Source organism: Cupressus sempervirens, chromosome 5, assembly GCF_028749045.1.
Source record: "Cupressus sempervirens isolate cs-2001-9-10 chromosome 5, ASM2874904v1, whole genome shotgun sequence".
NCBI lineage: Eukaryota > Viridiplantae > Streptophyta > Pinopsida > Cupressales > Cupressaceae > Cupressus > Cupressus sempervirens.
Window position 1 is genome coordinate 943,823,791 of NC_143122.1, and position 144,179 is coordinate 943,967,969.

Below are 144,179 nucleotides of genomic sequence, written 5' to 3' on the forward strand. Positions count from 1 at the left end.
AAGAAGGGGAAGACCTATGGTGAATATGATAGAATCAACATAGGGAAAAAAGTAAAACACAAGATGATAAACATAGGCAAGTGTTGCACACTAGAACAAAGTGTAGAAATCAAGAAATTTCTCATTGAGTTTCAAGATGTATTTTCTTGGAGTTATGAAGACCTAAAGAATTTTATGGGTGCAAAGTTCAAACATGAAATTCCTCTTAAACTAGATGCAACACCATTCAGAAAGAAACAAAGGAATTATAATCCTATAGTTGAAGGGGAAATCTTCAAAGAAACTGACAAAATGTTGTAGGCCAGGATTATATACCGTATTCATCATTCCACTTGGGTGGCTAATATTGTACCAGTGAGGAAAAAGAATGGAGAAAAAAGAATGTGTGTAGATTTTAGAAACTTAAAGCAAGCCTCACTAAAGGACAATTTTTCTCTCCCTAATATGGATCATCTCTTACAAAAAATAGCAAGATCAGAGATGATGTCTATGTTGGATGGATTTTTAGGTTATAATCAAATCCAAGTGAATGAATTATATCAATTAAAAACTACATTTACCACACCATGGGGTACATTTGCATACAATAGAATGCCTTTTGGTCTAATAAATGCAGGTGCAACTTTTCAACATGGAAAGAATCTGGCTTTTGAAGGTTTAAAAGATAGAATTTTTGTCGTATATCTCAATGATTTGATAGTCTTCTCCAAGAAGAGGAAAGATCATATTAGAGATTTAGAAAAGGTGTTACAAATATGCAAAGAGCATAGAATCTCTATGAATCCAAAGAAATCAATATTTTGTGTTACAGAAGGTAGGTTGCTTGGTCATATTGTATCCCAAGACGGAGTGAAGATTGATCCAAATAGGGTTAAAGTTATTCAGCAATTAAGCCCACCATTGAGTAAAAATGGAGTAAAGTCCTTCTTTGGCTAGGTAAATTTCTTCAGGATATTTGTGCCTAATTTCTTTGAGATAGTTAAATATATAGTTGATATGATGAAAGGAATTAAAACTTTCAAATGGAGTGATGTTGGGAAAAAGGCTTTTGAAGATATCAAGGATGTCATTGTTAAAGCCCCTATGCTTGTTCATCTTGACCACACCAAACAGTTAATCATCTATTGTCATGCCTCAAAACATATTATGTCAGCTATATTGATGCAAGAAAATAAAGAGATAATACAAGCCCTAGTAGCTTTCATGAGTATACCATTGAAAAATCAAGAACTGAGATATTCTCAAATGGAAAAACATGCATATGTAGTGGTGAGAGCTCTCAAGAATTTTAAATTTTATGTGTTTCATTATCAGTCAATAATATATGTGCTAGATCATGTAGTGAAGAGTATTTTGACACAATAAGAAGCTGGTTGCAATAATAGAGGAACATAGATAGCAAAAGTTCAAGAATATGATATAGAAATAAAACCAACCAATCTTGTAAGAGGAAATGCACTCTAAAAAGCCTTAGTAGATGATCAATAAAGTAAAGAAGAAGATATTCCAAAATTTCTTATGGTAAGTCTTCAAGATCCCTAGTTCTCAAACATTGTTTATTTTCTAACGTATGGTGAAGGCCCTAATGGATTGACTACTAAGCAAAGGAGAGATATAAAAACTAAAGCCTTAAAATATATAATTCATAATAATGTCTTGTATAAAAGATCTATTGATGGAACATTTTTTAGATGTATGGATAAGGAACATCAAGTGAAGTTGTTAAGATCTTTTCATGATGAAGCATATAGAGGACATTTTTCTAGCACTATCACTACATTCAAAATATTTAGACTATGTTATTATTGGTATGGTATGTTTAAGGATGCATATAAGTGGGTTGCTAATTGTAAAAAATGCAAGATGTTTACTAGTAAACCTCAGCTAGCTACCTTACCGCTTAGGCTAGTAGTAATTGAAGCTCCCTTCCATCAATGGGGTTCAAATTTTATAGGTCCAATTATTCCTTCCTCTAGTCGAGGACATTCATATATGCTGACTACCATAGATTATTTTAGTAAATTGGTTGAAGCTAAACCAATGAAGAAGATTCCCTCAGAAGTGGTATGAGAGTTCCTCAAAGAACATAATCTAGTCAGGTTTGGAGTTACTATGAAGTTAGTAATGGATAATGAATCTTACTTTTCTCCTCAAAAATCATTGAATTTCGCTATGATAATGGTATTCAAGTCAATCATTCCTTTGATTATTTCCCTCAAGGAAATGGGCAAGCTAAGTCCAATAATAAGAACTTGATTAATATTTTGAAGAAATTGGTCTCAAATAATCAGAAAGGTTGGCATAAGAAGATTCGTGATGCTTTATGGTCTAATAGGACCACACCTAAAAGGACTATTGGGATCTCACCTTTATAATTGGTGTATGGAGTAGAAGCTAATTTTCCACTACTATTAGAACTAGTTGCTTGTAAATTAAAAATAGGAATTGAAGATGATGTCTTCTAATATGGGTTAGAAAAAAGAATATTGTATCTTACTAAGCTACAAGAAGAGAGAGAAGAGATGGTTGATAAGATTACTGAACATCAAGGAAAGATAAAAAATTTGTTTGATAAAAGAGCAAGGCCTAGAAAATTTATGGCAAGTGATTTGGTGTTGTTATGGGATAAGAGACATGAGCCAAGAGGCATGCATTCCATATTTCAATCTTTGCAAAAAGAACCTTTCAAATTGCACAAGCAAATCAAAATAATTCCTTCAACTTGGTATAACCCATAGGGAAAACCCTGCCTTGCTCTTATAGTGGGTAGGATCTGAAGTTGTATCAAATGCAAAATTGAAAACAAGTAACCCCTATATAGTAGATAGCTAGGTAGGTTTTCCTTTTCATGCATTTTTCTTAGTTTAGTTGCTTGTTTTCCTTAAGTAGTTCCTTGTTGCTTTCTTAGTCTAGCCTATTCTTTTTTTTTCAAGTTGTCAACCTTGTGTAGAACCAGAGATTTCTTGGATTCTTTCAAATATTAGCATGTTTAAATGCCCAAATAGAGCTAGTTGTTGCACAAGTTTCAGTTCATATCTTTTCCTTAAGGTTTTGAGTCAAGTCAAGTATCAAAGTAATGAGTTTGAGTCTAGATTTCTTATAGGATGATCTTTCTTCTCATCATTCCTTTGAGTTAAATAATGTGGGAATCATATGAGTGATGTATTACTCCAAAGCTAGGTAATTAGTGTTTTGGAGGGTTTATTATGCATTTATTTGATGAGAAGAAGGTCTAAACATTCTACTAATTCATATTTTCATGTTCCTAATGATGTTGAAGGAAAAGATCCATGTTTAAAAGCAATTCTTCATGAAAGCATTCCTACAAATCTCTGAGAAACCTTAATTTTGTGATCAAGTGTTTATTAAAGACATAATGCAAGTAAAATGGAGAAATCATGAGCATATACAAAGAAAATATAGTAGAGGAGCATTGAAGACAAAGCTTGAAGACAATATATAGATTGTGAGAATGAACTACAAGAAGATCAGTTAAATTTGCACAAATGTAGAAATGGAAAAGAAACATGTCCAAAGGTGGCAAAGACTTGAGTGGAAATTGAATTGACAAATTAAAATCATCCAATCATCCACATCATAAAATTGACAATTCAAATGAGTGAAATAATGTATTTCATTAGTCAGTTGAAAAGTCAAAGTCTTACATTTAAGTTGGGATGCCTTTTTATTAACATAAGATTTGTATGTTCCAAGCCATTATATCTTCAAAGATCAATGCACAATAATTTCCTACATTATAGAAATGCTTGAGAAATAAATAATTAATGTGAGAAAGTGACAATTCAACATGTGTCCTAAGGGGCCCATCACATTTAACAAAGTGCCATGAAGCAAAAAGGTTCATGTCAGATTCTCTATTCAATAATGTACTACCACCTATCTTCTATGATGTACACAAGATATATATTTGGAATGTAGACCTACATCACAAACTAAACAACATAGTTTTTTTTGTGAGCTATTAGATCTTACAAGATCTATAGACATCACTTTCCTACTTTTGGAAGATGTACAAGGTTTAGACCATGCAAGAAAGTGACTACTCGATGCATGTACTTGGTGGACCATGATAGAAAATATAAAGGAAGTCATAATGTTTAAATCACTATCGCTACTTTGAAATAGAACTAGAATTTGAAAATATAGTGACCATTATAATATGAAATATATGTATTTGGCACAAAACAATAGAAGATGAAGAAAACAGTATTATCACAGGGATTTATGAACATTACAAGAAGTTGAATTGTCATGGAGTGTTTTCAAGCATGTCTCTAATTTAGAATCATTAGTAGAAGAGATAGGATGTGCTCATATCATGATATAAATTGGATTTTTTCATGTTTTATTCATTATTATATGATTTTTGCTCTGCCAAAATCTAGAGATGTTAACAACAAACTATAAATGTAACCTCTTTTGATATTACAAAGGTTGGCAAACTTGATGGTGAATGATTCTTTAATTTCATTTACTTTCTATTTACTATTCATGTTTTGTTGCCCATTCCTAGATTAGTTTTTCATAAAGAGTTGAAAGAAAATTATATGTGAACCTATGATAATCAGGTGGATTCTATTTCATGCTGATGTTTGTAGTGAAAGTGATTCCATTTACTTTTCTCATATATGATTCTACTTCCTCTCTTGTTCATTTCATATCATATTAGATAGTTCCATTGAGAAATGAAAAATAAATGTATATGATTTTATTAGTTATTGGTTGGATTCCATTTCATTCAAAGTTGATATTGAAAGAAATTCCATTTTCCCTCATGTGCTTATCTTTTTATTCCTCTTTTGCATTTAGATGGTAAATCTGCACTTAGAAGTAGGAATAGATGTTATAGGAACTTCAAGGTAGCTTGTGATATTCTTTCCACTGGGTGTTATAAGTTGCCCAAATCTTTTTTTGCTTGGGGTGTTTGTAGTTATGAACATCCTAGTTTATCCTTTTCTACTCTCAAGTTAAGAGCATACCCCATATCCCATGATCTATTAAAAACACAATTCATTTCATATGTATCATATAAGGGAGTTGTACCTTACAATTCAAAGGGCATTGATATAACACATACACTAACCCATTTTTTGTTAACATCCTTTTGTTTGCTCACATTTGGGGCATCTAAAGTCAAGGTAAAGCCAAGTTGGCAAGAGGGACAAATTGTTAACCAACACACTAAAAGAAAATAAAGATCTACATAGCTCAATCATTTAAGTGTTTTAGTGTGTGTGTGTGTGTGTGTGTGTGTGTGTGTGTGTAAGTCACTTGGCCATTTCTTCAAGACTTAATTTTGATAGTGAGAAATATCATGACATCAAAGACTGTAGCTAAACTATCTAAAAAGTGTTAAGAAACATGATGTCAATTTGGGGGTAGTGTTAGGAAACATTTTTGTATGAGTTGTTAAAGAAAATTTAATGCACAAGGACACCTCAATAGGCTAAGTAGCTATGCCCCTAAGACAAGGATAAGAAACAATCCCAAGCTAGGAAGTGTGTGTAGACACTAAAAATTGTCCTAAATGACTTTATTAATTTAATTAGTATTAGTCACATTCCTCTACTTATTTAATTAAATAAGTTCATTTTTGTCTAAGTATTTAAATTTAATTTAAATACTTCTTAGCTCTAATGTGTTAATTTTAATTAACACATGATTCTCCACATATACACTAAAAAATTGTCCTGAATGACTTTATTAATCTAATTAGTACTAGTCACATTCCTCTACTTATTTAATTAAATTATTTTAATTAAATAAGTTCATTTTTTTCTAAGTATTTAAATTTAATTTAAATACTTCTTAGCTCTAATGTGTTAATTTTAATTAACACATGATTCTCCACATATTCTTTTTTTTAAAATAAATTTTATTTATTTAAAATCCTCCATATTTCCATTAATTCTTCTAGACCTTGATTAAATTAAATTTTATTTAATTTAATCTTTATTCAAATTGCATAGAAGTACGTGCATTCATATGAGTTGTCATCACATCTTTTAAGCACATGTTGTCTACACCATAGGAATCTTCTACACACATGCCATCTCATCAATTTTATCTATCTATCTAGAATGTGAGATAAGATGCTTAGTTGTCAATTCTTATCCTTATCTCCTGTGCTTAGTCGTCAAATCCTTATCCTTATCTCTTAGTGGTTTCTACGCACACTCTAGATGCTTCCTCCATCCACTTTAAATAGACATCTTGTCTCAAGCATTTGACACTATGATAAGGAGACAGACACGATAGAGATACTACCATGATATACACACACACACATGAAGAGAACCCTGGCTAGGTTAGGAGTCATTTGAAGTCCATTAGAATTTCTTGTTATTGCATCATCATTCTGTCATTTCTTACATCATCTAGTTTAGGTACATTTTCCATTTGCATTCATACATCCAAGAGATTCATCCATTATTGTGTTCCTAAGAGCATACCGAACATTCACTCCATTGCTATGTTCCTAATTTGAGGTTTGCATAATCTTGGTTACAATTTTATGCAACACATTTTTGGCACGCCCGGTGGGACCCACTTCGCGGGTTCAAATTTGTTCAAGCTGAAGGCTCGCGATTAGAGAATAACTTGCGATAGGGAGCATCAAATCAAGCCATGAGGTTTGTCACCATCTTTGGAGCGCATGAGGTGAGTACCCTATATTTTGTTCTTCTTTGAAAAAAAAAATGTATAGGGGCTTGGGGTAGGTTTTCTTCAATTTTCTTTATGCTATTTAGGTTATTAAAATAATAATAATAATAAGATAGGGGGATATTTTCATTCTTGCATATGGGGAGGGGAGACAGCAATTAAAAATAAATAAAAAAATAAATTAGGAGGGTTTTTGTTTATTAAAAATATAAATTAAAATTTTTTTAAAAAAAAAAAAAAAATTATTTTCCTTCAAAAGTTGCTTTACTTTAGAATTAAAATTATTTTGTGCATTTTTTATTTTCCTTTTAGCCAAAACATTCAAAAAATTAAGAAAAAAAAAAAATTTCTTTTCGTGTGCCTGATTTTTGCAACATTGAATGAACATTGTACATTTTAATCACGTGTGTCTTCAATTAGATTAGAAAACTTAAATTTTCTTTGGCAACGAACAAGTGTCTTTTAAAACCCAGGTCCACTTACGTATTCTCTCCCCTCGCGCCTTTGGGTGATCTTGGGTGCACAAGAAATAAGTGGACTTGTTTTTATTTTTCTAGGAGGCCTGCTTGGGGATTTCATCACCCCTTGGGACGACCTCAACTCTAGCGTTCTGGCAGAGTATAAAAATTGGGAGGTGAATCGAAAGACACCTCTCTTGGAAGTGTAAATATTGTCACTCTTGGCTAAGCCCCAAAGAACTTTATACCTTTGGAAAGTGAAGGAGGAGATTGGGTTACCATCTCCCCTCGGCTGTGTGGCAATATTTCCTTTCATCTACAGATTTAGGCCTCACGTACCTTGCGTATATCGAGGACACCCCCTAGTTGAGCCTTGTACAGCCTAGTCAAACCTTATAGGATTGTTGGTGTGTTTGGCGTGTTTGAAGCACATTTGCATTGTACATATTTCATTATTTGCTTTTGCATCTTAAACCTAAAAATCCAAAAAAAAATTTAAAAAAACATTTCAAAAATATTTCAAAAAAAAAAACACCTCTTCTTAATCATCATTCCAAATCATTTCACGTCACATATTCTTCTATCCAAGACATCGTTCCCTCTTACATTTCTTGGTCATTCAATCACATTCCTAATCTTCATCCTAGTCATGATTCATCATTATTCATATTCAATTTTCCTAGTCAAGCTCATCATGCATTCCTAATTCGATTCTTCAAATCAGCATTCTTCTAATCCAACTCCTTGTCAAATTTAGTCATCCAAGTCAAACTCAATCGTTCAAAAACTTCATTCATGTCTTCTTCTATTTCAAATTTGACATCACATATTCTACTTCAGACATAGGAGTATTGTCTTATCATTGGACTTTCATTCAAACCAAACATTCACTTTGTTTGTACTATCATAGGGTTCTTATCAAATCAAATCGAACCCTCATCCAATCCAAATCCAAACCAAATCAATATCAAATTAATTCAAATTCAATCAAATCGAATCATATCAAGTGCAATCAATTTCAATTCAAATCAAATCAAAGTCCAATCAGCACAAAGCTCCTAATTCCAAGTTCATATTCCCTCTTCAAATCTTTTCATCTTGCATCCATGGATTCAAATCCACTCCTTTCAATAATTGACAACATTGCACGACAACATGGTCTCGTATCTCCTCCATATCAAATTCCTTCTCAACATTTCAATTCTAATCTATCTCATGTTCACCATTCTCCTACCTTTGACAAGGGAAATCCATCTCCTTATTCTTCATCTGTAGACAATTCCATCCATAGCCAATATAATTCCTCTGTCATAAATGACCTCGCCATAGAAATTGAGGAACTAAAGAACACACTCTTGAACAAACTAAGTCCGCAGGAAAAGGTCATTTTCTTTGCTATGTGTCCTTCATTTTCTAGCTCTCATATCCCTTCATACAATTCCATTCATGGCCCACACAATGCCTCAGACGTAAAAACCCTTACCAAGAAAATAGAGGAAATGAAGAATTGTCTCTCATATCTCAAAGGCATTAGTCCTCATGTCCCATCCAATCCTAATCCTCCATGTAATCCCCCTTACTATGAACCTAATCCAAATCCTTTACCCATAATTCCACCTCCACAAAACCCTAATCCTATAACTACATCATCCCCTAATACTCCAACAACATCATCTCCTAAGCCTCCAACAATATCATCTCCACCTCGCCAGGGATATTTCACATCACTTTTGGCTAGATTGAAAATTCAACATAATGTGAGCCAATCACCTAAAGCCACACCTCCAGTTTCCTCTCACGACCTTCCTTCAAAGCATGATGTTTCTCCTCTAGATCTAAGCACTTCTCCAGCCCATCATTCCATTATCCTTCAACACTCATCTGTCTCTTCTAGTCCATCCTCTGATTCCCCTCCTAATCAAGATCAAGACATTATACCTACCACGCACATTACTGATTCCATTCCATCTCCAGCATTAGCATCCATAGATATTCCCCTTCATGAAAAAGTTTCTTCCACTCCATTCACTAATACTCCTCCATATCAAGATCCAATTACTCCATCTCATGATTCCATTTCCTCCACGCCCACATATGATGATCCACTTACCATGCTATATGATCTTCTTTCACCACATGATTCCATTCCTTCCACGTCCTCATATGATTCTAGTCCATTTCATGATCCACTCCTTGAGCTATATGATATTCTTTCATGTCAAGATCAAAGTACTCCATCTCATAGTTCCACTCCCTCCATTCCATCTCATGAACCTATTCCATCTCACAATCCACTCATTCCACTCAATGATCTTCTTCCAAGTCAAGATCAATGCACCACTTCATCCATATTTCACGATCCCTCTCCATCTCATGATCCTATTATTCCTCATGATCCCCCTCATAATCCTACTCCTTCACATGATCCTATCACACCTATCCAATCTCTCATGAACCCCATACACTTAGACTCGCATCTTGCGTTCAGAATACCAAGTATCCCCTTAAAAAAATAATTCCTCAAGATGTTGGTACACCTTCTACTTTTTCCAATTCCAAAACTCTTCCTTCCACACCTAAAACTTCACCTCCTTCATCTTCCAAGTCCATTTTAGGTCCTTATAGTCCATCCATTCTAGGTTCTTATAGTCCATCCATTCTAGGTTCATATGTTCCATCATCAAACCCTTCTTCCCTTCCTTCCATATTAGGTCCTTATATACATCCTTCTACCTTATCCACATTTTCCAATTTATCCCCTCATAAAGATCAACAAAGGCGCACATCCTTGAATTCCTTCCAACATTCACCTTCCATAAATTCTCCATCTTCTTTACCTTCATACACCCATACCATGGCCAATGGAAGCAAATTGGATGCTAAAGAAAAAGAAAGCAAAGTCAAAAATCCACAAAAGCGTAAGGATCAACATGGCCCATCTAAGCAACATGTCCAAGAAAAGAAAAATCAGATCCAAAATGCAATCAAAAAGCCACAAAGGCTAAAAATCAAAATTGTAAAAGTTATGTGGATACCAAAGTTACTTAATGTAGCAATAAATCTCAAAGAAAGATCCCAAATGACATCCAATTCTACTAATCCAAAAGCCTCCCTCATTCATAAATTCTTTCAACCTCCATTTTCCAAATCCATTTTGGGTCCTTAGACACCCAAATCCACCATCCCAACTCTATCATCTCCTTCATCCATTTTGGGTACCTATATCCCAAAATTCCAACTTTCTCCTACACATCCTTCACAATTTACTCCTTTCCACCACCCTTCAAGGTGTGTGCCAATGAAGATCTTTCCACTTCCTTCACAAGTCTGCTAGCCTAGTATCCATCAACCACGTCTTCCTCCTACCTACTTAACTCCCTTAATCCAAACTTTTTCATAGGCCATTGTCTTCTATTCCCCAATTCACTCTAGCATTCTTTTCTTTACCCTATCAACATCTGCGAGAAAATACCAACAATTCCTTGAAAATAAATAAAAAATAATAATAAACAAATTAAAGAAGCATAAATATCAAGGGATACATCCATATACCTAGATGCTTGAGTCCTCCCTTCATTTTCCTACTATGTATTCATTGTCTTCCACTTTCACTTACCTATCCATTAACTTCCCTTTTTCCACTTGCACTTTACACTAGGGGCAAGTTCCATCCATATTGTTCTTCCTTACCTTTCTTCCATATTCAATCTATTGTCCATTGTCATTCCCACTTTTGATCTTGACTTACACTTTCCATATCCCTTCCGCATTATCCACATGTATTTACACTTTTCCCACACTTGATCATGACTTTCCCTTTCCTCTCATCCATCCATACATTATCCTATATACTTCCTACATTCTTCCATATATTTGATCTTGACATGTTATCCCTCTCTTGCATTCCATATTCCTTGTCACGTTCATGTTCATGCATCCATTTTCCATTCATATGCATACATATTCCCATCCTCTTTTCATGTTCATTCATATCTTTTCCATCCATAATCCTACTCACATCTATCCTTCTTCCATATACCCTTGATCTTGGTTATCCCTTTCATTTCATCCATTTCTTATCATGCATTTCCTTCATATCCTTCATATCATTATCCCTTTTCCATCCATATCCTTCGTATCATTATCCCTTTTTCATGCCTTACTTCATTCCACTTTCATACCCATGCTCATAATCAATACTAGAGGCACAATAACACAAATGCTCATACATCCCTTTTCGTCCTCCATATGCGACCTTTCATACCATCCGTCCATTTTCATGCAATCCTTCTCCACCATTATTTCCTTCCATTTTCATATCCTTGGAATGGGGCATTGTTGGTCACTCCTTTGAAATATGGTTCTTGGTTCCCCATATCCGTTGGTCATTCATATTATTCCTCCATTCATATATCTACCCAACCTTCTTATCCGTTTACAAATACCATGGCTCTCCCTTGTCATTGGTCTCAATCCATTCTATTCCACATTCATTCACTTATATTCATTCATTCATATCAAATTCAATCCAAATCTTTCACATTCAATCCATTCATTTCTATCCATTCTATCTATTCATTCATATCAAATTTAATCCAAGTCTCCCAATCTATTCAATCAATTCATTTATCCTCTAAATCTCATCATATTCTCTTCTTCCAATCACTTCATTCTTCATCCATTATCTTATCTTATCCATATTCTCACCACACTGAGCTTCCATCAAATAGTGATTGCAAATGAGCTTACACAAATCCACATTTAGACTCAATGATTTGAGAACATCATTCCTTTTACTGTCATTTCCAGCAACCAATCACAAATATCTCATTTCAATTCAATCACTCAATCAATTTTTTTTGCCTTACAGGATGAGTCCTTCCTACACAGGCTTAACAAACTTAACAAATTTAACAAATTTATCAGGTTCATGGCAAGCATGGTGAATTGAATGACTTCTTAGTCATAATGTCTTTTTGTTAATTTTATCTTTGTGTGTCAGTGATAGCCTTCTCCAGTGTGCCTCGATCTTCCATATCTTGGTATCATTTGAACGGCTTATCCTGATTACACATGTCATTTTGCAATATGATCTATTTTCATGATTCTTTAGCACATCTATGGTAGTTTCAATTTATTTTAATGCATTGCTCATTGGGGGCAACGGGTTAGCACACTTTCCACCAAGCTCCTTAAAATGACTTTGGGTGTGCCCAGACCTCTCTAGTGCATATATGTCATTTGTTCCCTCATGACTCTGAAACTTGCATCCATTGTGTTAAGAGTCTAATACACACAAAGGAATCTTGTCATCTATGCTTCTATAGCATTTGGTGCATAATTCCTCTTGCAATATTAAAATACGGTTTGCTCTCGATATGAACACAATTGAATCTCTTGCATTCATGTAGTTAAGTTGCATTTAGATTATCATTTTCCATCATCCTATTTTTTCTTCTTTCCTTCCCTTCTTTCCGTTCCAAACCCTTTTCACCAAAATTTCCCAAATTTGTATTTCTTGCGCAATTTCCGTGAGGGGGCATCCTCCATTCTCCTTTCTTCTCTGGGGCAACCTGTATTATCTTTGATATGATGTCGTGCCGACATCACATCAAAGAGGGGCAAAATGTAGACACTAAAAATTGTCCTAAATGAATTTATTAATTTAATTAGTGTTAGTCACATTCCTCTACTTATTTAATTAAATTATTTTAATTAAATAAGTTCATTTTTGTCTAAGTATTTAAATTTAATTTAAATACTTCTTAGCTCTAATGTGTTAATTTTAATTAACACATGATTCTCCACATATTCTTTTTTTTTAAACAAATTTTATTTATTTAAAATCCTCCATATTTCCATTAATTCTTCTAGACCTTGATTAAATTAAATTTTATTTAATTTAATCTTTATTCAAACTGCATAGAAGTATGTGCATTCATATGAGTTGTCATCACATCTTTTAAGAACATGTTGTCTACACCATAGGAATCTTCTACACACATGCCATCTCATCAGTTTTATCTATCTATCTAGAATGTGAGATAAGATGCTTAGTTGTCAATTCTTATCCTTATCTCCTGTGCTTAGTCGTCAAATCCTTATCCTTATCTCTTAGTGGTTTCTAAGCACATTCTAGATGCTTCCTCCATCCACTTTAAATAGACATCTTGTCTCAAGCATTTGACACTATGATAAGGAGACAGACACAATAGAGATACTACCATGATATACACACACACACACGAAGAGAACCTTGGTTGGGTTAGGAGTCATTTGAAGTCCATTAGAAATTCTTGTTATTGCATCATCATTCTGTCATTTCTTACATCATCTAGTTTAGGTACATTTTCCATTTGCATTCATACATCCAAGAGATTCATTCATTATTGTGTTCCTAAGAGCATACCGAACATTCACTCCATTTCTATGTTCCTAATTTGAGGTTTGCATAATCTTGGTTACAATTTTATGCAACACAGTGTGTTATAGAGTGAGTGATTGAGACTGATAGACATAAGTGTAAGGGTTTCAAGTAGCATCTATTTCTAGGTTTTCATAAGTTGGAAGATTTTTTCTAGGACTTTTAAAAAAAAATTTATATTTTTGAATTTTTTGATTTTTTTGGTGATACATCAACATTCCTATTGCTAGGTTTTCACTAAGATGGTCATTTTTTAGGACATTTCTATTTTTTAGGATTTTTTAGGATCATAAATGTATTCAAGATAGTTGAGTTGTAAGCCTCTAAGCATGGAACTTTTTCAAATGTAGGACATTGATAGGCTCTGCAGGTTCTCCCCTTATAGGAGTAGATAGTTGATAAGCATCAAACCCAAATACTATGGTGATAATGGATAGGCCTAACCAATTAAGTTCAAACTTTCCCTTCTAATCTCTATGCTGCTAATTTTTTGGATTCTCTCTAAGCACAAGTTCACTAACTTGAAACTCATGAGGGTGAACTTTCTTGTTATACTGAGTAGACATGCACTTCTAATAAGGCCTCGTGTGATCAAAAGAAACCTTGTGGCATTCATCAAGAGTTTCTAGTTCTTGTACTCGTATAGCTCTATGGTCTTCATCAGTTATCAACCCATGCAAGTAGACTTGCAACGAGGGGATCTCAACTTCAAATGGGAGGATGGCCTCAAAGTCATAGACTAGAGAAAAGGGTGTGGCCCTTTTAGGAGTATGAATGGTAGTTCTATCAGCCCAAAGTATCAAATTTATTTGTAGGTGCCAATCTTTCCTAGAATTGTGAACCATTCAGTGTAAGATTTTTAGCAATGTTTTATTGGAGGCCTTAGCTTGGCCATTTCCTTGGGGGTAGTAGATAGAGGACCAATTTTTTTTGATTCAAAATTTCTTGCATGGCTATTTGAGGTCCTTCTTCTTGAATTGTCCTCCATTATTACTAATAATGGAGGAAGAAATACCATAATGACAAATGATGTGGTTCAGTATACATAGGGCAACATGTTTTCATATAGCAGAAAATAGTGGCATAGCTTGAACCCATTTGGTGAAATACTTCATTGTTGTAATGATGAACTTGTGACCACTAGATGAACTTGGATGAATTTTTCCTACCAAGTCAAAGGCTCATTGTTGGAATGGCCAATATGTCACAAAGGGAATCATCTTACATCCAGGAGCATGAATTGAGTTACCATGAAGTTGACATTTGTGATAGGACTTGGCATAATGAATGACATCAACTTGCATGGTTGGCCAATAATAACTCACCCTAAGAAATTTTTGAAAAAATTCAAGGCGATTATAATGTGCCCCAAAAATATCATTATGGACTTGAGCGAGTTCCTTTTCAGACTCTTCTAGCTCTAAAGACCTAAGAAACACTTTGTCTAGACTCTTCCTATATAAGTCACTAGAGACCAAAGTGTAATGTGAAGCATTGCAGAGGAATTAAAAAATTTTGTTGCATGTGAGGGTTTAAGGAATAACCTAATCACACAAGTAAGAGAAGATTGTCACATAGCAGAATGAATCATGACCTACAACAGTGTAGATCACTTGGTTATTTGAAGAATCATATGTAGGATGACATAGTTCTTCCACTAGGAACTTAAATCATGATTCATGTTCTTGTAGTGGGAGGATAGATGCTAAAGTAGCCATAGCATTAACAACCTTATTTTTTGCTCTAGGAATTTGTTGGAATGTCACAAAAGTGAAATAGTTCCTTAGAGTGTCTATCAACTTCTTGTAAGGTATCAACTTGTCATCCTTTGTTTGAGATTCATTGTTCACTTGATTTATAACAAGTTGAGAATATCCATAGCTATGAAATTTAATGATTCTCCATTCAAGAGCCATTTTGATCCCATTTTGTAATGCCTAATATTCTATAATGTTCTTTGTGCAAGGGAAAAAGATTGTGTGTGATTTTGGGATTGTATTCAACCATGAGGGCAATAACCAAGATACTTGCTCCAACCCCATTCTATGTATGAGAACTATCAAAGAACATTTTCCAAGTTATCTCAATGATGTACATAGTTGAGGCATCTAGAAACTCAATTTGAATGGGTATTGTATCCTCTAGTGGAAAATCAACCAATTGGTTAGCTATGGCCTATCCCTTAATGGCTTTATGTTTGACATACTAAATTTCAAATTTGGAAACCATCATCATCCATTTAGCTAGACAAGTGGTAAGTGCAGATTTGCTCAACAAATATTTTAGAGGATCAATTTTGGAAATTAGGTGTATTGTATGTGCTAACATGTAATGTTGAAGCTTTGAAGAAGAAAAGACCATTGTAAGGTAGACTTTCTCAATACTAGTGTAGTTCATTTCATAAAATACCAAAGTTTAACTGATGTAATATATAGCCCATTCTTTACCAGTCTCATCACTTTGTACTAATAATGCTCCTAGAGAAGAAGTTTTAGCTAGGATATACAAAATCAAAGGTCTTCCTAGAATGGATGGCATCAAAACTAAAGGTTAAACCAAGCACCCTTTGATTTGGTGTAGACTTTTTTGACAATATTTGTTCCAGATATGAGTACAACCTTTATGTAAATTCTTGTTAAAAGATTGAACTTTATCAACCAACTGAGAAATGAATCTTCTAATGGATTGGAGGTGTCCTTGTAGACTTCTAAGTTGATGAATTTTTCTTGGAGGAGGAATTTCCATGATAGCTTGGACCTTTTTAGGATTGACCTCAATACCTTTTGTTGATATAATGTAGCCTAAAAATTTCCCAGAAGTGACACCAAAGGCACACTTTTTTGGATTCAGCCTAAGTTGAAATTGTTCCATATGGTCCAATATTAGACTAAGGTCTTCAAGATGTTTGTCTCATTTTCTAGATTTAGCTAGTGTGTCATCAACATATTCTTCCATATTTTTATGCATCATATTGTGGAAGATGGTGGTCATTTCTCTTTGATAGGTAGCACTAGCATTTTTGAGCCTAAAGGGCATGACATTCTAGCAGAAAGTATCCCAAGCACATGTAAAAGTTATCTTCTCTTGATCAGCTAGAGCATTCTTAATTTGGTTATATCCTAAAAATCTATCCATGAGGGAGTAAATTTTATAACCCCTCATCATGTCCAGTATCATGTCTATGTTTGGTCGAAAAAAGTCATCCTTGGGGCATTCTTTATTTAGATCTCATAAATCAATACAAACTTAGATGGACTTATCATGTTTAGACATAGGTATAATATTGGAAATCCACTCCACATAGTTAATAGCTCTAATAAAGGTTTCACTTGGGAGTTTTTCCAACTCTACTTTTTCCAAGAGGGCTACATGCAAATACGTATTTCTCATTTTTTGTTTAACAAGTTTTACACCAAGAGAGATAGATAAATGGTGCATGATAAGATCTATGTTAAGTCCTGGCATATTTGAGTATGTCCATGAAAATTTGATCTTCTTGTCTTGAAAGAATTGGGAAAAAATCTCCTTTTCCTCAGTTGACATTGATTGAGCCACATGGATAATTTTAGGAGATTCCTCAGTCCCCAAGTTGATAGGTTGTGTAGGGTTAATGAGAACTTAAGATCTATCCTGAAAATAGCTTGGCAAGCTACCAAGTACCTTATTTGCAGATGCCTCAAGGAGGTTTTCACCTTTAGATGCATCTTTTTTTTTACATTTTTTAGGTTAAGATACTGCCACAATATGGTTTTCACCATCTAATAGCTTCATTTTTCTTTTAGTTTTATGATTGAGGTACTTGACATTTAATTATGTCATGTTGACCATGGGTTTGCTAGTGGAAGAAGTGATGGGTTCAATGGCATTTAGGTAACAAGAAATCTCATAGTTATTTTTAAAAGATGGTACTTTAGGTCTTTGATTTTTAACCAACCAATCTATGAGATCAGGGTGAATCAATAAGAGTTATGTGGAAGCTTCAAGGTTGTTAATACAAAAAGAGTCATTTCTAGTGACATGTGAAGTCAAGCCTATAGTGAACATTGCAAAGGAGTATAGATAAGGAATACACCTGGAGGGACCAATGTGATCCACTAAAGCATTTTGTGAGCCAAACTCATCTAACCCTATACTAGACTTTTTGACTACATTTGGTTGGGTTGCATAGGCATGAATGACATCCACTCCTAGTTCACAAGATGTGTCTGACAGGCTTTTACATTCATATTTGTGAGAGTCTGTACTCTTATGTCTAGCAATTAGATGAACAATATTTTTTCTAATTCATCATCTATTCATATCTTCATGGTCAGATTCATCTTGTTTTGGCTATAAAGAAGTGGAAGCTTTAGCATCATTATTAGTAGTTAGTGTTTCTTCTCCCCAAATAAGAGAAGTTAGAGGCATAAAGTCCTCATCTTGCAAAGTGGTAGAAAAAAGGGAGTATCATCATCCTCTGATTCACTAGACATGGGTGTGCTTAGACCAAATTTTGGTATTTCAGCTTCTAACCCAAAAGCTAGGCCAATAGTATCTTGAGTGTCATGAACTTGAGTATAAATTAAAGGTTCAACTAGAGCTTTTTTTTTACTAGTTAAGGACTCGTGGCCCTCATAGCCCATGTTTGCAAGAAATTTATATCTTTTGCCAAAGCATTTAGGAGAAATGGGAGTAGTGACTATGAATTCCTTCTTATCTTCCTCTTCCCTATAGATCCAATCTTTGATTGATTGTTCTTCTTTTTCAACTTCTAGGAGAACTGAGGATTGCACAAATGTGCCAAAAAAAGTCATTGCAAAAGTAGAAGGCTTCTTTTTGGTAGAAGTTTTCCCATAAGACTGAGGAGAAATATGTAAAGTAGAAATAGATTCTAGAGTGTATTCACCCATACCAAGGCTCAAAATTTTCAATTTCTATTCACACTCTATAAAGGATGATGTTAGCTTGTGAGAAGAACGATTATATGGAACCAATGTTTCTGTAGCAGATAATGTGTTGATAGACATTGAGTTATCACCGAGGATAACTATTTTAGTACTATTAAAAGGGAACTTGATGCACTAATGGTACGTAGAGGGTACTACTTGTATGTCATGAATCCATGGTCATCCCAAAAAAAAATTGTATGCAAGTGGTATGTCTAAGACTTGGAAAATGATATCCTTCTCAACTAGACCAACTATGATTAGAAGCACAATTAGACCTTTGGAAGGTCTTTAAACCTCATCATAGGATTTTATAGTGATATTTCACCTAGGGTCAGTGGAAAATTTAGACATGCCTAACTATTGGATCACATTGAATGAAATGATGTTCAAACCTACACATTTTCTATCAAGACTTGGCAAATGTGAGTACAAAAGATTTGGAATTTGACATGGAGAGCAAGGTTGTGGGGATGACTAAGAACTCAGTCATCTTCTTTAGAAAAGGTGAGATAGTGAGGTGAAGAGATATGGTTCACCATAGCTTGGAATTGTTTTGTATCAATATCTATGGGAACATTAGCAGAATGTAAAGCTTATTCAAGGATATCCTTATGCAAAGGGTATAGTTCTAACAACTCAAAAATGGAAATTTGAGTCAAGGTACATTGCAGTTGGTTGACAAAGTCATAGTTGGAGATCTTAGAGGTAGTTTTTTACTTAGAATATTAAATGTTCTTATGATCATGACCAACTTTTAGGACAACTTTAGATTGCCCCCTAGTGATGTCATTAAGAAATTCACTCTATGAAGAGGAATATTTGGCCACTCGGAGTACTACCTTAGATCTAGCATCATTATGGTGTTGGGGAGCATTTCATGTTTTTAGGATAACTTTGGGTTTTTTGTTCTCAAGTTGATTATCATCATTAGATTTTTTCATCCATAGATACTCAATGGGCTTAAGCATACTATAACGTTGTCTGTGTCACCATAGGCATACTTGATCTTAGCATCATGATTATTCATAGGAGCCAAGTTTCATCTTTCTAAGATTTAGGACAAGGTTATTTAAAAGCTTTATAGTCAAAAATTTCAACAAGACCATCTGTGATAACTGTACTAGCCTCGATGAGATCTCGAATGATGTCTTTATGCTTAAAATAGTTTTCAGTGTTGTGACCTTTTCTTCTATGGTAATTGTGAATACAATCTTCTCACCACCAAGGAGGTCTAATGGGTGGGTCATAGGGACAAGAATTATCTAGTAGTGTAACCAGCTTGTTTACAATCAACGTTCTTAAGACCACTTTGTAAGGCTCCACCATTGGTGTATAAACACATCTTTTTTTGGTAAATTTAGAGCCCTTGTCAGATGTTTGTGGTTTCAAACCTTCTTGTTTTTTTGTAGCATAGATGGCATTAGAGAGGTTAAATGTAGGTTCCTTGGTCTTAGGACTGTCCACTACTCTGTCAATGACAACATATTTGTTTTTATTCCAAGGCTTTACTTTGTCTTTTCCATTTCCATTGTTAATTTTGTCATTGTTCACCATAATGTCACCCTTCTTGATAGAAACATCCTCAATGTGATATGCACTCTCAATTATTGCATTAAAGAGTGGGAACAATTGTTTTCTTAAGTCAAAATATAGCTCAAGTATAAGTGTGTTGACAAAAATGTCAATTTTCTCAGCTTCAAGACCTTGTCAAGGGTACTTAGAGTATAGGGATCTCCATCATTGAAGGTATGTTGCAAAGAGTTCGCCATATTTTTCTTTAATTTGGAACAAGTCCAACATAGTTATAGAATGTTGAATGTTATAAGAATATTGTTAGATAAAGTGTTGTACAATCTCATCAAATTTTTTAAGAGGGGGAGTATAGCTTGCCCTCTTAGACTTCTAGGAAAAAAATGCATAAGATAAGAGTCTTCATGCATGAAATCTATACCAATAGCATAAAAAAATCTCACATGATTGTGAGGATTACTATTTCCATTGTATTTTTCATAGTTAGGAACCTCTATATCCTTAGGAAATGGAGGAATGTATAAACTCCTATCAAATGGAAGAGCACATAGTGATTCAATAAATGAAGTTTTAGGTGGCTCTTTGGTAGTTTTCAATTATGCAAGTTGTTTCCTTAGTTTTTGTATTTCTTCTCTTAGGATTTCAGCCTCAATAGGCTCTCATTTTTTTATTATTTATTTCACATCAAAATCTTGGGGGAGTTTCCATAGTTTCTTGCCATATTCTGGAAGTATTAATCCCCATTTTGCTCTAAAGCTTTTAGCATCAATTTTTGAGTGAGCTCATCTTGTTGAAATATTACAACATCTTCACTAGTGATCTCATCCTTACATTAATGTTATGATTTTGATTGTCTGGGTGGTGATGGACATGCTCTCCTGTTGACCCTAGGAGTCCTTGGAGGTGTGTGATTTCCATTATTGCCACTGATGGGAATTTGGTCAAAAGGATTATGATAATAGTATCTTCCAGTTTCCTCATTGTCTGTATAACAATTATCTTTAGCTTATTGATCTGCTCTTTCCCTAGCATGGATAATTTCCAAAAGTCTTCCATTTTCATGTGCTTTCTCTTCTATGTAACATTTGATTTCATCAAGATACATCTTGGTCAAAGTGTTTTCACTTGTGGGTGTGTCAAAAGGTGTTCCAAATGGGTTCTCAAAACTATAAAGCAGATTGTGTGAAATTTTGGTCATCTACATTTGACTAGAATCAAGGTCTTCCACACAAGGTTATCGGTGAAGATGCCTACATGGGGTTTCTAACTACGTGATAATGAAAGGGGAATAACTACCATTACCAACTTGGAACCTAGTTGTGATTGGCATGTAAGGATGTCTCTATGTTTAATAGGATGAGAGAAGTGTTTCAAATTTGAAGCTCTTGCAATCAAGAATAATCACTTGTCAAGGTAGAATAGATGGCTTGTCAAAGGTGCTCAAGGATTTATAGCATTAGTGACTTGAGTCAAACAAGCAAGCAAGAAGCTCAATAGAGAATAGCTAGCATAGAACAGTAACCAGAATTTGACAAGTGGTCATCAATGACATTTTGAGGCTTACATATAATGGACTAAACCCATCTTTTCAAGTGGGATAGCACCTAACATACAGAAGCGTGACTAGGACTAGGAAGGACTGAAGCAATAAGACCCTAGATCACATAAAGCAGAACACAGACTCTATTTTGATAGAAAAAAGACTTAGTTTAGAACCCAAGAGATAGTAGGAAAACACAATATATTGTATGACACCGTTTATAATACTCATGTGACACTTTTCTCTTGGGTGACAGTTCACACAAGGCGGGATAACAGATTTCAGTATAGCGGGGTGATAGAATTTATCATAGTAGGGTGACACAATTTGTGAAAACAACTGTCACATGATATTTCTCTAGAGAGTGTGTGATAAGGTATCATTTTTGTGTAAAAAAGACAAGTTTTGACTCCAATTTGTTGTGTTTAAATTTGACAGTCAAATAGTTTATGAACCAAACATTTTTAGATTTCAGTTCATGTCAAGTAACAACAAGGTTTACAAATGGTAGAGGTTTTTAACATGTCTCAAATAATTGAACAAGGGTCAAACAAACTTTCCAATAATCATTTGTGCTATTAGAATAGCCTTCCTACCAATTTTACTAAGATGTTTGATTTGTAAGAATGTTAACACAAGTCAACACATTCAAAAATATTTTTGAACCAATCTACCTTAGAGTCATGGTTCATTACTAAAAAACTTGTCCCACACAAAGTGCTCCTTCACGTTACACCAAATGGTTTCCCACAAGAGATATTGGCTTTGTCATGGAAGTTTCATAAGCACAAACAAGGGAACACAAATGGTGAGTATAAAATATTGGGGTGATCTGGGTAATCCACTAGGATCAATCTTTGCACCAAGAAGTTGAGCAGAAAAATAGCATAGCTACTAACTTAGAGTGTTTAGAAAGGGCTTCCATTCGTAATTTTCCTCTTGTGCCCAATTAAGGGACACGCCACCTTGTGGTGGGTAACAAAACTCGCGGTCACAAGAGAACCTTAAGCATTATTCCCTAGTGGTCTCCTCATGGTCACAATCCCACAAGAAATTATTAGATTGTGTTGACTGATTAGGAAAGTACTATACATACTTCATAAAGTCTTTGGGGCTCGAGGCATTGCCCCAAAAAAAAATTGGGCCCTATTTATCTGGATTTTGGGTTGACATGTAATTATTAATTATAACCCTAAAGTGGTAAAAATACTTGTATAAAAAATCTTATGGTTAGGGATTGTTTTATAGTTGTGATTTAAAATTGGTTTTTGCAGTGGTATTGAGCTATATGGGATTACAAATTGTAATCAAGTTGTAATCATTGGATTATAAAAATACTAGACTTTCTATTTGGTGGATGTAGCCCAAGAATTGGGTGAACCACATTAAATCTTAGTGTCTTGTGTTCTTTTCTATGTGATCTATTATTTTATGATATTGGTTTTATTTGCATGTAATTGTTATTTCTATTTGTGGTTTAATCCTAACAAGTGGTATCAAAGCGAGGTTTTTTTTTTCAATTATCCTCTGTAGGAAAGTCTCATGATTGAGTGGGAGTCTCACAGTTAAGTAGGAGTGATGGCAAATGAGAGTAAGCTTAGGGTTGATAGGTTTAATGGGAAGAACTTCCAGTTATGGAAGATGTAAATGGAAGACTATTTGTATTAGAAGGATTTGTGGAAGCCATTAGAAGGCAAAGCCAAGAATAAGGGATCTATGTCAAATGATGAATGGGATCTTTTGGACAGAAAGGTACTTGGAAGCATTTGATTATGCCTGGCACCATCAGTGGCATTTAATATTACAAAAGAAAAGACAACAAAAGAGTTGATGAAAACCTTAGTGACACTATATGAAAAGCCCTCTGCTTCAAAGAAGGTATTTCTCATGAAGTGTTTATTTAATATGAAAATGGTAGAAGGTGGATCTATTGTAGATCATTTAAATGAGTTTAATACTATTACTAGTTAGTTATCTTCTATGGGTATCAATTTTGAAGAATAAATTAGGGCTCTCTTGATTTTGTGTTCTTTGCCTAAAAGATGGAATGGCTTGGTAATGGCTATGAGTAATTTTGTTCTTGGATCTAGTATCCTAAAATATGATGATGTGATCGATGTTATTTTGAGTGAGGAAACTCATAGGAAATCCTCAAGTGGATCTATATCTAAAAGTGCATTAAAGTTGAGGTAGAATGACTTGGAGAGGAAGTAATTATGGAAATCATAGGAAATCAAGAGGAAAGTCAAAGGGAGGAGGTCTCAATTGAGAGGACTGAACAACTACTGGTATTGTGGGAAACTAGGGCACAAAAAAAAGATTATTAGAATTGAAAGAAAGATGAAGGAGATAACATCATTTCTTTGTTTTCTTAATCATTCAATCAAATCCATAATCTTCATCCTAGTCATGCTTCATCATCATCTAGATTCAATTTCCTCTGCCAATCTTATAATGCATTCTTAATTGAATCCTTCACATCATCATCCTTCTAATCCAATCTCTTTTCAAATTCATTCTTTTCTAATCAATTCTTAATTTGATCCATTTACATATTCCTCCATAATCAATCTTTCTAATTTCATTCACGTCTTCTTCTAATTCAAATTTTCATCAAATATTCTACTTTGGACATAGACGCATTGTCATCACCATTAGACTTTCATTCAAATTTCACATTCACTTGGTTAGGGTTTTAATCAAATCAAATTCAATCAAATCATATCAAGTCCAATCTATTCAAATCAGATCGACACAAAGTCCAAACTTGCTCCTAGTCCCAAGTTCATATTCCATCTATCCTCAAATCTTTCATCTCTTCATCTAACATCTATGGATCCAAGTTGGCTTAATCAAATGGTTGATTATCTTCAAAGACAATATGGAGTTATACCTCCCATTCAACCTACATATCAAATTCATCCTCAACACTTCATATCCAACTCTCATCCATCTCATGTTCATTATTCTTCTACCTTTGACAAGGGAAATCCACCTCATTATCCTTCATCTACATATGCTTCTATTCATAGCCTACACACTTCCTCAAACACAAATGCCCTTGCCATGGAAATGGAACAATTAAAGAATTATCTCTTAGCAATCCAATAGAAAGAGGCCACCTTCCATGCCATGTGTCCTCTTCCCCCATGTTTTAAAGACCATAGTCATCATGTCCCATCCAACCCCAACCCTCCATGCAATACCCTATCCATAGTTTCACCTTCACACAATCCTAATCCTTCGAAAACCTCATCCCCACCTCGTAAGGAGTTTTTCACATCACTCTTGGCTAAGTGTAAAATACAAAATGAAGAGAGCCAATCACCCAAAGTGATACCCCCAGTTCCATCTCATGACCTTCCTCCAAAGCATGACATTATAGATTCCTCTTCTCCTCTAGATATGAGCATTTCTCCATCCCATCATTCTGCTATCCCTCAAGATCTGTTTATCCCTCCTGGTCCATCTCATGATCCCCTTCCTAATCAAGATCAAGACATTCCATGTCCCACACACCTTATTGATTCCATTCCATCTCATGAGTTAGCATCCATAGACTCTCTACTTCATGCAAAACTTCCTTCCACGCCATCCATTAATACTCCTTCATGTCAAGATCAAATCACTCCATCTCATGATCCATGCATTCCACTCCATGATCCTCTTCTAAGTCAAGATCAAAGAACCGTTTCATTTGCCTTTCATGATCCCACTCCATCACAAGATCCTTTTATCCCTCATGATCCCCCTTGTAATCCTACTCCCCCACATGATCTTATCACACCTATTCAATCCACTCATGAACCCCATATGCATGGACTCACATCTTGTGTTAAAAATGATAAGCATTCCATTAAACAAATAATTTCTCAAGATGTTGGTACATCTTCCACTTCTTCCAAATCCAAACTTCCTCCATCCAAACCCAAATGTTCCCATCATTCATCTTCCAAGTCCATTCTAGGTCCTTATATTCCATCACTTCTAGGTCCTTATGTTCCACAACCAAATCCTTCATCCCTTCCATCCATTTTGGGTCGTTACGTACATCCATCCATCATATCAATGTCTGTCATTTCATCCCCTCATGGTCCTAATAAAGATCAACAAAGGCACACGTCCTTGAATTCCTTCCAATGTCCACCATCCATTTGCTCTTCTTCATGCACTCCTACCATAGCCAATGGAAGCAAATTGGATGCTAAAGAAAAAGTGAATGAAGCCAAAAATTCACAAAAGCACAAGGATTAACATGTCCCCTCTAAATGACATGTTCAAGAAAAGATAGATCTGATCCAAATAAAAATCAAAAGGCCACAAAGGCTAAAAATAAAAAATGAAAAAATTTTGTGGATACCAAAACTACTTAATGTAGCACTGAATCTCAAAGAAAGATTCCAAATGACATCCAATTCTGCTAATCCAAAGGCTTCCCTCCTACATAAATCACCCACACTTCCATTTTCCAAATCCATTTTGGGTCCTTATATACCCAAATCCACCATCCTAAATCCATTGTCTCCTTCATCCATTTTGGGTCCCTATATCCCAAAATCCCAACTTTCACTTACATATCCTCCACACTTTCCTCCTTGTCATCACCCTTCAAGGTGTGTGCCAATGAAGATCTTTTCACTTCCTTCATAAGTCTTCCAACCTAGCATCCATCAACCATGTCTTCCTCCCTCCCACTCCACCCCCTTAATCCAACCTTTTTCATAAGTCATTTTCCTCCGTTCACTACCCTATCAACATCTAGGAGAAAATGATAAAAATTCCTTGAAAATAACAAAGAAAAGAGACATAAATATCAAGGGATATCATCCATATAAATAGATGCTTGAGTCCTCCCTTCATTTTCCTCTCATGTATCCATTACCTTCAAATTCCACTTATCTATCCATTCACTTTTCCTCTTCCACTTGCACTCTATACTAGGGGCAAGCTCCATCCATACTGCTCTTCCATACATATCTTCCATACTTCCATCTATTGTTCATCATCATTTTTCCATCTTTGATCTACTTTCCTTTCATTCACCCATATGCACTTTCCATATCCCTTGCACATCCTCCATCCATTATCCAACATACATCCATAAATCTTCCATACATTTGATCTTGAAATGCTATCCATAACTTGCATCCATAATCCTTTTCATGTTTAGTTCATCCATTTGCCCTCCATACTCCTATGTACTTCCATTCCCCTTTCATATGTTCTTGATCTTGATTATTTCATCCGCTTCATATCCCACATTTTATCCATATCATTACCCCTTTTTCATACCCTCCCTCCCATATCCCTTATTCATTCCATTTTCATACCCATGCTCATGATCACTATTAGAGGCACAATAACAAAATGTTCATACATTCTTTGGAAGAACACATGCCTTCTCTTCCTCCGCATACTATCCTTCATACCATCCTTCCATTTTCATGCATCCTTTCCCAACACATTTTCCACCATATTCCTATCCTTGGTATAGCACATTGGGACTCCTTCGAAACATGGTCCTTGGCTCCACTTTTTCCAACACTGTATCATTTGGCCCACATATCCTTTCACCATTCCTCTCATCCACCAACTCACATTGCCTTTCCTCCATTTACCATTCGTTGGCTCTCCCTTATCATTGGTCTCAATTCATTTCTATCCATTCTATTCCACATTCATATCACATTCAATCTAATTCTTCCAATCACTTCAATCCAATTCATTCATCCTCTAATTCAATCAATTTTCAATTCTTCTAATCCTTTCCAATCAACTCATTTCTACTTTTTTCATTCTTCATCCTATCAACATCATTCTTCCACTCTCATCCACGTTCATTCTTCTATCAACCATAAAATCAAAAATCAAAAAATCAAAAAATCTCACTATGCAATCAATACTAATCCAATCAATCTAATCTTGCCATCTTGTAAATCAATCCTTAATCAATTCATCAATTTGACCCAATCAGCTTATAATCCATTAATCATATTTAAACATCATTCTCATGGGATGAATCCTTCCCAATCCTTGGATGTGCATGACACTTATTGTTAGCTCTGCCATCCTTAATCAATCATCATCAATCAATCCATTAATGGGTTTTTAGCTTGACTAGGGGCAAAATGTTGGTTTGCTTTTGGTTTTTTGTGCATGATTGCTTGTTACTTGTCTACATTAGTATTTTTTTCATTTATCATAGTTTTTGCATTCTATTTTCGCAGGAATCATGGTCTTCCATATCATGGTTTCATAAGGCATATGGTTGTATTAGACCCCTGTTTTCACGTACTTGACACATTGTCATCTTGGTTCCTCATACCTTGGTGCATAGTGTTAAATACAATATCAAACTTAGGTTGTTCACACCATTGCAGCATAACTCCCTTCCATCCTCCCTTCCATTTTGAGAGAACATTCATGTTCTCCTAACCCACATGTCCTCTCGAGGGGGCATACCTTTCCACCTTCATCATCTTTCCTCGTCCTTCCATGATTGGGGCATCATGCTACTAGTCTTATCCTTTCAGCCACTATATTTTATTCTTCTTTGATATAACATTCCTAATGCTATATCAAAGAGGGGCAAAATGTAGACACCTAAAATTGTCCAAATCCCTTATCCTGACTAATTAAATGAATATTTATTATTTATTTGATTCCCTTACCTTTAATTAAATAAATTTTACATTTATTTAATTATGTTCATCCTTTTTTTATTTAAATAAACTAAGGTTTATTTAAATCCTAACCTATTCCCCTTGCATCCTAACCCATCTGCTTTAATTAAGTACTTTGTTTACTTAATTAATCCTTGCCTACACGCTCTTGGAATTAAATATTAAATTTAATCCTATTTGAGCACAAGGATTCTAACTTTAACCCTCACCTAACCTCACTTCCCTAACCTAACCCATCGTTCTAACTTATGTCAAACCACTTATCCACTAATTAATCCTAGTTCCTCATCTAATAACATCACTAATCATTTACACAATCCTAATCAAAGGATTAGAAAACCCTAGTCACATGTGACATCTGACTCTTACACACTTACAACCTTGTCCCCCTTCACATGTGAACCAAAGGTGTCTCACACATGTGTGAGAAACCTTGAGCCTCCAACCCTCTTACACATGTCATTGACCCATCACTTTCAAAGATGTCTCACACATGTGTGAGAAACCTTGAGCCTCCAACCCTCTTACACCTATCATAAACATGTCACCATCAAAGGTTGCTCACACATGTGTGAGCATATTGCCCCCTTTGAATGGTTGAAACCCTAATCCACATGGAGTCTACTTGGCCTCCACCTCATGGACACCTCATTGATCCTGAGAGATCCTAGTCTTCCATCTTGCATTCAATCTCAACTGTCCATTTCATCTCTCTTCCTATAAAAGGAGAGCCCTCTCCTCATTTCCACAAGCATTATCTAGCCTATTGTTATGTTGCAGGATTTGTGAGCAACCACATCCCACAAAAATGAAATCATCTACTTTTCATGAGATTTGCATATGTGTTATTTTGAATAGTTTATACTCTTTTGATTTCATGTCATGCTTAGTTACATTTTTATCTTTCATATTTTGAGGTTTGCATAATCATGTAGGAATAGATGTTAGTTGATTAACTTTTATTCCTTAGTTACATTTTTATGCAATACACATGCAACATGATATTAAACTAGAATGTTATGGAATGAGAGAATGAAGACAAGAAAATAGAAGTTCACCAAAGAAACCTGTTAGAAAACCTAAATCATAACAATACTCAAAAGATGGATGGATCCTTTGAGGGGGAAAGCTCTCTCTCTTTTAAAGTTGTATAGATGGTAGAGATCAAGGTAAAGATGATAGAAGATCAATGGTGGAGTTCAAAAGTAGGATTGATCCATGTGCACAAGCAATTCAACCAATAAAATAGAAGTTGACTTCCCTTATAAGACAAAAGTCACAAAGCCTTTTCCTTTAATTTGTAATTTAGAAAAAAGGACTTTATGTGTGCACTTTAAGTGGGTTAGAAGAAAGGGGGCTTTTATTTAATTAAAAGAGGGCAAGTTCTTTTAATTGAATAATGAACTTAGGATAGCATAGACAAACTATAGGTTATAATCAAATTAATTGATTATTAGCAATTTGGTCTAGGTAAATGATTAATTAAATTAGCGAAAATGTTGAGAAGGGCACTAATAGTCTAGATGACCATTTTTAGGTGATTATAATAATCATATACAATTGCCAAAATAGGTTTAAAATGACCAAATGTTGAATGTATAATGTCCACTTATAATAGCTCCAAACCGATATCAAATCTAAAAGGTAGACAAAAAATTATGCACTTTCAAAAAAATGGCACGTGAAATGTGTTTGTATGAGCCTAAGAAAAGCCTCTAAAGTTGCAAAAACTAGCATTAAATAGTAACAGTCACAAAATCCTTCAATTCTACAAAATATGTTCACCAAAACCAATTTCTAGATGCAATAATACAAAATTCAAGAAATGTAGCCCAAAATAATAATAATAAATTATTCTCAATTTGGAGTCTAGATGAGTGAGTTATGGCATCTTAAAGTCAAATGACTAAACTACAAATCAGTATGGTGAGGGGTTCAAAATTCAACCATTTGTTGATGTTAGAAAAACTTAAGCCTACAGTTGCTAGTTTGGGTCCCATCACAACAACAACAAAATTATACCCAGTGACACTTGTATGAGTGTCATATTTACCATCAAGAAAATCTATCACAAATACAAAAAGTCATGAAAATACCAATCAACTTGTGCTTCTAATGTCACAACAAGAGTGTGTCTGAGGGCTCGAGACTTTGGAAGATTGAAAAGCTAATGTGGAGCTCGAGTACTATGGTAGGGAATGATAGACCATAGTTAATGACTCATTTTCATTGTTCAAGCCAGATGTGGATGAGAAAAATGTTATTGCTAAATTGAAACCATTCCAAGAACTCTAGATTGTAGTGAGCCAGCACAATGGAATGCATTGTCACTAGTCCCTAATGTTGCTGAAGGTCTTTGTAGATTGCTTTACATGGAGATTTGGTCATTTGGATTGCCACACTATGATTGATTATAGATTTTTCATGTAGCTAGTTTGGGTTGGCCTTCTGATGTCAACACAAATGAGGTTTGACTAGGCCTTTCTCATTGCATAGGATGCAATTGTTTCTCCACTATATGTGGAATTGGGATGCAATGCATTTCCAGTGATGTATTTGAAGCTCTCATGCCTGAGAGTCGAGTCTCATGACTCATGTTAATGGTGTAGGTTCTCTTGGGTGGACTTGAGCTTAATATCTATGATCAGGCTTGGGTCCAATGTCAAATCATAGGCTAAGGTGAAAGATCTCACTATTATGTCTATGTGACCCACATGAGATTTAGTGCAATTGAGCTTCCTATTGATCGAAGTGTTGGATCTTCTTTAGTGAACTAGCAGATGCAAGCCACCCATGATTTGTTGTGGTATGTTGGTATGTACCTTGCATTAGATCTTTGATCTATGTGAATGCTAGAGTCAATGCAATCTCCATTGATGTCCAGTAGTGAAAAATGTAAGATCTATGTGTTCAGCTTGGGGTCACTACGTAGATCTAGGAGTCCAAAATATTTTTATAGGGCACAAACTACCTCAGATATGAGTGTGATAATTCTTTTATTAGATGGGTTATTGTAATCCTCCAAATTGGAAAATTGGGCTTCCAAGCCTGATTTACGGAAAAAAAAAAACCTCACATTTGACTTTTTCTCAACATAGGAAAATTTATAGTCAAAATTTGCCAAAATAGCCACTTGGACACAATGGTTAGGTTAGATATTTCTCAAGTCACTCCCAAGAATTGTGGATATCCTAAATCTAAATAGTGACCCTCCAAAATGAAGCAAAATAATTCTCTCCAATGACTATGTAATGATGATCCTGTGGCTCTAATACCATGTAAGAATTTTTCTAAGGAAATAATGCAATGCCAATATCTAGAAGCACAAGAAAGAGCACAAGAGATGATCAAATGAAAATCTCAATAATGATCAAATGATAATAAATTTAAGATAAATATGTCATAGAACTGCCTTAATGACTAGGATTCAACAAAGAGACAATCATAACAACTAAGTACAGGTCCACCAAGAATGGATTATCCTCTATTTTCCATGAATGTGAATGAAAAAATGAGAGGATAAGAATATAAAGGTGTATCTTGTAAAGAGATTTAGTAGACAACATGTGCTCAATTGGAGTGCAAACTACTATGTTGTTTTTATGACAACTCATATGAATATGCAAACTCCTAGGTATCTACATGAAAACTAATATTAATATACATTATCCTAAGTAAAGATTAAATAGTAAATACTTATTTACACCAAAAATCATCATGGACTCCATCTTATCTCAATTTGATCAAATATATTTCATTTTTGTATCTCTTCTACCTCATTTTGATTTCAATTTTGAGTGGGAAGAAATACTCTATCATTTCCTTTTCATCACTATGAATTGATTTTCTAAATCTATTTCTCAAGAGCATATTCTTTACCTATCCATTTTATCTTGATCTATCTATCTCTCTAGGTCAGATGCATGACATTTCTATTTACTCTAAATCTATCTCTATCCTAGTGTCCAGTCCCATCTCTTTTTTACTATGCATTTAGGATCAACTATCTCTTTGTGTTTTGATCTTTAAAGTAAGATCTATCTATCAACTTGAAATCATCATTCTTTGACTTAATGTGTTCCTAGATCAATCACAGTAGTCAAAGTAGGGAAAATATAATCACCCAAAATGGTGCTCTAAACTATGAGCTCCCCTTCTAGAAAATCATCGTTTTATAATTTATTTGATTATAACCTATGGTTTGACCACTTTATCCTAAGTCTTTTATTTAATTAGAAGAAATTATCCCCTTTTAATTAAATAAAATCCCCAAGACCTCACTTGTCCCAAGTGTGCACATGAAAATACATTTTCCTATTTTAAAAATAAAGTAAAAGGCATTTTTATCTCACATGAGGGGAACACTTTCCAAGGTGGGTGGAATCTATATTCTCCTCCACACATATTTTTTCCTCTTAAACACAACCATTGATCTTTCTTAGGTGATATTCTTATGCACATGTATCACTTAAGACTCATTCTCCACCCTTCATTTTGCCTCTTATTCTCTACCGTCCATTTAACTTTAAAAGAACTCTCTCCTCATTCTATAATTCATTCTAGTTTATGCTAACATTATGTTGTAGGTTTTCTTAGAGTTTTTGGAGTACTTGGAGAACTCACTTTGTACTCATTTTTCACTTTGATTCTCTTACTTTCATTTAGCTTAGTTTTCTTTTATTCATAACTTAGATCACATAACTTAACTAGGTGGTTTTTTAACTCTTTGTACTTGTTAACTTAATCTTACATCTTGCATCTCATTCTAGCTACTTAAATTTTCATTGAAATTTCTTGATTATTGGATATTGGTAATCTTGTCTCTACTCTTTGGATCCTCCATTCTATGGTGCACTTTACAAGGGTTTTGTTAACCAAAATGCCTTCCTGCCAAAATTTTCAAAGGCCTAAGCATACCCTAACATTCATGTGTTTGAAAATTTAAATATTAGGGCACACAAGAATACTTTTTTTATACATGTTATATCCTAGGTCCCAAGGTTAAGTTCATATTTTAATATCCCTATGAGTTGGCATTTTCCCTATTGTCAAATCTTCATAGATCAATGAGCATCACTTTGTCACTTTGTAGAAAAATATAGACTTTATTCCACATGAAAAAGTTACAATATGACACGTATCTAGGTGGGGCCTTTATACTTCTTTAGTCAGCACAATCGTCAGTAAGTTTCCATCCACTGTCAAATTTGAAATAATCCACAGTTGTTGCTTTGTTAGTATGCAAAGTTATGAGGTTATTATCCTTAGTGAAAAATCAAGAGGTTGACATGTGGCTTGTGGTTCCTATCTTTGTTGTGGGCTACAGTCAAGGTGGATATATTATCATATGAGTTGGTGAAAGGAAATGTATATAGTAGTCTAGTTCTAACACAAATTAGTGTGTTTTTAGAGTTTTCAGATGGATTATGATCAAGTGGTCATCATTTTTTCACTAATGTAAGTTCCACAAAGGATACCCATAGTGACATGGCGAGGTCCCAATAGGTGTCCCCAATGGGCCCCATTTCTTCAAATAGCAAAAGATGAAAGCTCAAAGCTATGATAATACGACCATGTTTCCATGCTACAATCTTACAATCTAGTACAAGATTGTGAAGTTAATTGTCAAAGTTGTCAATCTTAGGATATTCAACTATCATAACATCATAAAAGTGTATGGTCACAAGAGATGGTGAGAAGGGTTGTGATCTTACAATATGTAGTTATCGTAAGAATCTTAGGTGCAGTTGAGTAAGTCTTTTGAATGTGCAAAGACAAAGTGTTTTCATAGCATCGTGGAGATCATGAGATTGTAAAGAGACTTCAAGGGATGGGTAATGCTAAAATAGGTTGATGATCATATGATTGTAGAACCTTGAGTTGACCATGATAAAGGTGTTTAGCTTGTCCAAGCTAGAAAAGAAAAGGGTCTTCACCCAATAGAATTGTAGGAAAGGTACAAGATGAATGTTTATTATTGTTGACCTATTGATATATCTGACTTGGTGTACTGATAGCAAAGAAGAAACAACTCTTAATGATGGATCATATTTTTTGGTCATTTGTAGATTTCTTTCAGCATTTCCCATACCTATTAAATGCAAAAGGAGTTTGCACTTATCACCTAGTTATCCATCTACCCAGTTTTACATTAATGGGCATCATTTTATGTTAGGATCAGGGTTCTTCTAGTCAAGGTTGATGTATCACCCAGATTTCATCTAATCATACTATGACAATCTTAAATGCATGAATAGAATTGTGAGGCAATTGGAAGTTATGCTTGAACTATAAAAAGAAAAAAAAATTGTTTTCTCAAGGGTTCTCTTTTTGCTAATTCTTATAGAGCTCTCTCTTTTTGAAGTTTCAAAGATCTTCTATAATTTTCCCTATGCTTAATAGAGATATTCTCTATTGTATCCATTCTTTGTCAGCCAAGTGTGTGCATATCCATGTGGCTTCACTTATTGCATGTATTTAACAATGAAAAAATCACATAATCATGTTCATTTAGATCAAGTGAATCCATTGTATTACTTCTTTGATTGTGTTATCTTTGGCTTATTATAATATAGAGCTTTAAAGGGTGTAGATAATGGTATATTTTGAGAAATCTATTATGTTTTTAGTGTATTCATTGGAAAATAAGTAAACCCACATACTATTTGGTGCATCTCCCTTTAAATTAGATTAGGTAGTTTTTTTTTACATGCATTCATTCTGCCTTTTCCTCTTGAAGATAAGTTAGGTTCATCTTGATAGCAAAGGAAATCAACCTTCTCTAGAGAATCAATCTCAAGTTGCAAAGTCCCAAACTTTCAAGATTATTTCCATGTTACGCAAGGCTATCTAAGAATTATTCCATCAAACCAAGGTGCAATTTTTTGTGTAAATAGGTTGAAAGCCACACTCTCATAGCTCTTGCATATTACAAATAATAAGATATAGGCCACCTCTTGAGATGATTTTCATCATGGGTATTCTCAAGTATAAGGGTCAATAGAAGTGTGTCCATATTTTTGACATACAGAGAGTTAGAGAGTATAGGAGAGAGATGGTACCTAAGAGGGAAATAGGTAGAGAGAAGAGGAGGGGGGGAGGGAAAGTCCCTAGGGGAGAGAGATAGAGTCTAGGGGGAGAGACTACCTAGGAGGGAGAGAGTGTATGAGTCGGGGGATACTTTTGTCAAAATTGAAGTATCTCCAAAACTCCAACAATTAGCATCAGATTAAACTCCTTGAAATTTTGGATCCAACGCAATTTGAACAGGTGAGAAAGGAGTCAGTACACAAAAGTTATGACCAGTCAAAGATTGGTCAAATTCAAGTACAGAGGCTATTAAAAAGGCAAAAAAAACTCTCCAAATTTGGTCAAATTTGACATCAAATCGAAGGTCTCATCAACAGCTCTCCAACGATGTTTGTTTTGTCAAAAACGGAGATCGTATGTGAAAATGGTGCTCGATTGAAGTCCAAGGTGGTGTGGCATTAAATATATATATATTTTTAAAAAAAATTTTAAATGCCATTCAAAAATATAGGTGATGGTCGGGGGGGTCGAACCTGTGACCTCCTAGCCCTAAGACTCCACCGATGACCATTGGAGCATTCGTTGCTTTTGAAATATATGAAGCGTAGTTTGTATATAACCCCTTCCCACCAGAAATTGGAGAGAAAGGAAGCCGCCGGCGGGGTTGGAACACCCGATCGGTGCCTCTTCTAAAATACTCAATTGCCAATGCACTATTTTGGTGCTTTAAGATATATTTAGCGCAGTTTTATTTTATCCTTTAAACCGACGGCCTAACCTTAGTAAAATAAGGTTATTATCTATTTTGACCCCAAAATTAACATAAACCAAATCTTTCAAAAATGGCTAAAGGTTAATTCGAAGGGAGGAATTAATTGAAGGGTCTAATATTACATCATTTTGTTATAGCCTTATTTTGGCTAATTTCATGTATAAAAAGGGGGTTTAGGAGACTCTTGGGGCATTCAGAAAAAGGAGAGAACGAAAGTGCTGAGAGTAAGGGAGATTTGTTGAAGTGTTTATTCTTGTACTTTGAAACAGCGTGATGTTGTTGTACTTCAAAGGAATGACTTTTTAAACATTTGTACATGATTTTTGGAGATAATCGGATCGGTCCTCCTATTGGAGCTGGACCCGAAGATGTAGTCCATACGGACGAACTCCGATATCAAATTGTATGCGTCTTCTTTCTCTCATTGTCTCTTTTATCAGCTTAATCTTGTTGTTCTCTTATTTCATTTACGTTAATTTGATTCGTTAAAAGTTTTAAATTAATTCTATGTGATAAATTAACATTCCTCTATAATAGTCCTAGATCCTAATCAGATCAAATTTGGTATCAGAGCCTTTGTTGGACTAGTATTGCAGATTTGAATGCTAACAAGATCTAGCATTGAGAAAGGCGAAGGAAAGCTTGAGGAATACAATCCTGAGATTGGAAAACGAAGGACTAAACCATCATCACAAATGGCAGATGAAGGTGGACAAGCTTTTCAAGATAAGATTATTCAGAAGACTCTTCAAAATTTGCAGACAATGGTAGAAGTTTTGGTACGAGAAAGAGAAGAGAAGATGCAAAGACGTGCAGCTCGAAAGGACAAAGGAAAAAAGAAAGGTGCTGATCACGATCCACCAAAGACACCTCCTTCTTCTCCTTCTTCTCCCTCTTCTCCTTCTTCCCCCTCTTCTCCTTCTTCTACCCATTCTGAGTCTTCTAATATTTTCAAAGGAGGACATAAGCCTCGAATTAAGTTGGATGTAAAGTTTGACTTACCAAAATATTGTGGGGAGTTAAATGTCGAGAAACTAGATGACTGGATTCAGCAAGTAGAAGTCTACTATAGAGTTCAAAACCTTGTAGATGATGTTGACAGAATTTAGTTAGCCACTCTTCGTTTAGGTGGTGTAGCCCTAACTTGGTGGGAGAGTAGGTCTCGGGATGAAACTTCACAACATGGTAAGTTTAGTTTGTCTTGGTTAGAATTTGTTATTGCTTTAAAAAAGCAATTCTACCCCCTAGGCCATATGCAGCAGTCAATGATGAACTCGCAACATTTTAGGCAAGGGAAAGGTCAGTCTGTCCAGGATTACACCCATGAATTTCGCAAAAAGGCTATTTCATTAAATGTCCCATTGTATACCCAGGACACCTTACTCAAGTATATAGGTGGTCTTCATTCTTACCTAAGGCATTCTATTCTCATCCTGAATCCTTGTAATTTGGATGAAGTATGTGTCCAGGAAACACATTTAGAATCAAGGGGTAAGGGTACTTTCATTGATAAGTTTGATAAAAAGCCATCTAAGTCTGAGGAAAAGTCCAAAGGAAAAGGAAAGGGTAAAAAGATAGCAACAATAAAGAAAGAGGGTGAGAAACTCACATGCTCACATTGCAAGAAAGAAGGGCATGATGATTCTAAGTGCTGGAAGTTACATCCTGAAAAGAGGCCAAAGCGATATGGTGGAAACAAAGGTAAATAAAAAACTGTTGCTATAATTCAACAAGATCTTGGATCTGACTCCGGAGATGAGACAAAGATTGTTGCTACCGAGATTCAAGGTAAAGGAAAAGGTATATCTCTTTCATCAGCTCCAAGTTCTTCTAGCATAAGTGCAAGTACAAGTAAAGAATCTTCCCCTAAGAATGATAAGCAAAGGAATGAATTATTTCACATTCGAGTTGTTATCAAGCATAATAAGGTTGATACATTATTCGATACGGGTTCCCAAGTTAATTTAATATCTGAGGAAGTTGTTAAAAAGCTTAACTTGACTACAACACCTCATCCAAAACCATACCCTCTTGGATGGGTTTGCGATGATGCACAGTTACAGGTAACTAAACAATGCAAGTTAAGATTTGCTATCACTGCAAACTTTGTAGGTGAGGTAGAAGTTGATGTAGTCCCTTTAGATATATGTGGTCTCTTACTTGGGAGTCCCTATTTGTTTGATCATAAAGTTATCTTTTATAGGGGGGAAAATAAATATCATTTGTTTAAAGACAAGATTGAATACATTGTACGGGCACATAAGGTTAAGACTAATCTGGCATTAGTCAATACTGGTCAAATGAAAAGGTTAGTCAACTCTAGTAAGAATTTTGTGTTGATGCTTGTAAAAGCCAAAGAAGATGAAACATCTGAGGCATTTAAGGGATGTGATCCAAAACATAAGGCTGAAATAGTCAAAGTTGTTTCCGCTTATGATGACTTGTTTCAGGAACCGAAAGGATTGCCTCCTAAGAGAGAGATACAACATGAGATTTAGTTGCAGCAAGATGCATCGCTTCCTAATATCGGCATGTACCATTTATTAGTCTTGCAGAATGAAGAAATCAAAAAGCAAGTTTAGGAGCTCGTTGAGAAAGGAGTTATCCCTCCTAGTACTTCTCCTTGTGGTTCTCCTATTGTGTTGGTTCCAAAGAAAGATGGGACTTGGAGAATGTGTATTGACTATAGGGCTTTAAACAAGATAATGGTAAAGAACACGTACCCTCTTCCTAGAATTGATGATTTACTTGATCAGTTGAGACATACAATTTATTTCACTAAGCTAGACTTACGTAGTGGATATCATCAAATAAGAATTGCAGAAAGTGATATTTGGTGTTAGATTTTGGTTACATATCAGCAAGGAAAGAATGCAAGGTGAAGGAAGGAAGCTCAAAGCTATCAGGTATGGTCCTTTTGATATCTTGGAAAAGATTGGTACTAATGCTTTTCGCCTTAATCTTCCTCTATACATGCAAATTTACTCAGTTGTCAATATTGAGAATCTGAAGTTGTATGAGCCTCCAATGATCTTAGATGAAGACATCAGTGTTCAGGTTCCATCAGTTGATGATCTTTCACCAGAGTATATGTCAGAATTGCCAAAAGATGTTATCCTAGACAGGAATGTTAGAACTTCATGAAGAGGACCAGTTGAATACCTCTGAGTGGGATTGAAGGGGATGCACCCAAGCAAGGCAAGATGGATGGAGATTGGTAAAGTGAGGGAACTATACCCTCACCTTCTTTCTGAGTAATCCAAACTTTCAGTGGTTCAAAAGCTCCTCAGTGGGGAGGCTTGATCCAGGGGATACTTTCATCAAAATTGAAGTATCTCCAAAACTCCAACAATCAGCATCAGATTAAACTCCTTGAAATTCTGGACCCAACGCAATTTGAACGGATGAGAAAGGAGTCCGTACACAAAAGTTACGACCAGTCAAAGGTTGGTCAAATTCAGGTACAGAGGCTATTAAAAAGGCAAAAAAAAAAATCAAACTCTCCAGATTTGGTCAAATTTGACATCAAATCAAAGGTCTTGTCAAGAGCTCTCCAACGATGTTTGTTTTGTCAAAAACGGAGATCGTATGTGAAAATGGCGCTCGATTGAAGTCCAAGGTGGTGTGGCATTAAATATATATATATATATATATATTTAAAAAAAAAAATTTAAAATGCCATTCAAAAATATAGGTGATGGTTGGGGGGGTCGAACCCGTGACCTCCTAGCCCTAAGACTCGGGCGATGACCGTTGGAGCATTCGTTGCTTTTGAAATATATGAAGCGCAGTTTGTATATAACCCCTTCCCACCGGAAATTGTAGAGAAAGGAAGCCGCTGGCAGGGTTGGAACCCCCGACCGACGCCTCTTCTAAAATATTCAACTACCAATGCACTATTTTGGCGCTTTAAGATATATTTAGCACAGCTTTATTTTATCCTTTAAACTGACGGCCTAACCTTAGTAAAATAAGGTTATTATCTATTTTGACCCCAAAATTAACATTAGCCAAATCTTTCAAAAATGGCTAAAGGTTAATTCGAAGGGAGGAATTAATTGAAGGGTCTAATATTACATCATTTTGTTATAGTCTTATTTTGGCTAATTTCATGTATAAAAAGGGGGTTTAGGAGACTCTTGGGGCATTCAGAAAAAGGAGAGAACGAAAGTGTTGAGAGTAAGGGAGATTTGTTGAAGTGTTTATTCCTGTACTTTGAAATAGCGTGATGTTGTTGTACTTCAAAGGAATGACTTTGTAAACATTTGTACATGATTTTTGGAGATAATCGGATCAGTCCCCCTATTGGAGCTGGACCCGGAGACGTAGTCCATATGGACAAACTCCGAGATCAAATTGTTTGCGTCTTCTTTCTCTCATTGTCTCTTTTATCAGCTTAATCTTATTGTTCTCTTATTTCATTTAATTTAATTTGATTCGTTAAAAGTTTTAAATTAATTCTATGTGATAAATTAGCATTCCTTTGTAATAGTCCTAGATCCTAATCAGATCAAATGATCCAGTGATTCTATCTCTGATACCACTTGATCCGTCAAACTAATCGAGTACTTACTTAGAATAGCTCACGGGTTAGACTTACAAAGATTACATTAGTAAAATCTAACATCAGGATCTTTTAATTATCAGTTTGAATCCAATATGTAAATCCAAATCTTTAATCTACTAAGCTCAGAAAAACAACTGCAAGAAAATCACAAAAGAATAGAACCAAGATGATAACGGAGTTCACTAAACATCGGGTACGTCTCTGGATTCGTCAGAAAAATGAATCAATCTATTGCCTTCAAGACTTGGAAACACCACAGGCTACAAAAAAAAAGTCAGCTTTCACCTTACAAGAGACCTCAAGAAAGCAGCTCCACCTATGTCAATAGCTCCCACGTCGGCAAGACGTCCTTACAAGAGAACATGAAGAAGCTTTGCAAAAGCTTTTACACAACGTAGATTCTTCACCAAGTTACACAAATTCCTCCAAGGAATGCTTGGCTTACAAGAAGAATTTCTACAAGAAGATTTGAGAAGAGTTGGATGATCAACTGATGGATCCCTCGGATTAGTGTAGGAGAGAGGGAGAGAGAGGGTAGCTAGGAGAGGAAGGAGAGAGAGAATAAGAAAGAAAGAGTATAGTAGAGAGAAGGAGGGAGATGGAGGGGGAGGGTGAGAGAGATAGAGAGAGAGAAGGGGGAGAGTATGAGAGAGAGATAGAGAGTCAAGGGGGGAGAGAGAGAGAGGGTACCTAGGAGAGATATAGAGAGAATGAGAGGCGGGGAGAGTGTTAAGAGAGAGAGAGAGAGATAGAGAGAGAAAGAGAGAGAAAAGGGAAGGTGAGGGGTAAAGAAAGTAGGAGGGATTTTAGGGAAGAGAGAGTACTTAGGAGAGAGAGGAGGGAGAGAGATTATTGAGAGAGAGAGGGTACCAAGGAGAGGGAGGGAGAGAGAGAGAGATAGAGAGAGACAGAGAGACAGAGAGGGGGGAGAGGGAGAGAGTAGGAGAGTGAGAGGTGGAGATAAGGGGAGGGTGAGAGAGAGAGAGAGAGTAAGGGGGGAGAGATAGAGAGAGCATGATGGAATAAATTGTATATAATTTAATACTAAATTATTGTACTTGAAGTATTTGATAAGAACAAATCCACAGATCCTGTAGAAAACATCCATGCAAGAACCTATCACAAAGAAGAAAAAGACAAGAGAAGGCAAGGGTTTGGCTATATAAATATGTAAGAATATATTATTAGACAAAAATAATGAGAAAAATATATAATGGATCAATCCTTATAGAAGGATATTTTAAAACTAAAAGGGAAACCCTAAGAGGTAAATGTCATTGAATAATTAATATTTAATTATTAAATAGGAATGCATTTGCATAAAGTGAAATCTTAAGTGAAAAGTAAAGGTAATTTAATAAATATAATTAAATTAATAATTTATTCTAACACCCTCCCTTAAGATGGGAAATAATGCAACTATAAACAATGCATGAAAAACCAAGGAAACTACAATGTTGAAAGCAAAAAATAGGTCTTGGCAACATGGCCTGATGAGGTACCTGGCACAAAAAAATCTCTAAAAAATAGAGAAATAGGGAAAACCACATGGAAAAAACCCTACTCTAAAAAGACATAGAAGAATTATTAAAACAAGAGAAGGAAGGAAGGACTCATCAATAAGACCCCCCAAGGACAACCTCCTTCACCCAAGAATAGAACACAATTGAAGATACTACAAGGATGAAAAAGATTTAGTGAAGATGTTTGCAACCTACTCAGTAGTGGGATCATACTCCAAGCTAAGAGATTCATCCTGAATCAAATGCCAAATGAAGTACATTTGAAGCTCAATGTTCTTGGTATGTTGATGCTTAGTTGGGTAGTGGGAAATGTGTATAGCACTTTGGTTGTCACACCAAAGAAATATGGAACTATCAGGAGAAAATCCAAATTTTGTCATCAACTATCAAATCCATAAAAACCTCTTAACTAGCGAGCACTTTTTCCCTATATTCTACCTCTATAGATGATAAACATGATTCCAAGCTTCATTAGGAGTTAAATATCACAATTCCTTATGAGGCATCTAATTCTAAATATAGTTGGCACAATTGATAGCCTTAGCCCAAAAAGGACTTATATCTTGAGACTATATCATAAAATTGGCCATCTCCCATAATTTTTTGTTCTTTCTCTTAGTAACCTTAATTTGCTAAGGGGTATGGGGAACGGTGAACTGATGATGTAAACCATTCTCAGTGCTAAAATATCTAAAAGTATGATTCATATATTCCCTTCCATTGTCAATGTGTATATGCTTGACAGAAAGACCAAACTTCTTCTCTACAAATATCATAAAGATTCAAAATTAATCAAAGACATTAGATTTGTACTTAAAAAATTACACACATGTGTGTCTAGACAAGTCATCTATGAAGGTAAGCACATATCAGACACCTGAAAATGACATTGGAGTGGGGAATGACATAATTTCATTGTTTATCAACTCCAATTTTTCCTTAACACATGTGGATCTACCTTTTAGAAAAGGATCTCTGTGATATTTTCCAAGTGCACAACCTTGACAAATATCATCAATACAAGAGATTTGAGGCAATGTAGTCACTAGCTCCTATGTACTCATCTATTGTAGATATATGTAGTTAACATAGCCAAAATGCTCATGCCAAAGTTTTCTCACTATTTATGCATGGGAAAGAAGAGAAACACTTGTAAAATTGAATCTCTTAAAGCCATCAAATTGATATAAGTGAGATTATAAATCAACACTTCCAGTAAAAAAAACTAAATAAAGATCATAGAGGTCTCAAATAACTACATCATGTGGTGGGAACTCAACTATCTTAATAGAGGAAGAATGAAAAATCTAATAGATAGACAAGAGGTTCATAAAAATGGTCAAAACCAATAAAACATCCTATAGGGAACCAACCTCCAAAGAGACAGTGCCAAAACCTTAAAATCAAAGCTATGCAAAGTCACCAACAGTAATATGTGTAGTAACACTCTGAGCAAGTGAGGCAACCAAATATTTTGAGTATTTTTTCATGGTAGGAAGCACCAAAATCAATGATCAAAGAAGCAAAAGAAGAAAAAGATCATGTAGAAAGAGTATTTCCTTTCATTGAAGGAGGAGGTGGTGGCTTTAGAAAAGAAATAATATGCTACTACATGCCCTCCTCTGAAGCCTCAAGACATTTTCAACACCTACAAATTGCATGTCCTTCCTTGCCAAAAAAAATACAAGAATCACCTGTAAACTTCTTAGTCTTTAAGGAAGACTCACTAGACCTAGAAATTTTACCCTCTAGAATGGATTTTTGAGTATCTAATCTAGGAGATGGCTTGGAGGAACTTTCACTACTAGTTGAATCAATTTTGGGCTTCAATTTTTACTTTAGCTTCCCTATAGATGTCTGAGAAACTAATTCCTAGTTCTTTGATCCATTTAGAGAGTTCAACTATGTAAGCTTCGCCTTCTCTCAAGTCAATCAATCATATAATACCTCAAATGTAGGCATGGTAAATTTGTGACCCAAATCATCCATAGTGGAATGGAAGGTAGAAGAGAAAATTTGAAAGTTTCCTTGAAGCTTTAATAGAATTAGGTAGATGCACTCAGTATCAATCTTGCTCTTCCCACAACCCTGTAACAATGATATTTGTTGTTTAAATCTCATCAAAAAGTCCTCAATGGAGGTAAAAGAATTAGGTGCAAGTGATGTAAGCTCTGCCTCAATCTAAAATGCTCTAAACTCCTTAATGGTACCAAACAAGCTCTTGAACCTGGCCCACATCTCTCAAAGAGTATCATACCTATTGAGATAAAATTATAAGTTATCTAAAACACTCAAAGAAATCAAATCTATGGCCTCATCCATGTTATTCCTATGTAGCAAGGTCTGATTGGTAATCTCAAACATGGGTTGCAACATCTAAACAAGACCAAAAACCCTTTGAATAGAGAATTCATGTCATGGTAGTTGTCCATGTTTGATAATTATGTGGGTTTAGAGGAACTAGATAAGAAGAGGTCTTAGCCATTTTTTAGGTTTTTGTTTTGATATAGTTCTAGTTTAGTGATGTAAATGATAGAAACAAGAATAAAATCCACCCCCCACAATTCAAAAAATTGAACCCTAGATGCTAGATAGAATGTGTATACAAGAGAAAAATAGCTTTATTTGAGTATCATGTGTACCTTTGAACAAAATCTAATTAAAACAATAGAGAAACTAAAAGAGCTTGAAATGAGCTTTTTGACACTTCTTTTGGATTGAAAAACATAGCTAAAATGAGCAATCTAGGTCCCCTAAATGCAAAAATGATCATCAAACTTCAATATAAAAAATAGGTACATACTACAAAAGAAAACTAGAAAAAACCTATACCACCACATCCATCGTAGAATCAACTTTCTAAAAATATCTCATTTGCTCAAAAAAGCCTCTATATTCTCAATATATCACAAAAACAATGACTAGTTACTCTCTAAGGAAAAAAATTTAAAACCCCCTTGAAGCTAAAATTTAAGCCCCCCATGTTCTCATGTGACCAAAGACTAGGCTAAATAGGCCAAGAAAGTCACAAGAAGTGTGGTGATAGCATATGAGAAACTAAGGCTAGAAGAGTGGCAATCTAGCTAAGGTGAGGTGGCTTGTTGGCAATGTAAGATCTACAATGGCTAAAGATCGGTTTTGTGAAGGGGTCATTATAGGCAATGTAATGGTGGCTCATTAGTGGCATGAGGGTGCCCGCTAAGAGGGCCATAGGTTGTGCATTTTAAAAGATGGGTAGTGCTAAAAATATATGATGTAGGGTGCTCCCCTTAAAATCATAAACTCATAACAAAAACAAAGAAACAATAGCCAATGCAAGAACAAAATATGGACTTCTTATGCAGAATTATAAAATTTTCAAGTACAATATGCTAATCCACATGGGAACCTTCATTACAATAATTTGAAAGACAAGCTATGAAGTATCACCCAAAGTTGTCCTAGACAATGTTTGGGTCTTTCTTAAAGGTAATTTTATGCCACCCAGGAAGGTTCTAGACATTGAAACTTAATATCTAGAGCTGAAAGACCCTAACAATACATATAGAGTTAGCCAAATACATCTTTGACAATTATTTTAGATATTGTAGGTAACCAAACTTTGAAAGGCCATAACTCACAAACTGTTGCTCTGATTGCTATTATAACCACTTTTTAGAAATGCCAACTCCTGATCTACAGGCTTGAAAATGCACTAATGCCCTTCTGTCAAGTTTTTAAACCTCATCCAAGAAATCTAAGGCCTTCAAAAGTGAGCCTGAAGATTTTTTTGCAAATTCTTTTATTGAATATCTATAATAACTTCTCAGACACTTATGCTTGAGTAATGAGACTTTTATGGTAGGCTTACAACTCTAAAATGAACCTTCCTATAGAAAATAAGAACATTCTGATCTCATATGAAAAACTTACTAAAAATAGTAAGTTCCCATAAATAGTAATACCCTATCTACTAGTCCCTACTAAAATAGAAAAGACTAAAAAAAAATTTAAAAAAATTGGGTGATGCAAGATTGCCCTTGCACCCAGGATGCTCCTGCATCAGACACAATTTGAGAAGTGACCTCGTCACATCTTAGGTGTTTAGAGGAAAACCAAGATGTTTAACCTCCTCCTTTTCTTTCCATGATGAATCCTCAACTAGTCTCCCTTTCCATTTGACTAGATATTCCTCATAAGTTTTGTTTCTAGTACTTTTTCCAACATGACTGTCTACTATCTCATCAATCTCCTTTATAGTTGAACTAGCTACTGGAATTCTCCACTACGCTTCTACAACTTCATCTCCATCACCTCCTTCATAATACTCTGTCAAATCTGAAATATTAAATACTGGTGAAACATTCAATTTAGCAGGCAACTCTACTTCATATGCATTGCTAGAATCATGCCTCTTCACTATCTTGCATGGTCCAAACTTCTTCATCTTCAACTTATTATATGTACCCACTAGAAAATGCTCCTTTCTCAAATGAACCATGACTTCATCTCCAATTTGAAATTCCTTATATCTCTTTTTCACATCTACCTTAGCCTTATACTATGTATTCATCTTTATGATGTGCTTCCTCACCTCCTCATGAATGTTCTTCAAATGTTTAGCAAAATCTTCTACTTCAACACTACTTATCTCTCCTTTATCCAACTGCCTCAATTCGAAAGCATTTATGGGACTACTCCCATATACAATCTAGAATGGTGATTTATCAATACTTCTATTCATAAAATTATTATATGCAAATTCTACCTATGGTAAAATCATATCCCATCCTTTTAGTTTATCTCTAACCAAGCGTCTCAGCAAATTTCCCAAACTATGATTCACAGCTTCTATTTGTCCATCAATTTATGGATGATGTGATGAACTAAACTTCAAATCTGTCTTCAACTTCTTTCACAATGTACACCAAAAAAACCCAACAAATTTGGTATCTCGATCTGAAACTATACTCTTTGGCAGACCATGTAGTCTCACCACTTCTTTGAAAAACAACTCTGCTACATGAACACCATCACTAGTCTTCTTGCAAAGAATAAAATGTGCCATCCTTGAAAACCTATCAACAACCACAAGAGTGGAATCATGCCCATACTAGGTCCTCATTAATCCAAGAATAAAATCCATGCTAACATCCTCCCACGAATTTTGTGGTACAAGTAATGGTTGATACAACCTTGTATTATGTTTCACTCCTTTTGCCATCTGACATACACTGCAACTTTGTACAAACTTGATCACATCTTGCTACAACTATGGCCATTAGTAATTTTCAACAACCAAATCTATGGCTTTATCTCTGCCAAAATGTCCAACCAATCCTATACTATGCTTCTTCTTTATGAGATTCTCTCTCATTGAACTTCTATGAATGCATAGCTGGCTTCCTTTGAACAACATATTAACCTAGATCATGAAATCTAACCACTTTGTCCTGTAAAGTGTAATAGGTTTTGTACCAACCTTCCACACTTCAAAAAAATTAGGATCATCTAGATACAATGTACTGAGTTCCTTGAACCCAACCACCTCTATTTGCATTTCTGTCAACAAAAGCTATCTTCTACTAATAGCATCTGCAACTTTGTTAGACTTCCCACTCTTGTGTTTCAAAACAAATGTATAACTCTGCAAAAACTCAACCCACTTTACATGCCTTTGGTTCAATTTTCCTTAATTATTCAAATATTGCAAAGCTTGATGATTAGTATACAAAACAAACTCCTTGGGAATAAGATAATGTCTCCACTTCTTCAATGCTTGAACTATAGCATAAAATTCCTGATCATAAACAAAATATTTTCTTTTTGCATCATTCAACTTCTCACTATAATAAGCAATAGTTCTACCTTCTTGGCTCAAAATAGCTCATATTGCAATACCACTAGCATCATAGTCTACTTGAAACACCTTGTTAAAACCAAGAAGTGCTAAAATAGACTTCTTAGTAACTTTCTGTTTCAACAGATTAAAACTCTTATCTGCTACTATAGCCCACTTAAACTCTTTCCTATCCCCTCTCATTGTTTTAGTCAAGGGTCCATAAATACTACTAAGACTTCTTATGAATTTTTTGTAAAATGTAGCTAGTCCATGAAAAGATCTTACCTTTGTCGCACTCCTTGAAGTAGGCCATTCAAGGATAGCCTTCACTTTCTCTGGGTCCATTTTTAGACCTTCTCCTGAGACTACAAATCCTAGGTACACCAACTCTTTCTTTACAAAACTACACTTCTTCAGGCTTATCGGCAACTTTTCTTCCCTCAACTTATCAAACATCTTGCGAATATGAATCAAATGCTCCTCCAATGTCTTACTAAAGATCAATATATCATCTAGGTAAAAAAATGACAAACTTACCTAGAAACTCCTTTAGTACCTCATTCATGAGCCTCAAGAAAGTGCTCGGTGCATTGGTTAGCCCAAAAGGCATGACTAACAACTCATATAGTCTTTCCTTTGTCTTGAAAGCAATCTTTCACTCATCACCTTCTCTGGTACAAATCTGAAGATACCCACTCTTTAGATCTATCTTTGTGAAATACTTAGCTCCACTCAAATATTTCATAATATCATCCATCCTTGGTGTTGGTACACAAAATTGCATTCTCATTTTCAGCGTCTATCTGAAATTTTGAGTCAAATATAGCCCCATAAATGCTTTTAAATGAGATTGTACCCAGCTATCAGTTTGAGGCCTAAGTGGTGTTCAATGCTTCTAACACCTTTCATCCAGTGTGTCCAAGCATTCCATGATGATAATTTTTCATTCCGAACCATTTTGTGAAGTCCCATTTTAAGCAATTGTCAATTCTACATTTTTGCCTAAGTGTCAAACAGTGACAAGAAGTTGTGTTTGCCATTGAATATCTCGCACCTAGAAACATTTTGTGATTCACCACTTTGGGAGTGTCTAGTGTCAGTATCCAAGAACCTATTTTTTAGATTTTGAGTCATTTCAAGTTCGTTTGACTAGGTTTTGAATCCCTCAAAGTTGGTCATTTAATATTGTCATGCTGATGCAATTAGTTTAGAATTTTGGGAAGCCCTATTTGACGAGCTGTAGTTTTGACCCAATTGATCAAAATGTTGAAATTCTTATTGTGTTGCATTAAAAATGTTAGAGAATTGTTATGTTTCAAGTTTCAACTTATAACAAATCCGTTTGATCAATTTTCAAATGCGATTCCAAACACAATTTATAAAGTTTTACTAGTGTCAGCATTTGCAAATTGATTAGTACCTCTGTTCATGGTGTTATAAATTAAGATCTATGATTGGTAAGATCAAATGGATTGTATCGTTGTGTAGTACTCTAAAGATACTCCAAGTGTGTCAGTTTTTAAGTCATGACGAATCCATTTGCACACTTTTCCAGGTCAATTTCATTTGCCAAAAATTGATTTCTTGTCATTCTTTCCAGTCTACAAATCCAAGTAGCTCATTTTGGCTGCTTGCCAAACGCGTCTTGTTATTCATCATGAGCCCAAATCATAGATTCATACTCTCCTCATGGAAGTGAACTAATTCCCCAAGTTTCATTTTCCCAAGTGTTCATTTGCCCAGTTTTTAAGGCCAAATCCGAACCCAGTTTATTGCTTTCTAATGTGTTTTCTTGTAGGCAGTTCTGAAAGGGTCACTTTGATAGTGAATATCTTTTGACCCCAAATTTTTCATGAGATGAGATTCAACGAGATGCAAGTATGCATAACAAAGATTCAGTATGCTAGTTTTTAGAACCCGATTAGGTGTTTGGATCAGTTTTTAAGGCCAATCAATAGACTTCCTAGCACAGAAGTGATAGTTTGCAGAAAATGATGAAATGAGATTTTATTGATCAATTAATGCTCAAAATAAATTCCAGTGGATATTAAAAGTTTAATAGGCTAGTTTGAGGATTCAAGTTTTCGAAAATGAAATTTTTTTAGCCAGACCCACTTTGGGGCCCGACTAATTTCCACAAGACTGATAAGATATCAAAAAATAAAGATGGACATAATCATTACAAGGTCAAGTGAAATATTTTATGTGTCATCAACATCTGGAATTGGGAAAGCATCAACTTTAATGAGGAGAGTCAAATTGAGTTTTTAACAATCAATCGCTGATCAAAATTGATTATAATCAGTTTAAGGTGATCAATGGATTAGTTTAAGGTTTTAGTTGTTCGAAAACAAAAACAAAAATTAGCTGGACCCACTTTGGGGTCCGACTAATTGTTCTAGATTGATGGGTTGATTCAAGATCATAAGAGTGTATCGAATGAATAAGAAGTCATTTTTCTATCTGATGATGATGTGGAAAAGGACAGAGAGGTCTTGCTTCCTTCAAAGTCATCTACAAGAAGTGAGTTACATCCAGCACAACCTCCTCAAATGGAAAAGTAATACATGGTTATGCAAGACCTTTTGATTCTACAATTAGCCATGACAAGCTTCATTTTTGGCTGTAACAAATGGTTCTTTTTGGGCTTTGAGGAGAGACGATTTCTATGGAGTCATTTTAATAGAGTTCACTAGTCCTTCAATTCTAAATATCCTCAAGTCTATTAATGTTTTGGCAAAATTGAGTCCCTTACAGTTGAACCACTTAGCAGCCTCATTATCAAAAATATCATTTATTGATGGAGAAAGAATAGTTGGTGAGTATGAGAACCTCTCTGCATTCTATATTGTCTAGAAAGGTGAGGTGAAGTTAACGTATCATTCACAGTTAGATTCAAGGTCAGTTACATGGAAGATTCTTTCCAATCAAACTACATGGGAAGACTTAAATGAATATCAGAAGTGCTCAAAAAAGAAATGAGGTGGTTATTATGGTGAACAAACACTTCTTGGTGATCAAATAAAATCAGCAACTGCAGTTGCTATTGGTAGTGTTGTATGTTGGATGATTACAAAGGAGAAGTTTGATTCTATAGTGGGATCCTTACAGAGACCTATTCATGAAGATATGCATTTAAGAGATCATATAATTGATTTGAGAGAACATACGCTAGATATCAATGTAACCAATTTCACAAAAGTTCAACTGTCAAACTTGGAATGGAAAAAGACTATCTGTGCCACTGATTGTTGTGAAATAGGACTTGTTGTTAAGAAGGGTTTAGATAATATGCTAAGCTTGAAAAGGTTTTCAAAGTATAAAATAAAGCAGCTTGGACATCAAGTACACATTTTGAAGGAAAAATCTCTTGTGCAGAGCTTGTCTCCATCTATATTTGTGCAACAAGTACTTTGTACATGTGTAGACCAAGAATTTGCTTCAATTCTCTTAAATAATTGTTTGGTTGGTCCATTGACTATGATTCTACATGTGCCTTTGAGAGAATATTCTGCTCATTTTATTTTTGCTTCAGTTGTGGTGGCTTTGGAACTAATGCATAAGGATGGAGTTGTATATAGGGGCATTAACGATACAGCAAGACATCGAAGATCAAGAGAGCAGAGGAGACCTTTTAAACAAAGAAGTCACCCATCCAATTAAAGCCACCAGCAGATATAAAAGAAGCTCATGCCAAAATGCAGAGAACCTGTAGTCAAAAACAATGGGGAGCCATTTTAAAGAGACTCGCGCATGTAAAGATAAACCACAGACCAATAAGATAAATAGAGCCACCAAGAAGGAGAGGAAGGGAGTGCTCACTTGGTGGATGTCCAAAACTATAAAGGAGTAGGTGCCATCCAAAATATTCAAAGGTTTTAAGCCCACATTGGGGATACTACGCCCTTTTTAGTAGTTTAAATATAACTCTACGCTATACCATGTTGTCCAAAAGAAGCTACCTTTTAAAAGGTAGAGAGGCTAGCATGTGTGGTGGACCCTGTGGCCAACCAACTGGCGACAAATGACACATTTTTCCATGAAACAAAAAAACAAAGTTTTCGAAAAGGCTCGTCAGAAAGGTAGAATGTCGCCAAAAAAGTTGAAGTTTCTGATGGTCACCATGTTGTCATCGAAAAATGGGAGGGACTCGCTGTTAGCAACATGGTGACCCCATGGGAAAAGTAGTTTTTGGCTAGCAACTTGCCAAAAAACCATGAAAATCTAGCAGATAGAGATGGGTGTTGCCTGCAGATCTGGCAGTGAATTAGGTAGTGACAAGTGGTGGTCAGTAGGGGTGTACAACGTGACTGAGAAATGATGTGGAGCTTCAAACCAATCACAAGGTGCCACATGGCATGAGTTCCAAGGTGGAAAGTGATGTGGCAAATAGATATTTTAGATGCGCTAGATCATGCCACATGGCAGATCAAAGGGTCGTCGCTATGTCGCTAAGACGAAGTTGCTCACTAGTTAACATAGCGACATAGCAACCATGACGTGGTGTGCTAACATGGTGGTAAGCAAGACCAAAGATGTAGTGACATGGCACAGTGAGGTGGCAGAATAGAAGACCAATTAGATCATGACACATGTCATCAAGTTGGTCAACAGGGTTGACCCCAGATTTAAAGGGTAGGCAAAAATTCAAAAATGATAAAAATTTATTTTTAATAAATTTTCTCCAAAGTGCACGTACAGGATTATAAAATCAAAAGAGGCACCTACACTAAAGTATAAACTTTAGAAAAAATTTAAATTTTTGAATATCAAAGTTGCAAACCTGATAGTTATGCCAAATGGGGACATTTTCAAACTAATTTTCAAGGGGTTTCTTAGAGGCTAACATAGTGATATTATATATTGCCGAAACTGAGAAGATCTAAACTTTCTAAATATGAAGTCAATTTGTGCATAGGTTCTCACTGGTTCAAGCTATAAGCCATTTTTTGATTCCCAGGGCCTTCTTAGTGGAATGAGAAGATTTGATCATTGATCGTCAGAATTGGTTAAAAGATAAATATGAAGGCTTGGTGAAATGTGAAATGAAGAAAATCAATTTTGAGATGTTTTCTTGGCTTTTGGAGGTTATTGTAACTAGTTTTTCACTTTTACCATGATTTCATTTTAACACCAAAATTAGTTACATTCTTTCATCATGAGATTTATGAGATATTTGATGCACTTGAGAGGTAAAATAAAAATATTTGATCCTGGCAATTGAGGAGAGAAGGTAGAGAGATTCTTTTCAGCTTCTTGGGAAGGAATTCTGAAGGGACACATGTCAGCTACATAATGAATCCAGGAATTGCTTCCTTTCTATTTATGCTTTCTTCTTCTCTTTTGTAAGGGTTGGAGTTTTGGAAAGTTTTCTCTAGAATGAAGATAGTTAGTAGAACTAGCCTTGGAATTGATGAATTTTGAATGTAAGATCTGGGATGTGCTAGTTCCTAACTATGAAGCTTTGATTTGGCTATGATACCCCCTTCCCATCCCATCAGTTTCTCATTCCTGCCATTTTCTCATGTGTATGACAGCATTTGTTCATTGTGTAGTCTGGTTTATTAGATATTTTGTGAGTCAATTTTATACATTTTCATGTATTATTTCAAGGAACTTAATATGAAGAACAGCAAGGGTTGAGTTTCATGTTAAATCTTGTCTCCATTCTCAGTGAGTTGTAACATTTTATGATCTTTGAACAAAGAGCCTAGGTCATAGTTGCAGCCCCTTAAGGTTGTATGTTGTTTCATTGTTGCTTATAATTCAAGGAATTATGTAAATGCTTCAAATAAATTAATAGGATTGCAAATTTATTGAGGAGGATATCAGGTAAGAATGAGATTTAAATTGAACATTGATGTTTATTTACAAGGTCAATGGATAGATCAGATATCTGAATATATGAATAAGTATCAGATATCCAAAATGCATGAGGGAGATTCATGAATTGCCCAATGGATCAGGCATTGATCAGCTACAGGTTCATTAAGTTTTTGTCTATACATGGTTTTTATCCACTTTCCCCACCCACATAAAATCAAATCAAAATTCAAATCATCTTTACATTTTATGTTGAGGAGCTATAATAGATTGCCCTCACTCAACTTGTGAATTTCCTAGATTTTCATCTTGCTACTGTAGATCTATGTTATTACATGAGTTAATAGGAGAAATAAGGGTTAAATCTACTTTATATTAGATTCAAGGATATGTTTTTGCACTATTACGGTATCAATTGAATCTAAGGTCCACCCACCTAGGATTAGCAAAGCCTGAAGAAGAAGAGTTATGCCTTATAGGCGGCCCAAGATTGCAATCTAGTGTATCTATCATAGGAAGTTGCTAGCCTTAGATGCATTGGTCTTATTTCTTGGTCATTTTCAAAATTGTTAAATTAGGAGCCAACAAAACAGTGACTCTTCTAGGGAACAAGGTTGTAAATGCCTGAATTATGGAGCTAGAAAGCTCTAATGTATTTTGCATATTTAGTTTTGTATTCAAGGTTTTGTGATCCCCAGTGAAGCTTTATTCATGGACAATAGTAGGTTGTAAAACTGGATGAAAATTTTGTTCTATGACTATTATAAGTCTATCTTCAATTAATTCAGTTTGCAAGTGTTGTTGAGAAAAGTTGAGAATCAAGAATTGATTTATAAAGTGTAGTTTCTTTTCAAAATGATAATGATTTGCAAGTTTCTCCTACATTGAAGGTCTAGTTCAGATTTTTCAAGTGACAAATTATGTTTTATTTCTCACAAAGTGTGAGTGGAAACTCTCAAATCTTTGTACTAGTTTGTTCTTAGTTGATTTCATTGCAAAATTTTGAAGAATTTTCAGTTGTATGGGCAGATTTGAAGCTTTTGATAGTCTCTTGGAAAGAAAGTTTTAAATTCTTGATAAGTTTTAAAGTGTTGTTTCCATTCTCCATTCATCTTTGGTGTTAATACTACTGGTATAGTTCCTGGACTTAGACTCTCTTGAATCAACCCCTTCTGCAAAAACTCATGAACTCGCATGTTCAACTCTTCATAGTCTGCTAGTGTCATTCTATGCACTACCTTGTTTGGAAAACTAGCTCCTGGAACCAAATCCATCTGGTGATTGATCTTTTTCACTAGAGGCAATCCATTAGGTACATTATTTAATACAATATCAAAAAACTCTCCCAACATATCTATAACTTCTACAAGTACCTCCTCTACTTCTTCCTTACTATCTTTAGGAATTATAGAAAAAAATCATATGTTGATGCTTCATACCTTTAAGAAACTCTTTTCCATCAACAAAACATATTTTGGTAGCACTGCATACCTTTTCTTCTTTATCCTTTAGTGGCTTCAAGTTATGTTTCACTCCATACTTAGTTAGTGTAGGTATTTTCTCACCCATAATGTATAGCATGTCTTTCAAACTACCACAGCTACCAAACAACATATGGCATATGTCCATAGGTATGATATCACATAGTACCTCATCTGGTAGTTTCCAATCTTGAACTTCACTGAGTACTGCTCATTGACCATGACCTTGTGGTCATCTTGCACCAAAGAAATACGGTATGGACATGGGTTTTTTTGCCTCTTTAGCTTCAACTTAGTGACCATCATTACTAACACCAGATTTTTAGTACTTCCACCATCAATGATCTCATCACAACACTTATCCTCACATCTACACCTTGTGTGAAATAAGCTCCTTTGTTCAGGTTCATTCTCACCACTCAGCAAGACTCTTCGGTTAACTAGGACTTCTCCTCTTTTAGCATCTTACAAATGTGAGGATCTGGTATCTTCATCAACATGTGTAACTCTAGCTTGGCCTTATGTTCCTTGATCTATCCTTCTTTGGCATTGGGTACATTCAAACACTCTATGCCCTTCTTCTCTGTAGCAAAAACATTTCCCACGAAAGCCTCCTCTTCTAGATCCTTGTCCTCTACCTTTTCCTCTCTGATCTCTATTATTTTGATCATGTAAATGATTGAAATTGTTTCCCCTTTGGTTCTAACTACTACTTCTAGTCTCATCCTTGTTCTTGTGATCATCATTATGACCACCATAAGATCTTCCACCATGACCTCTTCCACTATTCTTATTGTCAAACTTCTTCCTCAATTTCTCCTCAACTCTTAGGGAAAACTAGTATGCCTCCTTGATACTGTTCATTCAAACCAGACTCAGCTCATCCTCAATGCTTGGCCTTAACCCATTAAGATAATGGGCCACTTTCTCCTTATCAGCCTTTGCATGGCTAGTTTTAATGAGAACTCAGTAGAACTCTATGGTATACTCTTGAAAAAAAATTCTTACTTGCTTCAACCCTTACATCTTCTTCAATAGATCAAGCTCATAATCTAGATGAATGAATTGTCACTTTAGTTTATCTTTCATCTAATCCCATCTAGTGATTTTGTCCTTTCCCTTTCTATTTTGCTCCAAATGAAACTCTTGCCACCAGATCTTTGCATGTCCCTTCAGTTTTGCCTTCACAAACTTGACTCTATCAGGATCATCAATATCTTCATACTCAAAGTACTCCTCCAGTTCATTGATCCAATCAATCAACTCCTCTAGGTTAAGATTTCCTTAAAATGTGGGGACCTCAAACTTAGATCTTTTTCCAATGTTGGAGAGGGACCAAAAAAGTCTCTCTTCCTCTAGATTTAGAATTATCTCTACTTCGGCATTTTCTTCTACTTCATCCTTATCCTCACTTTCATCTCTTACAGGAAGATTTATTCCTCTTCACATTTGTTCTTTGAATGCTTGTATTTTCCTTTGGAGGGCTCAAAAACACTTAGGTGTAACACCTATAGCTCTTCTACCATGCTCTCTTTGTGGAGATATTTTTGCACTTTCAATGAAACCCTAGTGCAATCTACCTCATAATCGATGATCTGTCTATACACACACAGCCCAAACCATGATCTTAGTGTGAACTACCTCACAATTGGTGATCTATCCACACATTCAGGAACTCTAGCTTTGATACCACTTGATGCGGTGCTCCCCTTAAAATCATAAACTCATAACAAAAATAAAGAAACAATAGCCAATGCAAGAACAAAATATGGACTTCTTATTTGCATCACAAATGTGGAATTACAAAATTCTGAAGTACAATATGCTAACCCACATGGGCACCTTTGTTACAATAATCTATAAGACAAGCTACGAACTATCACCCAGAGTTGTCCTAGACAATGTTTAGGTCTTTCTTAAATAGGTAATTTTATGTTGCCCAGGAAGGTTCTAGACATTGAAACTTAATACCTAGAGCTGACAAACCCTAACAATACAAATAGAGTTGGCCAAATATATCTTTGACAATTATTTTAGATATTTTGGTAGCCAAACTTTGAAAGGCCATAACTCATGAACCATTGCTCCAATTGGCTATTATCACCACTTTTTAGAAATACCAGCTCCTGATCTATAGGCTCAAAATTGTACTAGTGCCCTTCTGTCAAGTTTTCGGACCTCATCTGGGCACTCTAAGGCCTCAAACAATGAGCCTAAAGATTTGTCTACAAATTTTTCCACCAAAATTCCACAATAACTTCGCTGATACTTATGCTTGATTATTAAAAAATTTATGGTAGGCTTGCAACTCTAAAATGAACCTTCCTATAGAAAATGAGAACATTTTGAGCTCATATGACAAACTTACTAAAAATAGTAAGTTCCCATAGATAGTAACCACCCTGTCTACTAGTCCTTATTAAAATAGAAAAGATTGAAAATAAAATATTTTTGGTGATGCAAGATTTTCTTTGCACCCAGGATGCTCCTGCATCAATATATCATGTGCATTATATTTTTTTAATATTAAAAAATGTGTCGATCCGCATGTAGAAGGTTGTGTGACCCTAGTAGGAAAAAAAAAATTCTCCTCATAATTGCTTGAACTCCAAATAAGTATGTTTTAAATGGAAATAAGGGTTTTGACGCACTCTAAATCCAACCATGATGTTTGTTTAGACTCAAAGTGCTCCATATTTTATAGATCTCCCTATTTCCAAAAAAATACCAAATTTTCTTTCAAACCCTCATTCCTCTTTTCCTTTAAACACAAACAAGCTATAGTAGATCTGGCTCTAATACCATGAAGGATTTGATAAGAACAAATCCATAGATCTTGTAGAATACCTACATGCAAGAACCTATCACAAATAAGAAAAAGATGAGAAGGCAAGAGTTTGGCTCTAAAAATATGCAAGAATATATTATTAGACAAAAAGAATGAGAAAAATATACAGATGATCAATCCTTATAGAAGAAGATTGTTAAACATAAAAGGAAAACCCTAAGAGTTAAATGACATTTAATAATCAATATTTAATTATTAAATGGGAATGCATGTGCATAAAGTAAAATCTTAAGTAGGGAGTAAAGATAATTTAATAAATGTAATTAAATTAATCATTTACTCTAACAATACTATAATAGAATACTAATATAAATAATAATAGAATATTAATTTATGTAATACAATGCTAATATATATTATATAATATAAATAATAATATATTAATATCAATATCATGTTTGATACTAAATATACTACTAATATTACTAAATATCAAAATATTAATACTAAAATCTTATATAGATTTATCATACTATTAATATAAAAAATCTATAACAATAATTTAAAGCTAAAAAAAAGTGGATAATAGCATTAAAATGAAAAATTCAAACATTGGTAGGAGAAACCAGATATCTGATATATTTTACGAGCATCCAAAATAGAAACATTATTATCTAGATCCCTCAATTTGAAAACCACAATTTTCTCTGTGAATATTATAGGATTATAGATATGGCAAACAAAAAATGCCCATTTCTACCATTTTATTTGACAATGTGTTGGTTATTAAAGGTTATATATCAACTTTTATGTCTTACCATGGGTAGTAGTAGTCATCAAAAGCATAAATAAAAGAGGAAGCTTACAAATGAAGAGATTGAATTGTATAGAGAAACATATAGTGTTAGCCCTCAGAATAAGAAACAAGGTATGTTAAATTTTAATGAAGTTGAGGCCATTGTCCTGCCCATGAATGCAATTTCAAGTGAGGAAGAACATGAATTTGAAATAATATATGAGAATAATCTTGAAAATGGGAATGTGTGGATTGAAGATGAGAATTTTGGGTTCTAAAATGAACATGGAGATGTGGACAATGGAAGTGTATACATTGGTAATGATAATCCATTGGTTTAAAATGAAGGATTTGAAAATGATATTGGTGCACGAGAACCAAATGAAGTTTACACATCTCCAAGTCATATAAGAAATGAAATCCATTGCAAGGAGGAAAGACAAGCTTCAATTTTGAGACCTTTAAGAAAGGAAAAATGGTTACTTAAAATTGATGAGAACATAATGATCAATTTCAATAGAAATAGATCATAAAGTAATATTTTATTGTGACCTTCAAGACTATTTTATCAACCTTTTAGACAAAAGACATTGGTTCAACAATGTCAAATGTTTGCATAGTTGTTAAAGATGCAAAAGATGCAACCTATACTAGTCAAGTTAAAATTCATGTGAACATGAAAATGGAAGGGAATGCTATTATTTTGATAAATATTTTTATTTCTCTCAATTCCATTGGGATAAATACTAAATAAAAGATAAGAGAGATTTAGTAAGTTATCATTAGATAAGTAGGAGAAATTTTTCCACCACAAGTCAAATTGAGATATTTCTATTAGGGTTTAAGTGTGTAGTTTTTTAGTCAAACTCATTGATCCATATTTCATGAGTAGTGATTCACACATGAATTCATCTCATGGAACACTTATCACTTATTGGATCTAGGTGATGCTCACAAAGGTGAAGGATTGAGACTTCCCAAGAGGTCACCCATCCCAAAACTACTCCAACTTGAGTGCACTTAACCACATAGTTTCCTTCGTGGTTAAGCCCACTCTAATCGTAACCCCATTTGAAAAACCTTCTGAAAGTGTTATACCTAGTGAAACATTCATTAGAAATACCCTTATCAATTGATAAGTAGGAGAAATTTTTCAACAAAAAATTTTGATATTTCTATAAGGATTTAATTGTATATTTTTTGAGTCAAACTCATTGACCCATATTTCATGAGTAGTGATTAATACATGAATTCATATCTCATGATAATTGATGGATATTTATCTATTCACCATGTTCATTCTTATGAGATATAAATTCATGTGTGAATCACTACTTATGAAATATGGGTCAATGAGTTTGACTCAAAAACTACACAATTAAATCTTGATAGCAATATCACAATTTGACATGCTATGGAAAAATTTCTCCTACTTATTGATTAATGAGCTTAAGGGGATTTCTAATGAATGGTTCATGAGGTACAACACTTGGTTAAGGTTTTACAAATATGGTTGCAAGAAAAGTGGGTTTAACCATGGAGGAAACTCTATAGTTAAGCATGCTCAAGTTAGAGTAGTACTAGGATGGGTGACCTCCTAGGAACTCCTAGTGCTTCACCTCTATGAGCATGATCTAGATCTAATGAGTGATAAGTGTTTCATTCATTCTCATGAGAGATGAGTTCATGTTTGAATCACTACTCATGTTGTATGGGTCAATGAAATTGACTCAAAAACTACACAGTTAAATCATGATAGCAATATCACATGTTATCACTTGAGAAAGGCTCATTTGATGACAAAAACTTGTGTTGAATTCAACATAAATAGTAAAACATTCAATAAAGAACTTGTAAGTGTTGGTATCTCTAAATCTTTTTATCTATTACTGTTAAACACTTAGTCATGTACTAGGTAGAATTAGACAATCATCACCATGACCGAGCTACTCTATATAGGTCGAGCCATGTGAGGGACTTTTAAACAAATATGTATATGTTGAGCTCTATAGGAGTCAAGAAAGTATTTTTTCATTGAATATTATGAATATAAGCCAAACCTAATGATTGTTGAGCAATCTAAGCACACTAATGTCAAGTTACATAGAAGGTGTCGAGTGCAGTAGAGACCAATAAACAAAACAATGAATGTCAAGTATTAGAGACAATAAGTGTTGAGCAACGCAAAATTAACATTTAAGTAAAAAATGATGAAAAAATTGAGGTAAACTATTTTAGTCTAACATTGCCATGATATTTAATATTCATAGAGGTTATTATAGAGGCTATTATGCATTTACAATGTGTATCACAAATCCTTATGATTGGTGATCAACCAATCATATGAAGAGGAAAAAATAGGAAGTATATAGAAAACTCTCTAAGAAATATTTAAATAGAGAAGGTTAAAATCCTATTTACAATATGGTGAAAAGAGAGAGCAAGTTATCCATGTGATCATAGAGCAGAGAAAGTGTGAAAGTGTGAATATTGAGAATAAGCCAACAAAGTTGAGTTTTGTTATTGCAAAATAGAGGAAGTTACCTTATCAAGTAGTGAAGGAAATATGAGAGATATATCAAATTCAAGACCATATTAGAATTGAAGAGTGGAGATTTCTAATCAGTAGTAGAGTGCAAATTGAAGGATGAAGTACTGAATCATAACTAAGTTAGGGATAATCTTTTAACAAAGTGGTTTTAATAGACCTTTTGTAGATCTTTTAATCAAATCCTTACTTCATTATAAGTGCAAAATACTCTCATTAGGTAAGACCTAATAGTCTTAATAGCCTTTAACAAGGCCAACCCCTCATAGGGTAGATAATTAGAAGTGATCAACATTGTAACCCTAATACGTTAACTTTATACTACAGTAGTGGAGATTTGTGAGTTTCATTCCCACCCTAGTTTACATTCACCTTGGAGGGTTTTTGGGTAACAAAATCTTTGTGTTATGTGTTTCATTTCATGCATGTGATTGATAGTTAGATCTACATATTACAACATTTGATTTTACAAGTTATGTTATGCATGCATTATATATGAGATGAGAAATGTGGTGAATTCACTAAAGTTGTATTAAAAGATAAAAGTTATAAATATCCTAATTCAGCCCCACCCACCACCCCCCACCCCACCCCCCCTCCCCTGTCCTAGTGTCTTAGTTTCCCAATTAAGACTTCCAATAATTGGTATCAGAGAATTAGTTCTCTTGAGAAATTATAATAGCTTGGGAGTTTAGATCTTAGAGATGGAGGCTTAGAAATTGGGAAAAGTTATTGGCAATCAAGTGATTGACATCTAGCTCATACTACAGTAACTTGAGGTAGTAAGACAGGAAGTAAGGAAATCTCTGAAAAAAGGAAAGGATATGGTCATTCAGCTAAGTGACATGAATTACAAAGAAGTTGATACTCATGGACTATTTGACACTGGAAATTCTAATGAGAGTAATGCAGAAATTGTAAATCTACTGGAGAAGAACAATATCCTACATGAAGAAGACAAAGGATTAAAAATGGAACATGAAGTATAGTCATTAATGTTATGTGAAGTGATTGAGAAAAAGAAGAAAATTGAAGAAGACAAGGTTGTGGCTAAGGAAGAAAAAATACAAATAGCTATCAAACTTGAAGACAAGTCATCTAATGTGAAAAATCTTACAAACACTCAACTGTAATTGATGAATCAATTGATTCTTGAAAATTAGGAGTTAAATAGGAAGTACATGGAAATATAAACTTTGAGATCATATACTAACTTACTAATGAATAAATTGAAAACTAAGAAAGAACTTATGGAGAAGTTGAACAAGCCTAATGACACAATAAAGTACCTTGAAGAACTAATGAAATCAACTAGTTCATCTAGTAGAAATTCTGGACAAGAATATATAAAGCAACATTCATCCACTAAAGAAGGATAATTATCCAAGAATGGAGAGATGGGGAATGCAACATCAAATGAAAAAATTACATGTTATCACTGTGGTAAACTTGCTCATACTACAAACATCTATAGAAGAAAAAATGGTATGCAAAATCCTAAACCGTGGTTTACTGGTCATTATTTTTACTACAAGAAATAAGGACATCAAATACATGAGTGTAGATCAAAAATGGAGAATACATCTACTACACCTATATTTGAAGGTTATTGTTACAATTGTCAAAAGTTTGGACATAGAGAATATGAATGTAGATCACTAGAAAAACCCTACTAGACAAGCAATAGACCTAAGAATTGTTTTCCTTGTTGTTACAAGATTAAACATGTGAATAAGTATTGTAGGAATCAAACACCAACACCAATACCAAATAATTAATACAACAAGGGTAAAGGAAAAGTGGATGTTTAAAAAACAAGGAAGGAGATGAATCAAACCTAGAAGAAAAAAGTGGAAGCTAGAAGCAATGGAAAAAATGAAGTCAAGGTCACCATATCCAATGAAGAAGGTGATTACACTACCTCCAACTGATCAAGATAGGTACGTAGGGAGCTACATATTTTATGATATATATTACATCATTTCCTAACATAAAATGTGCTAAAGTTCATATCTACATAAGAAAATATCTATGAAAAGACTAGTACAAAATAATCATTTACATAGTTAGTGTCAAACATCAATAAAATTATATATATTGAATGACCATTGTAATATGGACCAAGTACGTCAATGCCAAACCAATGTAATAGCTAAAAATAGTCCAACATATAACAAGGTCTCAAAATATAAAGTATCTACAATGCAAAATATAAATTATCTAAAATACAAATAAACTGCTATGATATGCTATGATGGGCTAGGGTGAGGCCTCACATCCTCCCCCCAGGTATGAACCTCCTCTTGGAGTTCATCAAAGAAGTATGGTTACTGAGCTCTCATCTGTATTGTGTCCTCCCATGATGACATGACCTCATCATCACAATTCCACTAGACTCTAACCTAGTCTAGCTCCCTACCTAGAAGTGTTAAGGTTTGTCGGCCCAAAATATGAATGGGCTCCAAAGCTATGTGTAACTCCATCTATAAAGCACCCCAATCTATAATGTGAGACTCATCATAAATATACTTCCTTAATACTAAAACATAAAACACATTGTGGATGTGTGACAGGCTAGGTGGCAAAGCTAAATAGTAGGCAACTGGTCCTATCCTCTCAAGTATCTCAAATTGTCCAAAAAATCAAGGTGCCAACTTAGAACCCTTTCCAAAATGGATCAGGCTCTTGTGTGGACACACTCTCAGAAAAACTCTATCACCAACCATGTACTCTCTATCTACACTCTTAGCATCAGCATACTTTTTCTATCTATCTTGAGCCTCCCTAAGATGTTGCCCAATCAAATCAACCTACTACTCCATGTCTCTGACTAACTATGGTCCAATGGATACTCTATCCTCAATCCTATCCCAACTCAAAGGAGTTCTACAAGGTTTACCATATAAGGCATGATAAGGAGACATACCTATAGAAGTATGATGGCTATTATTATAGGCGAATTCCACAAGATGAAAGTACTTCTCCCACTTGACCTGATGGTCCATCACATACATTTGCAACATATCCTCTAATACCTAATTAACCCTTTTTTTATGTCCATCAATCTAAGGGTGATATGTTTTACTAAAACTAAGACTAGTACCCAAAGTTGTTTGAAGCTCACTCCAAAATGAAGATGTGAATAGAGAGTCTCAATCAGAAATGATCTTACAAGGGATGCCATGAAGTTTGACAATATCTTGTAAGAACTTGTGCTACTGTTGGTGTTGTAAAGGTAGTACGAATAGGTGAAAAGTGGGAAACATTAGTCAATGTATCAATTGTCATTGAGATAGCATCATGACAATGAGAAGACATAGGAAGGGAAACAATAAAGTCCATAGATATCACATCCCACTTCCACATAGGTATCTCATGTGGCTGTAAAAGTCCCCCTGGATGGCTATGCTCTACTTTCACTCTTTGACATTCAAGACATGTAGCAATAATATCGACAATCTATACCCTCATCCTAGGCCATAAATACAATTTTCTCAAGTCTAAATGTAACTTCTTAACACCAAGATGTGTTGCATATAGTGCTCGACGAGCCTCTAAAATGATGAACTCTCACAGGTCATCTGAAGAAAGTACATAAATGTGTCCTCTATGATATAAAAGCCCATTAGGCTCCAAAGAAAAGTCTACAAACTTTCCCACTAAGGGTCTCTAAGAATGTGCAATCTAACAAATCTCTACATATAACTTATCCTCAGGAAAATGTCATAAGATGCGCTCTTTCAAATCTATGGTAGTAGTCATGGAAGATATCATATGTCATCTCCTACTTAGAGCATCAGCAACCACATTCTCCTTGTCCTTGATGTAATGAACATCAAAATCGCACTCATATAAGAACTCCATCCATCTTCTCTACCTAGCATTAAGTTTGGTTGTGAGAAGATATATTACAAATTATGATGATCTGAATGAAGCTAAAAATGGTGACCTAAGAGAAAATGTCGCCATCTCACTAAAGCATGAACTACTATTGCAAGCTCTACGTCATGAGTAGGATAATTCAATAGCAACCATATGAAGCTTTTATCTAGGTTCATCAATAACAGTACATAAGTCAAATATATTTGGATAAGTGACTTTCAGGGAGTCCCAGTACTTTATCTGTTTGAGCATCATCTAAATTCAATGTGTACTAAGTGTTCCATTTTTTTGAGAGAGATAGGTTCTTTTGACCTAATTATTTTGACCCAAAAAAATTAGATAGTTGAATTTGATAGAGGACCTATATGTTTTGCACCATGCCTTGGGCCCTTCATGCCAAAGTATGTGCCCTACACAATTTTTGAAACAATGCATTTTTTTGTACCATTTAATGATTTTATGAAGATTGATGTGTGCTTGTTTAGCACTAAAACCATTTTGGATTTCCATTGGATGAGTTGGGTGCATGTTTTTTAAAATACATGTGCTAGAAATTTTCATGCACTCTATAGGTCCTGAGAAGAATGAATGGTGAAAATAAGAAAGGCAAAGGAAAATTTGAGAAACATTGCCTGCGTAAAAATTGATGTCAACAAATCTAAATAGAAAATGGCAGTGAACAATGTTCATTCAAATCTTGGTCTTACTGAAATGGAAAACAAATTTTTGCTCCATTCTCCCTTCAAATTTCCTATTTCTAATTCCAAAGCCCCAATCTCTTTTAAAATATTCTTGCCATTACAAAAGTTTAAACTTGGATTCATGTGAGGGTGATTCTCCAACTGGTACAAATTGGTTAGGAGAAAATATATATACCTATTCCATCAATCATACATTCCTACCATATTTAAAGCCAACCGCTTGTCTTTGTTTCCTCACTCCCCCTGGGAATCCTTCTCATGCCCAAATATAAAAGCAAATTTCATACAATTTCATGATCAAATTAGGGTGCACATGATATATTAGAAATTTCAAATCTTCTATTTTGAGAATCCAAATAGCGGCATCATTTTAGTAGTTTTTATTTTTTGGAGAGTTTTAATGATATGTATAAAATAAAAAATAAAGAAAGTGCACTTCAACAAGATGATTTTTTGATGATTAAATTTAAAAACTAGAGATAAAGTGTGATCAAAATGTCTCGGATTGCTTCTCTTGCATCTCATAGAATTCACTCCTCACGGTCTGGAACCCCAATAAATATTTCTGCAGCAAGGGTTCTAGCATGCACTAGCTAAAATCATTAGCTTTAAGCCATGATTCTACTATTGGATATGGACTTCTGATGGTTAGATCTGTGGGATTAAGAATCAAATGTGATCTCAAAAGTAGAGCTCTGAGATCACTTTATAGACTTCATAATTTGGGATATTTCTTACCACCGGAAAAAATCTCGCAGCTAACACAACTAATATTCTACATTTGCATTATTCTCAATACAGTGAATGATACTGCCAGAGCAAGGAAGTTCCACTTAGTTATTTTTTTGAAATTTATTATAATAAATTGGACTTCATTTTAAGCTAACAAAATGATTGTAAAATTTGTTTTAGAAAAAAAATTAGTGTTATGCATGTTTCAAAGAAATATGGGCTTGATTATCAACTGTTGGATGTTGGGGAAAAAGGGCACCCTTGGTATGGGAATTGGGGTTATGAATTTGTAATTGGAAGTTTTGCTCTAACATTTGAATCATAAAAGATAGTTGTTGAATGCCTCTCAAGGTGCCCAATTTTTATCCATTGTTTATTGTCTCAGACTAATTAATAACTTTTACATTTTACTAAGTGGTTGAATTTTGGACTAGAGTCTTAGCTCATTTATGGGATGATCTTAGGAGTTAACTTAGGATGAGTATTTGTTATATCAAAAAGGCTATTTATAAGCATACCAATTTAAGATTTATGCAAGTGTACTAAATTCAAAGTGAGTCTCCTCAAATAGTTTTAATTTACTTCCACTCATGTTGCACATATTTAACAAGTTGGTCTTCCATGTTAATAGGACAAACTTGGAATAAATTTAGGAATGATAATTTTCTCTTTTCTATGTTTTTGTTCTTTAAATTTTCTAATTTATGGGTCTTGCAGTTAGGTTTGAAAAAATTCTTTTGTACTCTTCAATGTATTCTCAGCATTATTAATAAATCAAATATTTTGAAATGAAAATGATGTAAAATCTATTTATTTATTTATTTTTATTTTTATTTTTATTTTTATTATTGTTAATTTTTTTTTTTTTAAATTTCCACTTAGAAATATGAGTACTGAAATAAGAAGATTGCTATATTTCTACATTCAATCATGAACCCATTTTGCCCTAATGTTTTTCTAACTTGGCTCTGATACCAAAATGTCATGCCCAAATTTTCTTGAACAAGACACACATACAATAATATTATTCAATTTTATTTCTTGGAAATAATTTAAGAAATATTTAAACTGAGATATGTTCACAATATTGAAAATTCCTTTCAAATGTACAATCATAATTGGATCCTTACATCAATTTACAATTTACATGAAGATCTACTTCTAATCTTTTACAATACATAACTTTTACAAATGTTCATAATAAATCATTTTTAAATCTTCAATAGAAAGTGAAAAAATCTTCCAAGCTTTTCTTCAACACATATCCATTTAGAAAATGTGTACAAAACAACCCTATAAACCATGAGAGCTCACCTCCTAACCTAGGTCTCTAAGAGACCACCCACCAAGCTTGGAGAACCAAGACTAACCGGGTAAGAATCCAGCACACACATATAAACCAACAATACAAGATACAACATTTAACACCCTTTTGAGCTTACACAATAGGTTACTAGAGGAACCAATAAAATGGATGAAGGTGTGCCTAAAACCCCAAGGAGAAGCCAAATATAGAAAAACAAATATGCCTTCACAAGGCATACAAAATATATACCAATTCTCACAAAAATTTTCCTCTTATCACCCCCAAAGTGCATAACAAAGTATTGGCACATGCAGCCCATACTACATGCTTATCCCTCTTCCTTCTAGGGAAGAGACTCTACACTCAGGGGATAGGCCCAAATAACCTCTTCACCTGAAGGCCACTTCTTCCCAATTAAAATGAAAATAAGGCAATAGAAATTCATCCACACCCAGCAATACAACAGAGATAATGAAAAACACACATATGTATCTGTAGAAAAATATACACATCTTTTATTCATAAATATATATATAACACATAGTTTCTAAAACATGGCAAAAGCTCCAACCTTTCTCCAAGCTATGGTAAATGAACTGATTTGAGAATAGCCCTCTATCCTTCCTTAATCCAATCTCCAAAACCAAAAATCTCTAAAACTCGAGAGTGGGTGAATAGCAACTCTATTTTATGATTTCCTCTAAAATAAAAACAGTCCTAACTTTTCTCCATCATGAAAGAGTACAAACACTTTAACTCAAGCTAAGCTTCCCTATTTTGTTGGAATTATCAACTCACTAGAGATAAGGTAGGAATTTTGGGTAAGTCTTCTTCCATTTTCGCAATACTTAAGATATGGGGTTTTAAAAGTGTTAGAAAAGAGATTTTAACTCCAGTAAAGCCAAAATTAAAGCCCTAACATATAGTACTAACATGTAGGTAACTTAATTTCACTAAAAGAACACTCTAAGACTCAAACAAAGCCCTCCAAAGTCACCTAAACTTGAAATCCGAAATTTAATTTAATAAAAACTTTCATAAGATATCTTATGCAAGGGGATGAAAACTTAAACATTTCTAACTAGTTAGAAATAAGGTTGGGTGTCTTTTGCCAATGACTCAATCTGACTTGCCATTTAAACACATAACAATACAAACGTCAAGTGACCCTATAAATATACATTTAACATTATGATTGGAAAATAAATTTTCTCAAAAAGGAGTCTAATCTAAGACATCCATTCACATTACATTCACAAAGTAAAATACTTAACAATGAGGTTAAGCAGTGTTAAGATCTCTTCATTAGATCTAACCTTGGCAATCTCAATTAATACAAAGGTATAGTCTTGGTTCTCCATTTTACCATGGATATTTCCTACACACTCAAACCACATATCAATAGTCCAAGATAAATAAAACATAAGCACATAAAAATCCTCAATCAATTCTATATTCATAATTGAATCAAAACATAAGGCTTTTCTCAATTGAATAACATTTTTCCATTTCTAACCATTGTGCACATATAATACTACCATTATCAAACTAAACATGATATGATTCTTTTGTAACATTTCATGATTTTTCATATATATATATAATCCATCTAACATATATTCAAACATAATTTCCTACACATTAATAAAATAACCAACCAAGTACATGAATGTAACTAATCATCAAGCATCATAAATAAGTTCTAACATCATAAATGATTACCATAAAATAAAGTGTCCCATAGTATCAAATAGTCTAAGTAACAATCCAAAATAGTCCAAAATATAACAAGGTCTCAAAATATAAAGTGTCTACAATGCAAAATATAAAGTATCTAAATGCAAATAAACTACTATGATATGTTATGATGGGCCAGGGTGAGGCCTCAGATAATCCATTTGATTTCCTCTTTGGCTCACTTGGTTGTACATCTAATATTGCTACATAAGGAATCCCTTGTTTCAAAGATGTCTCTACAATAGACATTGATAAAGGTTGCACATTTAATATACCTTGCTTCATAGTATTCCTGACTTCCTGTGACTCACTCTTAGTCATACTTTCCTCTGTTAAAGCTTTCTTCATTATTATTTCTATCTTCTTGTGAGATGTTTTCTCCAAGGATGACTAATGAGTTGATTGTGTAATCTCATCATAAGTTCCAAATCTATACTCAGCTTGGTCCTTCTCAGATTTCAACAATAAATCAATGTACCCAACTACTACATCATCACTCAATTCATAACCTAAGGGATCAAGAAATATTTTCCAATATTCTACTACTTGAATATAAGTAAAATCTATATCAACCATAATACAAATATCTTCTTTAAATCTATCTACAATAGTAGGTGCAATTCTAAATCTTTGTCTCATCTCATTCTAAAATGTTTTCATTATCGAATTCCCACTATCCAAGATTTTAGTTGTTGGATGTCTTCTACACACTTCTATGATTTTCTCCACTATACAACTCTCACTGCTCATAATCTCTATGACTAAAAAAATATGAAAATCTCTTAAGTACATGAAAAAAAAATGATTGATCAATGACTAAAATCTAGACACACCATTCTTAGTCCTTTTGACTTTCTCTAGGTTCTCGAGAAGTTGCATTCTTAGATTTTCACTAAGGTTAACTTGTTCCTTCTCAACACATATCTTATAGGCTACATAGATGAAATTGGCTAATGATTCATCAATCTTAGAACTTGCACATATAGAGTAGGAAATGATTCTACTTAAGAATCTCACATCATCTTGTTTAATGGTGTTGATCACCATGGCCTTTCCATTATAAACTGCTTTGGTGTAGCTCTCAACTTTCTTCTTAACTATTTTCTCACCTATAGGTACACTACCTTGTTTACTAAGACCAATTACCTCATGAATAAGGTTGGCTGAAACATCAACTACACTATCTTCCATCCATAGTTTTCCATCATGTATTCTACTCAGTATGATTTGAGTCCACTCATTGGTGTCCAATTCTTGGTAGAAATGATATTTGAATAGGTCTAGTTCCTTCAAATGTTCAAATCTAAGTTTCACAATCAGATCATGATTAAATACTAAATCCATATCCTTGTTCATATACTCACTCCCAATAGATTCAAATTTACTGGTAAGATAACTTCCTACATCTTCCAAATAAACTACATTGTTTAGAGCAATGGATAATGCTAAATTAGGGTTTCCTTCTACAAGTTTCATGGAAACAACCTTCAATTTTAGTCTCTCCTTATTGTCAACATTATGAACTACTAGCATATCCATGATTCTATCAAATATAGATTTTTATTGAATAAATTTTGTGGATAAATTATAAAATACCTTTTTTCCAAAAATAGGGTTTTCTTCAAAATTTCCTTGTCAAGTCACTTCTAAGTGCTCTATGCTTTGGATGTAATCACAATGAAGTGGTAATCAAGTCTATACTCCATTTTATTCCCTCAACTCAAACTTGCATTAATTTCATACTTTGCAAACATGAAAAAGATGTCAATTACATTTTGAAATCAAATATCTACTCAAGATCTTGCATCTGATCTTTAGATGCTACCCAAAGTTTACCATAACTTCCTTCCATCATTAAATGCTCTAACAATCTTTGCTCTACAAAATTCTCCATAAAAACATAGTTTTTATCTTCTGCTATAGAATTTACTTACTTTGTAATAATAGTAACTCTTAATTCCTTTGTAACTAGTTTAGATAAGCTCCAAATTACAAGCAAGCTTAAATACAATATAAACTTATCATGATACACATTTTCCCATCTTTTCTACCTCTACTTTGATCTCTGAATGAAGTTTAAACTTTTCTATTGTGAACAATCTTAATTCAACTTAATTGACTTCAATATTCTTGTCTCATCATCTTCTAACTTTTCTTTTGAGATGTCCAATCCTTTTACAAATACCTCATTGAGTTCTTCTCAAAGTTCACTAACTACATTTCTTTGTTCCTCATTTTCTTTGTTAGTTCTAGAGGTCTTCTCATGGTTCCTTATATCATTGTTGACATTTCTTCCATCATTCCTTCTATTTCTAAAGTTTCTTCCATTGTTCCTTCTATCTCTAAAGTTTCTATCCATTTTGCAGTACTTTGTTGTATGTTTGATTTTGTTGCATAACTAACATATTGGAGTTCTACTTCTAGGATTCTGTTGATCATCAAGTGCATGAAAAAACTCAAACTATGTGTCCAAAGTTGTAACACTTATAAAACATGATTTTTCCTCTTTCTTCATAAGGTCTTCCTTCTCTCAATGTCCTTTTATTAGATCTTCTTCTATCTATAGGGTTACTATTTCTAGACATTATACTATTCCTTCTATCATTATCATACTTAGGTTTCATACAATCAATTGCTTTATGACCCATACCATGACAATTATGATAATAAAAGTCCTTAACATGACTAAATGACTTATTTTTGCAATCTCTTTTCATATGACCTATTTCATTACATGAAAAATACTTACCTCTAAATTCATACCTACTTTCCTTACTAGATACCACTTGCTTTGGTTCATCCATTATCTCAACTTTATTGTCTTGTGTAACTTCTTTAGGTTTATCAATCTTTTCATTAGATTTATCTTTTTCTTTCAAATATAATCCAATCTTAGGTTTCTTTGCAAACATGTTAAATAGATAACAAAGACTAGTCATGTCATAAGTAGGTCTCTGTATTGACACTGAATCATCAAGCTTTTCTCTACTAGGATAAAGTTTCTCAAGTTGTTTCTTGCACTAGGTTAATTCACCTTTCACAATAGTATTGAAATTATGAAGTTCTTCATGATCTTCTTTAAATGTTTCAAACTCAAATGGCTTCTTCACCAAAATTTCTCTAAGATATGTATTCTTGGTCTTCAAATTAGATTCAACTTTACTAGGATCACTCTTCAAATTCAACTTCAGATTCGTAATCTTCAATTCATGCTTCAAGATCTTGTACTTTTTCTTTAGCTTTGAATAATCATCATCACTAGTTTTAGATTCAATAGATTCAGGCTTGGATTTGAGATGTTTAATCTTGTCCTTCAATTTTCCAATGTATACTTTTGAGTCTTCATATCTATCATTCAACTTATCTCTTTCTTCAGTAAGGAGATAAATATGTTCAAGTGCCTCTTTAAGGTTTTTCATCAACTGTTGCATATCCATAGGGATCTAACTCAAGCTATTAAGCCTCTTCTAAGTAATTGTACTCTGATACCAATTGTTAGAAATAGGAATTACTAAGAGGGGGGGTGAATCAATAATCTATAAACTTTAGTCGCCAACTAGATATTTTTGTTACTTTAAACTATACATAAAAATGTAATAAAGTAATTTTTAACAATAACAATAAACATGCACAAAGATAACTCATAACATCATATTTAGTTAACTAGGGAAACCATGGCCAAGGGAAAACCCTGATGGGGATGATACCGACTAGATAATATATTGATATATAAGTTCCTTGTTGGAGGATGGACCCTGTTAGGAGTCAATGATAAAATTCAGTATAGAGAGTCCCTATTAGGAGAATTTAAATCCTTGTTAGGAGATTTTAACCCTGTTAAGAGTTGTACCAACCCTATTAGGAGTTGTAGTACAGTAGATGCAAGATGAGCCCACTGCCCAAACATGCACTTCCACTTACAAGAATAGCTCACTACCTAAACAAGTAAACAGCCTTCTAGAAAATAGGTTCTATAACTTCTTTGTTGTCTAATCTTTGATCTTCAGCTTGATCTCAAATCACAAAATAGCTTTTCAAAACTATTCATATATATCACAACTTCTACTACATTAGAATCTACAATATGTCTTTTGCATAAATACTATGCCTTTACACAAATTTCTACTAGGTTAGTTAAGACCATAATATACTTTTCCAACTTAGAGTAAACATTTAGAATGTTAGCCCTAATTGGTGAAGTGATTATTTTGAAAACAAAATAATTCCCTTCCTTTAATTTCACTATCATGTTTCATTGGTAAAGCACGAATGTCTCTTTTTTGTATAGTTTGTACTAACTTTTGAGGTTATACACATCATCATCAACATGTATACAATCTCCATCTAACTTTTCTAGTCATAATATGACGTTAGTAACAAGTCGCATACAAAACAATACACTTTTGTATTCCAAATTCATACCTAGACAATTTTTTGAGCACCAAAAACTAAGTATCTTTATTTCCAAGATTTTCTATAAGCATGTACATCATGTGTTGCCATAAATGACAATAATTACATATCTTCATTAGCCAATTATCAACATAGACTAGATAAAAGATGGAAACAAATATCTATAGTAGAGAAAGATATAAGAAAAGGCACATTAGCCAAGACTATGCCTGATTTGTCAAAACAAAAGAAGGCAATATTTTTGGAGAAAAATAGGAACTGATTTGTTTCTAAATTCAAAAATGTTATGATTCTTCATAATAAAATTGAAGTTGTAGTTTAGTAGACTAAACAAGTAACGTAGGAGAAAGAAGTAGAGACTGTGAACATCCAAGATGATCAAAGTGATGAAGAGAGTTTAGGTGTATTGGGTCCACAAGGAAGCATTTAACCTATTCATGCTACCACACCTAACACACTTGTTGTTGAGCAATAGAAGCCCTCAATTACAAAAAAATAGAAGCAAGGGGTAGAGGAATCAAATAAAGACACAAGTGTAGTTGTTTCTACCAAAGGTCAATAAGGACCTAATATGTTAGAACCTCAAATTAAGGAAAAGAATTAAAGGATAGTTCACCAAATATTTCTTTTAGTCTAGATGAAGTTATTGAGATGCCAAAATGGGATTTGACATATCTCACTCTAGAGAAAACCATCATGTTACAAGAGATTTTGGTGAAGAAAAAGAAACTACAAGAAATAAGAAAAGAGCAACAACAAAGACAAGTTTTGCATGAAATCAAAGATATATTTGTTGATGCATTTATTGTACATAATTTTGATGGGAAAGCCCCAACTATTTTCCAACTTGTATGGATTGTTGAACAAATAAATGTTGGAGATATCAAAGCCAATGAAAAACTAATGGTGTGGTCAATTAAGAAGTTTGAGAATAAGGTTGTAGAGAAAATCTCAACAACCATTGCCAAGAAAAAGGTGGAATTGCAAGAACATGTATAGATCACTAAGGAAATTTTATACAAGGTACAATATTTATACACATTTTGTGTGGTGTGACAAGAATCACAAGTAATATTTAGGTAAAAATACAATAGATTCAAGCTAAAATACAACAAATAAGCATATTTATTTCATAGTCCATTGAATCCAACTCAAGATATTATAATAACTTATTATTTTCCAAAGGTACATTGGTCAAGCTATAGATAGTTGATAGTAACATGAGGGCCAAATCAAAATCTATCCAATCCTTGTTGATACCTCATCTGATGGTTATGCAAAGTGAACTAAAATCAGCTAAAGATCTAATCCAAGTAGATCATAATCTTTCAATTGTTGATAGTTTAATTGATTTGGCATCTATATTGGAGTTGTAAAATCACATTTTGGAATCAACTAGAACGACTTGGGATCATGCTCTTACCATGATTAACCAAGTTCACAAACCATTTATTGATAAATATGATTTGACTCCACCCACTCAACCCTAGCACCAGCAATAAGTGACAAAAACAAGGGGGATGTAATGATGATTACAAATTGAATAGGATAATGATAAGATTAGGAACACAAAAGATTTAGAGTTCAGAAGATAGACATGGAACACAGAAGATTCAAGTTCAAAATATAGATATTATATGACACTAAAATAAACAATGTAGTTAGAGTCATGTGCATATATGTATTTTATATTTTTACATTGTTTATTACTTATTCATTTGAAAAAATTTGTGTAGTTCTATAAGAACTAAGTCATAGGCTTGGGGGAGTACTCTTATTCTTTTATTGTAAAAATGTAATCATGACAAAGTATTTTTTCCACTAATGTCAAAGGGGGAGATCGTTGGTATCTCTAAATCTTGTTATCTATAAGTGTCAAACATTTAGTCATATACTAGGCATAGTTAGATGGTCATCACTGTGACTGAGGTACTCTACATAGGCCAAGTCATGTGAGAGACTTGTAAATAAACATGTATATACCAAGCTCTATGGGAGTCAAGAAAGTATTTTCCCACTAATTATTTTTAGAATAAGATGAGCCTAATAATTGTCAAACAGAACAAGCACACTAATATCAAGTTACACATAAGGTGTCGAGTACTATAGAGACTGAGAAATAGTAGAAATAATAGTGAATCCCAACTATCAAAGATAGTAAGTGTCAAGCAACACAAAATTGACATTTAAGTCATAAATGATGCAAACTTTTTGGCAAAACCATTTTAGACTGGCATTGACATGATATATAATATTTTTAGAGGTTATTATAGAGGCTATTATGTGTTTATGATGTGGATCACATATGCCTATGAGTGGTGATCAACCAGTCAGATGAAGAGGCAAAAAAGGGAAGCATCTAGAAAACTATTTAAGAAATATTTAAATAGAGTAGATCAAAACCCTATTTATAATACGGTGAAAGGAGTAAGCAAGCTATTCATTTGATCACAAAACAAAGCAAGTGTAAAAGTGTGAACATTGGGAAGAAGAGAAAAGAGTTGAGTTTTGTTATTGCAAAATAGAGGAAGTGACCTTATCAAGCAGTGAAGGACAAAACAGAGATATCTTAGATTGAAGATCATATCAGAATTAAAGAGAGAAGATTTGTAATCAGTAGTAGAGTGTAGACCAAAGGATTAGGTACTAAATCATAATTGAGTCGGGTATGATCTCTTAACAAAGTAATTTTAACAAACCTTTTGTAATTCTCTTAACTGAGTCCTTACTCCATTGTAAATGTAGAATCCTCTCACAAGCTAAGACCTAACATTCTTAACAACCTTTAACAAGGAAGATCCCTCATACAGTAGATCATCAAAAGTGATTGGCATTGTAACCCTAAAAAAATAACTTTATTACTACAGTAGTGGAGATTTTTGGGTGTCATTCCCACCCCAATTTTACCTTCACCTTGGAGGGTTTTTGGGAAACCAAATTTTTGTGTTATGTGTTTTATTTCATGCACATGATTGATAGTTAGATCTACATTTTACAACATTTGATTTTACAAGCTATGTTATGCATGCATTAGATATGAGATGCAAAATATGTTGAATACACTAAAGTTTTATTAAAAGATAAAAGTTATATAGGTCCTGGTTCAACCCCCGCCCAGTATCTTAGTTTCCCAATTAAGACTTCCAATAGTAAGAAGAGAAAGACTTAATGGTCCTCTTCAAAATTATACATGGAGTAATGGTGGGAGACCTCCTTTTTCCAATAAGAAGATTACTAATGTTGTAAAGGAACTATTTTGGAATATAACTCAAGAGTTTCACCCAATGTGAAGGATTATCAAAGTTGATAATTTGCATTTGAGACCACACCCTGCACCCTATGCATTATTTGAAGATGAATCAAATAATGTTGTTCAAAACATTTGTGAGGCACATCCAATATTGAAAATATCACAAAGGTCTCTTGAAGCCTTCAAGCCTTCAAACACTTCATTTCCAAACAAACTTCATAAACATCACAACTAATCACTCAATGATCTCATTCAGCTTCACAACTAACTCTCATAGTCAAATACTCAAACTGTTCATTCACTATTTCATCTATTACCGAATATCATAATATAACTATTTTATTTTCTAGTTGTTATAAAGGTTTAGTAAAAATTAAATAACATAAAAATAAACTTGCAACATGACAACAATCACACATTTGATACCAATATTTTTAACATGGAGACTCTTAAAGGGAACAACACCTAGGACTAGCAACCCAAAATTTTCACTCTTCTGAAGTGAGCTCTGCTAGAATCCAACCTTGTCAAAGCTTTGCATACACATTGTTATTTTGAACTTGTTAGAGGATTTACACGAACAAATCATATAGACCTTATCACTCCTTGATCCTCTCTAAAGAGTGGCCTACTCTAAAGGACTTATAAACTCCACTAATTGATATTACCATATAGGATTTCATATACTTGTTAGGTATGTTCAATTTACAAGATTTCTCTACTATAATGATTAGAAAGTAACAATATAAATTGATCTATTAAGTTTTTCACTACCTTTCTTGTTCAAATATCCTTTCTGCTCGGTCTCTTTTTTATTTCTTTACTCTTATTTCTTACTAGCTGATTTACACCTTCACTCTGCCACTTCATACTTAACTCTTCTTTGACCTAATCTCTACTCTACTTGGTTCACTCTACTTATTTTAGCTTCAACAACTTTACACTATGATATCCTTCCTTAATATTTAATCAACATCTAACCAACAACCAAAACTTGCTCAATTACTCCTTAAATAGTAGTCTATGTACTTCCATATTCTTCTTATTTTTGTCGCTTAATCACAATCAAAAATCTCAGGTTCATTGCATTTATTCACTTAGAAATATAATTTTTATAGGAATTTGTTCTCATCCTTATCCTCCTCTAATCTCCATCATTAGAACTTCATTATATTTTTTAGTGTTAAATCTTATAACAAACTTTGACTCATGCCTTTGAATGTCTTAAACATTATTTATCTCTATTGTGGTTCCACAACGCACGCCCCATTTCCTTCAAAAATGGGGACCCCCTACTTTATTTTTTGGCTTTTATGGACCTTAGTCTAGGTCTGAGTCATTTTAGGGTCTTGCTTAGTCTCGTTTGAGTCCCAACTGAGAAGCTGCAATGTTCAGAAATCATGTTCTAACACAAAATAAGGTAAAATTGCATAAATTACATAGTAGGAATACCTACTTGATGCACCTATTGCGAAAAAATTAGATGGAGATGGAAATGAAGACACTCTTGGCATAGCTCCACACCTGCACAACTATTCCAAAAGTCTCATAGTCTATATAAGGGGGGGGAGGTCCCCTCCCTACTCACTTCACTTGTTTCCATTTGATTGACTTTGTATTCTCTGATTATAGTTGTGTTTCCTGAAGAGGTCTACTCCCTCCCTATGAAAACACAAACCCTTAAGTAAGGGGGGTGGATAGCAGTGCACCCAACTTGGTGCACTACTCCACACCCCCCTAAAACATGTAAAACTTAAAACAAAATTGCAAAGGAATAACCCAATTTTGGGTGTACATCAGTGCACCTTCATGGGTGTGTTGATGCAAACCCATGCTCACATATGAAACTCTGAAAAGACCTTAAATCAATATTTTGATCAACATTTAAAACCTCCTTTGGGTGCATAGTAGAACACCTCATGAGGTACACTACTAAGTTCTTGAAAGACTTTATATGAAGGATTTTCACATCAAGCACACCTATTAGGTGCACTTGGGGTGCCAAATTTGCATTTTTTAAAGGGTTTTAAACAATTTTCTCAAATTTTTGAGCAATTGGGTGTTTGGTTTTGGGGTTTAATTTAATTATTATCCATTTTGCTTCAAGTCTAGACTAGTGGACATACTTTTTTTGTAGATATAATGGCATCTCTTCATCTTCCTTGGGCAAGAAAATGGCACCGAAGCCTATGGTCTTTGACTTCTAAGGCATTCTAAAAAAGTCAAGATTTCAAGATGATAACTCAGATATCAAGGATACTAATTTAGGGCACACCAACTTGGTGGAATTCTTTAAGATCTCCAATAAACCTACAGAGAGGTCATCAATGATTTTTGCACTCATTAGGTCAAAACTCATCAATGCAACTTCACACCTAGTGTCAGTACAATCTTCAAATCTCATCATGACACTTGTGGAACACTTTGTCCCTAAGGAGAGGGTTGTGAAGAGTATAACAAGAGAAATTGTCCTTGATTTGTGACCAAAGAATAGTGAGAAAGTATTTCATCTCCCATAGATAGATCAATTCGTTAGGCTCACCTATGAACAGGTGGAAAGGTGGTATAAGGAACATGTTGAGGAGGCCTCTAAGATCATTCAATCATGTTACCTCATAGAGAAGACTCCCTTGGGAAAGAAGACTGGTAAGTTTAATATGACCAGAAGGTATATGATAGATGACATTGGATACTTCATCATACTTTTGAGTAGAGTCATGGGTTTACCTGCTGCTGGACACCTGAATATCTTCATGGTGCACTTCATTGAGACAATAAAGAAAGTAGAGATGCCACTAGATTGGGCATCTACTCTTAGTTAGTATTTGTGTGAATAATTGGTTGTGGAAAAGAACTAAAGGAAATTCTATATGACATCATACCTAGTGCACTTATTGGCCACAAGAGTGATAGATTATCCAGGGCTTTGTAGGAAGGGCAACATGTAGGATCCTAATGCATGGCCATACATTTTCTACCCCTAGCTAGTGAAGAGGCACTCGGAGTAGAGCAAAGAATATAGAATTGTTAATCATACCTTCATATTCACTATAATTGGATTCATAGAAAGGGATTATGTAAAGAAATTATTAGATGATTTAGTGGCACAAATCATAGTACTTAGAGTGTACTATATCCAATTTAGGAAATTTTCATATCTAAGGGTAGCAGGTACAACTATTAACCCAAAAAACTCCCAAGCTATCCTTGTGATAGACTTGTTCTTTTGGATATTTCTTGGCAAATCTTGTCTACCTATGATAGAGTTAGAAGGCAACATTAAAAATGTTGGACCTAGCTATTGATTATAGGACCTTTTTGGGTAGATTTTAGGCAAGATATTTCCTCTTTTCAATGTGAATGGGATCAATATCCCTTGGAAGAAAATAATTCTCTGTGGCCATATTTTGATAACATCAAGAGATTTTAGTATTTGCTGGGCAAAATATTCCAGCATGAAGAGGCTATTGAGGATCATTGGATGAACACAACAAATAAAAATAAAGATTCCATCAAAGATATTACAACAAGAATTAGAGGAGTTGCTTGGTCCTCTGTTCAACAGCGACAGGATTGGTGATAGGCCCATTATGAATGCTAAGGTTGATAGGGAGGAGAATTCTAATATCAACCATAGGGTAAGGAATGTCATTAAAATGACATAGTATTGGATTAAGAGACCATTTAAGCTTGATCCAATTCTTGAAACAATGATCTTTCACACACAAGCCTGCCCAGCCAAAGGAAGAGGGAAAAAAGTCACCATCCCTACCTTTGTAGCTCAGTCTCCTATAAGACTAGAAATAGTACACCAACTTGATAGACTAGTTGGATACTATCAAGCTCAAAATGGTCAAGGATGGGGCAAGAGGAAAATAACTTCTCCTCCAAGAGATGAGCTAGAAGAGGGTGAAATCCCAACACCTCCATAGCAAGGGGAAGGAAATCAATAAGGGTTGGAGGATACTGGAACCCCACAAGCCCAAGTTGATCCTCAAGTTCCATATACTACACCAAGCTAGATAGAGATATGGGTTGAGGTTCAAGAGGTCTCCCCTCCCCATCAAGCACAACAAGTGTTTGCTGCTATGCCTAAAAAGGGAAGAAAGATCAAGACTCCAGTCAAAATGAGGCAAAGGGTGATCAAGAAAGTAGTTCCTATTCCATCAATCCCAGAACCTATCCTAGAAGAAGAAGAAGAAGAGGGTGAGGAGGATGAAGAAGATGATTTGCTACTAAGTTAGAGAACTAGACTAGCTAGAGCCACTAAATAGGAAAGGAGAAGAAGTTCTACAACTATGCCTCCATCAATCCCAAATGAACCTCTGCAAACTATTGTATCAAAGGATGAGATGAAACAATGGATTGATGAGCAGTGTGTAGAGGAGACTGATGTCTTCAAGATGTTAGATTTTGATTTCATGCCTATAGGTACTAAATTTATTGGAGATAAGATTAAAGATATGCCAACCAATCAACCTCAACAAGAAGATTGGACTCAGATGCCCCCTAAGTCACAAGGACTCGAAATAGTCCCTAAATCTACATCCTAGCTACAAGTCACATTTTTTTTTGGTAAGGGATTAGTTACTCCTCCTCCTCCAAGAACAAAAATTGAATTGGTTTAGGTAGAACCTAAAGGAGAGCCACAACAGATATCCACCAATGAAGTGATGGAAGAGGGACAAATAGGTGAATAGCCTCAGCAAACTTCCCAGGACACAGAAGTGAGAACTATGGTCTCCATTGAAATAGAGACTGTTAAAGAATGGTTGTCACAGAGGGAAAAGACCCTAGAGAGGAGTGATAAGGGCAAGAGCATAGAAGACAAAACTCCTTCATTCTCAAAAGGAAAGTATTTAGCTTAGCATATTCCAAGGTGGCTCTAAAAAGAAGTAATTAGGAGCAAGAAGTAACAGTTCACTATAGAAGAGGAGGACAGGATGGAACTAATAGAAATGTTAAGGAAACCTAATTCACCTCCTAAAGAAGTGCAACCCTTGGCCTTCATTATGAGTGATTCAAATTAGGACCTTTTTGCTCATGTAGCTCTTCCTCCTTTGTAATCAAATGTTGAAGAACTAAGTCCACAAGATTACCAAGTCTAGGAAGTCATCCTTGGGATGCCCACCTTGGAAACAACAAAGCTAATGGTCAAAATAGGAATGAAGGAAGTTTTCTAGAGCCTAGAATAGGATGGGGTAGATTTGGTACCACTTCAATGCTAGAATGAAATCCTTAAAGGATATTTGAGCAAATTTGTTGGCCCATTGGACCCTGCCAACCCTGAGGAGATTCTAAATGTAGCAATTGAAAGGAGAGATAGGGGCAGTGAGATTGGATCCATTTTTTAATGCCTATCAATAATGACAGGAAATTTTTGAGGAGAAAGGCATACTCATCATCTAAGGGAATCTTAAGCTACTACATTTCATGCAAGATAATGTAGATAAAATGGTAGCAATTTTGAATCAAGATTTTGGTCTTATGGATGAGGTACATACCTAGAGAAAGGATCTACAGGTATTGTAGGCAATAAAAGGCTAAAGTTATCACATGCTTATGGATGTATATACTATACAAGAGTTATATTTAATTGATGATTGGATAGAGAAGATATCAAATAGTAAGAAATTAATGGAATCATTACATGCAGAGATCCATCAGCACAAGGACCAAGCCTGAGAGCAAATTTTGGAAGCTGAGAAACACTACAGTGATGCATGTCTAGGCATTTTTGAAGACAATGCATGGGAGAAGTTGATACCTGTAGAGATAGTAGTTTAGAAATTTAGGAAGATTTTTGATGAATTTTCTATTAATGAAGATATTTGGCAGTCATTTACAATAGAAGAAGCTTTGTTAGAGCTAGATACTAAACTTGGGGATTTTGCTAAAATCTATATAAACATAGATAATTGCAGGCAATAGGTCAAAGATAAATATAATGCCTTCGATTTACTAGATACAACAAAGGTCACTAAAATAATAAAGAAATTCAAGGGAAAGTACCTAGACATAGCTTTGGTATGATGTGGAACAAAACCCAGAAGCCAGAATTTTATTTTTGACACTCACTAGAATTTTGCATTTTTTGACCCTTGAGGTGCACTTTTGCACTAGTGTGCCTAGTGTGCTAGTGCGCTTTTGCAACAAAGTTTTGGAATAATTTTGGAGAAGATAGAGGTGCACCTAATGCATTGGTTTTTTTCTTCTGAGGTGCACTTTTCCAAAGGTGCACCAACAGTTAATTGCTAGTTCCAAAATTAGAGCTTTTCGTGCACCAGAAATGCATTCTAATAGCAGTTTAACTTTGAAAAAAACCCAATAAAGGATGGACTTCTATTTTTGACACTTCTACATCAACTCAAGGTTCTCTTTTTTTTATTCTTTCATGATTTCTTTGTTTTATAACATATAAAGGCTTATGCATCTAATTAATGATATAAAAATGGATGGAGTCCTGCTAAGCACTAGTTAGATAGTCAATTTGTATATAACTAGTTTTTTTTATTAAATTAGAAGCATATGATTGCATGAAGATATCTCTCACTCCCAAATCAAATTAAGGAGATGATTTCTTATAAATACAAGATTGTAACATGTAAGCGGGGTCGTTGTTATTTTGCAATAATATATGCTTTTCGTGCTCATATTTGGAGTGTAGTGATTCTTGCCTAAGTGTGTTATATTTTGTAAATGTATATTCATGAAGTGTAATTGAGCCAAAATTTTATTGCATTATTTTTGGTTGTGCAATCTTTTAATTTTTGTGTTTTCTATGGTTTTACAAATTCTATTGATGTATTTAGTTCGAGAAGAGATCACCTATTTTGTTCCTACATAATTTTTTGTCACACATGAGTGCACTTTCATGGCCTTTCAATTTGATGAAAAGTGAAACATCTCACGGTTTCTAAAATCCTCATTAACAATTACATCAATGGAATTGAGGAAGCGTTGCTCCTATTTTCATTAATTAGCCACTAATTTCTTCAAAGGCTTAACTTGTAGACGTGTTGTTTTCCATAGCTTATATCCATTAGGATTTCATTTCACGTTATTTTCTTAATTTTCTGTTTACTTTATCTTTGTTATTTTTTTTACTAACCACTTTGTTAAAATAGGAATTCATATTAGTTACATTATTAGATTGCATCCCATAAAAATAGAAAATACAAAAACATAATTTCCTTTTGTGTATTTCATTCTTTTGAAGTAGCGAACAGATTTTACATCTTATCTAAAGTTATCAAAACCAGCAAAGGCCTCCTTATGAACATTCACATTTATCTTCAACTGAGCAAATTCCAGTGGGTTGCAAGATCACCTAGAACCTTGAAGTCAATCCCAAATTAACTTTTCAAGAGAGGAGTTTGAAAGGATTCCTGCCATTAAGCATTGTGCAAAATGATAGTTCAACAAAAGTGGTGCTAGGAGGGCCTCAATTTTCAGAATAGAAGAAAAATCTACCAAAACTTTAAAAAATTTGCACTTTTTACAAGTTCAAAAAAATTTTGATTTTTCAAGAAATTTAGGTGTGCTACTATGCTACTCCACTAAATTCTATGGTGCACCTCATTTTATGAGAAAGTGTACTTCTGCAGAGGTCTACTTTTTCTAGAGTTGATGCAAACTGGAGGATTTATATCTAGAATCCCCATTTCAGCAAGCTTTAAGATCTTCACCAAGTGCACACAAGTTCCTCAACCTCACCCATTTTCACAAACCCCATAGTGACAAAGGAATACCTTGAATTCAACCAATTCTATTCAACATTTCATCATCTTCTTCAACTCCACCTCCATGAAAAACACCTAGTGGGTCATCAAATATTCTAACACTTCCACAACAACCACCCCTAGGTCCACCAAATCCTCCAATGGCCTTTTTTACAAATGTTGTAGATTCACCCATCAACTTTACAGGTGTACTCAATGATCTTCGAAAGAATCTTGAAAATTTTTTCCCAAGGTTCATCTATGGAGAGACATGAACCACCAAAGATCACATTAAGGTATTCAAGGAAATTTACAACCAAAACCATATCACTAATGAGAATGTGGTTCTTCACCTATTCTCCTACTCTTTGGGAGAGGTTGCCTTTAATTGGTACATCAATCTACCACCTGGATGTATTAGAGATTCAGCTACCTTCAAAAAATTGTTCTTGGAACAATTTAAGACTTTCATCAACCTAAATGTGCTACATCAACAATTTGTATTAATCAAGAAGGATCCAACTAAGACAGTGTCACACTTCAACCATCATTTTTACATGACATACCACAAGCTAGAAGCACCATATAAGTTATACCTATTGAAGTTGCTATACAAATTTATCTAAATGCTATGGATCATCTTACTACCATTTTTCTAAGAAGACTTCCACCAAAGGATACTGACACATTAGATAAAGTCTTCATAGAAGTGATTACCTTCACTAAGCAAGCCAATCCCAATGGAGGAGGGTTGATGCTTCTAGCTCAAGTTATTACAATAGTACCAACATACCCAGTTAGACTACCTATGATCCCTAGTCAATTCATACCTATGAACCCAATTCCATTACAATAGGTGCATACTGCATAGAACCCTGTCTTAACCTACCCAGGGTATGAACCCCCAAAAGTTTCTTTCTTTGAACAAAAAGTGGTGATTTCAACTAAAGCAGAAAACTTTGGCTTCAAATTTGGTCAAATGAAAAAGACCATGTCACAAATGAATAATGAGTTAACTCATTTAAGGCTAGCACAGGGACAAAATGGCAACTTCCAAAGAAATAATGCTAGTATTTACAATAACAATTATAATTAGAACTACAATAGGAACTTTTGTGGGAACAACAATGTTGGAAACAACAATGCTATGAACAATAACAGAGGAAGTAGTTATAATCCTCCTAATGGTAACAATAGCTTCCAAAGAAAAAACCAACAGTGGAAAACTTGTCTAAATAATGGAAGCATTTCTACAGACAATAACAACAATAATGTTTAGTATACGGATATCAATTAGTTTGATGATGGTCAAAATACATCTAATAATGATGGTTTGTACTATAATGAAATGCTTCAGAATTTACAACTGAATGATAATATTCATCTTGTATAGTTTAATGCTATGCTACTAGAAATTTATGATTCTACACAAAATGTTTAGGCAGAACAACCAACCAATGAAGAGTTCTCTTTTCCATTTAGTCAAGAACCAAATATCTAGCCTAAAGAGATGTTTTCTTTTCACAATGATAATTGAAATTCATACAACCTAAGAAGTAGAAAAGAACCCATGACAGAGGGAATCCCTCCAAGACTACAACCAACTCCTCCTAATCTAAGAGTGAGTAACAATCTAGTACCTATTAGGTCACCTCATGGAGGACAACAAAATCAGAGTCAAGGAATTGTGCCAACAATCTTGAAAAATCTAGCTTGATCTACCGAGAAATATAGTGTGATAGAGGATTTGAAATGAACAAAGGCCAAAATTTCTATGTTTGACATGTTGCAAAATTGTCCTCAACAACAAGAAGCATTAATGAGAACTTTGGATCATATAAAAGTACCCCATAGTATGAATATTGTTTCTCAAAATATAGTATCCTGACAAGCCAATGCTTCAAAAGTGATGCCAACTATGTTTAAAGACAAGGTTGAGGTGCCCCCCTTTCTGCTTAGCATCAAGATATATGGGAAGAATCTCCATAATTTCCTAATTGATTTAGGAGCCTTGTGTAATATTATGCCACTATCAATAGCACAAAAGTTGGGGGTTATCCCTTAGCCCTCCAATCAGATAGTGATACAACTGGATAAAGAAGAGGTAAAATTCATAGGTGTGTTAACATACATTTGTATACAATTGACAATTGACCCTTGAATTCAAGATTTCATTGATATACATGTGATTGATATTCCTAAAACTTATGGACTGCTTCTAACCAGAGAATGGACCAAATGTCTAAGGGGATGGGTTTCCACAAATTTTACTCAACTTTGGTTACCATGGAAAGATTTGAATAATAAAATCAAAATAGATGCAGAGCTAAAGTTAAAAAAGATGATTATAGAATACAATGCTCCTAATGAGGTAGCCTTCTTACAAATAGATTTGGGCTCCTACAAGGTGATGGTTTTTTATACAACTTCAATCAAAATATTAGCTGATCAAGATATGGAATCCACAATTTCAACCCTAAAAAATCAAGTCATAACATAATTCATAGACCACCTGATGGCTAATTTACAGTGTCTAGGAGGAGAAGCTAACCACAATATCCTTCTCCTTCAACAATTTTTTCAATTGCATAAAGTTAGCAATTAGAGTTTGAATGTTCATCATGTCAAGAAGTAGTTGCTAAGGTATTAACACAAATGATTGGAGTAAAGAAAGGTAATGATCCAAAAGATGAACCCACAAAAAACCAAAGTTCTATAAAAATGTCTAAGTCTATTGAAAACATTGAAGAGAAAATTAAAGATCTAAATGCATCATATAATGATACTTCTTCAGATGGTGGAGGTTTGTCTTCTCCTCCACTTGGAATAATCAAAGTTCAAAGAAGAAGATAGTATGTAAAAGGCCAAGCATAGATTTTGGTAGTCATTCATCCTAAACCTAAAGTGGATGAAATCAAAGAGTTGATAGGAGAAATCTAGGACAAACAAGAAAACATACACTCCTAATTTCAAGGAATAACAATGGAAAATCACTAAGCCTACCTAGTGAAAGAGAAGAGACAATCCTTCCAAGATCAAGTAAAGGAAAAGCTAAGGAAAAATAAGCATAATGTTAGAAAACCCAATTTGGACACTTCACTTTGATAGTTCCAAATGCAAATCAAGAGACAATGCAGGTATAGAGTTGATCAATCTAAAAGGTAAGTCTTTCTATGTAGCATATTGATTACAGTTTAGATGTACTAATAATGTTGCAGAATACAAAGTGTTGATCTAAGGACTTCTTTTTGCACTCGAGAAAGGAGTTACAGCTCTCGTAGTCAAAGGAGAATCTTAATTGGTTATTTGACAAGTGAAATCATTATACTCCTACAATGATAAGAGGTAGCTTGCTTATAGGAAAAGAGTATGGCATTTACTAGATGATTTTGAGGCTTTAAACATAAAATCCATTCCAAGAAGGAAAAACATGGTAGCAGATGCTCTTGCTATTTTAGCGAGTGCATTACAACCAGTCGAAAGAATGAAATTGAAATGATTCTTAGTAGAATTGGTTGCTACTCCATCTATTCTAGATAATATTACAAATTTTCAAGTCTTTTAGGATGATCAACATATACTCAAATTTGTTATGTGCAATGGCCACTTTAAGGGACAAGAAATTGATGACACTCTAGATGACAAACCTAAGGACAATGAACTTGAAGATGAAGATGGTATCTTGAATTTGAAAACTAACACTATTCCTAAGGGGATGATTGAGTTGGAGTGAATTTTAGATCATGATGAATCAGCATTTAATAGGAAGACCACTAAGGAGAAAGGGATTGAGGAATGTGATTGGTACAATTTAGGTACTAATGATGATCCTAGAATGGTAAGGATTGGGAAAGCATGCAATGCACAAGAAAGGGAAGACATGATCAAATTACTTATGAATTATAAAGATGTCATTGCTTGGAGCTATGAAGAACTAAAGACATATGATCCTCATATTATTACATATGACATTCCACTCAAACCTGATGCCAAACCTTTATGACAAAGGAAGAGACCTATTAATCCTATCCTTGAACCATTGATAATGAAGGAAGTCAAGAAATTATTGGATGCCAAGATCATTTTCCCCGTGCACCACTATAAGTGGGTGGCTAATTTAGTTCTTATACAAAAGAAGACTAGGGAGATTCACCTTTGAGTGGATTTTTGTAACTTGAATCTGGCATCTCAAAAGGACAATTACCCTTTACCCTCACTAGATGAGGTCCTACAAATTATGAATGGTTCAAAGATGATGTCTTTCTTAGATGGATATTTAGGATATAATCAAGTAATGGTAGAAGAAGAAGATAGGCTAAAGATGGCCTTCACAACTAAATGGGGAACCTTTTCCTACAGGAGAATGCCTTTTGGATTGATTAACACAAGGGCTATATTTGAATGAGCCATAGATGAAGCTTTTAAGGGACTAATAAATAGGTGTATAGTTATCTACATGGATGACTTAACTATATTTTCAAAGGATTTAAGTACTTACATAGTTGATTTAAGACAAGTATTCAATAGATTAAAGAAAAGCTCCTAGGTCATATTATTTCTAAAGCTAGCATCTTCATTGATCCTAATAGAGTTGAAGCTATTCTGAAGTTATCACCTCCTCACAATCAAAATAAACTTAAGTCTTTCTTTGGAAAGATAAATTTTGTGCAAAATTTATAAGTGGATTCACAGAAATAGTCTGTCCCCTTAATGATTTACTCAAAAAGGGGGCTAAAAAAAAATGGGTTCTAGAGGTTAAGAAAAATTTGAGGATATCAAAGTAGTCATTTCCATGGCTTCGGTACTAGTAATTCCTCACTATGAACTTTCCTTCAAGATATATTCCTTTTGCTTCAAAACATTCATGTGTTGGGATCCTAACCCAGAAGAAAGAAAAAGAAGATGAAAGACCTATCGCTTTTATGAGTTGACCTCTAAGAAATGCTAAGTTGAATGATTCTAACCTCAATAAATAGTTTGTTTCTTTGATTAAAGCAGTAAAGAAGTTCTTCCATTACATACTACGAAGCAAGATGTATGCTATTACACCTTATCTAGTAGTGAAGACATTAATAATGCAAAATGAACTTCATGAAAGATGAGGGAAATGGATAGCAATATTGCAAGAATTTGATCTAGAAATTCAACCCATGAGATTGGTTAGAGGTCAAGGATTATAAAAAATGATAGTGGATAACCCAATCAAAGATGAAAATATATTCAAATTTGATAGTGAAACAAATACAGAACATCAAAAAATATGGTTGTATCTCAAGTTGATATTGGTCAAGGTGTAGTGACCGATGTCTAGTACTAGAATATTGTATACTATATTTTACAAAATTAATACCCTAGTTGGATGAATAGCTTACAATGTAGGGGATTCAAAATGAAGTGTGAATCCTACATGTTTCATGATAGAAGGCTATACAAAAGGAATTATGAAGGAATCTACCTAAAGTGCTTGGGGTACGAGGAAGTAAAAGAAGTCCTGGAACAATTTCATGATAAGTATGGAATAGGGCATGGTTCAACAAAAGTGACTGCTATATGATTTTAAGATTGAGCTATTTCTAGCCCACAATATTCAAAGATACTTTTGAGCATGTATGTTCTTATCATATTTGTTATACTAGTGCTAATAGATAAAGATGTCCAATGATGCCATTACAACCGGTGTTGGAGATACGTCCCTTCACAAAGTGCGGGTTGGATTTCATTGGCCCAATTAATCCACCTTGGTCAAGTGGACATGATTTTATTCTCATAGCTACTAATTATTGTACGTGATGGATGGAAGCAAAGACTTTCAAAAATTGCACTACTAAGGTGGTAACAGACTTTTTGGAAGAACACATTGTTACTAGATTTGGGATGCCTTTCACCCTTGTATGCAATAATGGATCAGCTTTTGCATCATTATTCCTAAATCAATGGGTGTTTGAAAATTAGGTCATTATCAAATTCTTTTCAAATTATTATCCACAAGGGAATGGTGTTGTAGAATCTACGAATTAGAATATGATCATAGTAATAAGGTGTTTGTTGAAAGAAAACCCCAAAGATTGGCATACATAACTCAAAATATGCTCTATAGACAGATCAAGTAAGAGTCAAGAACAATTTGAGGACATCTTTATATTTTCTTTTCTATGGACAAGAGTCGATATTCTTGCTTATTCTCAAGATTCCTATTTTGAAATTCATGAGCGGGTATGCTGAAGACACTAACAGAGTAGAAATTAGATTGATGAATCTTTTAGAGATGGACAAGAAATAGATAGTTGCATTGGATCACATGGCTAAACATCAGCATGTCATCAAGAGGTGGTTTGACAAAAGGGCCACAATCAAATCCTTTAGAATTTCTGACCTTGTTCTACTTTGGGATAAGGAAAAATAAAAGTTGGGTAGTCACACCAAATTTCAATGATTGTGGATTGGTCCCTATCAAATCATGGAAATTCTCAAAGAAAATACCTTTAGGCTAAGTTCCTTACAAGGGGAATTTCTTTTATTGCCCATTAATGGGAAATATCTAAAACATTACTTTGAAGCCTAGAAGAAATATCCAAAAAATAATTATTATTTAAAAAATATAAAAATTAGATAGATTTTTTTTCTACGTGTTTATTTTCTGCAAGTGTGTTTATTTTTTACTTGTGTTTTAGCTTTCAATCATGTGCTTTCTTTCAAAGTTGCATCAGTCCAAAAGGTAGGTGCACTCAAGATTTTATCTTGATGTATTTTATTGACTACTCATTTGGTTTCAATTTCAGGAAGATGTATTTCTTTGTCAAAATGTTGTCTTATACCAACTAAGGAATACATGTTACTTGCAGTAATAGGAGACTTTCAATCTTGAATTTAGGATTGTAGATCAAAAATTTCTCGACACTACAGAAATTTAAAAGATTGATTTTCTCAAGTGTTGTCAAACCAAGTTTGAAGATAGCAAGGGATGATCTAAGCCCCATTGGTTCAAACAGAAGGGTCCCCATGACAAAATTGCTAAGATCATTGTTTGGCGTGAGAGTTTCTAAAAAGTTCTTAAAAGAGGAATACAAGGGATGTTCATAAAATATCAAATCCAAGAAATGACACTAACGTCTTGGCCACATAGTCTAAGTGTGGTCCAGACACAAAAGAAAAATAAAAAGAAAGAATGGTGTTAAGACTAAAGGATTCTAAAAGATCTAAAAGAGTAATATGATAAGTAGATATGCACTCAAAATAAGCTATTTGATACTTAGAACATTGCTTCATCAAAGAATCAAATGGCAACATTATGAACTACATGGAGCAAGTATTCAGAGGATTGCCAAGAAATTCAAATAAAAAGGTGACAACCCACCAAGAGCCCTCGAACTAATTCTCTCATCTGGTCAGACAATGGATTGACAAACAACTTTCATAGAGATTCCCAATGGATGAGCCAAATGGGGTGGAAGATTGTTTCTGAGTTGTTAGAAAATTTTGATAGACTACATCCTAAGATGTCAAAGGAAATCAATAACTAAACTTGAAGCTAAATAATTCTAGAATTTTGACTACAAAAGTGACTCAAAATACACTTGGAATGTCCAGATTTAGTTGGTGTTTGACACATGTAGGAGGAATTTTTTCTGATGGAGAAATGCCTTTGTCATTTCTTTCTTTTGTACTAGAATCTACTCAGTTGAAGATAAATGTGAATGTTCACAAGGAGGGTAGATCCAGGAAGTCATGCTCGAGAAACCCACCTTGGAAACAGTAAAGCTGATGTTCACAATAGGGATGAAGCAAGTTTTCCAGAGCCTAGAATAGAATGGGGCAAATTTGTAACACTTTAGTGCCAAAATGAAATCCTTAAATGGTATTTGAGTGAAGTTGTTGGCCCATTGGACCCCACCAACCTTGAGGAGACTCTAAATGCAGTAATTGAAAGGAGAGATAGGGGGCAGTAAGATTGGATCCATTTTTTAATGCCTGTCAGCAAGGGCAAGAAATTTTTGAGGAGAAAGGCATACTCATCATCCAAGGGAATCTTAAGCTACTACATGTCATGTAGGAGAATGTAGATAAAATGGTAGCAATTTTGAATCAAGATTTCTATCTTATGGATGAGGTACATACCTGAAGAAAGGATCTACAAGTATTGGAGGCAATAAAAGGCCAAAGGTATCGCATGCTTATGGATGTATACATTGCAGAGGAGTTAGATTTAATTGATGATTTGATAGAGAAGATAGAAGATAGCAATAAAGTAATGGAATCATTACATGTGGAGATCTACCAGCTCAAGGACCAAGCCCGAAAGAAAATTTTGGAAGCTGAGAAACACTATAGTGATGCATGTCTAAATATTTTTAAAGACAATACATGGGAGAAGTTGGTACCTGTAGAGATAGTAGTTTAGAGAATTAGGAAGATTTTTGATGAATTTTCTACTAATGAAGATATTCGGCAGGCATTTAAGATAGAAGAAACTTTGTTAGAGCTGGATACTAAACTCGGGGATTTTGTTGAAACCTGTATAGAGGTAGATAATTATAGGCAGAAGGTCAAAGATAAATATAATTCCTTGGATTTACTGGATGTGGAAAAGGTCACTGAAATAATAGAGAAATTCAAGGGCAAGTATCCAGACATAGCTCTAGTATGATAGGGAACAAAACCCAAAAGCCAGAATTTCATTTTTGACACTCGGTGAAATTTTGCATTTTTTGACCCTTGAGGTGCGCTACTGCACCAATTGCACTGGTGCACCTAGTGTGCTGGTGCACTTTTGTAGCAAAGTGTTCCAATAATTTTGGAGAAGTTAGAGGTGCACCTGGTGCACTAGTGCACTTCTTCTTAGGTGCACTTTTCCAGAGGTGCATCGACAGTTAACTCCTAGTTCCAAAATTAGAGCTTTCCATGCATCAAAAATGCATTCTGACAGTAGTTTAACTTCGAAAAATGCCTAGTAAAGGATGGACTTCTATTTTTGAAACTTCTAGACACTTCTACATCAACTCATGGTTCTCTTCTTTTAATTCTTTCATGATTTCTTTTTTTTATGACATGTAAAGGCTCATGCATCCAACTAATGATATAAAAATGGATGGAGTCCTACTAAGCACCAGTTAGATAGTCAATTTGTATATAATTAGTTTTTTTAATTAAATTAGAAGCATATGATTGCATGGAGATATCTCTCACTCTCAACTCAAATTAAGGAGATAATTTCTTATAAATATGAGATTGTAATATGTAATTGGGGTCGTCATTATTTTGCAATAATATATGCTTTTGGTGCTCGCATTTGGAGTGTAGTGATTCTTTCCTAAGTGTGTTATATTTTTTTAATGTATGTTCATGAAGTGTAATTGAGCAAAAAAATTATTTCATTATATCTAGTTGTGCAATCTTTTAATTCTAGTGTTTTCTATGGTTTTACGAATTTTGCTAACATATCTAGTTCGAGAAGAGATCACCTATTTTGTTCCTACATAATTTTTTGTCTTGCATGAGTGCACTTTCATGGCCTTGAAATTTTATGAAAAGTGAAACATCTTATGGTTGCTAAAATCCCCATTGATGATTGCATTAGTGGAATTGAGGAAGCACTGCTCCTATTTTCATTAGTTACTCATTGATTTCTTCTAAGGCTTAACTCGCAAACATGTTTTTTGTAGCTTATATCCATTAGGATTTTATTTCATCTTATTTTCTTTATTTTCTCATTACTTTATCTTTGTTATTTTTTTTACTAACCCCTTTGTTAAAGTAGGAATTCATATTAGTTGCATTATTAGATTACATCCATCATAAAAATAGAAAATACAAAAACATAGTTTCCTTTTGTGTGTTTCATTCTTTTGAAGTGGCAAATAGATTTCAGATCTTATCCAAAGTTATAAAAACCATCAAAGGCCTCCTTGTGAACATTCAAATTTATCTTCAACTGAGCGTATTCAAGTAGGTTGCAAGATCACCTGAAACCTTAGAGTTGATCCTAGATTAACTTTTCGAGAGAAGTGTTCAAAAGGATTCCTGTCATTAAGCATCATGGAAAATGATAGCTCAACAATTTCCAACAAAATTCAGCCTCAGATTCCATCTTTACAAACTTGTTCTTCATGTTGTTACTTATTGAACATAACATTTCACTCAAGTAAAACATCACTCGGTTAATATTGAACTTTCTCAGGTAACATTGAACTTTCAATTTTTCTTTGCCAACTGCTTGGTGAACATTATAGTCACTTGATGAATACTATCATGCCCAAATTTTACAAGGCAAAACATAACCAATAAAAAAAAAATTGAAAGGTGAGCTAAAGGAAAATACATATAGGCCTATGTATTGTTACAAATACTCTATTGAACTCTGGGGTGTTTGGAATATAACACCTCATGTTTTCTCAAGGACATTAGGATATTACTTGTTCAATCATTGAGGTGGAGGTAATTCTTAACAACATTTAGGAATACTTCAACCATGTCTTAAAGTTCATGGTTAGAATGGTAGAATTCTAGGATATAGTTTGGAGATAAATAATTCTAATTGATGTAGGAGAATTTGTTTCATTCAGAATTCTAGACTTCAAGCATTCAAGGGAGACCAATTAGATTTATAAAATTTGTTGAAAATATAAGCTATAACATAAGAGCTAGGTGATTTTATCATTTTTATTCCACATCCTAACCTTGTAATAAGACGTCGTGTATATAAATGTGAAGTACAAATTCTTTATCAATGTAGTTGCAATAACTCAATAATTTTTGAACGTGTAGATGTGTATATTTGTCCTAATGTTCCATTTACAAATCACCTTACCATATATATATATCCTTAATTCATTACATTCCATGCCCATTTATATTCTATTTTAATTTATTTGTATATAGGTATACCTATTTTAAATAATTTCTTACATTTTATCATTTTAGTAACTTCAACCATATTAAAATCTTACTAACTAGGTTTTTAAATCATTTATTAATTATTTATTTTCCCAAACTACTACAATATATTACCATCTACTAAACCTTTGTCATTAATTAATATTTAAATTTGATAACCCTAATTCTAAAACTAACTAAGCTTACATACAACTAATAACCTCTACTTACTTAGCAACAAATTTAGTTACTAATTAATCTATACTTTACTCCCCCCACCCCAACTAACCAACGTTCCACTCAAATCTAACATTTTATCCATAACATAAATATTCACTACTAACTAAGCAACTTAAATTCCTAATTGCATTTAAACTAATTTCTACTATACTCACTATCATCCTCCAAAAAAAAGCTTCAAAAAATTCACCCTAACTACTATACTAACTACCCCGTTCTTCTAACAACTAATTTCTAACATTCCTACTAACCTACCCAACCTTTCCCCATCTCCCAACATGGCCCTCCATAAATCACATGACATGTATGGGGGCATTTAAATTTGATCTTGGCCCATTATGGAGTGCTCCCCCCTAGGTTCCAAGGGAAGGCCTTGTTTGCATTTATTAAGGGCGGGGGGGGGATTGTTGACTTCCCCCCACATTTTTCCATCTTTTCACCTTTTTTATGTTTCCAATTTGTGCATTTTTCCTTTGAGTATGGGACCCCCCACGTGTGAGGAGAGGGGTAAGTGTGTGTCAAAGGGTGTTCAGCCTTGGTGTGGTTTCCAATGGTTTAAAATATATTTTGTTTAAAAGTTGTTATTGTGTGTCTTTTCTAACCAAGGGGTCGACTTCTCAAAACTTTTCTATTTTTTTTTACTTTTTTATTGAATGAGGCTATACACATGAACCACCTTCTTCTAAGGGATGCCTAGGCTAGGTACTTTGTTTTCAAATCAATAAATTTTGAGTACTATCCATATCTTAACCCTTAGGTTAATTGCTTATATTAATATATATAATGTCTCATAGGTAGGAACTAACATTTTATTAGTATTCTATATAGGAGATACCTAGGTATATCTTTTTTTTTAATATTTTATTGTCTTGTAATAGAAAGCGAGATTAATTTCTACACTCCATACAAATTCGAGAGAGGCAAAGGTGCATCTACAACAAGGTATTCACAATGAGACTTACTCATTACCTTCCATATTAATTTTAGGAGAACATGATTATGGGTTACTAATGGTCTGACTTGACTTCCCTAATATTCTAATTACAAATTGGATATTATTCCTTGCATATTTCTAATTCAAAAATTTATGGGTTCTAAAACTCTCAAAGTTTTGCATATTATTTTACATTACATAGGATCAAATATAAAAGTACTAAGGAATGAGAGAACTCATATATATGAAATTTCTTATTGTTAAGACCATATTGAATCATTTTCCATTCATTCAAATGAATTCTTGCAACACTTGAACTTTTATTTCCATTGTATCAAAATACATAACGGAGAAACCTTACAATGAAATCACTTAATCTACATTGAGTACCTCTTACAATGACTCTCTCACATAAGATATATATATAAGATTCAACTATGGATTGAATTATGGACCTATGTAAGAAAAGTAATGGATTTACATAACTTCTACTTGGACTCACAATAATGGTTATTTCTCTACATGAGCTATATATTTCTTTCATTCCTATACAACAAAGAAAAGGATACAATATTTCTCTTTACAATATCAATTATATACCTAGCATCAAATTTCACTTTGCACATTTACAATAATATACAATAGGGAGTAAATCCCTTCCACATTTCAAAGAACAACAATGGAAGTTTGATATCACAACACTTTATGAGATGACATGGAAAGGATTTATTTCTTCATAGCCCTTGATTCTTTAAAAATTCCAACGGTAAAGCCCTAATCTCTTCATAGTAACCATTCTCACAAAACTTGCAAAACAACAAAAAACTAGGAACTATGGAGGCTCACCTCCCATCTAAGGCCTCCCAAGAGGCCACCCACCAAGCTGGGGAAACACAAACCAAATAGGATATACACACAACATCTTCTAATGCATACAATCACACAGCACAATACATAACAATCCCTCCCATGGCATGCACATTGATTCACCATTGAAATCATGAATACATTGGGTGAAGGTGGACTCTTCAAAGAGGATAATGTCATATCCATAATACAAATATCAAACTACAATTGCATTTTTTCTTTTCAAGGCTATCATAAGAATAAATTCTCCTCCTTCTTACACAATCCCCTTATTCCTCCCAAACACAAAAGGCATATGGCTTCAATGGAGCCCATACTCCATGAAAGAAGAAACAACTCCTCACTATGAGGTAATCTCTCTCAAATAAAATGTTGAGCCCAACTAACCCCTTCACCCAAGGCTACTCTTCCCTCCCAAGGGTGAGTGAAGCCTTCACACCCATTAACAATTCAACATCCCAAAAACAAAACAAAGAGATCAAGAAGGAAAAACCAAGAAAATACATGCAAAACAAATCACAATTTTACCATCACAACGCAATACAAGGATTCACAATGACAATACATGAAACCCACAACAATAATACATGTTTTTTGCTTCATTATGAAAATTCAAAAGATGGTCATGGATTGAGCACAACCTTGGTCCAAGCTAAAGGCAATGATAGTTGATGAAGAGCTCCCTTCTCCTTAGCTTCCCTCCCAAAACCCTAATTTTCTCTAAACTTAAAGAATGGGTGAACACCCCACTAGTCTGTCCAAGTCTCACTAAAAAGGATTTCCCAGTATCTATTTTGGCAAAAACATCAAGTCACTACCTCTTGCAACCTTGTCTCCCCCCCCCCCAACCAAAAGTTTGTTATTTTTGACTTAGTGGAAACATGGGAAAGGACTCATGTGACAACTTAATTTTCGAATTGATGGAAGAATGCATTGGTAAAGGGGACCTCTAGGCTGTCTAAGCATTAACATGGTCAAAATTAGGCCCCTAACATGTTATACTAACATTTGGGTAGCTTATTTTCACATAAAGGACACTTTGGGACCACCTAATGACCCTTTAAAACCCTATTCAAGTATAAATTCTAAATTCCCTTTGATATTGACTCATCCTATCCCTTGTCAAGTAGATTTGCTTAATCTTTAATAAGGTAACTAATTTAAGGATTAAATGCTACCATGACCAAAAACCCTAGGTGACATGTCATTAACACCCAACAATCTACATGTGTCAAGTGACACATTAAAGCACATTACACATCATCATGGCATGTCCCTAATGCATCTTTGAGATTATCATTTTCACACACATGAAATCTTACATTTACAAAATAAAATACATCACAATGAGGCTTTTGAATCTTCCAAAGATTCACCTTGGCTAAACTATGTTTACATGGGTTTGGACCTTGTTTCACTGATAATTTCCATGGTTCCACTTCCTACACACTAAACTCAAGTATTAGTAGTCCAAAGAAAGATCACATAAAATATATATCATAAATGTATACAAATTCCAATTTTACATAATTCAATTAAATTTATTTTCTTAATCATTTCAAATAAAAGATTTCAAAACATAAAAATATCAAAATCCATATATCACATTTAATCTTAAAAGAACATGATCGAATTAACATTTTGCATCACATCAAAATCTAATTTCTATCCTACCATGTGTAAAGTTTCCAATCATCTCATACAAAAATTTGGTTCTTAATACATATCATCTTTATTTCCACCAAAAGTCAACCTCAGATTCCATCTTTACAAACTTGTTCTTCATGTAGTTACTTAGTGAGCATAACATTTCACTCAAGTAAAACATCACTCAGTTAATATTGAACTTTCTCGGGTAACATTGAACTTTCAACTTTGCTTTGCCAACTGCTTAGTGAAAATTATAGTCACTCGATGAATACTATCTTCCTTCTTTAACCTTGTCACTTGGTAAATCCTATAAAGCTCATTACATTTGATTATTACATAATTGTAAAATAATCAAAACAACATTACATTATTATTGTCCAACTCATTCAAGAGCCCATTCAATAACATACTTATCAACTATGTCATCATCATACTTTTTTTCACATCCTCTTCATTAATCAAATTGAGATGACACTTTACTAAATTATCATATTGTCTAATCAACTAAGACTTGACATCAATGAAAATATAATGATTGATATGAATATTTTGCATACATTCATAACATTCTGAGTTGCAACATCAGTTGGGGATAACAATCTCCCCCTTTGGAATTGATGGAAACACCTAATATACAATTTTACATTACAAAAATTACATAAGATAATTAAATGTATGCATTGACAACAATACAATTTCTTTTTTTCCAACTTCATCTTCAGGTTCTCTGTATCAAAACTTCCTCAATAGGTGTACTCAGTTTGTATCTTCAACAACAATAATCATCTTCAACATTTTCTCCACCTTAGGATATGATCTTTTTTTTAGTAGCAGCATCAACATTTACTCTCCCTTAAATGTATTATACTCCTTCTAACTGATATTCTCCTTTATTGGTTCTGATGAAGAGTGCTCCCCTTAATACCATAACCATAATAGAAACAAAGAAACAATAGAAAATGTGAGAACAAAATATGGACTTCTTATTTGTGCTGCAAATGTAGTATTATAGAATTCACAGGTACAATATGCTAACCCACATGGACATCTTCATTATAGTAATCCACAAGACAAGCTAAGAACTATCACCTAGAGTTGTCCTAGACAATGTTCGGGCCTTTCTTAAATAGACAATTTTATGCCACTTGAGAAGGTTCTAGAAAATGAAACTTAATACCTAGGGCCAAAAAACCCTACAATACATATAGAGTCAGCCAAATACATCTTTGACAATTATTTTAGATATTTCAGGTAGTTCAACTTTGAAAGGCCATAACTCACAAACCATTTCTCTAATTGGCTATTATAACCACTTTTCAAAAATGCTAGCTCCTGAACTATAGGTTTGGAATTATGCTAGTGCCCTTCCATCGAGTTTTTAGACCTCATCCGGCACTCTAAGGCCTCTAACAGTGAGCCTACAAATTTTTCTGCAATTTTTTCCACCAAAAATCTGAAATAACTTCTTCAATACTTATGATTGAGCAATGAGATTTTTATGGTAGGCTTACAACTCTAAAATGAACCTTCCTATATAAAATGAGAACATTCCAAGCTCGTATGAAAAACTTACTAAAAATAGAAAGTTCTCATAAATAGTAGCCACCCTGTCTACTAATACTTATTAAAAAAGAAAAGATTGAAAATAAAAATATTTTTGGGTGATGCAAGATTTCTATTACACCTAGGATGCTCCTACATTAGGTTCTCTCCATTTCCTCCTTTACTAATCATCATCTCCCCCTTTGGGTCATCTCCTCCTTTACTTGTATTCCTTTTTTGTATACTTCTTCCCCAATATACTACTAATACTCTCCCCCCTTTGACAAAAATGCCAAAGGTAACTATAAGTTCTAGTGTGAAACTTATAAAACCATGTAGATATCCTTGTACCTTGAATGTACAGTTTACATAACTTTCATCACACTCATCTTCACAACTGTATAAATGTTCCTAAAGTGTGAGCTCTTGCATCAACTCCACAAAGATATTACAATTCATCAATGAATTGATGTAACATGCATATTCACCTAGTGAATTTTGGATATGGATAAGACCCCCAGTTTACCACTTAGATATTCAAAAGCATCCTTAGGCAATGGCTTAGTAAATATGTCTACAATTTATTCTGTAAACTTCACATATACAACCTCATTTGTTTATATTGTACTTTCTCCCTCAAGTAATGATCCTTGATTGATATGTGATTTGTCTTTTCATGCATTACTAGATTCTTTGATATATTTAGTGTACTACTATTATGATATATTTATTGCACTAGTATTATCACAATAAATATTAATAGGCTTGGCTATCTCTTCTTGCATAACTTCTAGTAGTTTCTTGATCCATACAATATTTGAACAATTGATTGCAACAACAACAATAGACTCAACTTTAGCAGTAGATTGTGTAATATAAGTTTGTATCTTGTTTAACCATTTAGTCAATTTTTCTCGAAAAAAGAAAGCTCCACCACTTGTGATTTTTCTATCATCCACATTACCAACCCAATCAACATTTGTGTAGACTTTACGATCAAAGTAATCATCTTGCTTATGCCATAGGCCAAAATATTTAGTTCCTTTTAGATATTTGAACATCCTCTTTACAATAGTAATGTTTGTCTCCTTAGGATTAGATGAAAATCTTGCAAGTATACCAACAACATGTGCAATATCTAGTCTATTGTGCACAACATACTCTAATTTACCAATCATTGATCTATATTATGTTTAATTCACTTCTATAGATGTATCATCCTTTGATGATTTTTATTCCATTCATGATAGGTGTATAAAATGGCTTAGACTCATCCATTCCAAATGTCTTTAATATTTCCTTTACATACTTAGACTAAGTAACATAAATATCATTCCTTGTTTGATAAACTTGTACAGTAGTGAAATATTTTATCTCACCAAATATAGACATCTCAAATTTTGTACACTTTGATCAAAAAATGTCTTACATAACATGTCATTTCATCCAAATATAATCTCATCCACAAATACTTCTGAAATCAACACCATACTTTCAGATTCACAATTCAAATATAGATTATTGTTCTTACTTGTTCTATAAAAACCAATCTTAATCAAATATGAATGTAACCTTTCATATCTTTCTCTCGATGTTTGTTTTAGTCCATACAATGCCTTGTTTAATTTTCCAACCATGTTCATTTGATTAGGTTTAATGAATCCTTATGGTTTTTCTATGTAGACTTCTTATTCTAGTATTCCCTTTAGAAATGTAGATTTGGAATCTATTTCATAAACTTTGAACTTTTTGTAGGTATCATAGATCAAAAATGTTCTTACTCCTTCTAATCTTGGCATAGGTGCAAAAATTTCACCATAATCTATTCCTTCTTCTTGATCATAACCTTTCAAACTAGTCTTTCCTTGTTGCTTACCACTTCTCCATTTTCATTGAGTTTATTCTGAAAATCCATTTTGTTCCTATCACATTCTTGTCAGTAGGTTTCAATACTAATTTCCATGTTTTTTTCTTTTCTATATGATCAATCTCTTCATTCATAGCATTTATCCAATTCTCATTTTCTAATGCAACCTTAGTTGTTCTTGGTTCAAAATTAGCTAACAAACATGTACTATTTCTTAACTTACTTCTTGTTTGTACTCTAGTGCTTATTTCACCAACAATTTATTCACATGAATTATTATTTCTCACATATTCTTCTAGTACAAGTTTAGTTATCTGATTTTTAGGATTTTCTCCACTCAGTAGGGGTTTATCTTCTTTCTCAGGTTATATTAATAAATGCTTAAGTAATATTTTTCTATGACTTGGATGATACTATATGATGCTCAGTAGCTCTTGGTTGTAAGTTAGGTAGTGTGTTTGATGCCTCTTCATGTACCTTTGACCATGAAGTTAGAAACTCTTAGAGCTTTATAAATTCTTTCTTGAAGAACTACTTCACTGCATGAATCCTTATCTTCAGCATGATTAGAAACAAATCAATAGAAGATCCAAACCTTCTTCTCATCAAGATGACACATAAAAAACCCTCCAAACCCCAATCACCTAGCTTTGGCTTGATGCATTTCTCACACAATTTCACGCATTAGGTTAGCTCAAAGGGATGATGAGAAGAAAGGCCATCCTATAGGTAGTCTAGACTCAGACTCAAGACATTGACACTTGACTTGACTCAAAACCCTGGAGCAAAAGATATGAACTAAAACTTGAGCAACATTGTCTTAATGTAGAGTTGTTGTCTATGGAGGTTTTCTACTTAGTAAGTCAATCATACGAGCTAAAAATATACTAATTTCAGAGGTGGATATTAATCTTGGATATATCAACCTACTAGTTGAGGCTTAGTGCAATATCATGTGTATTTATGGATTTATTATAGATTTTTGGTTTGAAATTTTGGTATATAAACTTTAGGCTCATCGTTGAAGGCCTAAATGTGCACGGATGAGGCTTGAAAATTAGATGGATGGGTGCATGCATGAATTTGAGTCTATAGATTAGAAGCTAAGGTTTCTAAAAAGTGGTTATAATGGCCAATCAAAGAAATGGTTTGAGAGTTATATCTAAAGTTGGGTCAACCAAAACTTCCAAAATAAATGTCAAAATTTTATTTAGCTGACTATATACATATTCCTGAGTTCTATCAGCCCTAGGTATTAAGTTTGAGTGTCTAGAACCTTCCCAAGTGGCATAAAATTGCCTATAATAAATGTTTGAACATTGTGTAGGACAACTCTGGGTGATAGTTTGCAACTTTTTCTTGTAGATTATTGTAATGAAGGTGCTCATGTGGGTTAGCATATTGTAATTCTAAATTCTATAATTCCACATTTGTGGCGATAACAAGAAGCCCATATTTTCTTCTTGCAAATTGATGTTATTTCTTTATTTTTGTTATGTGTTTATGGTATTAAGGGGAGCACCCTTTGTCACATTGTTAATGTGACCTTGTTGGAGGATTTACACCAAAAGATTATCTAGACCTTATCACTCCTTGATTTCATCTAAAGAGTAGCCTTCTCGAAAGGACTTATAAACACCATTAATAGATGTTACCATATAGGATTTCACAAACTTGTAAGGTCCATTTGGTTTACAAGATTTCTCTTCTATAACGATTATAAAGTAATAGTATAAATTGATCTATTAGGTTTAGCACTACCTTGCTTGTTTAGATCTCCTTTCTGCTCAGTCTCTTTCTGATCTCTTTACTCACATGATGTTATCTCTTAATATTATCACATAATGGTATCTCTTGTATTATGTATTTATTTATTTATTATTTAATGGTCAGTCATATATTGTAATATTTCCTGTTATTGGCAATCGTGAACTCTATCTAACCTATCTATCTTCATAGCTATGTATGTAGCACCCTTGAGTCTTAATAGGAGGAAGTAGGAATAGTAATCAAGGAGATACTTGAAGGAAGTATTGAATAGTTATTTTGGTCTATAATGTGGAATGTAATTGGCCCTAACTAGGAAGGCATTACATCATAACATGTTGCTTATCATTTTTTGATGTGAGATGTCTTATCAATCAATATTTAGTTTTGTATATGAAGATATCATGTTTATAAGTGTGTTAATTTTAATTATATCCTTTAAAAAAAAATTGGGTTATATTTTTTGGAGGCTTGGTCATCTCCTTTGGAGGTACACCTACCTTGTACCACATCACCAATGCACTAGAATTTTCAACATGTTCATCAATAACATTCAATACAATCATTTCACTAACAACTATTGATAGCATTTTAGTATTAGAAGCATTGAAATCTATTATTCTATAGAAAAGGAATGGTAGCATTAGGTCCAATGGTAGTCTTTATACACATTGTCAGTTTATATTGTGTAGGTATTTGTTTGTTTGTATGCCTATTCATATTTTGTTGAGAACATAAATGAATTTTTCATCCTTCTATCTCATTGTGCATGTTAATGAATATCACCTAATGTTGTCTCCCTAGAAATTGTAGGGAATCAATTTTAATATAGTTTCTTTATTTTCAAATACAACAATGTTAGGTACTGGTTGTGTCTGATACAAGTCTCCATAGAAAATTATGTCTAAGTTTCCAAAGTATGCAGTAGGCAATTTGCATTATATCATGCAACCATTTGTCAATGTAACATAGGAATGTGGCACCAACTAGTGATATCTCATCTATATAAGTACACACATTTGATCATGGTTCTTTGATATTGCATCTAGTATTTCATTATTGAGCAAGAGGAACTCATTGTGATAAGAGGTATGTGAAATGTTGAATGTGAGATGACTCCACCTATGGTGTATTTTTCTTTTCCTATGTAACAAATTATTAGGCCCTTTGGTATATAGCTTTTGTAATGAAAGTCTTTCTAGTTCCAATTCTGCTTGTCAAGAAACAATGCAATGGTTTCTTATTGTATTTTATTTTTTTATTAGAATATATATAATGGTTTCTTGTTGTTCTCTATTCAAAATTTGTCTTAATTTTTAGTACTAATTATTTTTCATGATTTTTGGATGGTGACTTATTTCAAATGTATTATAAGCCATGTCACTTTGTATATGGTGTACTTTGTCTTGGATGTATTTTTGTATGTCATATTGTTCAAATTTTTTTCTTTGTTGACTATGAGGATTTTTCCACCTATGTCATTATTTTCAAAGTGTAAATCTTTGATTTCTTTTTTCATATCACCCCATACAAGAATTATGCTATGATTAAACTTTGACTAATTCATAATGATTGTTTGTTCATAGTACAAATATGCTTGTTCCCATGATGTGAAAAATTAATTTAGTGTACTCCCATTGGTTTTAAATGGTACACAGAGTACAAGTTGTTCTCTATAATAATTTTTGGGCTGGTATGTTTGTTGAATTTGATAAATTGTATTACACTTAGTTTTCATTTTGATATGATTTTTTTCCCTTTTTAGTATACACAAAGATAAATTCTGCAAGGCATGTTCTCTCAAGGCTTGGAGGGTGACTTAAATAGTAGTCTACCAAAGATTTCGAGAGCACATTTTCTAACTCATTGGGTTCTTTAATTGATTCTTCATTGTGTTTAAATATAAATGTGTAATCATCATCAAATCTTGTATCTATGAATATGCACTTTCTTGAGCTATAATTTAGTTACAATGATAGAACAATATGTGTTGCTTATTGGGATGACATCTTTTATTAGAGTAGTACATCTCTAAGCTTCATTATCATCCTTATTGCATTAATAATATCTTGTTGGTGGTCATTTCATATTCTTTTGAATGCATATGTCATTTTTTGTCCACTATTGTCATGTATGAGCTACAATACATTGTTGTAACATATGTATTTTGCATAAATAGTGCACCAGTATTGGCTCTCCACAGTTGTGGAATTTTATTTTCAAAGATATTGTTCCAAATTTATAGTAGGAAGAGTGTTGATTGGTAAGAGTGTTGATTGGTATAGATTCAGTCTTAATGATAAGATATATTCATCTTCATCCATGCCAACTTCATCTTAGAATATTTGAAAGGTGCATGACACATCATAGTTTGCTTTCTCTAGTTTGTAAAATATACTTGTTACCTTTGAACTTATTGATTTTTTATTCTTTGATAGTGGTTCAAGTATTTTTTCCTCTGGAGGCATGGAAAAGGAATCTACAGGCAATCTTTCTCAGTCTTCTACATCACTTTGTGTGGTGGTGCTTATGAACTAGATGAAGACTAGACTTTATATGTTTAGTGCTACAAGTAATGATATTATTGATTAATTTTGCGACATATGTATTACTATAATTTCTATAGATTGGTGCATTTTTTACCCATAGTAGGAAATGATCATGTTCATTTCCTCAATTTTAGAATTCAATTACTAAAAAGCAATCTACAATATTTTCAAAAAACAAAGAATCATCAGTTAATATCAATTTTTTCATTCCATCTATTATATATCTATAATATCATGCACAAGTTACTAGGTCTTTCTTTATAAGATAGAATTCATCACTTTTTTTTCTACTCATTATTATTGTTGTAATTTTGACTAATGCACACCATATAATTGTTTGAGTGCACTTGTCAGTAGATCATAATTTTGTTTGGCACTAGTAATAGTAACATATAAAAATGAAGGACCTAGTTGTTGTATCATTGTGAAAAAAATCTTCTTAAGTTGGTTTACATAGTCTAGAGATATTCTTATTCTTTTAAAATCAACATATTCAATATCTGATTTGAGAATTCTTTCCAAGTTTGGTTTTTGTTTTATGTTTTTTTCTTAAAATTTTCATCATTTTAATTGGCATTTCATATTCTTACCCACATTGTAGAAAAAAACTTGTTGCACCTATTGACATTAAGGTCAATTTGTCTATCATTGACTCAAGACTTAGTCAAATGGTTACATTTCTACTAAGCTCTACAATTTCTTTTGATCCTATCAATTAGTTTGCATTGTTAACCAAATGATTCAATTGTTCCCAAGCCAAGTAGTCAATTTGTAGTGTTTATCGAGATATATAGTGTTTACTAATCTTCATAAATGAAGTTCAATGCAAACTTAGCGTAGTAGAGGCTACCAAGCTATTCAGTGGAAGTAAAAAAAATTGTAGTGCTAACTGAGCTATGGTATGTTAACCAAGTTATACTATATCTATCAAGCTTGTAGTGTTAACAAACTAAATCCAGTGTTGACCTAGTCTTGCAATGTCAACTGAGTGATTCAGTTACTACCAAGTTTCTCAGTGTTCACTAAGTCACACAATGCTAACTAAGTTTAATTTACTTGGAAGTAATTAGTATGGAATGAGCTTCAAGTTCAACTGAGTGCCAAGGATTTTCAAGTGTTGGTAGTGTTTTTCAAGTATCAGAACATCACCGAGTTTGTCTTTAGAACCTGAGTTATAGTAGGTGGGTTGACTTTGTGAATTATGATGAAATTGGTATTGTCGCTAACTCTGGTAAGTTGAGTTTTGGATTGGTATATATGTAATACATTGCATCATATCTAAATGAGAATGTGAAGAAGAATATAATGAGTAGAAGTGTGAATTAGAGAAGGCTACAAGTAGTATAAGGTACAACAAATATTTATCTATCATAGTCATGTGATCATTGCAATACAAGGAATCTCAACCAGTAAATTAGAGTTATAGATTAGAGATTAGCCACTAATTCATCCTAATAGGTGCATCAATCAAATGCTTTAACAAGGTAGACTTAAAAGTCTTTTCTAAATCTCCTAACTAAGTGCATACTTCATTATATGTTTGTAAATACTTTAACAAGGTGGACATCATAGTCCTTATTGCTCCTAATAGGGAAGATCATCCAAAGTGGTCAATTGTAAGCCTTAATAGATTAACTTTATGTTGTAGTACTAAAGCTTGTGAGTATCATCCCCACCCCAATTTTACTTTCTATTTGGAAGGTTTTTGGGTCACCATATCTTGTGTAAAAGTGTTATAAATGTTTATTTTCTTTTATTCTTTCATGCATGCAATTAGATCAGAATATTATAGAAGGATTAATTGGTGAAGTAAAGATAATTTTTTATTGATTCCTAATTCACCCCTCCCCTCTTGATAACATTGAATACCTTATATTTCCAAAAATTTCTATCAAAGCTCTTAGGTTCTCACATTAGAAGTTTAATAACTTGAGAAAAGATTAGAGGCAATGGAGGTATACAGGCTAGATAAGGCTATTGACAATAAAAATTTGGATCTTGAATTGGTTATTGAACAACTAAAGAAAAAAAGAGAAACTCTCTCAGTCATTAAAAAGAAGGAAAGATCTTGTAGTACAAATAAATTAAAATCTCTACACAGAAGAAAGAATTAAAGACATATAGCGAAAAATAAATTTAGATGAAGTTGATGAAGCAATCAAAGACCTATTAGAAAAGAATTCCAATCTTCAATAAGAAGTTAGAAAGCTTCAAAGGAAAAAAGAAATCCATTCAATGAGATTATGTGAAGTTGTGGAAGAAAAAGACAAAGCCAAAGAAGAGATAGAAGAAAAGAACAATGAAATTCAACAACTATCCCTTCAGCAAGTAGACTTCATTAATCAACTAACCAATGCAAATGAAGAGCTTATGAATCTAAGATCAGAGAATGAAATACTATAGAATGATCTCAACATTGAAAATCAAACCTATGAAAGAATGATGAAATCTAGGGAAAGCATGAATCAATTGAATGAACAAAGTTGGTGCAAACACAAAGGCAAAGCTGGAATAGGATACATAGAAGAAGGTGAATCATCTTAGCAAGGAGCTCAAAAGAATAAAAGACCTATTTTCAATCATTATTGTAGATAGGTCATACATCAAACAAATATTGGAGTAATGGTAAAGAAAAATCCAATGGAAAGTGTTACAGTTGTAATAATCATGGTCATAGAGCAAGTGAATGTAAAGAAAAACCTAAGTTTGAAGGTAACTATCATAATTGCAAGAAACAAGGACACAAATATTTAGAGCACAAAACCAAGTAGTGGAACCTAGCAAAACAAATTATGAAAGCAATATTTGGATGGGATTACAACACATGGTATAGATGCCACTGTTGTGGTAAATTTGGGCACATTGGAGAAAACTATATGAGATATCACATGAGGAAAAGAGATACTACAAAAAGATATTTTATTTGTACAAAAATTGGACATCTTCCCAAGAACTGTATGAACACAAGTAGAATTGAAGCTGAAAAGAAAGCCAAAGTTGACAATATTAGAAAATAAATGAGGTAGCAATTGGTACCAAAATTTCCAAAGAAAGAAAACCAAGATCATGGAGTGAATGACACCCAAGTCAATGAATTGGGTGGCTCAAACATTTCAACTTAGTTCCTTATGGAGATCACTAGAACTGTGATTCAGAAGAAGCAATCTAACATCAATTCTAGCCAACAAGAAGAAAGATCCAAATCATCATTCAAAATACAAAAGGATCATTGAGCATGATGAAAAGTAGGAGACCTTATAGAGCAAGGTCATCTCACAAGACCTTGTCGAGAAAGGTCAAGTTGTATATTATTGCAAACACAAAATTAGTTCGTACTGAGTCATGGTGACTCTATCAAGATGTAGATGTCTCCTAATCATTACAAAATAAGCTAAGTGGAGGATAGTCTATCACTGAGTCAGTATAAAGTAAGAAGCATTAATGGCAAATGAATAGAGGAAATTCATTAGAAGGAAGAAATTGAAGGCATTTTTTCACAATAAATTTCCAGAGCTATTTGTGTAGAGAGATTTCAAAGCTTCGAAGAGATTTGAGTATTTGTCATTAAAGAATTATAAAAGTTTTTAGAAACCCTACTAAGCATGGCATCTTCAAGTAGCAAAGCAAAGAAAGGGTTTGAAATGTTGATTTGTGGATTCAACTGCAAGGCACCTAATTTCAAGTTGAGTCCAACAATCATAGAGGTGCCTAACCTAGCTGGTGCATAGTTTCAAATTTTTCCCAAGGTATTACTCATGCATGAAATTCATTCCTTTTACCATTTTTCTATTTAGGAACACAGAACCCTAGAGATGAATGAAGTGTACAATAAATTATGTCTAGATGGAGCATTGAAACCTCAGCATAAACATTTGGAAACCAAGTGTTTACCCACATTTCACATATGCCAAGAGACTTTTAGGTCAAATGGATTAGATATATTCTAAGTTGTATTCACAATGGGTAGTTATGGTTGGACCACCCTAGTCAAATTACAAAGAAAATGATTGACAAAATCACTGGGCTTCCAATGCTAAACAAAGGTAAGACAACCAAAACCCTAGGTTGGGTTGAATTGGCTAAGTGGCCTCTTGCTGAGTGGAACAGAAGAGGAATGAAGCTTAATGGTGTAACAAACATGGAGTTAAAGTTTTTCATACATGTAATTGCACACAAGATTTACAGTTCTAGTCGATTAAATAACATGTCATGTGAAGTTGTTTATCTTGCATACAAGGTTGTGAAGAATAACCTATCATTTGAACTTGTCGAATTATTGTTGAATCAGTTCAACAAGAACATGGAGACCATCAAAGGATCAAGGAATAATCCATGTAATTTTGGATCTTTTTTGACATGTTTATTCTTCTTTGTTTAGAAATGTTTCCCTTCTAAAGGTACAATAGTATGGAGGAAAGATGTTCCTATTTTATATCAAATCAATGAGTATATAGCAGAGATGGGTGAAATTTTTGAAAGAATCATGGATAACTATTTTGAATCATTCAAAGAGAAGATGAAGAATAGATTTAGAATCCCTAAGAAACTTGTTGAAGATTACCAAGATGATATTTGTTTTATCATGGACCGTGACAAAGTATACATTCAGGCAATTAGACCTAGAGTGGCATGGGTTAAGCCTTTAGAGTATGAGGTTAACAATATCATAGAGGCTCTATTGAATAAGCCTGTGGATTATAAAGTCACATATTTTGAAACATATGATGAGGCAAAGGCAAGAATTGAGCTTGAGATCAAGCTACCTCAAGTGGTGAATAAAGGAAGGAAAAGAGTAGAGAAGATACTGAAAATCACAAAGCAAGTAAGTTCTACACTAATGCTTACTAAGGAAAAAGGTGGTGATATAGAAGATGATGATGCAGAGGATGAAGAAGAAGAAGCCAAATCTAAGGAAGAATAGCCTCTTAGGAAGAAAGGTAAGGTGATAATAATCAGACCTGCCAAGTCATCCCCTAATGTATTCACAAAAAGGGCAGAAAAGTCCAAGAAGAAGTTGAAGTTAGGTGAAGATTAAGATGAGAAAATTATCTTCAAAAGAGATACACCTACACTTCAGGAAAAAATGAAAAGAATGGAAGAAAGATCAAGCATGGAAAATTTCAAATCTCTTAAATATGAGACTAGGAATGTAGAAGAGAAAATTAGATTGAAGATATCCTTATGAAAAAATTGGGCAAATGGAAGTACTCACTAGATCAACTTATAGAGAAAATTCCTAATGAGCTTCTACAATTAATCAAACCTAGATGAGAAAGTGCAACAAAGACTATCAAGGACATCTTTGAGAAGACCTTGAAGCAACTCATGCCAAATCTTAGTAAAAAAAAGGTAAAGGAATTATTGAAGCAAAATGAGGAGAATTTCACTCTTAAATTCAACATGTGTATGATATTACTAAAAGACATTAAATATGTGGTCAAGGTAGCTACAACTACATGGAAAAACATCTATTAGTTGCATCAACCTAGTGCCTTTGTTGTTCATGTTGATGAAAAGGATGATGAGTATGAGGAAGAAAATGTAGAAATAAAAGAGGATGAGTTAGATGATGTCAATTTGGATGATAACAAGGAATAATAGGAAGCTACTGGAGGTAGCCTTTTAGAGATTCAAAGCATTGAGGAAACTAATGTAGAGAAAATTACAGTAGCAATCATGGCCTCATTTCCTCACTCTCCAAGCACAAACTTAGAGAAATCTATCTCAGAGATAGCTTCTACCAAGTTGGTTGTGGATGCCACTACTATACTAAGCACCCAACTAAGCTCTGAATCTACTCAACATAATGTTTCATTGACTGAAGTGCCTAGCACTTTATCTGCCAAGCAACAAGTTCCTCCATCATCAAGCTTGACTGAGCAAGAACAAGGTATCCCTTTTATTAGTGTCATTTCAACATTTGTTTCTTGTCCATAATTTTTCACAATTGTTTCTATTTCAAATGTATCTATAGCTAGTATAATGACATTTGAGATCTAGTCTCAACCGAGTACTAAAGTCCTAGACAAGGGAAAGCAAATTGTTTCCACCATTATGAAGAAAAAGGGTAAAGAAGTAGAAGCTATTGATCTAGATGAGGATATAGTTATTCCAAATTGGGATATCTCTACCCTCACCCTTGATCAAATGGATACCATGGGTGAACTACTAAAGAAGAGAGCTAGGCAACAGAAGCTCAAATAAGAAAAGAAGAAAGAGAATTAAGTTCTTGAAGACATAAAGAGCATATTTATTAATGCTTTGAGTATTGAGGTTGATGGCAATCAATCCATTCTAGACCAGCGAGTAGAAATTGTTCATAAATACAATGAAGACTTGAATGGAAAGGTTAAATTGCTGCAAAGAGGTAAAAGAAAATTTGAGAGAAAATTTTTGGAATAAGTTGCATAAAGAATTGCAATAGATCAAGTAGAGTTAGCTACTATTGTTGGTTCGCTAGAAACATCTATTTATAATGTTGTTTTATTATTTTTCAAGTGACACACCTATCTTTACAAAGGATATCAAAGAGAAATTTTCCAAGATAGATGAAGACATGAAGGCAAGTGCACACTAGCTCTTACTTTCCCAAGCCATAGTTCTACACATTACACAAAGATCAAATATTAACAAATCTGTAGTAGAATTATTGAAGGAACAAGCCAGGATCAGGGCCACACTTGCAAAAATCTAGGATGTGATTCTTCCAAACATGGATGCATTGCAGAAACACATTTCACATGAAAAGACACTTATCCATGATAAAAACTTCTCCATAGATAATCACATGATAGAATTATCAGCAAAGGTTTAGATTGTATTACATGCAAGTAAGGTACTATAGGAGAATTGGGACAAGAAAATGGTACTTATTCTATAGGTACATTCTAAATTATTGTCACATTTTGGTATTAACATATAGATATTATACACCTTTCGCATTTATGTCAAAAAAGGAGATTAATAATATGTAAAGAAAGAAAATATATTGTAAAGAAGAAGAAATACACTATACTCCATTTGTATGTATATAGGAGAGATATATGTATGGGGGATAGGATAGTATTATGAAGATACTTGTATAGATAAGCGAAAAATATCTTTACAAATGCAATTTTAGAAAAATAGAAAAATAGAGTATGTTATTGAGCTATAGCTTCAAAAAGTCAAACCAAGTTGAAGACATAGATTGATGGCAAAGGAAGTTTTGACTTATAGTTTTGAAGTTCAGATTTTTGGTTTGATAAGAGTTTTTGTCACTAGTGCCAAAGGGTGAAATTGTTGACATTAAGGGCAATTTTTCTATCAATGACTCAACACTTAGTCAAATGGTTGCATTGCTATTGAGCTCTATAGTTTCTACTAAGCCTATTAGTTAGTTTGTAGTGTTAACCAACTAATTCAATTGTTCCTAAGCCAAGTAGTCAGTTTGTAGTATTTACCAAGCTACATAGTGTTTATCAAGCTTGATAAATAGAGTTCAATGCAAATTGAGCGTAGTAGAGGCTACTAAGCTATTCAATAGAAGTAAAGAAGATCATAGTAACCAAGCTATGGTATGTTAACCAAGTTATAATGTGTCTACTGAGCTTGCAATGTTAACAAATTGAATCTAGTGTTGACCGAGTCTTGCAATGTCAACTGAGTGATTCAGTTTCTACTGAGTTTCTTAGTTCTCACCAAGTCACACAGTGTTGATCAAGTTCAAGCTACTTAGAAGTGATTAGTTTGGACTAAGCTTCAAGTTAAACTGAGTGTGAAAGATTGTCGAGCATTGATAGTGTTTTCCAAGTATCATAACATTACCAAGTTTATCTTTAGAACCCAAGTTACAGTAGTTGGGCCAACTTTGTGAATTATGATGAAATTGGTATTGTAGCCAACTCTAGTAAGTTGTGTTTCAGATTGGTATATATATAATACATTAAATCATATCCAAATGAGAATTTCAAGAAGAATATAATGAGTAGAAGTATGAATAGAGAATTCTATAATTAGTATAAGGTACAATAGAGATTTGTCTATCATAGTCAGGTGATCATTGCAATAAAAGGAATCTCAACCAGCAAATCAGAGTTTTAGATTAGAGATTGGCCATTGGTTCATCCTAAAAAATGCATCAGTAAAATCCTTTAACATGGTAGACTTAATAGTCTTTGCTAAATCTCCTAACTGAGTGCATACTTCATTGTATGTTTGTAAATCTTTTAACAAGGTGGACCTCACAATCCTTATTGCTCCTAATAAGGCAGATCACTAGAAGTGGTCAATTGTAAGCCTTAACAGGTTAACTTTATACTACAGTACTGAAGCTTATGTGTATCTATGTACAAGAAAACCTAACCTATTGAGAGCACACATAAACAAACAAACATTAGTTGTACATGTATATCAAATATCCAAAAGAAAGAAAAATACAATCAATTATATGCTTGAGTTTTACAGCCTAATACAACTGAAAAGAAAAGTTCTCATGTAACCTCAAAGTAGCTCAAAAAGGAAACCCATAAGAGGCATTGTTGGTGTGCTCAAAATGAGGGATGTGTATGTGCTCTCCTCAAACACAACTATGGATGAATCCCATGATTTGATGAATGATCAATGATATGAAACTATGCTAAGATGAATGGAGAACACTTCAAGCAATAGTTATGGAAGCAACCATGCTTGAAAGCATTCAAAGGATATGAAGATGGATGCAAGTAGTCAAGCTAAAAATGAAAATGTAGAATGAGAATGCAATATTTAGACTAGAATGCAAAAAACTACCAAAGGTTAGCTCTAATCATAAAAATCTCTAAAAGCTCTAAAATTAAACTAGCATGATAACAATGCAATGGAGGAGATGAGAAATGCTTGAGAAAAGGGCTCTATTTATAGGCTTGAGAGAGGCCTTGGGGAGGTGACATCTATATGACATCTATATAGGTGCCACAAGGGAGACACATGGGCTAAGGAGACAAGCCATGCAAAGGTCAACATAAGCCTTTTTGGTGAAAAAGATGGCTCAAGGTTTGCTCGCACATGTTTGAGCAACCTTGGAGAAAGGAAAGAGGGACAAGTATGTAAGAGTGTAAGACTTTTTGAATAAAATAATAAAATGAAAGATTTCTTGGATCTTGAGTCATTCACACATATGTGAGCAAATAATTAGGAACTAAGATGTGTTTAGAAAGGTGTTTAGGATTAGTTAAATGGGCTTAATTAATGGGTAAGTTTAGAAGGATGAGAGTGATGGGTGTAGACTAGGTTTTAGGATGGGATTGGGATTAAATTAAATAGGATTTAACTTAATCATAAGATTATATAATTTAATAAAGTTAAGGGAATTAAATAATTTGAGATTTATTTAAAAGGGGAATTTATAGAGAACAATGTATTAAATAAATTTAATACATTAGGGAAATGTACCTATTTAATTACATAAATTTAATTAAATAAGTAGAAGAATATGAAAAATATAATTAATTAATTATAATGTCAAAGGAAATATTAAATAAGTTAATATAGTGTTTGGGACGGTTTTAAGCATCTACATTTTTCCCCTCTTTGATGTCATATCAAGATGACATTATATCAAAGAAAATAAAATATAGGTTTCCCCATAAAGGATAGAAGTCCTAGGAGTTGTGTCATAGTGATGACAAGGGAGGAGGGTGCTCCCTTGTGAAAATAGAGGAAAAAATAAATTTTGCACAATTTTAGTGAAAAGAACTCTAGAAGAAAGGAAAGAGTAGGAAAAAGGCATAGATGAACATTTTACATGACTTGGAGGTAAACTAGGGTAGACATGGCCAAGGAAAGAGTACACGCTCAAAAGGGGACCTCAGAGGGCCTATATAAGCCTCCAAGGGGCACATGGAAGAGTCATTTGCACACCTAGAGAGCATAGAACCAAAGCGAAAGATGGATCTGATCAAAAGACTACAACTTGGAGAGCGTATCCAGTAGCACCAGAGGTCAACTGACATAGGACCACCAGTAAGTCAACTATCCTAGCTTGTCAAATTTTCAATTTCACTTTTGAAATTTGCATTTATGACACATGAAACTAGGAAAAAATGGGGTCAGGGCAGAGATGATAGTTCTCTACTCCATCATCTTCACAGATGAAAAACTAGGGAAAGGGGTCTATGGAGACGACATGATACATCCTATCATCTTCAAAGATGATAGGGTTCATCCTATCATCTTCAAAGATGATAGGGTTCATCCTATCATCTATTTAGATGATGAAAGGGGGAAAATAGTAGGTTGGATATGGGGTTGAAGATGATGATATCCATGTCGCATTCTTCATAGACAATAATGTAGCAGCCACCAGTAGGAAAATTGACATTTGCACAACCGTTGGAGATGCTAAATTGTTGTCTCTATGATTTGTCATCTCTATGAATCTACATCTGCATAGATTAGTATCTATACCAATTCAGACTAATCAATAGATTTAGGTGATGTGGATGATCGAGGAGGACAGAGCATGATGCGCCATGCTTAGATAAGCAAAAAGAGCAGAAAAGAAATAGTAAACTGATTATTGCATGTCTATGTTGTAGATGGCAATGGTGACATTTTAGTTATGAGAGCACTATCCCTTGATGATGGTGCTATTGAAGAGACTCACAGAGGTGGAGATAGGATATGTTCAACTATGTGGACTGGAGCGAGTCTATGAGTGGCCAAATTTGAAGGCACACTTAGCATAGCTATCATCATTGATAGAGCAGTTGCATACATTGACCTTTAGCTTCCATCTACCAATAGGAGAGGTTAAAATCAATCTACTAGATGTATGGAAGATACTAAGAGTGTTGATATATAGTAGATGTGTAGAGTATGTACTAGAGGGTGCAAATCCCTATCTGTAGAAGTGTTTTGGGTGGTAGCGATAGAGGCTACTGATACAATTATCATGGCTAGTATGGAGGTAGGCATTGGACCAAGGGTTACCATGACTTGCTCTATACTTGACCTTGCTCATATGGAGGATGGTACCAGACCATGTTGGGTACAGATTTCCAATTAGGTGGATGTGAGTGTTGAGCACTCTACTACAAGATGACAGTGCAATTTTTAGTTGGGGTCATAGTATCTTGGCCCAGCTTTATTGTGATCTCCATATGAGTGCATATAGGACATAGTCAACCATAGGTCTAGAGCTAAATCTACTTATGGTATGGTCATGGAAGCATATAGGTGTTACATGGCCTATTACTAGATGAGAGACATGACTTCCTAGTGAGCCCTATGTATGTCGATATAGGCCACCAATTTAGTACACATCCACTGAGTCTATAGGACTCTATAGGAGATGCCTAGATGAGATTATCATGTTTTACTAGACAACATATGTAGGTGGGTAGTGGGGGCCATATTTCTAGTAGGGGGAGAGGATGACATTGAGGATCACTTGTATCTCTAGTACATGTAGATAGACTATTGGTTGATCAATCAAACAGTTCACATAGTTACAAGATATATGCCTTCTAGGGTGTAGCGATAGTTCAGTAGATGTAGGATATTATACCTGACAGATTCCTATATCTAGTGGTATCCTAGGAGTATGACAAGTTGTGGGGACATGGGGCCACTTTGAGGTTAGCGAGGGCTTCATCGCATGGCATGTAGCTAGTTCCATGGGTACATGGGTAGGATATGGGAGATCCAAGTATGATGCCAACATATACATAGTGGTGGGCAGTGCATCAGCCATTGAGACTGACAATGCCAAGAGTGTCTCCACTAGAAGAGAAGCCACAAGGCAGGGGAGATGGGGCTGGAGGTCAAGATTAGGGATAGGTAGTAGCAAGGCCACCACTAGGGTAGGTACCACAATAGGAGCCATAGGGATGGTGAGTGTGCCAGTAGAGAGTGCAACCACTAGCAGGGCCACTACTAGGGTAGGGATTGCAGTTGGGTCCATAGATATAGGGGCCATAGGTATAGGTATCACTAAGGCCACCTTAGCTAGGGGATGTACATATAGTGAGGGCTAAGTAGGATAGCCTCCAGACTAAGGTTTCCCATCTATAGCGAGTAGCAACTGAGAGTGTCCAAGCTACAAGCACATAGGCAGAGATTGCTAGATTACATGCTAACATACAAGCAAAGTAAACAAGGGCAGATAGTGCACAGGAGGCCCTAGTAGCACTATAGGCAAGGGTAGATTCTGGTGAGTTTACTGATTTCACCATGCAAGCAAAGATAGATGAGTTCACCGAGATAGATACTCTTTGGCAAGACGTGGCCACCCTATGAGTAGAGAGAAAGATCTTTCAAAGGTAGGTGGCTGAGTATTGCGACCAATGGCCAGCGAGATATCACCAGGTAGATGGTGTAGGTTGGGGGTATGTTGATAGTGATGCAGGAGGACCTAACTATATGCCTACATGAGGCACAAGCCCTATGAGAGGTAGGTTATTACAAGACATTGTATCATGATATTGTGTTGGCAAATCAGTGATAGCTTGAGTTTGAGGAGACATCTAGCTCATGGGACACAGTGGGCCATCAGAGGTCAAAGCCATTAGCGGGACAAGGTAGGCTTCCACAAGGAGGGGGATAGGAGGGGTAGGGCCCTCATAGCTAGCCACATGATCCTTAGAGCATTCAATTTTGACATAGTGATGTAGATGCAACAAGTTTTTGATGATGTGTTATGCACTATGTACTACATGATTCTTTTGTAGATAGACTATATTTATGGACACTTATTCTTTTGATCAAGGTGTTTTTTGTGGCTAATATTTGCAAATTGACTAATTTTAGAATTTTTTGGCTAGTAATTTGGCTAATAATTTTTTATACAACCTAAATCGTCATAGTTTTATAAAATTTAGTTCTAGAATATTCAAAATCGCTCAATAATTTATTTTATTGAAAAAATTTAACTCAAATATTCACCACAATATTCATTATATGATTAGATTTCAGTCACCTAAATATAATATATTATTAGAGAAATTATATTTAACTAACCAATAATTATCATAATTATTAGTTACTTAATGGATATATCACCAATATTTAGTTTTCACTATTGATTTAAAGTATATGTAATGATCCTTATAATATTCCATGAGGTTAAAAAAAACAATTTTGATTTGTAATATTACATGGTGATTGATGAACTTCCAATTATTATTGAGATTCTTCAATATTTTATACAAAAAAATTGTGATTCAAAAATAATCGCCAATATTAATCATATTTAGAATTAAAAATTGAGAGATTCACCAATAGAAATTTTTTTTTAAAAAAATTTTGAAAGATTTACCAATATTTTATATCTTTTTTGGAGGTGGCTTTCTTAAAGTTTACACTACTTTTGACATATATGACATGATTTGATGAGCCTATATGTACATAGATGATGGTCTATTATGCATGTGATGCTTATGATGTTTATGATGGTGTTACTAACATTGTGATGTGGGATGTGTGTGATGTTATGTTTCCTATGATGCATATATGATGACTAATGTGTGGCATGATGTAGGTCCTATGGCGATATATGAGATGTACGCATATTGTTATTTTACATTTATGGATTTACTATACGCTTTGCTTTAGATGTGTCATGATGTGCATATAATAATTATGATATATAATGGATTAATATAATGAACAAATAATGTGACCTAATGATAAATAAAGAATGAGATGCATAATGTAATATGTACTAAATGTAATAAATGAAAAATGTATGAAAATGTCATTAACATATTAATCATGAATGAGATAAAAATGAAAAATAAAATTATATAAGAACAACATGTAAATGAAAATGCAAAAATGAATGAGACCTAAATGGTGGACTTGTGTCAAACTTGTTAACTTGTAGGAATCAAGTAGCCTAGCATAGGAGGGGGAAATAAATAGAACCTTTCTCTTAAGCAGAGTGCAATGAAATCCTATACTACATGAATACTAGCGACATGATACCAAGGGATTTGGTTGTGTTTATATGGGAGTGCACACCCTAGTTTAATTTTACAAAATAAGTTATGCACCCAATGCTATAGAAGCATAGATGACAAGGTTCCTTTGCATAGACTAGACTCACAAAAATAGAGACTTTAGGACAATAGATGTAGTTTTCATAGTCATGATGGAACAAATGTCATATATGCACTAGAGAGGTCAAGGTGTGCACAAATTCTTTTTAGGGATCTTTGAGGAAAGTGTGCTAACCCATTGCCCCTAGTGAGCAATGCATAACCATAACTCAAAACTAACATAGATGTACTAAAGAATCATGAAAATAGATCATAGAAAAAATGACACATGTAGTCAATTGGAATCCTTTAGGTGATACCAAGATATGGAAGATTGAGGCACACCATAAAAGGCCACTACTGACACACAAAGATGAAATCAACCAAAAGAGACCTCATGACCAAGTAGTCATTCAGCCCACAGTTATTGACAAGAACATGAGTCCAAGAGTGAAGGTTGTAGTGCCATGTGTAGGAAGGATTCATCTTTTGGAAGTTTGTTTTTCTAAGTTGTTGTCGCAAGTGTTCATTGGCAATAGCTATGAAAAGAACAATTTTCTCAAATTGTTAAGTCTCAAATGGTGATTTGTTTAACTTCTATTGTAGTCACTATTGTGGTAAAAATCTTAGTGTAGGAGTAGGACAAACATTTTTTGGGAAAGTGCATCATGAACTAGAGGTCTTTTCAAAGGTGGAAGTGAATGAATGCCTCACAAACAAGAGGTTTTTTATTTGGATGCATGAAAAGTGCAATTTAGATAGGACTTCTACACAAAGATGGGATCAAATGGGTGAATGTGGTGAAGTGAGATGAGCCTTATAGATAATGGACCAACAAACTTTTTTTAGGAACATATTTTCTTTTTAGTCATTTCTTCAAGAACATTTTACAAATTTTTTTGTAGATTTTTTATTTTTCTGATTTTTTTTGAATTTTTGTGGAACTTTAACAACATTGTACAAGAACTACAGAAATCAAGCATAGAACTACTTGAGGTGTTAGATATTTATAGGCTCAAGGAGTAGATCTCCCTCTGAAGTGGCAATCTAATATGCCCCAGAACCATATTTGGCTATAATGATAAACAAACCAAGCCAATTAGCTTCAAATTTTCTTTTCTTTTCATGGTTGGAGATTCCTCATGTTATACTACCAAACTAAGTCACCCACCTCAAATTCCTAAGGTCTAACTTTTTTGTGAAATTGATTTGAAGATAATTTTGGTACGTGTAGAGATGGTTTAGGGCATCGAGGCATCTTTCATCGAGGAGTTGCAGTTCTTACAAGCGAGCAACTCGATATTCTTCTTTGGACACTAGATTCTTTAAAGAGATTCTAAGGAAAGGGAGCTCAATTTTGATGGGTAAAATGGCCTTGGAACCATAAAAAAGGAAAAATGGAGTGGCTCTAGTGGGGGTATGAATGGAGGCGTGGTAGGCCCAAAGGGAGGGAGAAATTTGGAGGTGCCAGTCACGGTCAACTACATCAATGATTTTCTTTAGGATTTTCAAAATAGTTTTATTAGTGGCTTCAGCTTGGAAATTTCCCTGAGGAAAGTATTTGGATGAAAATGTTGGGTGATTCCAGATTTCCTACACAATGTGGCAAATTTGTAGTTTTTGAAAGGAGTTTCATTATCATTCATGATGCCTTGAGGGATACTAAAATGGTAGCTAATCTAGTTCAAGATGAACTTCGAAACCTATTTTCTGGTGGTGTAGGTTAAAGGGGTAGCCTCAACCCACTTTATGAAGTACTCAGTGGTGGCAATAATATACTTGTTTCCATTTGCAAAATTTAGATATATTTGACCAACAAGATTGAATCTATAGTAGGAAAAGGGCCATGGTGTGATGGTGGTTTGGAGATCTTGGGTGGAAGCATGTATGAAATCTCCATGTTGTTGGCAAGGAACATAGCATTTCACAAAATGATAGGCATTAACCTCCATAGTAGGACAATAGTAACCCATTATTAGGGGCTTTTTCACTAATGTAAGGCCACTATAATGGGCACCACAAATTCCTTGGTGAAACTCTTCTAACATTGTTTTGGCTTCATCTGAACTGCGACATTGGAGGAAGGTTCCATCGAAGTGTTTTTGGAAAAGTGTATCACCTAGGATAGTATATCAGGCAGTGCAATGGATGAAGGTTTTAATTTGGTTCGTGGAAAGGGCTATGGGGATTATTTTGTGACAAAGGTAGGAAAAAATGTCAGAGTAGCATGGACACTAAAGACCAACAATTTCACACACCAGCTCTAATTTGGGTTGCTCATAAGAAGGAATAAAAATATTCTTAACAAGAAACTCATACTTAGAACTATATTTGGGCATGGATATCATGGAGGAAATGATGGCCATACCATCTATTGCTTTGTTATCATTCCTTGGTATCTACTAAAAGACTATCTTAGTGAAGTGTTGTTTAAGATCTTCAACTATTTGGCTATATGGCAACTTTTCATCTTCTATTTGGTATTCAATTGTGACTTGCCTAATGATGAACTGGGAGTCTCCAAAGACAAATAAGTTCTTAATATTCCATTTGATAGCTTGATGGAACCCTATTACTAATCCTTCACACTCAACTATGTTGTTTGTCCAAGGGAATGAAGTTTTATAAGACTTAGGAATAAGGTCTCCTTGTGGTGTAAAAAAAAATTCTTGCCCTTGATCTCATTTGTGTGAAGGAACCATGAAAATATAGTTTCCATTTTGTACTAGGGGTAATAGTCATTATTGTGTCATCTAGAAAATTTGCTACAATAATATGATCTCCTTGAAGAGGAGCTTTGACAAGTTGGTCTGCAATGACTTATCCTTTAATGACCTTGTGATCTTTATAGACAATGTTGAATTCACTTAAGATCAAGACCCATTTTATAGCATGACCAATAAGGGAAGCTTTTGGTATTAAATACTTTAGGGGATCTATCTTAGCAATGAGGTGTGTAGTGTTATTAAGCATACAATGGCATAGTTTTTGTATGCAAAAGACTACTGCCAAACAATCTTGCTCAATAGAAGTGTAGTTCAACTCATAACCAGCTAATGTTCGATTGAGATAGTGGATAGGTTGTTCATTACCATTTTCATCTAGTTGTGCTAAAAGATCATCTAGGGAAATTGAAGTGGCATAAATGTAGAGAATCAATATTCATCTTGCAATTGGAGGGACTAGTACTGGTGGATTATCCAAGTATACTTTAACTTGCTCAAATGCTTTTTGACATAGGAAATCCCATTGAAACTTGGTGTCCTTTTGAAGAAAATATTGGAGGGGATGAACTTTATTTGCTAACTGGGGCACAAACTATTTGATGGATTATAACTACCCTTGAAACTACAGAGTTGTTTCAATGTAGTAGGTGGAGACATTTCCATGATGGCTTTCACTTTGGTAGGATCTACCTCAATACCTCTTCTTGACACTATGTAACCTAAAGATTTTCCTGATTGGACCCCCAAAACACACTTCTTTAGATTAAGGTGAACTTTGTATTTTTCTAATCTCTCAAATATGGTGGTAAGAACAGCAATATGGGAATCATGTGTCCTAGATTTTCCTAGAATGTCCTCAACATAGTCCTCCATTATGACATGTAGAAGATCATGGAAGATTGTGGCCATTGCTCATTTATAGGTGGCACTGGCATTTTTAAAGCCAAAAGGCATGACTTGGTAACAAAAAGTTCCCCATGGGGTAGTGAATATCATTTTGTGTTGATCTTCCTCTACAATTTTGATCTGATTGTAACTAGAGAAACCATCCATTAAAGAAAAAATTTCATGTCTGGCAATCAAATCCACTATGATGTCTATGTTATGAAGTGGAAAATCATCCTTAGGACATGAAAGATTTAAATCTCAAAAATATGAATAGATTCGGATGCCCCCAAATGCTTTACGTACAAGGAAAATGTTGGAAACCCACCTAGGATAATCAATAGGTTAGATGAATTTTGCCTCTAACATTTTCAGTAATTTTTCTTTGACCAAAAGTGCTACCTTAGGATGCATCTTGCATAACTTTTGTTTAATAAGTTTAATCTTTGGATCTACTACTAAATCTGTTTCTAAGCCAGGAATGTCTTTGTATGTCCTTACAAAATTGATGTTTCCTTTTTGTATGAATTTAGTCATCACTTTTTGTCCTTTTGGACTTAGGGTAGCAGCAATATAGGTGATTTGTGGATTATCTACCATGCCCAAGTTAACTAGAATTATATCTTCATTAAATATAGATGACTTTTCTAGCGGTAAAGATCTAAATGGAAAGTTAGTATCTCCCTCTTCTGGCACCTCTAGGAGGTTTGACCAGAAAATGTGTCCTTTATTTTATCTTTTTCTTCATCCAAGTGGCTCCAAAAGAGTTTTCACTAGGCAATGTTTTTTCTATTTATTTATTTTTCTTTTCTTTTTCACTTTTGCAACTATGAGAGTAGACTTGGCTACCAAAGTAGGCTTTCTCATTGTATTGGATCTCATATTTGTAATTTTGGAGATTCTTAAGGCCAAAGAGTGGCATCACTGCTTCGTTAGAGTTACAAATATTGAGAGTTGGTGGTGTGTCCTAAAGGTCCCAATCTATCATGTCAGGGTTGGTGAGGGGTAAGTCAGTGGATGAAAGGTTGGCTATGGAAATGGTATAGACATAGTTATCTAGGTCATCTTCAATTTATTTTTTGTAGTGTCCACAACACATGCCCCATTCCTTACTAGGAATGGGGACCCCCTAATTTTTTCGACTCCTGGACTCATAGTTCAGGAATCGGGAGAAGAAAATTTGGTTAGAAGTTATAATTTTAGAGTCAAAAAACCAAAAAAAAAAATTTACAAAAAAAAATTTAAAAATCATCTAGTGCATGTGCATCAAGGCATAATGCGCTTGCAAAAGGGAGAGAAGGTTATAAAAACCCTTCCTCTCCTTCTTCCTTACTCTTTTTTTGACCAAGGAGCAAGGAGGGAGAGGTAAAACACTCCCCCCCCCCCTTTTCTTCAAATGTTGCATGCCCATGAGGCATGCATGTGCACTACCCCGCACCTACGCGTGAGTGATGCCCTACTACAGTGTCAGTCGCCGTGCCCTTTTGGGTGTGTGCATCACATGCCCTTTTAGCACGCAAGTCAAGCACGCTACTGCAATCGCGCCTAAGTGGCACAGCGCCCATGCATCCCTTTTGGGGCACGCACATGACACCGTCGCGGTGCTCGCACCTGGCTGCACCACTTTTGGGGTGCCTGCACTAGGCTACACTGCTTTTAGGGGGTGCGCGCACTTCCTGTGCCACCACGTGAGCGGCACACGCATGCAAGCCGCACCCCTTTTGGGGTACATGCGCACTACCCGTGCCACCGTGCAAGCAGTGCACACATGCAAGCCATGCCCCTTTTGGGGCGTGTACACACTGCCAGTACCACCACGCGAGTGGTGTATGCATGCGTGTCATGCCCCTTTTGGTGCACGCATGGATGCCCTAACCACTACGCATGCACTCCCTCAAATTTTCTTTTTTTTTTAAAAAAATGAAATATATATATATTTTTTAAATAATAATAATAAAAAGAACAAAACAAATAAGTCCCTAAGGGGGGACTTTTTTTTAACATTTTTTTTTTCTTTTTTGGTATCTAATAATTAATCATGGTCTTTTTTCTGTAACACATAGGTAATATAATCAGATGGAATCCACATCTGGATCAACGACAAAACTAGTTATGTACAAGTTCCAAGGCGTAACCCCAAAATCACAGTTGCATGATGAATACTCTGAGATCAAAGACACAGAGCTTGGACACATGGACTTGGGAGAGTTCTTGAGAGTTTGTAACAACCCAACCAAAAGATCATCTTTGAGATCTACCCTAATTCGTTCTAGATTAGTAAATGCAGCATCACATCTCGAGACCGTGCAGTCAGCTGAATTGATTATGACCCTATCTCGGCATTTTGTCCCTAATGAAAGGGTGGTAAAGAGCATCACTAGGGAAGTGGTCTTGGATCTATGACCTGATAATATCAAGAGGGTTTTTCATCTACCTAGAGCCGATCAATTCACTAGGCTTTCATATGAAGTAGCTAAGAGGTGGCATAAGGATCATTACCAAGAGGCTAAACACCATATATTCCTCATACTTCATTGAGAAACCACCTCAGGGGAAGACAATCAAAAAAGTGGATATGGCTCAAGGACACATGAAGGATGACATTGGATATTCAATCATTCTCTTGAGCAAAGTTATGGGATTGCCTGTAGATTGGACCACCACACTTAGTGAAAACTTGTGTGACCAATTGCAGATAGTAATGAACAAGAAGAAGTTCTATATGACTTCTTATGTGGTATATCTACTTGCAACAAGGGAAACCGACTATCCCAGGTTGTACAAGAAGGGCAGTATGCAAGATCCTAATGCATGGTCGTATATAGTCTATCCTCAGCTGGTGAAGAAGAAGCTCTCATCGCAGAGCAAGGAATACAGAACTATGAATGATGCCTTCATCTTTGCCATCATTTGATTCATTAAAGGGGATTATGGGAAGAGATTTTTTGATGAGGCCAAGATGCAGGTCACAGCTCTCGATGCATATTTCATCCAGTTCCAGACATTCACATACATTCGGGTTGGTGGTGCATCCATCCATCTAAAGAAACTACCAAGGTACCCAAGTGACAAGTTGGTTCTAATGAAAATTTACCGGCAGATTGAGTCAGCTTATGAGAGGATCAAAAAATAATGGAGGCCTTGTTGGGATTAGCCTTTTGTAATAGGAGCATACTAGGTAAAGAGAAAGCAGGATATCCTGACTTTTGAGTGGGAATGGGAGAATTATCCTCTTGAAGAATATAACTCTCCCTAGCCATTCTTTGACAATGTTGGTAAAGTGGAAAACCTGGCAAGAAAAGAGTTCTATCATGAGGACACCATTGAAGATCATTTGATGAATGCCACAAATGACTATGATGGTCATATCAGAGACTATTGTAGAATGACTTTATATTTAGTAGAGAATGCTCTCCATTTGACCATCCCAGATGAGATAAGGCTATAGGACTCACAGGAGCTACTGGATCCCTTATTCAATATAGATGAAGTTGGTGAGAGGCCCATCGTGAATGCAGAAATTGATAGAGAGGAAGGAGATGATATTAATGATTGAGCAAGACATGTCATCAAAATGACAAAGAGATGGATCAAGAAACCCTTTCCACTTGATCCAATTTTGGATACAGTGGTATTCCATGCACATGCTTGCCTAGAAAGGGTAAAGGGCAAGAAAGTCATAGTTCCTATCTTCACGTTCTAGTCTCCTATCAGGTTAGAAATAGTCTACCAACTTGATTGTCCAGTGGGATACTCCGATCCTTCAAAGAAGAAGAAGGAAAAGAGGAAGAGAGCCTCTCCTCAAAGGATCCAGGCAGAACATGTTGAAGAATAGGCCCCTTCACAATGACAGGAATCTACTCCCCAGGAGCCCCAAGATTCTAGAATTTCTCATATCCAAGTTGATTTTCCATTGCCTCTTATTTTGTCAAGTCAACAAGAAGAGGGAGAAATTCTAGAGACGTCCATTCATCTAATGCATGAAGAGCCCATTTCTCTTATGGTTCCACAGAAGCAAAAGAGGATCAAGGTTAGAATAAACAAGAGGCAAAGAGTTCGTAAAAGATTAGTGCCTAATCCCTCTATCCCTGAAACCATTCCTGAGGAAGAATTAGATGAAGGGGAAATGGAGTCAAATGAAGAGGAGGAGCAAGTTCCTCTACAAAGGAGTACTTGGCTAGCCAAAGCTATAGAATTGGAAAGAAGGAAGAGTGTCACAAATAACCCACCACCCACCCAATCTAAAATGGTAGAACTCTCTTCTTTAGAAGATGAAGTACAATGATGGGTGAATGAGCAAAGGGAGCTAGGTGATGATGTTTTCTCCATCCCAAATTTTTATTTCATAATAGTGGGTATAGAATTGGTTGGAGATAAGACTAGAGATACTCCTATAGGTGAACTTCAATAGCAAGATTGGATGCAGATGCCACTCGAGACACAAGGTCCTCATCTCACTCCCCCATCTTCACCTCAAGTTATGATGGTAGATAAATTTTCAGTGACACCTCCACCTTCGAGTTTAGAAGAACATGTTTAGAAGGAATCATCATTAAAAGGAGAACCAGAACCAAGGGTTACTAATGAACCATCAAAAGAGGCATGGGTAGTAGAAATGTATACAACAACCTTCTTAGGAAGTTGAGGATCATACTATGAGATCTACAAAAACTGAGACTACAGAAGAAGAACCCTCACAATAAGAGACTCCAAGCAAGAGCAATAGAGGGAAGGAGGTAGTTGAACACATCCCTTCATCATCTAGAGGCAAGGTTATATAAAGACATATCCCAAGATGGTTTCAGAAAGAAATAATGAGAAGTGCTAAACATCAATTCCTTACTTTAAAGGATGATATTTGTGACATTGAAGAGATTTTGAATAATCCTGACTCTCCATTACATGATGCAACACCATTTGCATTCATTACTACTACCTAGAACCAGGACTTATATGCACAAGTGTCTCACCCTCTGAAAGGTACAAATGAAGAAGCTATTAGCCTTCAGGACTATCAAGTGAAAGATATCATGTTAGGAAAGCCTACATGAGATACTTCCTGATAGATGATGACTATGGGAGTCAAGGAGGTTCTCAAACATATGGAACAGGATGAGATTGAAATCAGAACACTTCAAAGGCAAGTTGAGATCTTAAAAGGATATTTAGCTGAAGTTATTGGTCCTCTTGATTTTGAATGCCTTGAGGAGACTTTGAATACCATTCTTAGAGAAGGGAAAGGAGTATGGCTTAGTCCATTTTTGAGAGCTTGTCAGGATTGGCAAGATAGCCTTATGGATAATGGTATCACTATAATCACAAGAAGTTTGAAGTTATTGCATGCTACACAGGAGAATGTTGATAAGATTGTGACAATTTTGAGGCAGGACTTCAGCATTATGGATGAGGTAAGGGTATGGAGCAAGGATTTACAAACTCTAAAAGCCATAGAAGGGCAAAGGTACTGCATTCTTATTGATGTATATACCAGAGAAGAGTTAGACATGATAGATGATTGGATAGAAAATATTGCAGATGAAAATAAAGTGATGGAAACATTGCATTATGAGATAAATAGGCTCAAGGACCAAGCCCGAGAGCAAATTTTGGAAGCAAAAAAGTTGTATAGTGATGCATGCTTGGATATTTTTGAAGATGAAGAATGAGAGAAGCTTTTACTAGTTGAGGTAGTTGTAGAGAATTTTAGAAAGACTTTAGAGGAAGCATCCAGTGATGAAGAATCAAACAAGCCTTCAGGATAGAGGAAACATTGTTAGAGTTTGACACCAAACTCGAAGATTTTGCACAAACTTGAATTGAGGTGGATAACTATAGACAAAAGGTCAAAGACAAGTATGAGGCTTTGGATCTTCTCGATGCTACTAAGATTACTAAGATTATAGATAAATTCAAGGGCAAACATCTAAACATTTCTTTAGGATAAAGATGAGCAAAACCCAGATGCCAGAATTTCAATTTTGACACTTAGTAAAATTTTGAGATTTTTGACCAAGTCGAGGTCCACAGGTCTGCAGGTCTGTAGGTCCATAGCTCTGTAGCTCCGTAGGTCTATAATTTAGAGGTGTGCTGACAATTGACTGCTAGTTCCAAAAATAGCACTTTCCATGCACCGAGAACACATTCTGATGATAGTTTAACTCCGACACACACCTAGTGAAGGGGCAGCTTCTATTTTTGGTGTCTTCGTGCACTTCTACTTTGACTGATGGCTTCTTCCTACTTTCTCTCTCATGCTTTCATTATTTTTTACATGTAAAGGGCTCATGCATCTAATTAATAAATAAAATATGGATGGAGTCCCTCTAAGCACCAATTAGATTATTAGTTTGTATATATTTAGTTTGTTTAAATATTTTAAAAGCATTTTATTGCATTAAGATATCTCTCACTCTCAACACAAATTGAGGAGACAATTTCTTATGAATACCCCATTGTAAAATGTAACATGGGTTGTCGTTATTATGCAATAAAGTTATGTTTTTGGTGCTAGCATTCGGAGTGTAGTTATTCTTGCTTGAATGTGTCATTTTTTTGTTGATTTTATTCATGAGATTGTGATTGAGCCAAAGGTTTATTGCATTGTTTCTAGTTGTGTGATCTTTTAGTTCTGGTGTTTGCTACAGATATATAAATTTTGTTAAGATATTGATCCAAGATCCCCATTCCAACGAGCATTAAGATCATCACCAAGTGACCAAGAATTTCTAGAGCTTACTCATTTTTGTAAGCCACGTAGTGATAGAGGAGTACCCCAAATTCAACCACTTCCATTCAACATTTCATCATCTTCTTCTACTCCACCACCCATTCAACCACCAGGTGGAACTCTACATATTCCAACACTCCCATTACCATCCCAGCCACCTTTAGGTCCACAAAATCCTCCAATGGCCTTTTTCGCAAATGCAATTGATTCACCCATTAACTTGAGAGGTGCCCTCCATGACCTCCCTAAGAATCCTGAGAAATTTTGTCCAAGGTTCATTTACGAAGAAACAAGAATCGACAAAGATTGTGTCAAGGTTTTTAAGGAAATTTGCAATCGAAAGCAAATTGCTAATGAAGATGTGGTTCTTTTTTCATTTCCCTACTCTTTGGGGAAAATTTCCTTCAATTGGTACGTGAACCTACCACCAAGATGTATTGGAGACTGGGACACTTTTGAAAAATTATTCTTAGAACAATTCAATACATTTATTAATCCAGCAGTGATACATCAACAATTCATATCAATAAAAAGGGACCCAGCTGAGACAGTTTCACGCTTCAATCATCGCTTTCATATGGCCTACCGCAAGTTGGAAACACCATACACAATATCAATTGAAGCCACCATCCAAGTTTATTTCAATGTTATGGACCCTCTTACGATGATCTTTCTGAGAAGACTTCTTGCAGCAAATATTGACACATTGGACAAAGTCTTTGCAAAAGCGATCACGTTCACGAAGTAAGCTAATCCTAAAGGGGGAGGAATGATGCTTCCTACACAAATAGTCCCTACAATTCCAACGGTTCCTATGGGAGCACCTATCATGCCTAGTTAGTTCATACCTATGAACCCAGTTCCATTGCAGTAGGCACCTGCTCCACAAACTCAAGCGATAACATATCCAGGGTACGAGCCACTGAAAACAACTTTCTTTGAACAAAAAGCAATGGTTCCTGTGGAAGTAGATAACAATCTCCTTTCAAAAGTTGGTCAAATGAAGAAGACTATGTCACAAATGAATGGTGAGTTGACACATCTTAGATTGTCACAAGGACAAAATAACAACTTCCAAAGAAATAATGTTGGCCCCTACAACAACAATTTTGGTCAGAATTACAACAGGAACTTCAACAACAACAGTAATAACAATGCAGGAAACAATGGTGGAGAAAATAACTTCAATCATCCTGATCGCAATAATGGCTTCCAAAGACAAAACTAACGATGGAATACTTGACCAAATAATGGAAGCATTCCTGCTGATAACAACAACATTTAGTATGATGATGGCCAAAATATGCCTAGCAATGATGGTGCATACTATAATGGTAATCAGGATGTGAATCAAAACTCACAAGTGAATGATAATCCTCCTCCTATTCAATTCAATGCAATGCTATTAGAATCTTATGATTCTACACAAAATGTACAAGTGGAACAACAAGCAAGTGAGAAATTCTCATTCCCTTTTAGTCAAGAACCCGATCTTCAACATGATGAGATGTTTGCCTTTCAAAATGGCAATCGAAATACATATAATCTTAGAAACAAAAAGGATCCCTTAACCAATGGAAATCCTCCTAGTTTGCAACCAACTCCACCTGACCCTAGAGAAAACAACAATCCACTACTGGTAAGGCTGGCCCAAGGAGGACAATAGTATCAAAATCAAGTGAACATACCAACAATTCTAATGAACCCTACTTGGTCTATAGAAAAGTATAATGTGGTTGAAGATCTAAAGAAAATGAAAGCCAATATGTCCATGTTCGACATGTTGTAGAATTGTCCACAACAAAGAGAAGCACTCATGAAGACATTGGATAATACAAAGGTTTCCCATAATATGAATAATGTCCCTCAAAAGACAGTGCCACAACAAGTAAATGTTGCAGAAGCAATTCCCACTATGTTCAAGGAAAAAGTTAAGGTAACCCCATTTTTGCTAAGCATAAAGATATATGGAAAGAATCTTCACAATTGTCTTATTGCTTTAGGAGCTTCATGCAATGTGATGTCATTATCAATAGCTCAAAGGCTAGGAGTTAATCCTCAACCCTCTAACTGAGTGGTAATAGAGTTGGATAAAACAGAGGTAAAAGTCATTGGAGTACTAAAAGATGTGCAGATACAATTAACAATTGATCCTCAGATCCAGGATATTATTGACATACATGTGGTTGATATCCCAGAGACATACGGATTACTCCTAGGTAGAGAATGGACAAAATGTCTCAAAGGATGGTTCTCTACATATTTCACTCAATTATGGTTGCCATGGAAAGGATTGAAAAATCAAATCAAGATATATGCTAAGCCCAAACTAAAAACAATGATCATAGATTATAATGCCCCAAAAGAGATAGCATTCTTACAATCAAATTTGGGTTCGTACAAAGTGATGGTATTGAACATGGTTCCAAACAATACATCTCAAGATCAAAATGAAGAACCTAAGGTGTCGATACCCAAAAGTGAGATCGTGACACAATTCATAGAGAGTATGGTGACTAATTTACATTGTTTAGGAGAGGAACTTGACCCTAGTATCCTCCTCCTTCTAGGATTTGGCTAGTTACACAAACTTAGTCATTCAAAGTTTGAATGTTTAGTATGCCAAGAAGCAGTTGCAAAGGTGTTGACACAAATGATGGAAAAAAAGAGTACAAAGACCTCAAAAGATGAAATTACTAAAAGTCAAGATTCAATGAATTCATCCAACCTTATTGAACAGATTGAAGAAGAAAGTGAAGATTTAAATGTATCATACAATGATACCTCTTCAGATGGTGGAGGTTTATCTTCTCCTCCTCTCGAGATGATTAAAATTCAAAGAAGAAGATGATATGTCAAAGGTAAAGGATGGACTTTAGTAGTCATTCATCCTAAACCTAAAGTTGAACAAATCAATCAGCTAATAAGGGAAATTTAGGAGAAGCAAGAAAAACACACTCTTCCTCTATCCATAGGATATTAAGGAGATTCATCAAGCCCTACACGAGAAAAGTTACAATGGGTTCCCAAGAAATAGTCATTCAAGACTCAAGTAAAAGAAAAGTTAAGGACGAATAAGCACAAAGTCAGAAAATAGGAAAATGTAGTTTGGATGAAGACTTTGAATTTGATACATGTATTTGTGTCATGTCCTTTGATACGGTGATATTTACAATATTCATTTTCCCTATACCATTTAGATTTGGGTTGATTTTCATCAAAAGGTCATGTGTTGGGAAAAATCATCAAATGGTGATCCACTAGCTTCTGAAATATGGCATCTAAGGGTTTACAAAAGCTACTAAACTTTCAATTTTGGTCATAATCATGATTGTAGTTGTTATTTTTGTTATTGCAAGGAAAGAATTGTGTTTGATTATGAGATTATTGATTGTTATGATTGTTGTTTTGATTTTGATTATGATTGTCATGGTTTGAATTGTTTTTGTTTCAATTATGATAGTTGTTGTTGTTGTTTTTGTTTCCACCTTAAAGGTTTTGTACACTTTTGACATCGGTGACACCATCATGGGTAACACCTTTATTTTTAGACCAAAATTTGGGTTTTCTATTGTTGTTCATGTCATTGTTTGAGGATGATGAGCTATAATGTTTAATGGAACCCTTGTCTAAGAGTCCATTTTCAATATTCTTGCCTCTCTTGACTAATGTGGCAAAGTCCTTAGGGCTAGCCATCTTCATTTGGAAAGACATCTCTAGGATCAAATTCTTAATAAATATGTCTACAAGGTGGGAATCTTCAATTTTGTATGACATGCAATTAGTAAGATGCCACCACTATTGTAGAAAATTGGCAAATATTTCACCATTTCATTGTTTCATGTTGCAAAAATCACTCAATGAGGCATGATGTTCAATGTTGTAAGAATATTGTGCTATGAATTTCCCCATCAAATCATTGAAAGAGGTGATGGAACCTCTGGAAAATTTCATTAGTCATTCAAGTGCAAGGCCACCAAGGCTTCTTGTGAAAAGTCCCTTAAGCTAATGCTCACTATAGACCACTTCTTAAAATAAGATGGAAAATTCCTTGAGATGTGTGACGGACATGTTTCTCCCATCTATTTGTCAAATTTGGGAATCTCAAAGTTTGGTGGAAACAGTATCATGTTGATGGATCTGTCAAATGGAAAGGGACAAATTTCCTCAAAAGAGAAATCCTTCACCCCTTTGTTGTTCATATTATGGACAAAATTTTGAATTTCATGCAATTGATGGGTTAGATCTTGGTTTGGTTTCATTTGTGATTTTTGGGAATTGACAAACCCACCTCCAAAGTTGTATGGATTTCCAAACATATAATGAGGTGGTAGAGGTGGTGGTGCATCACTTTGGCCAATGTATTGATATGCAGTCATTAGAATTGGCATGAATTCCTTCATCATACTTGTTGGAATTTGTAAACCTAACAATGAAAATCTAGAATGAGAATGCAATATTAAGACTAGAATGCAAAAAACTACTAAAGATTAGCTCTGTGAATAAAAATATCTAAAAGCTCTAAAACTAAACTAGCATGATAACAATACAATGGAGGAGATGAGAAATGCTTGAGACAAGGGCTCTATTTATAGGCTTGAGAGAGGCCTTAGGGAGGTGGCATCTATGTGGCATCCACATGACACAAGGGAGAGACATGGGCTAAGGAGACAAGCCATGCAAAGGTCAACATAAACCTTTTTGGTGAAAGAGATGGCTCAAGGTTTTCTCACACATGTGTGAGCAACCTTGGAGAAAGGAAAGGAGGACAAGTGTGTAAGATTGTAAGACTTTTTGAATAAAATAATAAAATGGAAGCATGCTTGGATCTTGAGCTGCTCACACACATGTGTGTGTGTGTGTGTGTGTGTGTGTGTGTGTGTTTAGAAAGGTGTTTAGGATTAGTTAAGTGAGATTAATTAATGGGTAGGTTTAGAAGGATGAGAGTGATGGGTGTAGACTATGTTTTAGGATAGGATTGAGATTAAATTAAATAGGATTTAACCTAATCATAGGATTAAAGAACTTAATCTCCTTCAGGATTTGAGTATGGTGGAGGGTATTGTAGATAAGATTGGCTTCGGAAAATTGCTTGGGATGGAAGTTATTAGGAGTGCTCTTCACAAGTATGACATAGTAGAGGGTGTGTTACCTTATGCAGGGGTGTATGGTTTTTTGCAAGATAGAGGTAATACAGAGTTCTTAAATTTTTTGGCATCTTTTTCCAAAGCTTTGGGTGGTGGTAGTTTAGGCCTAGTGGAGCATTATATCTAGTGTTATAGAGGTTATTTATCACCACAGGCTTGTGTAGAGGTAAAAGGAAAAGGTAGAGCAATTGATGAATTTCTAATGCATGATCATGAGGTAATGGTACAATTTGAACTATCGAGGGCTTTAGTCAAGCAGTCTATTGGCATTATGCAGATTGATAACCCGAGGGAAAGGTTGGATCTTTGGACAGAATAGGAAGCTCCTCAGATGGAGTGGGATCCTTATTAACTGTTTACATACCTGTACACTTGGTTTTTTGATGTGTATGGTAAAGGATAGAGCATGTCTTTAAATAGTTTGTGTTTCTATAGTTTGTGTTTCTAAGGAGTCATGCTAGTATAGTTTGGGATGTACATTTTGGGTTTTGGTTATGCAATATATTATGCATACCAATTGGTTGTCATGGTTGTTTGGGTGTGAATATGTCAATATCACAATTTTGTTCTATCTCTAGTGTTTTTTGATATAAGATTAGGGTAGATGATAGCATGATTTTTTGAGGTGGTAGATTCCAGTGTTTTTTGAAAAGATGTAAATTTGTATTATTTTACAAATGTAAATTGTTTTTAGCGAGGGAGACATCATTGTAAAGATGTACCGATATATTACAGTCTAGTTTTGTAACTTGGGTAAAGACTGAAGGGTTTCTTGTTGTGTTCTTCCCTTCACGAGCCTTTGAACCAGCTTTATTATTATAAATATAATTTTAGTGGCTTGCCACTTTTCACCTTAAAAAAAAGTGAAGGGAATTAAATAAATTGAGATTTACTTAAAAGGAAAATTTATGGAGCACTATGTATTAAATAAATTTAATACATTAAAGGGGATATATTTAAATTAGATTTAAATACATTAGGGAAATGAACCTATTTAATTAAATAAATTTAATTAAATAAGTAGAAGAATATGACAAATATAATTAATTAATAAATAAATAATTATAATATCAAAGGAAATATTAAATAAATTAATATAGTGTTTGGGATGATTTTAAGCATCTATAATATCATCCCCACCCCAATTTTAATTTCTATTTGGAAGGTTTATGGGTCACCATATCTTGTGTAAAAGTATTATGAATATTTATTTTCTTTCATTCTTTCATGCATGCAATTAGACTAGAATATTATATGAAGGATCAATTGGTGAAGTAAAGATAAAGTTTTATTGGTTCCTGATTCACCCAACCCCTCTCAGTAACCTTGCCTACCTTATACTTCCAACAATACTAATATCTTGATGGTCTTGAAGAAGAGATTTGTTCTATTGCATGAAAAGTACCCTTTTTATTATAGGAGTTCCTATCGTGCAATTTTTTGGTAAGGAAATCTTCGAACGATGCCTTCATCATGTGGTTTTCCAAATAATAATATGAGGAAAATCATTTCCTCAACATGTTTTCCTTTGAATCTTCCAATTGGGTAGTGATCTTGTGCAAGTGTCATGTTAATTAACTTGCCCTAAATTTTATATATAGATTTAGATTTAATAAACCCATGTATCAGAGCTTTTGAAGGCTTGTCATATTTTTTTGATCATCTAGATTAGTTTCATTTGCACTAATTGGATATGATGTTTCATCTACACAAATTACATATGCCATATCACTATTAGCATTGATTTATAGAGCTTGTTTTCAGTGATCTTTTATTTTTAAACTTTTCATTTTGTATAATGGTGTGTTTGTTAGTTTTGCAAGAGCTTTCATGACTACATTTTGGCTGCACCATTCCTATTTGAAATGCATTTTTTTCCAAGCTTCTCTTTACAGTGACAACAATTATTATTGTGCTATTAGTTATTTATGGAAATGCATTTTGTATGATGTTCATGTTTACAAGAACATTGATAATAGGTCCCATTAGTCCCACTTGGGATATTTCATATACTAGTTCCCATATTTGAGAAAATACAGTTCTGAGTGAAACAAGTCATTCTTCCAATTGTGACAAAATTTATACATGTTGCATTGGTTGATTAGTTATAATATTTTCTAGTGTACTATATGTAGGGATCTTAAATTATTTCAATGCAGATGGGCATATTCGAAAAATGAAATCGTTTGGTACTTATTATTCAATTGGTTCATATTATGATGCAGGAGCATCAAGAGGTATAAGGGCAATCCTGTGTCACCCAAAAAAATGTACTTAGACTTAGTTTTTGTTTCATGTCTTTACATTTTTGGATACCCATTTGGGTCAAATAAAGGTTCCAACTCTCATAGTTCAACTATCAATGTGCTAGAAAATCCCAAAAAAATAGGATCATGCAATTTGGCCATCATTTTGGTGACCTAGAAGGTGTGAATTGGCCAGATGAATGTAATTGTGATTTAGAGCATTTCAAAAAAAGAATCAGGTCAAAAGGCCCCATGATTTGAAAGTTATTGCAGTTTTTCAAGTTTTGGAGACCTCCTAAGAATGCTTTAAAGTCAGGTTAGGGGCATTAAATGACCTCAAAAAGGGCCAAAAAAATGGGGGACGAGAAAATATGGTCCATAGGGCTATAGATCACTTCAAGAGCTTTCTGAAAATGTAAACGGTTTGTCAATTGGAGCTACGATTCAAAAGTTATGCCTCCCGAAAGTTTGGTTACCGTTTCTAGATTCTTCTAGATTTGCGCCAACTTCTACCGCAACTTTTAGAACCTTCTATTTGGTCAGTGGATGCCTACTAGTACTTTCTAGAATGTACTCCTAGTCCTTAACCATTTGGGGTCTATTTAAGGAGATTTCTGGCATTGTAAAAGGCAGTTCAGAGTGGAGTTTGAGAGGAGGTATTGAAAGGAGAAATTATCTCCAGATTTATGCTATTGTAAGCCCTTTGGGCATGTTTTGAAGTTTATTTTCTCTGTGCTATTTGTACTAGCTTATTTTCTCAGTTAATACAATTTCCCATTTCTTTTGTGTCCATTCTGTTCTTGGGTTGTGTCCCCATCAAGTGGTATTAGAGCTGGTTTTCCTGAGTGTGTAGACAAAGCGCCGACTGTGAGGTAGTTTGCACCAGGACTGTGTGGTTGTGGGTTTGAGTTAAGAAGATGCCTCCACAAAGACAGCATGGTGGAAGGGCCAAAGCTATTAATCCTGAGGAGGTTAGAGCCCTCCAAAGGCAGGTGCAGGAATTGCAAGAGGAGCTTCGTAGAGGAGCAAATGTTGTCGCAGGTGACAACAGTGAGGATGACAATGAAGAAGAAGTAATTGGACCAGAAGGGGAATTTGATAGAGAAGTTCTGAATCATGCAGAGGAAAGGCTTTTTAGGGCCATTACTAAGTTTTGGAAAAGACCCACAATTGAAGTGGGTATATTTTCAGGAAATCTGAAACCAGATGAGTTAATCGATTGGATCAATGAACTGGAAGAATACTTTGAGTATGAGGATATCAGGGACCCAGATAGGGTTAAGTTTGCAAAGGCCAAACTAAAATTCCATGCCAAAATTTGGTGGCAAGAGGTCCAATTGGAAAGAAACAGAAGAGGAAAGGAGAAGATCACAAGATGGGATCGCATGGTGGACAAATTGAAGAAGCAGTTCATTCCTATGGACTATGAGCTTGATTTGTTTAAGAAGATGCATGGGTTAAAGCAAGCAAGAAAACTAGTCCAAGAATATACAGAGGAACTTTACCGACTCTTGATTAGAGCGGGACATGCAAAATCAAATAAGGAGAAGGTTTCTCATTATATCAGTGGGTTGCGACCTAGCATCCAGGAGGAATTAAGCCTAGTAAGAATGACCAGCGTTGAAGAGGCATACCAGTTTTCCCTACGAGTTGAAGAGAAGCTGAATAAAAGGTTTGAAGGAAGACAAAGAGGGCATGGTCAAGGAGGAAGGGGAAGCAGTAGATCATCTGGAGGCCAAAGGAATGAGGGTTTCAACCGCTCCCATGATCAAGACTTTGGAAATCAAAGAGGAAGAGGTAGAGGACATGGACAAGGGAGAGGAGGCTTCTATGGTACCTGTTTCCACTGTAATGAAGAAGGTCATCATGCCTTTGAATGCCCTCAATGACAAGGAAGGGAAGATAGGAGAGCTGAGGGCCAAGCTAGGGTTGCTCATGTGGATGAAGATGCACAATCATCACATTCAGAGGATGCAAAAAGAGGAGAGACCTTGGTAAATGAAAGAGTCCTACTAAGTAGTGAGATTGAACCCAAAAAATGGAGGAGTTTGTTCCGTACCAGATGCAAGTGTGAGGATAAATGTTGTGATGTGATCATTGATGGTGGTAGCACTGATAACTTGGTATCATAAGAGATGGTCTCTAAGCTGAAGCTCAAGAGGGAGAAACATCCCTAGCCCTATCGGATTTCTTGGGTAAAATATGATCATAAGGTCCTGGTAAGTGAACAATGTTTAGTGAAATTCAAAATTGGGAGTTACCATGATGAAGTTCTCTGTGATGTTATTTCAATTGATGTTTGCCATCTATTTTTGGGTAGACCATGGCAGTTTGATAGACATGCAGTACATGATGGACATGCAAACACATACTCTCTAACAAAGGATGGAGTTCACCACAAATTGAAGCCCATGAAAAAGGAAGGTGAAAAGGTATGTAGCAGTGCTAGGATTTGTCTTGTTGATGAAAGGAAGTTTTTAGATGGCATGAAACATCTGCATATGTGCTATGCTTTGATTCCTAGGAAAGATAAAGAAGGTAGTAGTGAAATACCATTTGAAGTTTCAAATTTACTAGGGGAATTTGGAGATATTATCTCTGATAATGTTCCAGATGGATTGCCACGAGTAAGGCAAATTAGTCATCAGATAGATTTGATTCCAGGAGCTAGTTTGCCTAACAAGGCTTCTCACAGGATGACTCCTACTGAAATAGAGGAGCTAAATAGACAAGTTCAGGAGCTGTTGAGGAAAGGCTTGATTCGAGAGAGCCTGAGTCCATGTGCAGTACCTGCAGTACTCACACCAAAGAAGGATGGAGAGTGGAGGATGTGTACAGATTATCAAGCTATAAATAGGATCACCATCAAGTACCAATTTCCTTTGCCAAGGATGGATGATATTATGGACTGCTTGAGTGGAGCTCAGTACTTCAAAAAGATAGATCTGAAGAGTGGTTATCACCAGATACGGATTCAAGAAGGAGATGAGTGGAAAATAGCCTTCAAGACCAAGGAGGGTCTTTATGAGTGGTTAGTCATGCCCTTTGGATTGACGAACGCCCCAAGCACCTTCATGCGGCTCATGAATGAGGTACTTAAGAAGTTCTTGGGAAAATTTCTTATTGTCTATTTGGATGATATTTTAATTTTCAGCAAGACTTTGGAAGAACATTTATTGCATATTCCTAGTGTCCTTGAAAGGCTAAGGGAAGAGAAACTGTTAATTAATCTGAAGAAGTGTAACTTTGCAAAAAGGGAGTTAGTCTATTTGGGGTTTGTTATATCACTTGAAGGTCTCAAAATGGATCTGGAGAAGGTAAAAGCCATCTTAGAATGGCCTACTCCAAGGTCTACTACTGAGGTAAGATCATTTCATGGTCTGGTTAGTTTTTATAGGAAGTTTATTAAGAATTTTAGTGGCATATGTGCACCCCTAACTGATACAATAAGAGGGGATAGAAAAGAGTTCAAATGGACTGCAGAAGCTGCAAGAAGTTTTGAATTGCTAAAGAAGAAGGTAACAGAACAGCCTATGTTGGCACTTCCAAATTTTAGAAAGGTTTTCCAGGTAGATTGTGATGCTAGTGGCAGCACTATTGGGGTTGTATTAAGCCAAGAAGGTAAGCCTATTACATATTTTAGTGAAAAATTGAATGATGCAAAGAAGAAGTATTACGTTTATGATCAAGAGTTCTATGCAATAGTTCAGGCCTTAAAGAAATGGAGGCATTATTTATTGCCAAAGGAATTTGTTTTGTATACGGATCATCAGGCATTACAGTACCTAAATAGCCAAGGTAAATTGAATTAGAGGCATATGAAGTGGGTAGAGTTCTTGCAGAGCTATACATTTGTGTTGAAACATAGAAGTGGAAAATCTAATAGGGTTGCAGATGCACTAAGTAGGAGACAGTTGTTGCTTATAGTAATGCAGGTTGAAGTAGTTGGGTTTGATGAACTCAAGAATTTGTACCCTGACGATCTTGATTTTACTGAAGCATGGAAAGCTTGTAAAGAACCTGTTGTTGTAGATAGAACCAAGTGGTTAGACTATTTGATTCAAGATGGCATGTTGTTCAAAGGTAGTCAATTCTGCATTCCAAGGAGTTCCATGAGGGAAAATCTGATTAAGGAGAAACACAGTGGAGGGATGGCAAGACATTTTGGTCAAGATAAGACCATTGCCATTCTTAGAGAACATTATTTTTGGCCTCAAATTTCACAGGATGTGAAGAAGTTTGTACAAAGTTTCCAGGTTTGTCAAGTTGCCAAGGGGTTTAGTCACAATACTGGCCTATATCATCCATTGCCTGTTCCATCAAGGCCATGGGAGGACATAAGTATGGATTTTGTTCTTGGATTGCCAACGACACAAAGGGGTAATGACTTAGTATTTGTGGTGGTTGATAGGTTCTCCAAAATGGCACATTTCATTCCATGCCACAAAACTCATGATGTTGTCCATATTGCAGACTTGTTTTTCAAAGAGGTGGTAAGACTACATGGTCTTCCAAGGAGTATAGTTTCTGATAGAGACACTAAATTTGTGGGGTATTTCTAGAGGACATTATGGAAAAAGTTGAGAACAGACTTGAAATTCAGTTCCACGCATCACCCACAAACTGACAGCCAAACAGAAGTGGTAAACAGAAGTCTAGGCAATTTTCTGAGATGTTTAGTTGGGGATAAGCCCAAGGGATGGGATTTGATTCTACCACAAGCAGAGTTTGCTTATAATAACTCTATAAATAGGATTACTAGAAAATCACCATTCCAAATTGTATATGGGAATAGCCCAAGGACTGCACCAGAGTTGAGGAAGATAGAACATGGGGAGAGGACGAGTGTTGAAGTTGACAAATTTTCTGAACATATCAAGCATCTATATGAGGAGGTTTAGGCACACATAACCAAGATGAATCAAGAGTATAAAGCTAGGTCTGATCAAAGGAGAAGACATAAGGAATTCCAAGTAGGGGATCTAGTCATGGTGCACTTACGAAAAGAAAGATTTCCAGCCGGTACTTA